General features: G+C 40.3%; 1 protein-coding gene across 1 annotated transcript; it reads left to right on the top strand.

Moving 5' to 3' along the window:
- Nucleotides 1-32,469: 32,469 nt before the first annotated feature.
- Nucleotides 32,470-115,698, top strand: RASEF (RAS and EF-hand domain containing). The gene is made up of 17 exons (XM_061199286.1): nt 32,470-33,164; nt 60,957-61,103; nt 64,427-64,517; nt 68,109-68,204; nt 72,201-72,278; nt 74,392-74,507; nt 76,564-76,632; nt 78,206-78,290; nt 79,201-79,289; nt 88,975-89,209; nt 89,515-89,652; nt 89,769-89,916; nt 91,204-91,285; nt 92,491-92,605; nt 105,493-105,612; nt 108,034-108,110; nt 113,939-115,698. The coding sequence occupies exons 1-17, from the start codon at nt 32,734-32,736 to the stop codon at nt 114,042-114,044; spliced, it is 2,223 nt and encodes a 740-aa protein (XP_061055269.1). The 5' UTR covers nt 32,470-32,733; the 3' UTR covers nt 114,045-115,698.
- Nucleotides 115,699-144,179: the final 28,481 nt, after the last annotated feature.

Here is a 144,179-nt window from a genome sequence, read left to right as displayed (position 1 = left end):
TCCCCTGATGCAGTGATACTTAGGGAACTAGATCTCCATTGAAGCCAGCTGGGCTCTTTGAGGGAGAATAGTCTCAATACCTCAGTTTGATGCAACGTGCCCCAAGACTGGGATCTCAAGATTGTACCAACTGGTGTTTAGTTCCTTCAGTTCCCTTACACAGCTACCTCACAGGGTATTGGTTGACTGATTACAGCTGGTTCTGACACCTGTCAAATCATGGTTCCTGAACCGTCATCTTCCTTTCCCCCCCAAGTCAGCATTTCTTTCTAAACTCTCAAATCATAATCTCCCTTCCCCAGGGTATTGGAACTAATAGACTGATGGAGGCTTGAGTCATTTCAAAGGGCCCTACATTTACCTATCTGAGGGAGACTCTCATTTATGCTTGGGCATGGGGCTACCTCCACTAAAATGTTAAGTAAAGTCAAATGTACAATGTAAGAAACAAGCAATTATGAGTATCATTGTCAGGGTGCATGTCATTCTTGTAAGTAATGTTTATTAGCCAGAACCCTTGTTCAAACAGCAATGTATAATCAGGTATAATTGACCCATTTAATGTTTAGAAGTGCCAGCCCCAGATGGGAGGCAACCACTAGCCAGATTCTCCTTTTTAAATACTTTCATTACGTTTTGGTCACGTTTGTTAATTATCAGGATTCTTTAAAAAGAAATCTCAGTATTAAGGAAATATAATGACTCACTATGTCTCTTTTATACTGTCCATACCCAACTTTAAGAGCTAAAATAAACCTGTAACTTTCTAGCGTGATAAACAAGATAAGGGTTTATAAACTGGTTTCAGATAATGACAAGATATTTCCAGGAAGGGTCTAGACAGTGCTTTCCAACAGATTTAGAAACCAATCCACATGTATAATTTTTTATTTTCTAGTAGCTGCATTAGAAAAGTAAAAAGAAATAGGTGAAAATCATTTTAATACTAATTTTATTTAAAGTTAATATATTCAAAATATTATCATATCAGCATGTAATCAATTAAAAATTTTTTTATTCTAAGTCTTCAAAATCCAGTGTGTATCTTATACTTACAGCACATTTTAATTCAGACCAGCCACATTTCAAGTGATCAAGAGGCACATATGGCTAACGCCTTTGATATTATGTGGTACAAATCTAGACTATAGAATCTTAGAGAACAGGAATGACATCTCAGTGTGTTTCAATTCATCTTTAGAACATTAGTCCCACAGAGCACCTGTGGGAAAAATAGTTTATTTTTAAGTAAATTCAAAAAAATGTAGCACATTATCTTCTTCATAGAGATTTATGATAGATGACTTGCATATCAAAATCAGTGAGACATTCCACAATGAGGACATTTGCTAAACATTGTTCAACCTAATGTTATACAACTTACTTGATTATGAGACTTTTTTTTGGGTAAAACATCAGTAACATTCATGGAGCTATCAACCTGTAGATATGCTTTCAAAATGCCATCTCATGCTAGAACATCTTATTACCTGGCATTTGGAGGGAAATATTTTGCGCCACATTTGAAGATTTTCATAACTGAAGTTTTCCAAGATGCATCAGTGAAAATCGCAGAGTAAAGACCTTCAAAAATGTGCCCCTCCATCAAGACAATGAAAAAACTGGCAAAAATTGTCAGAATCAACTTTTTCAGAACTCTGACTTGAAGCAACCCTGGACACATTTATACAAAACAAAACAGCTGAATCTCTATAGGAACAGTGAGCTTTGTAGTGTTTTAACTTACCCAAGTCCAGTTCCCCCTCCCCAGCTCAGTCATCACCTTAAAAATAACAGTCCACATTCCTGGTACTAGAAGAAGCAGACAGGACCTCATTCCCAAAGAACTGTCATTATTTCACCTGTCTAGTGGTTCCCTGGAAGACCTCAGTCAAAAGGTTTGTCTTTATTTTGTCTCATTCAAACTTGGGTGCTAAAAGCTTCTCCTCAGGGAGCATTTAGTAAATATTTTAACAGCACAGCTGCTTGAGGCAGTGGAGAACAGCTGACACAAATAAGACACTAACCAAAAAGGTCAAAAGGAAAAGCTGAGGAATGAGATGTATATGTGTAAAGCTATGTGCATACTCAGGAAATACCTGAGAAGGCCCATAATACTTACCACTGGCTGACCTTGAGGCTCTGTGAAAATATGAAGTGAAAGCTAAGGCAGAGTTGGAAACTACCTGGCTGAATGTAGAAGGCACAGGGGGTTCCTTGGAGAATGTAATGGTTCCAGATATTTAGGAAACATTCTGTCCAGTCATTGGCTAACCACTAAACTAACTGAGCAGAGACTTCGCAGCTGCATATGATAAAGAATACAGAAATTAAAGAATTAGTTCGGAGAAGTCACTAAACAACAAACACCAATAAGAAGTATAAACAGCAACAACAACGGACTGGGGAGGAGGAGAATTTAATTTTCAGAGTTGCCATATTATATTATTTTAAATGTCCAGTTGTTAACCAAAATTACATGACATGTAAAGAAATGAAAAAGTAAAGCCCCTACAAAGGGAATTAAATCAATATGTGTATTTATAAATAGTATTAAACAACACTATACAATCAATGGGTCAAAGAAGAAATTACAGTGGAAATTAGAAAATACTTTGGGATCAAGGAAAATGCAAACACAACATACCAAAACTTATGGAATGTCACACCGGTCAGAATGGCCATCATTAAAAAATTTACAAACAATAAATGCTGGAGAGGGTGTGGAGAAAAGGGAACCCTCTTGCACTGCTGGTGGGAATGTAAATTGATACAGCCACTATGGAGAACAGTATGGAGGTTCCTTTAAAAACTAAAAATAGAACTACCATATGACCCAGCAATCCCACTACTGGGCATATACCCTGAGAAAACCATAATTCAGAGTCATGTACCAAAATGTTCATTGCAGCACTATTTACAATAGCCAGGACATGGAAGAAACCTAAGTGTCCATCGACAGATGAATGGATAAAGAAGATGTGGCACATATATACAATGGAATATTACTCAGCCATAAAAAGAAATGAAATTGAGTTATTTGTAGTGAGGTGGATGGACCTAGAGTCTGTCATACAGAGTGAAGTAAGTCAGAAAGAGAAAAACAAATACCATATGTTAACACATATATATGGAATCTAAAAAGAAAAAAAAAAAGGTTCTGAAGAACCTAGGGGCAGGACAGGAATAAAGACACAGATGTAGAGAATGGACTTCAGGACATGGGGAAGGGGAAGGGGAAGCTGGGACGAAGTGAGAGAGTGGCATGGACATATATACACTACCAAATGTAAAATAGCTAGTAGGAGGCAACCACATAGCACAGGGAGATCAGCTCGGTGCTTTGTGACCACCTAGAGGGGTGGGATAGGGAGGGTGGGAGGGAGACGCAAGAGGGAGGGGATATGGGGATATATGTATACGTATAGCTGATTCACTTTGTGATACAGCAGAAACTAACACACCATCGTAAAGCAATTATACTCCAATAAAGATGTTAAAAAAATTAAAAAATAAAAAATATCTCAAGCAAAAAAAAAAAAATGTATTTCTGTTCACATCTTTCAACTCAAAGGCATCAGTACATACTTCTCACTCTTCCTCCAAAACATATTCCAGATCATCTGCTTTTGTCCAAATCCCATTTTGTCTGGCTTTGACAAATGTAAGAATCTTCTGATTGGTGACCCCTACTTCTACTTGAACCCTTCTATAAATTGTTCACTACACAGCAGCAAAAGTGATTTTTACAAAATATAAAGAAGACTCCTTTGATGAGAAATAGTGCCGGGCTTCTCATTGCATTTAGTACAAAGCAAACAAATGAATTTCTTTCCCAGCTTTATATGACCCTATAAGATACCTTTCTTTGAACTCATTTAATACCAATTTTCCCTTTTCCCTCTAGGCTCTCATTTAATGATGCTTCTTAAATTCCTAAAACAAGTTAAGCCCATTCATCACCGTCGGGTCTTTCCACGATCTAGTTCCACTGCCAGGAATTGACTTTCTCAATCTTTGTATGGATGTCTTCTAAAGATTATTTAGCTTAAATGTCACCCGTTAGTTAGGTCTTTCTGACCCCAAAGTCTGAAGTAGCCTGGCAGCCCTCTCACTCTTGGAGTCTTTTCCTTTTTCAGGAACTTCATGGAAGAGGAACAAATTTCCTTGATAGAACCCACCCACTTCTTGTCTCACCTCTTCTTCCTTCCCTTCAGCGATGAAGGAAAAAAGAAAAAAACATCAACCAGTGAAAAGTGCTATGCAGAAAATTAAAACAAGGAGAGTAGGCATAATCAAATAATCATAGGAGCAAACCCAAGGCATATGTAATTACAAATGATGGCAAGTATTATGAAGGGAATTATGGAGTATTATGAAAAGTGCTATGGTGTACACATACTCTCCTCTGTGGTCCTACCTGTGACCCATGGGGCTACCCACATCTTTGCAATGATATTGACTCAAGTGGCTTAGTGGCCTGTGAGTGGTCAGGAACAGTCTAAAACCAGGCTTTCACACAGATTTGTAAGCCATATTTGCATATTCATTAGCTTGGCGCTGTGACCTCTTCTTTACAGATAATAAGGTACCAGAAGCAGGTGCTTTATTACTCATTCACCTGAGCTGTGCACTAATTACAAGACTAAATGGTTGAGATTTAGAAACTGGGTGTCATTAGCACTCAATAGACAAGATTGCTCCAATGTCTTGACTTGAAACTCGTTTTATTATTCCTCTATTTTATTTTATTTTTTTGTTAATTACTTTAGGAAATTGTAACAAATCTATTCTGGATTCCTTTGAGAAGTAATACAATTCCTAGAAAGAGAAGTAGGTTGTGTGTCAGAAAGAGGGGAAGAAAAGCCAACACAAACATGGACTGTACATCTACTGTGTGCTAGATTGTTAGGCACTTGTTACATGCTCCCAAACTGCACTGTAGATATCTCTTATACTCATTGCAGTTAATTTATACGATAATTTGATTAACGTCTAATTCAACAAGTAGATAATCAGTAAAATTAAAGCAGGGATTTTTTTTCTTTAACTTACTACCTGGCACTGTGTCTAATATGTAGAAAGTGTTGGAATAAAATTTTTGAATGTAAAATATGAACATATGTTATTTCATTTGATAATCTCAGTAATCCCATCAAGAGGTAGTGTTTCACAGATAATACCACCACCCAGAGAAAAAGGTAACATTTTGTTTCATGACACATATAAAAGTCTTGTGGACAAATAAAACTATGTCTACATAAAACTGTTCAACAGGGCTTCCCTGGTGGCGTAGTGGTTAAGAATCTGCCTGCCAGTGCAGGGGACATGGGTTCGAGTCATTCCTCTATTGATGGACATTTTACCATCTCTTGGAGTTTCTAGAAATATACTCTTTTTGTTTTATTTCAAATCCTTCTCACCTCTAGAAAGCCAAGAAATGGTACACCCAGAACCACTGCTCCCTGACCTTATAACTTAGGGTGTGAATAGTCTGCTCAGGCTGCTATAACAAAATAGCATAGACTGGGTACCAGAAAACAATAAAATATATTTCTCGCAGTTTTAGAAGCTGGGAAGTTCAAGATCAGGGTGTCGACATTGTTGTGTTCTGGTGAGAGCTCTCTTCCTGACTTGCAGATCGCAGCCTTTGTGCTGTAGTCTCAAAAGGGGCTTGCGGGGAGGTGGCAGGAGAGAGAGAGAGAGAGAACTCCAACGCTCTGGTGTCTCTTTTTATAGGGGCACTAATCCTATCATGATGGCCTCACCTTCGTGACCTCACCTAATACTATTTACCACCCAGACACCCCATTTCCAAATACCATCTCATTGGGAGTTAGGGCTTCAACGTATGAATTTTGCAGGGACATAATTCAGTTCATAACAGAGTGACTTTTTGATTTTTGTCTTCAGTGTTCCTGCTACTCCCCCCTGTAATCTGGCTTCTATTGCAATACCCACCCCTTGATAGTCAGATATGCCTACTTCTTTCTTATTGGGTTCCTGGCCCCAGGAAGATCAAGGGATGTAACAAAATACTTGCTTTAAGTGACTGATATTCTGTCGCAGTTACTCTCTATGGTTGCCAGCTTCCAAGATAGCCCCCCCCAATAGTCCCCAGCACCTGTTATTCATACCCAGTGTAGTCCCTTCCAACAAGCTACTAGCCTTGCTCTGTGTGACCAGCAGAATACAGCAGAAGTGACAGTATCTCATATCTAGGATTAGATGATAAAAGATTGTTGGCTTCCATCTAGGGCAGCTCTTTCTCTGTCTTTCTATCTGTCTAATAATGTCTAGTAATGAAATAAGAAACATAGAGGAGGTATTGGTTTGGAATGTATGCAGGGTCACACGCACAATATTAATTACTGTTTGAAGTTTTGCAGCTTTTTTTTTTTTTTTGATAGGTAAGAAGTGGATTTATTTAGAGAGAAACACACTCCACAGAGTGTGGGCCATCTCAGAAGGTGAGAAAGGCCTGCAGCTTCTTTTAATGAGGCTTAAATGATTTTATCTCATGAAAATTGAGATTTTATATCTGTAAATGATAATAGTTTAGAATAACTGAATATATAGACAATCAACTCCCTATGATTATAAGAAGTCAATGGACTCCCCAGCTTCTAGGTATTATTACTATTACTATTTTTAGTTTGCAGTGAAGTGGGAGGGCATGGTGGTAGCTGTAGTTTACTGGAAGCATTTTACTCTCCTGGAAAGTTAAATGATGTTCTTGTACCTATTTGTTGTTATTGGTATATATCTTTTAAATATTTCATATAAAAGACTGCTTTGTTGTTAAGTCTTCTTTGTGGAATCACAAAAGCTGAGTATTCTAGAATAGATGCAACAGTACAGTTCCTGTTATTTAATTTAATTGATATATTTTAAATATATAATAAATTCAAAATAATTATGATGAGCTATTTATAGTGAGGGATAGAAAACAATGTCCAAGACAGGTTCTTCCTTCAAGGTACTTATCATCTAATTTGAGAAAAAAATGTCACACGCACACACATGCGGAAATCTAAATGGCATGCACATCCTTTGAAGAAAAAGATTACTGGAGCTTTAGGAGTGGGTTTAACCTCAGTTCTTGAAGGACTGGTAGGATTTAGGTAGGCAGAAAAAAGGAAAAGGGACTCCAGGTGAGAGCAAATTCTTCCACATTGTGATATAATATATATCACACCTGCAAGGTGCCTAGGGCAGATATTCCCACCTACTGAATAGGACATTTTAAACCAGAAAGCAACTTGAGAACTTACCAAGTTAGTTAATGTAAGACGGGGATTGGAAAATTGTAGTCAGCCGCCTGTTATTTTTTTTTTAACATCTTTATTGGAGTATAATTGCTTTACAATGGTGTGTTTCTGCTGTATAACAAAGTGAATCAGCTATACATATACATATATCCCCATATCTCCTCCCTCTTGCATCTGCCTCCCACCCTCCCTATCCCACCCCTCTAGGTGGTCATGACCTACAAGCTAAAAATGGTTTTTACAACTTTAAATTGTTATAGTTTAAATGGTTATATAAAAACCTCTATTATACCTTTGATTTTTCCTCTTAGCCTGTGATCAAATACAAATTAAATCCTGCAAAGCCTAAACTATTTACAATCTGGCCCTTTAAGAAAAAGTGTGTCGACCACTGATTTAGGATCTTCATTATCATATAAAACATTTTTGGGTTATTATAATGAAATTAAGATATGGAATTATTACAGTACACTTAAATATGGATCATCCTGTAAATATAGTTTTGTATCTGTCTCTTTTCCATCTAAACTTATACCATGTTCTTATTATTCATCATTTTTTCAGAAACACTATTTTGATGCTTGCTTGCTATTCCATTATAGAAATCTGACATAATTTATTTAAATATTATCCTATTTTTGAACATATAGAACATAGATTGCTTCTAATTTCACTCATGAAAAATACAACCTGAAATAAGTCAGAAAGAGAAAAAGAAATACAGTATGCTAACACATATATATGGAATCTAAGGAAAAAAAAAAAAGGTCATGAAGAACCTAGTGGCAAGACGGGAATAAAGACACAGACCTACTAGAGAATGGACTTGAGGATATGGGGAGGGGGAGGGGTGAGATGTGACAGGGTGAGAGAGAGTCATGGACATATATACACTACTAAATGTAAAATAGGTAGCTAGTGGGAAGCAGCCGCATAGCACAGGGAGATCAGCTCGGTGCTTTGTGACCACCTAGAGGGGTGGGATGGGGGGGTGGGAGGGAGGGAGATGCAAGAGGGAAGAGATATGGGAACATATGTATATGTATAACTGATTCACTTTGTTATAAAGCAGAAACTAACACACCATTGTAAAGCAATTATACTTCAATAAAGATGTTTTAAAAAAAAATACAACCGTAAAAAAATCCTTGCACATAAATATTTACATTTTTTAAATTTAATTGTATAAAGCCCTAGAAGTAGAATTACTAGTTGAAAAGTTACAAAATGAACAGTTTAAAGGATTTCAAATGAATATTGCTAAATTGCCCTCAGAAAGGCTGTATACTTTATTCTTCCAATAGTAATGTATGGAAGTGCCTAATTTGCCACACCTTTGGAAACTCCAGTGCTCTCCTAAATATTTAGCCAACATTATGTAGAGGGTGTCTTATTTTAATTTGTTTGCTGATGATTCTTGACATTAATTTTTTTCAATATTCTTAATGGCATTTTGCATTTCTTGATTTATTTTTTATTTTGTGTGTGTGTATGTATGGATTTTTTGCCCCTTTTACTATTCGAACATACATCTTATTTCATAGATTTGTACATATTCTTTAAAAATGTTCAGGTATTAATGCTTGGTCTTTAAAATATTTTGTGGGTGTTTGTCCAAGTATATAATTTTATGAAAAGTTTTTCAGTTAATTCTCTTGGGGTTTCTTGATATACTGAATATATTTTAAGGTAGAATATATGATTATGTACAAAATATACATGCTTTCAAATGTCACAATGATAAAAACATAAAGTTCTTAAACTTGAAAATCTCTAATTAAAGATAATATGTAAGACAATCATTCATCAATTCAGGAGAGTCACACACAAAGCTCTTTATGGAACTCATCTGCTCTAAGGAGGCATTTAAGTTGTGACCCACTGACGTTCTAAAAGAAAGAAAGTGATTGTACTTAGTTACTTCCTGTGGAACTGTGTGTTTATTAGATACAGTGTCCAGGAATGGATCTGAATGAAAAAAAAAACAAGCCATATTGAAGAGACATGAAATCAAACTACTCGGGTATTTTTCACTCATTTACCATAGATGTATTTACTGCACATACATAGCACTATACTTGCAGATCACCGAGCTCACGAAATTCTGTTGGGTTTACAAAACTGATATGCTGCCCCCCCTCTTTGCTACTTCACAAATGTCATCCCTCTTTCTAGTTATACTTCCATCCATGATCTCTATCATTTATGCAGCAGTTGGTAGACCGAGTAAACTTCTGAGTCCTACAAACTTTTATATGAGAAAAATTGAACAAAGTAAATAGAAAGGAAGACATAATAAATTTACTTCATTATAGCCTTGAAGCCTATTTTAATTGAGGCCCAATTTGTTATTTATGTTTAAGCCCTATTACAGATGGAAATTCTCCCTCTCTCTCTCTCTCTCTGCCTTTCTTTTTGTCTTTCATCTGTGAATATCTGGGTAAAGATTGTGGTTTTGGTCTCTTTGATCAGCTTGCTATACATATAAACTTACTAAAATATAATAAAGAAAAAAGTGAATATGGGGTATTCTGGGGCTAATGATAAGTCACTGTTAGATTTTTACTACTGATTTTGTCTATGAGATAAAAGTAACTCCCTTGGGTGAATGCAGAACTGACAAAAGGGTGATTCAGTTAGAACCATAGTTTTCCTGTGTTACCAATGGTGCTGGGCTTCCATGAATGATAGACAGGTCAGGTCAATTCCCTAATTAGGTGATCATCTTCATTTCAGAAGGAGGCTGTGTCTCTAACTACACTGATATGCAACAGAGGCTCCAGAGAGAGCTTCAGAAGGATAGAAGGTTGCCAACAGGCAGAACTGAAGACACTTTTTTTTTCATTCTGGCTTGTTTCCAAAGGCCAAGATCACACGAATTAAAGCACAGAGGAAAGAATGACCCCTGACTTAAGAGCTTATTTTGCTGCATTTTCCCTTTTTTTCTTAATTTATTTTTATTTATTTTTGGCTGCGTTGGGTCTTCGATACTGCACGCGGGCTTTCTCTAGTTGCGGCGAGCAGGGGCTACTCTTCGTTGCGGTGCACGGGCCTCTCATTTCGGTGGCTTCTCTTGTTGCGGAGCACGGGCTCTAGGCACGCAGGCTTCAGTAGTTGTGGCGCGTGGGCTTAGTTGCACCACAGCATGTGGGATCTTCCTGGACCAGGGCTCGAACCCGTGTCCCCTGCATTGGCAGGCGGATTCTTAACCACTGTGACACCAGGGAAGTCCCTTGCTGCATTTTCAATTTCCTTCTGACATTGAGATTATAGGCTGTGTGTTTCCTGGTAACTATGGCAACATCCCCATTTTTTTGTTGTTGTTGTTGTTGTTGGCTGTCCTGGTACTCTCTTAGAGGATTATCTGCTTCAGCCTTCCCCAGTATCTTCCATTTATATTTTACTCCCATGTCTTAAATAAAACATTCACTACAAACATTCGATTCAAATGTGAATTCAAAACCAGTTACATTGCATTGTTTACTGCACCCAAGCCAGTACTTCAGTAATTTAATTTATAGAGAGATGATCGAGTAGGTAAATATATGACAGGCACTCGGACATGCTGTTGTGTCATTGTTTTACTACAACTCTTGGAGCAGTGGTACCTCTTGAGCAGAACCTGGCTAATTTTAGCAGGATTTACTCAATGATGACAGAAAAGAATGTTCTATTCTAAAAGTAATAGTGATGGGGACTTCTAATGGTGGTTGAATAATTTGAGAGAAACATGTTACAGCATTATAAAACCTGTCCTGACATTGCATTTCTCACATCAGCGAATTTATTTTCCTAGAAGAAAACATGAAGCACCAATCTTGTGCTCATGAAAACACTCAGTAGAAATCTGTGTCTGTATCCCGTGGGGCAATCATGAAGCTTTTATTTTAACATCTAGGTTCGGCCCAGAAATGAATAAGAACAATCATACAAAAACAGAGTCATGTCTATTCATTTACTAACAGACTATTGGGAATGAGAGGCAGATTACTTTTTGTGTGAAGCAACATGATTTCTAAGTAAAATGTTTAGGAAAAGACTCATTTCATTCTTGTGCAAGTAATATGAATCATTTGATTCATTGGAGAGGCAGGATTGGTTTAGAGTATGGACTCTGGTGTCCAATTCCCTGGTCCAAACCCCAGCTCTTTTATTAGCTGTGTGACCTTCGGTAAGGCACTTAAATCTCTCTGTGCTTTAGTTTCCTCATCAGTAACATGATGATGAAAATAATCGCAGCTACCTTAGGATTGTTATAGGGATTAAGTGAGTTAACATAGGAAAAGATTTAGGGTCCTGGCACAAAGACAGTAGTCCATGTTAAGCATTATTATTTGTTTATAATAATATTAAGTTTTTCTTTACTCCAAATAATAAGTATTATTCATTGGACATAAAAGCTCATGCTACTGCTTTAAGGAAAGGTGGTTATTTCTTCTTTTAAAAAGGATTTTTTTTAACATTTTTATTGGAGTATAATTGCTTTACAATGGTGTGTTAGTTTCTGCTTTATAACAAAATGAATCAGTTATACATATACATATATCCCCATATCTCTTCCCTCTTGCGTCTCCCTCCCTCCCACCCTCCCTATCCCACCCTTCTAGCTGGTCACAAAGCACCGAGCTGATCTCCCTGTGCTATGCGACTGCTTCCCACTAGCTATCTATTTTACATTTGGTAGTGTATATATGTCCATATATACACTACACCCTCTCACTTTGTCCCAACTTACCCTTACCCCTCCCCGTGTCCTCAAGTCCATTCTCTAGTAGGTCTGCATCTTTATTCTCGTCTTGCCCCTAGGTTCTTCATGACCTTAAAGAGGAATTTTTGAAAAGAAAGAAAAAATGTATTAGTATTACTCAGCTTGAGTAAACCCATTATGAAGAATTTTGAGTTTTCATTATTAGTACACGGAAAACTTAGTTCTTCAGTAGCACCAGTTTAATCACACACTGGAACCCAGTGAGATCCCAGAATTTCAGTATTTATGGATATTACCATGAAATTTAAGTAACTGTATGTTATTAATTTGAAATTAGAGAAAATTTGCATTTTAAAGATGACAGAAATGAGAGCTTTGTGTATGTATAATGTGTCTTAACATTGAAAGGCATAGACTTCTTACTAGATACATGTGCTCTCACCATTATGGGAACTTGGAGAATTATTTCAGAGAAAGTCTGTGGAAGCTTTTCCTTGCCGCTGTTAACGTTAAGAAGCACCTTCCATGGTATGCTATGTGAAATTTTCAAAATCTCTAACCTGGGTCATCTCTGACAGCGTGCACAGACCACATATACTGTCTGGGTCTGTCTTTTGGGGAGCAAAGATGATAATACTTAGGATTTAAATTTGAAACTTACTTTGCTTTTAATGTTGGCGTGGCCATATCTCTATGGGACTAGCTTATGTTTCTGTTTATCCTCTTCCGAGATTGATGACTACCCTGTTTATACAGCAGTTCTGGGGAAGTGGAAACATGTTTGCTGCAGGCCTTCTCCTTCACTTTGTTGCTATTCTCCCCTCTCACCTGTCTTCCTACAGTCCTCCAGTTTTTGTATTGAAACCTAGTAACTAGAGTTTGAAATGGACAGAAGAATTAATGCTTTTGGAAGGCATACATATAATACTGAACATGGATTTTGTTAAGTCAGAATTATTATTTTTAGGAAATCCAACCAGAAGACCAATTTAAAAATGTTTCTTAATAGAGATTTTTGACATTTCTGTCGATAGACTTATTTTCAAGAATCTGTTTCTTAGAAGTATAATTTGTTTATATTGGTGGAATCACTGAGAATGATGCTCTGGCATCAGTTTTTTTTAATCATCATGTCACAGGTGAAACTAATATGCGGCCAAGCTGTGAACCCTTTTTGCAGGTCAGTGGTTTTCAGATTTTATGTGCATCAGGATCACCTGGAAGGCTTGTTTGCTTGGTGAGCACCACCCCTGGAGTTGCTGATTCATAGATCAGGGGTGAAGTTCTAACAATTTCCCAGGTGATGCTAATGCTGCTTGTCTGGGAACCGTCCTTTGAGAACTAGTGATTTAGTTTTACAGAGAGCCCTTGTTCTGGAAGAGGCTCTTTGACTCCCAAGATCTAGGTAAACATTTGCTTAAGGTTGTCAAAATTCCATGCCCACAATTTTGACGAATTCTGGGGTGGGACTTATGCTCTTGTGTTCCCTCCTGTCTTCTCTAGCCTCCCTCCTACCCTCCCTATCCCACCCCTCTAGGTGGTCACAAAGCACTGAGCTGATCTCCCTGTGCTATGCGGCTGCTATGCAGCTGCTTCCCACTAGCTATCCCAGGAGCTATGGGCTCCTGCTCCCTCTCACACGGTCAGTATTAACTCAGCCTCTGCTAGTTCATTCGTGAGCAAAATAAACTCCAGTAAAAATGTTTCAGGGGGCTTCCCTGGTGGCGCAGTGGTTGAGAGTCTGCCTGCCAGTGCAGGGGACACGGGTTCGAGCCCTGGTCTGGGAAGATCCCACATGCCGCAGAGCAACTAGGCCCGTGGGCCACAACTACTGAGCCTGCGCGTCTGGAGCCTGTGCCCCGCAACAAGAGAGGCCACAACAGTGAAAGGCCCGCGCACTGCGATGAAGAGTGGCCCCCACTTGCCACAACTAGAGAAAGCCCTCGCACAGAAACGAAGACCCAACACAGCCAAATAAATAAATAAATAAATAAATAAAGTCAGGAGCTCTTTAAAAAAAAAAAAAAAATGTTTCAGGGAACCCTAGGAAGGGCTTACAACATTTTCACAAGTCCTTCCACTGGCTCTGCAGTAGCCTTCACCTCGCCGGCTCCAGCCTCTCTCCATTTTTCTGCCTTCTCTCTCTCCTCTCCACTGTCTTCCTTATTCACCTGTCAGGAAGAAGAAAAATCCATCCTTATCTATGAAAAGTGGCAGAACTATCACATTAGTTATTCCACAGATTCTTTTCTCCTGCAAAGTTTTCATGACCTCTCAAATAGCAGAAAATATATTAGTTCCTTTGTACTTCAGAATTCATAAAAAAGTTCAGAAAAAATATTTGGAAAAACTTAAATGAAATACCTTTCAGTTATTTTGGCCTCTGTCCTTGGAACATCATTTACTAGAATTATACAAGCTAAGGAAATAAAAACATTTCAGAAATTACCAGAGTTGAAGTTACCATTTCAAGTGTTCCATATTTCAAGAATTATTTTATTAGTCCTACTGAAATCTGAGCTCTTTGAATGAAATCTAAGATTTTTGTAATAATCTTTCATGAAATGGGGGAATCCATAGAACAAATGGAGCATACAAATACTTCTATATGGGGCCCTGGAACTTTTTAGGTTTCAAAACAAACAAAATATTGGAATAGTCTGTGGAAATTCCTTTTGCCAATTGTAAATATCTTATAAAAATTAACTAATAATTTGTTTATTACTGGAAGACATGAATTGAGAGCTTAAAAGACATAATGAAATCTACATTGTTTTTAAAAATCATCTCTAAAGGCATGGCATTCTCAACAAATGTGTTGGTGGGTAAGAATTCTATCTCATTGTATGGTATAAATGTGACCTCCTACTTTTTTTTTTAAAGCTAACTTTTCATTTTATTCACTCATCTTCTATAACATTAAAGACTTGCAAATTAAGGAATACATGTAATAACATTAGAAATCCTGATTCTGTATTTCCAATTGCTACATTAGTAAAAAATGAGCGTCCTAGTTCATTGCTAAGCTGAGGCTCTTGGCTCTTGGTGAAAGAGCCTTATATGAATATCTCATCCTTTGAATTCTAAATTATATAATGCTTTCCAGAAGAATAGGAATGTCTTTAGAATTTTATAGATCTCTTTCTGACTGACCTAGTTTGTCTCATTTTGTACTTCAGGGAATAGGAGCTTTAATCATTTTTTGGTCTTAAAAAAGGCATTTTACAGAATTAGGAACGACTTTCAAGCCACACAGAGATGCACATTTCTCCATTATTTTGGATGAGTATAAATGTATCTCTGATCTAACAATGCACACACTGCATTCCCTAGAGCTAAGGGTAATTTTTTTTTAGCTTATACTGATTTTTTAATAACTATAGAATCAAATATTTGGCTGTTAAGTTAAACTAGTCCCTGCACTCATCAGATTACTGTTCTTTCTTTTTTTTTTTCCAATTCATCCACCCTCCCCTTCCCCCTTTGTGTCCACCCGTCTGTTCTTTCTGTCTACGTCTCCATTCCTGCCCTGGAACTAGGTTCATTTGTACCATTTTTCTAGATTCCACATACATGCGTTAATATACGATATTTGTTTTTCTGGCTTACTTCACTCTGTATGACAGACTCTAGGTCCATCCACAGCTCTACAGATGACCCAATTTCGTTCCTTTTTATGGCTGAGTAATATTCCACTGCATATATGTACCATATCCTCTTTATCCATTCAACAGTCGATAGAGACTTAGGTTGTTTCCATGTTGTGGCTATTGTAAATAGTGCTGCAATGAACATTGGGGTACGTGTGTCTTTTTTTTTTTTTAACATCTTTATTGGAGTATAACTGCTTTACAATGTTGTGTTAGTTTCTGCTGTATAACAAAGTGAATCAGGTATATGTATACATATATCCCCATATCCCATCCCTCTTGAGCCTCCCTCCTACCCTCCCTATCCCACCCCTCTAGGTGGTCACAAAGCACCGAGCTGATCTCCCTGTGCTATGCAGCTGCTTCCCACTAGCTATCTATTTTACATTTGGTAGTGTATATATGTCCATGCCACTCCCTCACTTCGTCCCAGCTTCCCCTACCCCCTCCCCGTGTCCTCAAGTCCATTCTCTATTTCTGTGTCTTTATTCCTGTCCTGCTACTAGGTTCATCAGAACCATTTTTTTCTTTTTAGATTCCATATATATGTGTTAGCATACGGTATTTGTTTTTCTCTTTCTGACTTACTTCACTCTGTATGACAGACTCTAGGTTCATCCACCTCACTACGAATAACTCAATTTCGTTTCTTTTTATGGCTGAGTAATATTCCATTGTATATATGTGCCACATCTTCTTTATCCATTCATCTGTCGATGGACACTTAGGTTTCTTCCATGTCCTGGCTATTGTAAATAGTGCTGCAATGAACATTGTGGTACATGTCTCTTTTTGAATTATGGTTTTCTCAGGGTATATGCCCAGTAGTGGGATTGCTGGGTCATATGGTAGTTCTGTTTTTAGTTTTTTAAGGAACCTCCATACCATTCTCTATAGGGGTTGTATCAGTTTACATTCCCACCAGCAGTGCGAGAGGGTTCCCTTTTCTCCACACCCTCTCCAGCATTTATTGTTTGTAGATTTTTGGTGATGGCCATTCTGACCAGTGTGAGGTGATACCTCATTGTAGTTTTGATTTGCATTTCTCTAATAATTAGTGATGTTGGGCATATTTTCATGTGCCTCTTGTCCATATGTATATCTTCTTTGGAGAAATGTCTATTTAAGTCTTCCACCCATTTTTTGATTGGGTTTTTTTTTTTTTTATACTGGGCTGCATGAGCTGTTTGTATATTCTGGAGATTAATCCTTTGTCTGTTGCTTCGTTTGCAAATAATTTCTCCCATTCTGAGGGTTGTCTTTTCATCTTGTTTATGGTTTCCTTTGCTATGCAAAAGCTTTTAACTTTAATTAGGTCCCATTTGTTTATTTTTGTTTTTATTCTCATTACTCTAGGAGGTGGGTCAAAAAAGATCTTGCTGTGATTTATATCAAAGAGTGTTTTTCCTCTAAGAGTTTTATAGTGTCCGGTCTTACATTTAGGTCTTTAATCCATTTTGACTTTATTTTTGTGTATGGTGTTAGGTAGTGTTCTAATTTCATTCTTTTACATGTAGCTGTCCAGTTTTCCTAGCACCACTTATTGAAGAGGCTATCTTTTCTCCATTGTATGTTCTTGCCTCCTTTGTCATAGATTAGGTGGCCATAGGTGTGTGGGTTTATCTCTGGGCTTTCTATCATGTACCATTGATCTATATTTCTGTTTTTGTGCCAATACCATACTATCTAGATTATTGTGGCTTTGTAGTATGGTCTGAAGTCAGGGAGCCCGATTCTTCCAACTCCGTTTTTCTTTCTCAAGATTGCTTTCGTTATTCGAGGTCTTTTGTGTTTCCATACAAATTGTAAAATCTTGTTCTAATTCTGTGAAGAATGCCATTGGTAATTTGATAGGGATTGCATTGAATCTGTAGATTGCTTTGGGTAGTATAGTCATTTTCACAATATTGATTCTTCCAATCCAAGAACATGGTATATCTCTCTATCTGTTTATGTCATCTTTGATTTTTTTCATCAGTGTTTTATAATTTTCTAAGTACAGGTCTTTTGTCTCCTTAGGTACGTTTATTCCTGGGTATTTTATTCTTTTTGTTGCAATGGTAAATGGGATTGTTCCCTTAATTTCTCTTTCTGATCATTTGTTGTTAGTGTATAAGAATGCAAGAGATTTCTGTGCATTAATTTTGTATCCTGCAACTTTACCAGATTCATTGATTAGCTCTAGTAGTTTTCTGGTGGCATCTTTAGGATTTTCTATGTATAGTATCAGGACATCTGCAAACACTGACAGTTTTACTTCTTCTTTTCCAATTTGTATTCCATTTATATCTTTTTCTTCTCTGATTACCATGGCTAAGACTTCCAAAACTTTGTTGGATAATCGTGGCAAGAGTGGATATCCTTGTCTTGTTCCTGATCTTAGAGAAATGCTTTCAGCTTTCACCACTGAGAATGATGTTTGCTGTGGGTTTGTCGTATATGACCTTTATTATGTTGAGGTAGATACCCTCTATGCCCATTTTCTGGAGAGTTTTTATCATAAATGGGTGTTGACTTTTGTCAGAAGTTTTTTCTGCATCTATTGAGATGATCATATGGTTTTTATTCTTTAATTTGTTAATATTCTTTTATTTGTATCACCTTGATTGATCTGCATATATTGAAGAATCCTTGCATCCCTGGGATAAATGCCACTTGATCATGGTGTATGATCCTTTTAATGTGTTGTTGGATTCTCTTTGCTAGTATTTTGTTGAGGATTTTTACATCTGTGTTCATCAGTGATATTGGTTTGTAATTTTCTTTTTTGTAATACCTTTGTCTGGTTTTGGTATCAGCTTGATGGTGGCCTCGTAAAACAAGTTTGGGAGTATTCCTCCCTCTGCAGTTTTTTGGAAGAGTTTGAGAAGGATAAATGTTAGCTCTTCTCTAAATGTTTGATAGAATTTGCCTGTGAAGCCATCTGGTCCTGGACTTTTGTTTGTTGGAAGATTAATAATTACAGTTTCAAGTTCATTACTTGTGATTGGTCTGTTTATATTTTCTGATTCTTCCTGGGTCAGTCTTGGAAAGTTGTACCTTTCCAAGAATTTGTCCATTTCTTCCAGGTTGTCTATTTTATTGGCATATAGTTGTTTGTAGTAGTCTTTTATGATCCTTTGTATTTCTGCGGTGTCAGCTGTAATTTCTTCTTTTTCATTTCTAATTTTATTGATTTGAGTCCTCTCCCATTTTTTCTTAATGAGTCTGGCTAAAATTTATCATTTTGTTTATCTTCTCAAAGAACCAACTTTTAGTTTTATTGATCTTTGCTATTGTTTTCTTCATTTCTATTTCATTTATTTCTGCTCTGATCTTTATTATTTCTTTCCTTCTACTAACTTTGGGGGGTTTTTGTTGTTCTTCTTCTTTCTCTAGTTGCTTTAGGTGTAAGGTTAGATTGTTTGAGATTTTTCTTGTTTCTTGAGGTGAGATTGAATTTCTATAAACTTCCCTCTTAGAACTGCTTTTGCTGCATCCCATAGGTTTTGGGTTGTTGTGTTTTCATTGTCATTTGTTCCTATGTATTTTTTTATTTCCTCTTTGATTACTTCAGTGATGTGTTGGTTATTCAGCAATGCACTGCTTAGCCTCCATGTGTTTGTGTTTTTTACAGTTTTTTTTTTCCTGTAATTGATTTCTAATCTCATAGCGTTGTGGTTGGAAAAGATGCTTGATATGATTTCAATTTTCCTAAATTTTCCGAGGCTTGATTTATGACCCAAGATGTGACCTATCCTGGAGAATGTTCTGTGTGCACTTGAGAAGAAAGTGTATTCTGCCACTTTTGGGTGCAATGTCCTATAAATATCAATTAAATCTTTCTGGTCTATTGTGTCATTTAAAGCTTGTGTTTCCTTATTTATTTTCTGTCTGGATGATCTGTCCACTGGTTTAAGTAGGGTGTTAAGTCCCCCACTATTATTGTGTTATTGTCGATTTCCCATTTTATGGCTGTTAGCATTTGCCTTATGTATTGAGGTGCTCCTATGTTGGGTGCATAAATATTTATAATTATTATATCTTCTTCTGGGATTAATCCCTTGATCATTATGTAGTGTCCTTCCTTATCTCTTGTAACAGTCTTTATTTTAAAGTCTATTTTATCTGATATGAGTATTGCTACTGCAGCTTTCTTTTGATTTCCATTTGCATAGAATATGTTTTTCCATCCCCTCACTTTCAGTCTGTATGTGTCCCTAGGTCTGAAGTGAGTCTCTTGTAGACAGCATATATACGGGTCTTGTTTTTGTATCCTTTCAGCCAGTCTCTGTCTTTTCATTGGAGCATTTCAATCATTTACATTAAAGGTAAGTATCAATATGTATGTTCCCGTTACTATTTTCTTAATTGTTTTGGGTTTGTTTTTGTGGGTCTTTTTCTTCTCTTGTGTTTCCCACCTAGAGAAGTTCCTTTAGCATTTGTTTTAAAGCTGGTTTGGTGGTGCTGAATTCTCTTAGCTTTTGCTTGTCTGTAAAGCTTTTTGATTTCTCCGTCGAATCTGAATGAGATCCTTGTTGGGTAATCTTGGTTGTAGGTTTTTCCCTTTCATCACTTTAAGTATGTTCTGTCACTCCCTTCTGGCCTGTAGAGTTTCTGCTGAAAGATCAGCTGCTAACCTTATGGGGATTCCCTTGTATGTTATTTGTTGCTTTTCCCTTGCTGCTTTTAATATTTTTTCTTTGAATTTAATTTTTGTTAGTTTGATTAATATGTGTCTGGGTGTGTTTCTCCTTGGGTTTATCCTGCCTGGGACTGTCTGTGCTTCCTGGACTTGGGTGGCTATTTCCTTTCCCATGTTAGGGAAGTTTTTGACTATAATCTCTTCAAATATTTTCTCTGGTCCTTTCTCTCTCTCTTCTTCTTCTGGGACCCCTATAATTCAAATGTTGGTGGTTTAATGTTGTCCCAGAAGTCTCTGAGACTGTCCTCAATTCTTTTCATTCTTTTTTTCTTTAGTCTGCTCCTTGGCAGTTATTTCCACCATTCTAACTTCCAGCTCACTGATTCGTTCTTCTGCCTCAGTTATTCTGCTACTGATTCCTTCTAGTGTATTTTTCATTTCAGTTATTGTGTTGTTCATCTCTGTTTGTTTGTTCTTTAGTTATTCTAGGTCTTTGTTAAACATTTCTGGTATTTTCTCAATCCGTGCCTCCATTCTATTTCCAAGATTTTGGATCATCTTTACTATCATTACTCTGAATTCTTTTTCAGGTAGGTTGTCTTTTTCCTCTTCATGTATTTGGTCTTGTAGGTTTTTACCTTGCTCCTTCATCTGTAACATATTTTTTTGTCATCTCATTTTTTTTGATGGGTGGGATTATGTTCCTGTTTTACTGGTTGTTTGACCTGAGGTGTCCAGCACTGGAGTTTGCAGGCAGTTGGGTAGAGATGGGTCTTGGTGCTGAGATGAGGACCTCTGGGAGACCTCACTCCGATTAATATTCCCTGGGGTCTGAGGTTCTCTGTTAGTCCAGCGGTTTGGACTCAGCACTCCCACCACAGGACCTCAGGCCTGACTCCCAGCCTTAGGTTTTCAGACAAATCCACATGAAAATGTGTACAGCATAAGTTCCAGTTTAGGCAGAAACCGTAGAGCAAAGTGAGCAGGCAAAGAGCCACTGTGTTTCACCCTGGCACTGCTGACCAGGCTGCACCAGGTCCTCCTGGGTTTGGAGGTTGATGTCCGTGCAGACTTAGCAGGAGCGACAAGAATTCTTCCTGCCCTAGCCTCACCACGTCCAGCTCCTCCAGGCTTCACTTTCTCCAGCAGCCTTCCAGCCACACCTCGCCACCAGGTCCCAACTCTCCCTCCTCTGGTTGCGGGGGGCGCCAAGCTACCGGGGCTGCACTGCTCCAGCCACTGAGAGAGGGGGCGGGACCAGGGGCAGCAGGGGGCGGGAGGGGGAGCACTGTGCCAGCAGGCTCCAGAGGCAGCAGGGTGCGGGGGTGGCCATGGCTGGAGAGCCCACACTGGGCTGGATGCACCATAAATGTAATTTTTGAGTACTTGAGATGAAATTCATAGGCTTCCCTAGGAAAAAATCCATTATGGTCCTAGAACATGATCTGCCTATTGTTAGAATACAAGTTTGGGAAAAAGTTGAGTGTGTCCTGAGCAGTTCTAAAATAATTAGTAAATTGACAACAAGGAAATGTTGACATAATTATCATTCCAATATTACCAACACTAAAATGAACATAGCTGCCTAATAGGTGTTTATAATTACTTATAATTTATAAATCCTGCCTACTTTCAAAAAGGCTTTGGGACTCTTTATGGCTACACACACACACACACACACACACACACACACATATATACAGCTGAGCAATTCAAAATTATACTAAAAATTTTTTTGATCAGAAACCAGCTAGAGAAAGAGCAGAAATAGAATTGAGGTCAAACTGAGTACTGCAGTTTAACACTAAATGTAAATTGAAATCACTGTCGGGGAAGTAAGATAGAAAACATCATGAAACCATGGTCCTTCTTGCCTTCTAAAAGAAGACTTGGCAATTTGTCATTAAAGGCAAAATTAATACGTTCTAAGCAGAATTTATCATAGGATTCTTCTAAATTACTGAGGAACCAAAAAACTTAACAACAGCAAAATTGTGGTTGGTCAGTATTTTCTTATTTTAAAAAGTGTTAAGTAGGTTATCATTAATAGAATTTCTTCATTCTTCCTTCATCCTTTCACCTTTCCCTTGTGCTGACTTTACTTCTTCCCCTGTAAGTTTTTATTGTATTTTAATATTTTATTGTATGTTTTTATTGGGTTTGAAGAATTTTTAGAGGCACTGAAGCTACCTTCAGGGTAGAAGAATGGTTTGAAAATAAGGAGATGCTTTGCCAATGCATTACCTTCCTTCACTTCTTCATATAGAGCAGGGTTAGCAAACTTTTTCTGTAAAGCCCCAGAGAATAAATATTTTAGGCTTTGAGGGACTTCCCTGGTGGTCCAGTGGGTAAGACTCCATGCTCCCAATGCAGGGGCCCCGGGTTCGATCCCTGGTTGGGGAACTAGATCCAGCATGCATGCCACAACTAAGAAGTCTGCATGCTGCAACTAAGACCCAGTGCAGCCTAAATAAATAAATAAATAAATAAATATTTTTTAAAAAAATATTTTAGGCTTTGAAAATCATATATGTCTGTTGCAACTACTCAGTTGTGCTCTTGTAGCGTGAAAGTGAATGGGCATGGCTGTGTTCCAATAAAACTTTATTTATGACAGTGAGTCTCTCTCACAGCAGGGCTTAACACCCTTTCCTTTGGAACACAGCTGGTCTTTTAACTTCAGACATTCCCACTACTGCCTTACTTATGTGACAGATTTTTTAAATATATCTATTACTCTCAAGTTTGATGTTATCTCTCTCTGAAAAACATGAAGTACAAATCAAGGTTACTTTAAAGACTTTTCATGCATGTATCATGCTTAGAATCTAGGCTCAACTGTATCCACTCCACATAATCTGTGGCCTTATCTTTTCTTTTTTTAATTGAAGATTCTCCATTTTTACAGCTGTACCATCACTTCTCACCTGTGTGAAATAAAAGCTTATGGAAGAGTCAAAGTATTTCATGATATGTCTGCCCTTACCTGCTAACGTTTTTCAGGAAAACAGAATTTCTAGCAGCAAAGACTTTGAAAACACACATAGTTAAATATGCCCAGAAATTTTCCCAATTAAAATAACATATAAATTATTTTTTAATCTAGATGGAGATAGATAATCAAGGGGTAATTGCACATGAAATTTTGGCATCTTATACAAAAATAATGCATTCTTGTATGCCAAACATCTCTGCCCTCTCCACCACCCTAAATAATGATAAAGTTAAAAAGTACAAAATTTTAAATATTTGTATTTTCTTGCTTGTTTGTATTATTTGTTTGTAATGCATTTAAGCTTTTACCCACGTAGAAGTTTTACTAATTGGTACACTTCAGTCTACTTTCCTTCAGTCACTCAATGTATTATTAGAGAAGAATAAGTTGGATAACTCTGGAAGGAATATTCTCTCTTTTATAACTCACAAATATTTAATTGTATACACCCTGGTTTTATATGTACCACAGCAGTGTCAGATATGTTGATTTCTGCAGGACATGTGTCAGGACATTGCAGTGGCTTCTAGGTAGCTCATGTACTCCACAGGGTCCTTTCACAAACTACAGACAATGCCACACCCTTAGACTTGAGTCTCTGTAGAGAATATTTCATGCCAAGGAAGTAGTTGTGCAATGCGTTTGGCTGGGCTACCCAGACACTGAGATGAGGATTCATGTGGATGCGGAAGGTTAGGGGAGCAGGGAAGGCAGAATTGGGAAGGGAAGGAGGATAAGCTACAGTGCAACACTGACCTCACGCAACATCACCCAGAGGGTGACTGTCTCAGTCCCATTGCTGAAGATCATGCAGGTCAACTCAGAGTTGTTCTACATAGAGGTCAAGAGAACTTGAACACCATTCAGTGTTCACGGTCTGCTTCCAGAGGAGATACAAATTACCTGGTACCTATGACTCTCTGGACACACAGACAAAGCAAACTCTAGCAGCCTGAAGGCAGTTCTCCAACAAGTGACACAGGGGCCAACTGTTGGATGGAAATGCACAGGGGATTTGAGGGGATGGGCAGAGCAAGACAGCATTTGATACATGCACCATGGATGGAAACATGCAGCAAACTTGAATCAGGTGATCTGAGTTTGAATCTTAGTTCTACTAGCTGTGTGATTTTAGTCATATCACTCAATCTGAGATTTAGTTTTCTTGTCTCTAAAATTTGGAAACCTACCTCATGAAGGATGTTTAAAGGATTAAATATGATTGCATGTTGGCAAAATAGGGAAAGGATCCTGGGCAGAGGGAACAGCATAGAGGAAGTATGGAGTCTTAACACGAGTGCTTAAAGTTTGGGAGACAGTATAGCTGGAGGCAGGGCACATGTGCAGCAGGTATGGGGATAGAAATGGGCTCCTATGGAGACACTTAAAAGGGAGGCCTAATCTCTTTTTGGAAGGTCAAGGAAATGATATCTAAGCTGAGGTCTAAAGCAGAGCGGGAGGATATCTGGTCAATATGGTAGACTGAACTGAAGTGACAAATATCCCATCCCACTTCAAACATACAGCGATGTAGGAAAAAAATACAACAAGAAGGGTGTGATATGAAGCCAAACTCAAAGCAAGGAAGCTATGGTAGATTAAAGATGGTGACAAATTCTTTACTACTACCCATCTTGTTGAGAGGTGGTGACTATTTACTCTCCCCTTGAGCTGGGTTGCCTTGGTGACTAGCTTGACCAGTAGAAGGTGGCTGAACTAACAGTCTGGGACTTCTGAGGCTAGGTTGTAAGAAGTCTTGTAGCTTTGGCCCAAGACTCTTTGAAGACTCGTTCTTGGAGTCCTGAGGCACCATGTAAGAAGCCCAACTATCTTGAGGGAGAGACCATGTGAAGAAGCCCTGAGACTACATGGAAAGTGACAGTTGGATTAAAATTTGAAAATTCATCAATATAATTTACCACATTAACAGAATAAGGGAGGGGGGAAAAGCCATGATCATCTAAATAAATGCTGGAAGCATCTAACAAAATGCAAAATCCACCCATGATAAATATTCTCAGCAATGTAGGAATAGAAGAGAACTTCCTAAACCAAATAAAAGACTTCTACAAAAAAACCTATAGTTAGCATCACAATTAATGGTGAAAGACTGAATGATTTCCCTCTGTGATTAGGAAGAAAGCAGGCAATCTGTTCTTATCACTGTAATTCTATACTAGAAGTCCAAACCAGTGCAATAAAGCAAGAAAAAGAAATAAAAGACATACAGATTAGAGATGAAGAAGTAAAACTATCCTTTTTTTCCCCACAGATGACATGACTGTGTATGAGAAAATCCTAAGAATTACACCAAACAGTCACTAGACCTAACAAGTGAGTTTAGCAAGGTCTCAGGATATAAGTTCATCATAATACCAAAACCAATTGAATTTTTATATGTTGGCAACAAATAAACAAGAGATATATCATGTTCACTGATAGGTAGACTTAATATTAAGATAACAATTCTGCCAAAATTGATCTATAAGATTCAACACAATCATAGTGCCAGGATATATTTTTGTATAAATTGAAAAACTGATCCTAAAATTTATATGGAAATACCTAGGACCAGGAATATCCAAAACAATTTTGAAAAAGAGTAACAAAGTTGGAGGATTTATACTACAGTACTTGATTTTGAGACTTATTTTCAAGCAATGTAATCAAGACCATATGGTGTTGGTAAAAGGATAGATATACAAATCAACAGGACAGAATAGAGAGTCCAGAAATAGACCCACACATATATGGTCATTTGATTTCTGACAAAGGCCATTCAATGGGAGAGGACAGTTTTTTTTTAAGTAGTGCTAGAAGAACTGGCTATCCATATAGAACAAAATAAACTTCAACTTTTAACTCACCCAATACACAAAATTCACTCAAAATGGATTATAGATGCAACAGTAAATGATAAATCTATATTTCTAAACCACATAAAGAATATCTTTGCAACTCTGGGTAGATGAAGATTTTTTAGGTGGTCACAAAAGTATAAACCATAAAATAAAACACTGATAAGTTGAATTTCATCAAAACTAAAACCATCTGCTCTTCAAAAGACACCATTAAGAAATTGTAGAGGCAAAGGAGAGAATGGGAGAAAAATTTCAAAGTACATATACATGACAGAGGACTTGTTTCCAGAATAGATGAAGAATGCGTACAACTTAATTAGATGGCAACCCAATAAATTATGGGCACATGATTTGAATAGACATTTCCTTAAAGAAGATACAAGAATGGCTGATAAGCATATGAAAAGTTGTACAACATCATTAGTCATCAGAGAAATGCAAATTAAAACCACAATGGGATATGAGTACATATCCATTAGAATTGCTAAAATTAAAAAGACTGATACCACCAAGGGTTGGCAAAAATATGGAGCAACTAAGTAACTAGAACTCTCTTACATTGCTGATAGGAATGTAAAACCAATCACCTTGAAAAGCACTTAGTCAGTTGCTTGTAGAGCTAAACATATACCTACCATGTGATCCAACAATCTCACTACTAGGAATTTACCCAAGAGAAATGGACACGTGTTCCTTCACACAGACTTGTACAAGAATAGTTATAGCAGCGTTATTCACAGTAGCCAAAGTCTGGACATACCCCAAAAGCCAATCAACAAAGTGATGGATAAACACACTGTGGTATATGTATATATAATGTACTCCTATTCATTACTAGAAAGGAATGAATTACTGAGATATACAACAATATAAATTAATCTAAAAATTATTATGCTGAGCAAAAGAAGCCATGCATGTTAGAGTACATGCTGTATGATTCTATTTACATGAAACTCTAGAAAAGACACAATTAATCACATTAAATCTAACCTCTCAGGTCCTAGCCATAGGGCCCTCTCACAATATGGCAGCTACTACTTCTTCAAGACCAGCAGAAGAATCGTCACTCCAGGCTGCTCAGAGTCTTACATAACATAATGTAATCACAGGAATGATTCTCCCATCCAATTCACAAGGCTTGGTCACTTTGAAAAGGTGGGGATTATTCAGAGCATGTACACCAAGAAGTGGGAATATGGGGGATATTGAAGAATTCTGCTTACCACATTTGGCCTTGTTCTACTGTCCAAAAGTTGAGATGGATATATTTGCACTGGGCTCAATTTCTCTCTATTTCCTGCATATATAATATGAAATGCAAACTTTTGTCTCAACTGAGAGGTGCAAGATGTATAAGATACGTGGTTTACCAATGTGGGGAAATGACATATGAGCTTTGCTTGGTCATCACATAATGGGATCAGAAGTTTGAAATTCAACACTTCTCACTCAGTTCTAGTACTGGAGGCCGACACTGCTCTGGTCTGTAAAATGGTGTTTGATACTGTTTGGAGCATTATAGAGATACTTAATTTTTTACAGTGAAAGGTTTACCAAAGTCTGACTGCCAGCACATACATACATATAACAATGCTATCTATTGATTACAGAAACGATAGGCAATCAAAGAGTACGTTCAACTGGGTCCATAATTCTTTATTTTCTAAAAAATATATATATATATATATATATATCTGATGTGAATATGATAAAATGTTCCTATTTGTACTTTCTGGGTTCGTGGATGTTATTCTTTTTCCGTATTTACATAAAGAGTAAGTAAATCACTGTGATGTAAATTTGCTGACATATTCTTCTTTGTAAAATATTCAAAATTTTCCTATAACTTCCTTAGGAATAGTAAGCCTTGAGTAGATACTCATGAGAAAACTAAGACACAAGCTCTTGCAGGGCTGTGTTTGTTTGAGAGAGTTCCTGAACCTACTAATTGGTTCCTCAGTGGTATACCATTACTTGGATATCTAGTTCCATCTTACCAGGCTTATCAGATCTTTCTGGGTCAGAGTAACTTCAGTGTTAAGTAAGGCTCTGAGGAAGGCTCTTGTACCTGTAGGGGCTCCTATAGGGTAGATTACAATAGGCTTCTGTTAAAAGCCTCTCCCATTTACTGGGTGAAGAGGAGGTTAAGGGGTGGTGCTCATTCCCAGCTATAGAAAGTTGGATCAATTTATGATGTAGTGGCAAAGGATAATTTCTCATGACTCATCATCCTAGTCATTGTCTATCACAAGATTTCCCAAAGTATGTTCTCAAAAGCACAAACTCTGTGGAAAGCCCACAGAAACTGAAACAAAAACAAAAAACCCAAAACTAAAAGCTTCCATGGTCAAATACATTTAGGAAATATTAGATTAAACAAGTATAAACAGCTTTCTTTATCTCATCCAAGAAGGGATACAGTAGAATTCTTTTCCAAATGTATTTGTTTTAGAAATGTATTTGATCACAGTAGTATCTTTTCACTCTTTTGAGAAACATGCTCTAACAAGATTATCTCTGATTTTTAAAATCCTTGAGCAGCCACAAAGCAAGCTGATCTTTCTAAAAAGTCATGCTGATAACTACAAGCAAGCTCTCCTTACCTACCAATTCACTGGCTCTCAAAGGCTGCTCTGTTATCTCCAATTCCTCACTAGCTGTTTCTGGATGCTAAAACAGAAAAGAAATGCCTCCTATTTCTTTCTTCTCCTCTCTTTCCTCTTAATTCTTCAAAAAATTAGAGACAGATTATATAACCTTGGCCTTCCCCTGAGTATATTGCTGGAAATATTCAAAAGCACTCCTTAGTACCTTGTGAGGTACTTTAAACACTTAAAAATACAAAAGGCAACTCAATAGGACTCCTTTAGGAATCTTTTTATAAGCTCAAGATGTGAATGATTCCTCAATAGAACAGGCTAGAAAGTCCAGAAATAAGCTCCAATACGTACAGGAATTTAGTATATGCTAAAGGTGGTATTTAAATCCATGGAGAAGAGATTCTTGAATAAACGGTGTTGAGACAACTCGGTAGAAAGCCAGAAAAAAATAAAGTTGAATCTACAACTCACACCTGACCCAAAATAAATTCCAGATGAATCAGAGTTTTAACATAAAAAATAAAACCGTGGAAAAGACTAAAAAAGAAAAACATTCCTATGGCCTGAGCTGACGTAATACATGCTCAGCACTGTCCTTGTGACAGGACACAATGAAATTGAAACTTTGATAGGAAAAGCAGGATCCAACTCTTCACCTGAGGCTGGGAAATGGTTTGATTAGGCAGAAGAGAAAAAAGCTAAAAGATGTTTGTCGTCATGACAATGAGAAGCTACTAAGTCAATCATGTAATCAAGCATGGCATATCTGGGGGACAGTAGGAGCCCTGATGGAGATTAAAGGGAGAGATGTTTGGATATATAAGATGGGACCAGACTGTAGAGGATTTTGGATGCCCAGATGAAGAGTTTACCCTTGATTCTCTGGGGGTTGATGAGCTAGGGTGCAGGATTTCTCAATCTCAGGACTATTGACATTTTTGACCAGATAATTTTTTGTTATAGGTGGCTGGGCCTGTGCATCATAGGATGTTTAGTAGCATCCTTGGCCCCTACCTACTGGATACTACCAGCATCTCCCCCTTTTCGAATTGTGACAACCAAAAATGTCTCCAGATATTGCCAAATGTTTCCTGGGGAACAAAATTACCACCGATTCAGAACGACTGAGTTCCAGAATGACAGAATAATTGATGTTTAAGAAGGACTGTCCAGCTGTGGTTGTAGAATGAACAGGAGATCGTTAAGGACAGGAGCCCAAGAGAATGTATTAGAGGCTAGGTATGGTATATCGTTATAGTAAGGGCCCCCGATAAAGTACATCTCCCTGTATCCATGACCTTGTATAATCCCCTCCCCCATTGACTTAGGGCTTGGCCATGTGACTTGCTTTGATCAATGGAATATCAACAAACATGACACAAGCTGAGGCTAGAAAAGCATTTGTGCATTGGGACTTACGTTCATGAGACACTGCCACCATATGACAAAGCCGGTGCTAGCCTCCTAAAGACATATCCAGCTATCAGCCAGCACCAAATTCAGACATATGAGTTAGACACTTAAGACCATGCAGCCACAATAAAGGTATCATGACTACATGATCCTAGGCAGGCCAGCAGAAAAACCACCTACTGGAGCCCTGCCCAAGTTGATGGCAATGAAATTATGAACAAATAAAATGGTTGATGTTTTAAATCACTAGGTGTTTGTTGTGTTGTTATGTAGTGATAGATAACTGTTACAGTAGGTCTGGAGCAGATTCACATCAGTGGAAATGAGATGTGTACATAAGACATTTGGAATAATCCATGTTTCTTGACGACTCTTCAATGAAGGGGCTTACAGAAAGGACAAAGCAGGTGAAAGAATATAAGAATTTACAATTGAGTGCAAAGGTCAGAGTGAGTTAATGAAGGAAGTTGCATGAGCAGTCTTCAAAAAAAGCACTTCTGCCTAAGCAGTTAAAAATACTATTAACTCATCTATTTTGAAAAATACAGCTATTTATTAATCGCTAACAGAATAATGATAATAATATTTCAGAGATTCAGTTTAATAAGTAGATTTGTAAAGCTTTAAAGGCATTACCAAGCTAGCCATTTCTTCTTTTTTTAAAATAAATTTATTTTATTTATTTATTTTTGGCTGCATTGGGACTTTGTTGCGGTGCGCAGGCTTCTCATTGTGGTGGCTTCTCGTTGCGGAGCACAGGCTCTACGCACGCGGGCTTCAGTAGCTGTGGCTCACGGGCTCTAGAGCGCAGGCTCAGTAGTTGTGGCCCACGGGCTTTGCTGCTCCGTGGCATGTGGGATCTTCCAGGACCAGGGCTTGAACCCGTGTCCCCAGCATTGGCAGGCAGATTCTTAACCACTGCGCCACCAGGGAAGCCCCATTTCTTCTTTATATGGAAAAAATCAACCTTTAGAATAAACAGGAAAGCACATAAACTCAAAAATCAGTAACAATTTATATTGCACTAATAATAAAATTCATTTCAATGTATTACCTATCTACTTGTATAGTACTGTATTCACTTAGCGATTAGATTGCTAAGTCCAGGGCTTCTAATGGAACGCCTCTCATAATTTACCAGTTAAATTTACAGATGGCAATTATCAGTGGTATTTACAGCTTGACAGATGCTGTGAGTGTTGATTTTATTTATTGTACTATAAGAAGAAACAGTTCCTCAGATGTTTAGCACTTAGCTTTCTGTTTAAGAACACGAGCTTGAGGAACTGTGTCAGTCAAATCCTCTATTTTTATTATATCGAAAATGAAGTAGTAAGCAATAAAGAGAATCCAGAATGAGAATAAGTGAAATACAGTCATAACTAAAAGAAATGGAACTAAATAAAATAAAATCTAAAAAGTGGAGGAAATTGACGTGAATAAAGTAAAAATAACCCAAATGCACTTTCACAGGCTATGAGAATCACCAAAGGGAACATATACATAAATCATATGACAGAGTGAGGGTCTCTTGGAAATAAGACAAGATTTTTTTAAAAGGATAAAAATGGATGAATTTTAAAGATCTTATACCCATGAAGCAGCCAATATTAAAGAAACAATAGCATTGTTGAAATAAATGTTTAAGATCAAAGGGTAACATACATCTGCATAATTTCCATAAGATTTGTTTAAAGGGAAAAAAAAGCTACCTCAGTCCTTGTTTAAATATTGCTGCCTGCCAAGGATTTTGGTTATTAATTTTCTCTCAGGTTGAGGAGACAAGGACTGAGAAAAATTATTTGGATTTGAGGATCTGGAAGATCTATGTGATTCCTACTGTGCATTAACTAGTTGGACCTTAACGTTGGAGGGACATGCATTAAAGAAAGCCAGTAAAATCAGAGAATGGGGTCTTCTGGTAAATCTCATACTTTGGTTTGTGAGAAAACTTGTATACACGGAAGTTTACCAATTTTCCGGAATCAGAAAATAATAAAATACACATAACGTTAACCAATTTGGAATCCTACCCCTACCTTCCTTTCCCCTTTCTATGCAGTTAGTTAGCCTCTCATACCAGCCCTCGATTTACCGGAGCAAACACTGTTTATGCCGAAGGGCCTGGCAACGCTTCTGCCTCACCCCCAGTTCCGGCCGGGCTCCCCAACTCCAGGAGCCCCAAACACAGGTTCCAGGGGCCCGCACGGAAAGCACAGCCGGACTCTCGAAGGCGTGGGAACCGGAGCGGGGCGCTCCTCCTCCCAGGCTGGGCGGAGCCGGGCCTCGCTGGGCAAGTGCGTGAGGCCGCGCCGGGCGCTCAATCTCGGCGGGCGCTGCTGAGCGGTGCGCGGGGCTAGGGGCGCGCTCGCACCGCTCTGGGGTTGAGCCCTCCCAGTGTCCGCGCGCGGAGCCACGTCGGAGCGCGCCGTCCCGACCCACCCGGGCGCTTCGCCCCGCCCGGACGTTCCCGCCAGTGGCCTAACCTGCTTGACTCGCCGAACTCGCCGCAGCTCCCGGCGGCAGCAGGTGGCCTCGGACTCGCCGCCGTCACCGCTGCCCAAGCGGGCCGCGCGCCCCGGAGCCCTCTCGGTCGCCCCCGACAGGCGGGATGGAGCCGGACGGGGACCTGGAGGAGCTGGCCCGGCTGCGCTCCGTCTTCGCCGCCTGCGACGCGAACCGCTCGGGGCGCCTGGAGCGCGAGGAGTTCAGCGCGCTGTGCGCGGAGCTGCGCGTGCGGCCGGCCGACGCCGAGGCCGTGTTCCAGCGGCTCGACGCCGACCGCGACGGCGCCATCACCTTCCAGGAGTTCGCGCGCGGCTTCCGCGGGGCCCACCGCGGGAGACGGCGCTGGGGCCGGGGGCCGCGGGAGCCCGTGTTCACTGCGGCCCTGGTGGGGTCCGACCCCGGGGACAGCCAGGAGGACGAGGGCGACGAGGACGCGGCGGCGGCACTGGCCGCCCACTGGGACTCCGCGAGCTCGGGCCAGGCTTGGCAGGACTTCCAGGCGCGACTCGGGGACGAGGTCAAGTTCATCCCTAGGTGCGTGTGTGGTTTGCAGAGCGGAAGGTAGTGGTGGTGTTTCTGTCCTCCCTGGGACGCTGCCATCTCTCCCTCTTACACTCGGAGTGTGCAGACCCAGTGGACTCTCTCTCTCTCTCTCTCTGTCTCTCTCTCTCTCTCTGTCTCTCTCTCTCTCTGTCTCTCTCTCTGTCTCTCTCTCTCTCTGTCTCTCTCTCTCTCGCTTTCCTCCATTCACCGACGCACTTTTAACTCTTCCAAGACGGGATCCCCTAGAGTTAAGGAAAAGGAAAGCGTTCCGAGTCACAGTTCGGGGAGAAAGTTTCACTTGCTCATTTCTGAGTTTCACAAGCCAGAGTGAAATCCACAGCGTCCGGAGATTTTTCCGGGACGCTGGTTTAGGAGCGCTCCCCGAACCTCAGAGACTTGATTACATCACCTCCTACTCCTGGCCTCCAGGCTGCACCTGGAGCAGCAACGCTCGGTGACCCGGGCCGCTAGCCAGTTTGTCATTCTCTACGGTAGTTTTTGTGTTTGTTGTTTTCCTGCTACTACGTAGAAAACAAGACATTGTTGCGCATTTATATTGCTGCACACAAAGATTCACCGATGCCTACTATGTGCTAGGCATTTTACAGGTTAATTCGTTTAATATTCAGAATAACTTTGGGGATGGACGTTCTTATCTGTGATTAATGGAGAAATTTAGATCTAAAGACGTTAAGGGACTTGCCCAGTTACTAAAAGAGCAGCATTTGATCCCAGATGTTGTGAATTTTAAAAAACTCACTTTTTATACCATAGAATAAAATCATACAGTAAACTCTCTACTCTTGTGTCTGTGACAGAAATAACATAGTATCAAGTTACTTAATTCTCAGGGGGAAAGGGGATGCCTGCAGGTTCAGGGCATGGTGGGAAAGATATTCAGGTTTTATTGAGATTAATTTGCACCTATCTCTGCCTAGAGTCATGGTATGTCTTGAGCTATTTTCACTTCATCCTCAGGCGCTACAAACATCTTAATAGTATAAAATGTTTTTCTGCTCTCTGGATTTTCATTGAAATTTTATGCATCTCTGGTTGTCGTTATTAGGAAGATCTGAACATTTTGGTCGGCAGTTCACATATCTGAGACATAAGACTCAGAAAAGGAAATAGCCCTGGAAGGCAGCAGCGGCCTGGCTCACCCATTCACCGCTTAGACCTGCAGGGCTGGGAGTCCTCACTTCCTCCTCCGCCCAGCTTCTCCCTCCTGTTTGGAAAGTTCAGGGAATACTGGGCATGGAAGGTTACTCACTGCAGTATAAGAGGGATTGTGGAGAGAAAGTGGGTGCGATACCTATCTTTTCTGTTATTTACAAATGAGTGAAAATGCAGTGTCTCCACCAGGGAAGTAGAAAAATTTAAACTTTGCTGTAAGCCATATACTTTGAATCATCTTTCATCTGTAACTTGGTTTGGGTCCAGCTAGTTTAAAAAGGTAACAATATTAAGAATAAGAAAAGGTAAGACCACACCATATTTTATACACACGCACATACACATACACACACACACACACTGAACTACTTTTCAGAGTTGCTAAGTCTCAGCAGCCAATATTTGACACTTAACCTTTAAATGATGAAAATGACTTTCTTAGGATCAGCATACAACCAGATCTTAATATTATTGGTGACATTATTATTATCACGATGCCTTTCCGACTCTTGAGATGTTATTAAATATAATGGCACCAGTGTCACCTGGTAGACTTGTGTCCTAAGCCCCACCCCCGTCTTCTGCGAGATTAACAAGTACAATATTTGCCTTCCTGTACTCGTTCCAGTGGAAAAGAACTAAACTGAATTGCTTCACCTGATTGTTACTATGGCAGCCATTAGCTGTTTTGGTAAATTGGGTTGCTTCTATTCTACTTCCTCATACAGCTGTTCATCTTCCCTTCCTCCCATTCAAATGTGATAAAAATCTTTCGTTATTGACTATGTCATTGCCATTATTTCAGCCAAATTAATTCTGCAAACATTGTTGAGTGCCTGTTTTGTGCCACTGTCTTAGGTACTGTCCTAGGTACTTGGAGACAAAGAGAAGGAGGAGATGTGGTTCATGCCCTCAAGAAGTTCATAGTGTGGGTGAAATATTTATCAATAATTTCCTCAGAGAACATGTAAAGGCAGGAGAGTTATTTGCAGGAAACCCCATGTATTGTGGACATAACCCAACAGACTGCCTGCAAGCAGGAACTTTCTTTGAATTCTTGAGTTTTTTACCTTAAAAAAAAGAAGTCATGTTCACTTTATAATATACTGGGGCTTAGTTTAGCATAAAATATTATATATTCTTCCAGGGGGAAAATTGTCTTTCTGGGAAGGTGTGCCATTTCATCTGGTGCCTTAGTTTCCCACCTTGCACTCCATCTTCCCCCAGGTGGCACCCTGTCCGATCCCTATCCTAGGGGGGTATTTGTGTACAGTTTAAGCAGAACAGATATCAGATATAGGAATGTGTGGTTCCTGCAAAGGCAAAATGTGGTAGTGATTTCCATTTCAAAGATCATTCAAACTCTTAGATCAAAATATTAAACAAATTTGGGTTAAAGTCCTCAGTCATCGATAATTGTGATATTAGAGAGAAAATAATATTGCACTGTGAAAGAATAAAAATGGTCTCTGGGTGATGTGTTAAATTCTCAAGTTGGTCTTCTCTTAGAAACTGAGGGACTTCTTTCCTTAAAAGTTGGGGAAGGGAGTGTCCCGCCATGTGACACTGTTAACCTGAGCTGGGCAGGTGTAAATGGTCCAGAGGGTCAGGATGGGCCGTTACCACTAGTTCCAGTAAGCTGGAACTAGGTCAGCCAGCAGGTGAAACCAGAATGGGCAAGGCAATGTAGTTACGTAAGAGAATTCCGGAAGGAGCATTGTATCAGGCCAAGAAAAATCCATGAAGTGGGAAGAGAATGTCTGGGGAGAAACAGAGGGCAGAGTTGTAATTACCTAGTGGAGCCAGTTTCTGGTGTCAGGGGCATTATCTTGGTGAAAGGGAGGTTTGTATCCAGTAGGTACTCAATAAATGTACTCAATAAATATTTGCTGAATGTTCTTTGATTCCCTGCTTCATATACTGAGAATGCAGTTAGTTCGTGCTGCATGCATTCTCTTCATTTCTTTTGTTGGTTCCCTCCCTATATTTTCACATTCTGGTGAGAGCTGGTGTCTTCCGAGATTGGCAAGGAGAGAAGGATATAGGGTGTGTGTGTCTGTGTGTGTGTGCATTGAGCATTCGACTGAGGCGGGGCCATGACAGGAATTCACCTCTCTCCTCTAGTCGGAGCCAAAGCTTTTCAGAGTGTTCTCAATTCCATTTGTAGCAATTTTGAGTGTCATTTGTGGACTGATTCACTTTAACTTAGAACCCCATGTTCTCACAAACAGAAACGCAAGAGTCCAGCTGGCACCAGAACCACAATGAACTTGTGAATGGGCACCAGTTTTGCCACAATAGCCAGATTAGACCCAGGGTGGGTGGGTGCCTCTGGTGTAACAGGGGTTAGCATGATTGGTGACCTGCCAGACAGGGCTGGGGCGGGATTTGTTCAGGCACCAAAATCAGACCTGTGTGGTCAAGCTGTTTCACATGGTTTGTGCCCTTTCTACACACACAACGTTGAAGAAGAGTCTTCTGTTGAATAACTTAAAAACAAGAAATTTAATTGAGAAGAACCAAAACTACCCACTTGTGAACTGTTGTATGGATTGTCAAAAAGGTTTACTTCGGCACATCCATATAACTATGAAGATGATGACTAAAATGGAGAGGAAAAGCAACAGGTGACACCAATCCCACTTAACTAGGACGTTTTAAAAAACATGAAGCTACAAGTAGGCAGAGGCATAGTTTCATGGTCAGGGACTCCTTTACATTTCCCTTTCTTGGGGTCCACTTTAGGGCTTTTGCCTCTGATCGTCTTCTTTTGTAATAGTGCAGTTGCTTCATAAGCCCGCTTCACCTTCATGATATGGTGCTTGGCAGGATGGGAAAGGGAGAGGAGAGATGGACGCAAAGAGAGAGGTAAACACAGAGAGGGCTAGAGACACGGAGTGAGAGGGGGACAGGGTGAGAGGAGGCAGAAGACAAGCAGACAGAGAGACACTGATTGATTAGATAGTGCCTCCGTTTCCCCTCTCTTCCCACTCAGTGAGGGTATGGCCCTGAGACAGCTCGGGATGCGAGAGTTAAATCAGCTCTTCTCTGTTTGATCTCAGCTCTTGAGTATCTTCCACATGTGAGCATCTGGGTGCTTTGGACTGTGTTTTTAATGTTTGAAGATAAGTATATTTTTTTCATCCATATTGCCAGTAATATCTGCTGCTCATCCAAGGAGATAAAGATTGGTTCCAGCCTTGGGGCACCATAGTGGGTTGGACTTCAGTCCTGGAAGAGGTTCAGAGATGCTTTTGACTGTGTGTGATGCCTACCTTTGGCACTGGCTTTGAGGCCTATCAGTGTGCTAGCCACAAGCTTTCCAGAGATTTCCTGCCTTTTCTGCATTCAGAACTGGGGATATATATATGTGTGTGTGTATATATATATATGTATATCTTTATATGTCTCTGTCTCTCTATATAGATTATATATATCTTTACTTTCTAACTGTTTCTGGTCTGTTGCTTTTGTTTTTCCTCTTCAGTATATCCTCTGTCACAATTATGTGTCGTTACACTACTGCTGAGGGGGAGAAACCTGTCCATTTGAAGCACAGCTCTTCCTTGAACCATCCAAACCTTGCTCCTGGGCCCAGCAGGAGTCTCTGTATGGCTTATATTTTATGAGCTCTGCTTGCTGGTGGTGGCCCCTTCTGGTTCTGATATTTGAATTTCATCTCGAGGTAGTAATTTCTTTTTGGCCTCCTGGCCCCAGAAAGGTATTCTGGCCTCGCATCCTTAGAGGACTGCCAGTTTTGGCCATACAGACAGTGGCCTGCTCTGACCCTCAGATCTTGCTGATTGTTCAGAGCTCTGCTGGCAGGTTTTGGTGAGAGATTGTTTACTCCGCCCTTATGGTATGGGTAAAAAGAAAAAGGCTTAAGATGGGGTGTCATTGGAAGACTACCCTCCAAGGACCACAGACTCTTCTCTAGCTTGTCTTTTAGCCTGAAGTTTTCATTTACTTCTCTCCGGAATCACTGTTCAAATACACGGTCACTTGGAGCTTGTAAAACCTCTTTCTTGATTTCTTCCCAGGTTACATGATTTTATTTCATTTGTAAAATGGAAGTAGCTGAATCGGGCTAATCTGCCTTGAATGGAAGCTTAGAGGCTGATGGCGGAGAAGAGAGCCTTTGATGATGGGGGAGGTTAGGATGCTGAGGTGATTCAAATGTCTGCTTTATTCTCCTAAGAGGATATACAGTATACTTTCTTGCTTCATGTGTAGCTTGTGAAAGCTTAGTTGCACCTGACTGCAGTATACCATTGGAGGGAAGAAATGGGAAGAGAGTATTTATCGTGGGTATTTGGGTTGCTCCTATCTGACTCTGTTAGTCTCATATCAGGTTGTAAAATGGAAAGTAAACACTGTTTCCCAGAGGAAAACTGTAATGATGGAATGACACGTATGATTTCTTTGATATTAATTCCTCAAAAAAACAGTTTCACTGCTTCAACTGGTAAATATTTTGGGTCTTCCAAATTATAATTACTTTTGTCAGAGTAATTATAAAAAGAGAAAAGTGAATTTTAACCCTTAAGGCCTTAGTCTATATGTCTTATAAAAACAAGACATATAGATGCAGTAGCTCAGACATGTTTCTTTCATTCTTTCTCTAATTCCCTCGGTATTCATGTGCCTGCCAGTGTCCCAGGCACTAGAGAGACTCCTTCGTAGACCTGACCTTCAAGGAGCTCATTGTCTCATGTTTTTAAATACCTAGGGGTTTCTGACATCTGAAGGACCTGAGATGCAGTATAATAAATGCAGAAAAATACCTCAGGGCACATCTCCAGACTATGGACATTTCATGTCAAGAGTGTTTCTCAAATTGGGGGCCCTTTGGGTCTTTATGTGTATGCTTGGCAATCTTAGAAGACTAAACATTTATGTTTTCATTTTATGTTATCATTATATGATAATATAAAACAAATTAATTTGAGCACATTTGGAATCACCTGGATGACTCTTACATGACAGATTTGGCTACACTGTTTCAAAACCTGCCTCTGTGTTTAAGATTGTATGGCATCCGTTCCTTGTCATGGACTGATGAGGAAGGCACAACAGTGGACTTGGTGCAAATGATGTGTCCACGTAAATTGAAAGTGACCAACAACACACAGTGTTGGGTTGTCTGTGTCCTCAATGGAAAAGTGATCAGGGAGTGGGGTTTTGATCCTGTAAGTGTGGCTGGAAAGCGCAGCACACAAGCTGCCAGGACCATACTGACATTGGCTATGGGGGTGTAGTTTCAGTAGAAGTGCATCCCTTGTCAGTTTAAATGAATGTTGCTAATTCTCATTCCACTGATTTTGCAAATGCATGTTGGTCACATAAATGTTTGGGAGCTATAAGTATAAGGAGTTTATATCTGGTTTATGTTTGTTTATAGTTAAGTGACATGATATAAACAATATTTACATCAACTCTGGAATCCATAGGAGATATTTTCTTTTATAAGGTCTACATGTTTATCAAGTGTGAGAAATACTGTTCTAATAGGACTTGAAATCCTCAAGAACTGTATAAGATTGAAAACATTAGTTTCTCTATTTTTCATTGCTTATCGATCTCGTCCGTCATTTAAATCGAGGGCATAATATTGTGGAAGAAGTTCATCTTAAATTGTTCCCAGTCTTAAGGATCATTTTTGTTATTTGCCCACAGAGGAAACTCTTCTTGCCTTTTTCCTATGTCATTCATTCACTCCTTCATTTAAAAAACTTTGTTTTTAATCCATGTGTGCCTGGGACTGCACCAGGAATGGGGTGCTTTAAAATGATATCCAGTCAAAAATCAAAAGTTTCTTAGACAGTTTCTCTCTCCCCAGAGGTGATGGCACCAGTGAGCGTAATGAACGGGAAGAATCACAAGGTGGGTGGTCTGAGTCCAGCTCTCACTGGGGGTCAGAAATCAAGCAGACCAAATCGACAGATGAGTGGATAAAGAAGATGTGGCACATATATACAATGGAATATTACTCAGCCATAAAAAGAAACGAAATTGAGTTATTTGTAGTGAGGTGGATGGACCTAGAGTCTATCATACAGAGTGAAGTAAATCAGAAAGAAAAACAAATACCGTATGGCATCCGTTGCTAACACATATATATGGAATCTAAAAAAAAAATGGTTCTGATGAACCTAGGGGCAGGACAGGAATAAAGACGCAGACATAGGGAATGGACTTAAGGACACGGGGGCGGGAAGGGTAAGCTGAGACGAAGTGAGAGAGTGGCATTGACATATATACACTACCAAATGTAAAATAGGTAGCTAGTGGGAAGCAGCTGCATAGCACAGGGAGATCAGCTCGGTGCTTTGTGACCACCTAGAGGGGTGGGATAGGGAGGGTGGGAGGGAGACACAAGAGGAAGGGGATATGGGGATATAAGTATATGTATAGCTGATTCACTTTGTTATACAGCAGAAACTAACACAACAATGTAAAGCAATTATACTCCAATAAAGATGTTTAAAAAATAATAGTAAAGGCATTAATTTAAAAAAAAAGAAAAAGAAAAATCAAGTGGACAAACTAAATTCAGGGAGTTTCTTCCTCTCTTCAGTAGAGCAGTTATCTCCATTTATCTTGTGTGGTGGTGTCACAGTTCCGGCAAGAGAGACTCTAGGCCCTGTCAAATTATCTCCACGTTCCCTCCTCTTACCACCCCGTGGGCTGTGACTGATGTAATGGAGCGGGGCTCACAAACTCTGAAGCCTCCGGGGCCAGGCAGGTAACATAGACCTGGTGGAGTGGAGTTGGGGCCCAGTAGCAGCCTCTGCTTCATATGCTGGGGGGACGGACAGATGCTGCCATGCAGGACATCGGCCCAGTGTTGCCAGCGACGCCAATTTATAAAGGATGGTGAAAAATCCAGATTTTAAGTAGGAATCTCCAGTTTTGCATATTCCATGAAGGACAAAGCACAGAGGCGGGAAAGATACTTTTTCCAGTTTGCAACCCCTGTTTCCTACCTGAGAATGTGCCCTAGTAAATTCAAGTGTCAGGCGTGATCTTGCTTTGAAGATTCTTGTTGATGTGAACATGTGGTTCCATGGTACCCTAACTTAGAATTTTAATCATGCTACTTCTTCCCCTTCCAAGTTTGTGGGGTAGTATTTTGACCCAAAGATAGTCTGTCTTTACTCTCTTTTTTGCTCTTGGGTGTTCTTGTAGTTTCCTGAGTTACCTTGTTCAGGCTTAACAGATGTTGCTGTACAGTATTTTCTGCCTCCAGGTTTGCTGCCCTGATGGTGTGTCCTTGGAGGAGGAGGGCTGAGCTCTGAAAGCATTGAGATGTCCAGAACACCTTTTACCCTGATGTCTTTCTTTCTCTTCATTTGAAGCTGAAAGTATTTGTCACAGTTTTAAGATATGTAAAAAAGAATGAAATAAAAATAAGGGAATTTAGTGATGAGAGGTTATATTTTCTGGTACCACAATGGTATTTCCTTTCATTATTGGAATATTTTGTCCTTCAGTCAAAAAATTTTTATGGGAATGAGAAGATGCTCATCACTAATCATCAGAGAAATGCAGATCAAAACCATAATGGAGTATTGCCTCACACCTGTTAGGATGGCTGTTATGAAAAACACAGAAAGTAACAATTGCTAGTTAGAATGTGGAGAAATTGGGACCCTTGTACATTGTTGGTGGGAATGTAAATTGGTGCAGCCACTGTGGAAAACGGTATGGAGGCTCCTCAAAAAATTAAAAAGAGAATTATCATAGATCCAACAATCCCACTTCTGCATGTGTATCCAAAAAAATGAAATCAGGATCTGGAAGAGATATCTGCACTCCTGTGATCATTGCAGCACTAGTCACAATAGCCAAGAGGTGGAAACAGCTCAAGTGCCCATTGATAGATGAATGAATAAAGAAAATGTGGTGTATACATACAATGGAATATTACTCAACTATATAAAAAGAAGGAATTTCTGTAGTATGTGACAACACAGATGGACCTGAGGACATTATGCTAAGTGAAATAAGCCAGTCACAGAAGGACAAATAATGTATAATTCCACTTATATGAGGTATCTAAAGTAGTCAACTCTTAGAAGGTTGGATGGTGGTTGCCAGGGGCTCGGGGATTGGGAAGTGAAGAGTTGCAGTTCAGTGGGTTATAGAGCTTCAGTCGTTCAACATGAAAAAGCTCTAGAGATCTGCACAGTAAGGTGCATGTAGGCAACAATACCGTACACTTAAGAGTTTGTTAAGAATAGAGATTTCATGTTATATGCTTCTTAACCACAAGAAAAGCAAACATATGGAATATAAAATTTCTTTTTTACAGAGATAAGAAATTGGGATAGCTACAAAAGCTCTGTGTCTCATATCTTTTTGGATCAGTCCCAAATACAGGCTCCGTCAAGGTTTGCCCCTTAAATGTACTCACACCTGTCGTTTTCAGGTGACCAAGCAGAAACACGCGAAATAATGACACATTCTGAGAGCTCCCTCCCACCACACACACACTGAGGGCAACCGCTCTCTTCAATTTCAGTTTTTGGGGGGCATTTTATGGGCATGTTCAGCCATGATACCCCCTCACGATCATTACAATTATGGAGCATGCGCAAGTGACCATTTTGTTATAATGGTATCTCTGACCTAGAGTGTTTTTTTTTTTAATGTCTGGATAGAAAACAAACAAGTGCAGCTGAGTTATTCATTCTGAAATCTGGGTGCAGCAGTGGAAGTTTCACCTGCTATGAGCCTCTTGTCGCTGCCTGGTCCAGAGGTGGAGGGGCGGTGGGAGGTTGAGGCAGCAGGCGCTGGCTTGTTGCCCATCTCCTTAGGCGTGGGGGTTGCACAGTGCATCCCCTGGCGTGACCCAGTCACCTCGTAATTCTTGCTCCTGTAGAACAGTTACAGTCTGCTCTGGCTGAGGTGGACGAATTCCTGAGGAGTCAACCAACATTTGCTTAGAAAATCCATGTTTTAGGACGTTCATATGTCATGTTTTCTAATGGACATGCCATAAACTAGTGTTCGTGTTTGTGATGCAAGTATGTTTTCTTTTCCTCCTTGGGGATCTGTTGGCAGAGCATGTACTTCAGTCTGGCAGAGATGGTTAGCCTGGGGATGTCAGTGAATGAATTACAGTGCATGCATTTCTACTCTAACACAGCATGTGTATTCCAGATAAACCTAATGTTCTGCAAACACACAAAGGACATATGGAAAAAAAAAGTAGGGATGGGGCTGATCTCTCCATATCTGTATAGCTTTGCAACCAGCATACTCAAAAAACCAGTAACAATCTGAATAAGATATTAGCACAATAAAAAAAGTCACATTAGATGCTTAATAGAAACATACGACAGTCCAGGGTGCCAGTACAGAAAAACTGTAAATGTTTTAATGCAAGTATAGGATTTTGCACTTTGTTTTTTAAGGTGAAGGTAACTTGGTGGATGGAGGTGCATGGGTTGTGGCTGCTGAGTTACAGGAACAAAGACAGAATGCACAAAGACAACGCATGTGTACCGTCTGTGCTGGGAGGAAGCCCCCGGGGAATGGGCATTGCGTCCAGACTGTGTTCATCTGCAGCCGGCTGCCTTCAGCTGGGGTAATGGGCTTGCACTTGGTGGCTGTTACTTGGGTACAGAGCATCGACATGCTGGGAAATGCAACTTCCACTTCTGCGTCATTCACCTGTTGACCTAAGGGATGGGCTAACTGATGCTATAGGAACATGCACTGTGTCCGAGCAGTCCTAGTCTTGAGTGAAAATGCATGGGAGGCTAAAGCAAGGCACAAAGCCAGAAATGAGGGTTAGGTTGATTCTGTGTGTACAGGTCCGGAGGTTTTCTATTGGTCTAAAAGGGATAGTGCACTGCCTGTCTCCTAAAAGATGACAGTGAATAAGCTGTCTTCAGGCTAATATCTGTCCACAAAAGTCCACAGATCTGTTGGATAGGCTGTTGCAATCCTAATGAACCCTGGTGAGAATTATAATGTTATGTTGTAAGTGAGCATTTGGGCCATTAAAAAGTGACCTATTCTGTTGAATAATATTTTAAATTAAAGTTCTTATTTAGCAACTTAATAAGAATTCAGTTCTTATTGAATTCAATTTATTCAGCCAAGTAAGCTGAATAATCTTATTCAACTGTTTTAAGCAGTGCTAGCATATATTCATGGTGAAGCTGGTACATTTGTTCATGTGATTAACCCCAGGGAAAGTACAATGATATAAGCCACTGTGTTAGTTAGTTAGAGAAATAGAGCCAATAAGATGTGAGCGTGTGTGTGTGTGTGTAGGCAAGGGGGCGTGGATTTATTTTAAGGAATAGGCTCATGATTGTGGAGGCTGGCAAGTCTGTAATCTGCAGAGTGGGCCAGCAGGCTGGAGACCCAGGGAAATGCTGACACAGCAGTTTGAGCCCCAAGGCAGTGGGCTGGTAGAATTCCCTCTTCCTTAGGGGTGCTCAGTCTTCATTTAAAGGTCTTCAACTCACTGGATGAGGCCTGCCCACGTTCTGGAGGGTAATCTGCTTTACTCAAAGTCTAACTGATTGAAATGTTAATCTCATGTACAAAAGACCTTCACAGCAACATCCAGACATGTATGACCAAATATTTGAGCACTGCAGCCTAGCCAAGCTGACACATGACATTAACCATCCCAGCTACTAAAAAAAGTTTTCCAGATGCTCTGTTTTTGAGATTCCCTATGTTGTGCAAATCGGTTCTGGCGAGATCAGAGAGCATTTTTTATTGCTTCCAGCTTATAAAATATGCACCAGAAATTTTTCAAATATTTATTTGAATCTGGAAAAATCCTTATACATATATTATATTCCCCTTGTACCCCTTCCAAATGCCTAAACACTTCAAAACCACATATCAAATTTCAGGGGTGGTTTAAATTTATTAACATTTTTCTATCTGCCAAGAAGAGGCTTACCCTCCCTGTGTTCATGGCTCTGAGATGCCCCCTGGGAGAAGAGGGCTTCTTCACCCTGGTATCCACCCCTCGATTCTCACCCTACAACCTCACTCATCCTCAAAATATCCATAACTCCACACTGAGCCCCTCATGGAAGAGACATCTTGGATTTAAGCAGCCTCAGCCATCTGGCAAGTCACGCCGGCACTTTACATTGCTGCACTTTCCCAGGCAATCTAACTGCTTGCTTGCTCACTTCCTTTCTTCCTTTACCTCCTCTCCCTCCCTCCCTCCCTTCTGCAAATGCTGTGGGAAAAGCACTATGCTAAGAAGTCCAAAGGTGAAGGTTTAATGAGAAATTGTACAAAAATCCCTAGAGTAGGAACAGGTTCTTACTTTACTGTCCCCAACTGCTAGTTTTTGTCCCTGAGTTGGTAGAGCTAACAGGGATGCAAATTGAGAGGCACAGGGAAGCCCAAAATGTTCCACGAGATACAGGTCCTAAAACTCAGCCATAAGGAATCCGTGAGTTCCATGCTCAGTTTCCCAGGACAGGCATTATTCAGCTCCCAGGAGCTCAGCAGACACTGGTTTTAAATCACGTCTTTTCTCAGGCTCTGCAGCTCAGGGCTTCAGACCAGCAACGCTGGCCACACCCGGGAGCTCTTCCAGCAGCGCAGACTGTGGGCCCCACCACAGACCTACTGAAGCATCTGCGTTTTAACAAGATCCCTGGGAGACTCATGCATGTCTTCAGCTCGGCTGAGGAAATGAGAATTGAGGGTGTGGAATGCAGCCACGTTTGGTTGGGAGCTGCTATTCAAAAGGTAGAAAAGCCCCAGAAAGAGAATGTGGAACTGAGGTAGAAAAGATAAACATCATGTGCTTCAAATTTTGCCTTGGGTTGCCTCTGAAATGAAATCCAAATTGTGAAGTGTTCATGATTGAATTTCCCGTGAAGATAAAAAATATATACTCCCTCGAGTATATTGCGTAATATTTTATGAACGTGTTCTTCAGAGACAAATACACCTACAGAAGAGTGCGAGGAGCTTGGTGTACAGCCTACTGACTCTTCACAGATGCAGCACTCTCATATGTGGCGTCCAGCTCTAGAAACAGCATGCGCCTAGAAGCCCGGTGCTCCCTTCCAATCACCGTAGCCCCTCCCTGACCCCCAGGCATGATTTCTTGGGTGTTTTTTTCCTTACTACATAGGTTTGGCTTCTTGCACTCACCATTATGCTTGTGAGCCTGTAGTTGTAGATCTGTCATTTTCTCTACTGTATTCATTGTGTGAAGATATCACAATTTATCCATTTTACTTTTCATGGCCATTTGGGTCATTTCTACTTTGTGGCTATTACACAGCGTGCCGCGATGGGCAGTCCATCTTTTGGTAAGCATATGAACTCACACAGTGCCTTGCTTTTAATAACTGTTTTCAAAATAACTTCAGCTTTCCTTGCTAACTCAGGGTCATCATTATGAAGCTGAGTTTCATCCTGGGCTGTGGTGTAGCGTATCCCCAGGATTTGTGGGGATGGTAGTTCAGCTTGGCTTTTTGAGTTCCTGTGTGCATTTTCTGTTCTGGCTGTCAGGCTGCCAGGTGACGGTTTACTGTTGTCAGTTCTTCCTTCCTTCCTGGGTACCTTCGTTTACTGAAGACGCAGAAAGCAAACTGGTCAGATGTATTAGAACTGTGTTCAGAACCCCTTTGAGTGCATTAGTTATTCCTGTGCCAGGGAGGGGGCTCACAGGCTGCTCTTCGTTCTCTCCTGACTTTGTCTGCTTTTGTATTCTTCTCAGGGCCAGATGCCTGAGCTTCAAAGGGCTGGAGTGCTGCCGTCATTTTGAAATTAATTTTTTTTTGGCAGTTTTATTCCTTTTCCATTTTTATTTATATTTTAACTCCTTGCCCCCTTTCGTTCATCTTGAAAGTTCCCCAAGGTAGACACTGTAGTTCTAATTGTCTTTGTAGAAATTATCCCATGCAGAAGAGGTCCAAGAGGGAGGGGATATATGTATACATATAGCTGATTCACTTCATTGTACAGCAGAAACTAACACAACATTGTAAAGCAATTATACTCCAATAAAAAAAAAAGAAAAGCACAAAACATGGATTTATATTATTATGAATACATGTGAGAAGTACGCACCTAGCCAAGAGTAGGCATGGTGTTATGCTGAGATGAATCCACAGAAGTCTGGCAAGTCTTGCACCTGGGTCTTGGGCCCCAGACCAATAGTTGGTTATTGAAATTATTTTTAATGCTCTTTTCTTTGAGTCTCGGGGAAATGCTACAAAAACTGTACATAGAGGTAAACAGATACTGCTGCTTTGTGAGGGTCTCCTTGTCCCCTCAGGCCGATTATTATAATAACCTATTACAGCTCCTTCTTTAGTACCACTTGTATTTAAAGCAACCATTCAGCTTTTATTTCCATTTTGTTTAGTAGCTTTTTGGCCAATTGTACACTCCAGAAGGGATGTTATCCACACAGGTGAGAGAGGGCAGCTCATACCTCAGGGAAGCAGAACTGGAAACGAGGGCAAAATAAAGGTTTCGGATGAAAAATGTAAACTGAAATAAATGTAAATGCACAGTTGACTGAAATTGCTTTTTCATTATCTGATGAACCAGTGAATTAAGATGATGACTCGAGAGAAGACCGGTTTCTCTTTTCTTGGCTCTCCAGAGGGGCTGAGTTCAGATTCCTTCAGGAGATGGTGTTTGCAAATCTGCAGGTTGGCTGCTCTTCCAGTGGACTGTGGCTCTGGGAGCACAGAAGGGGACTAGATCTCCGGGCAGCTGATCCTGGTATAATGTGGAAAAGTTAGATTTTAATAGCTTTTTTCGGCTACCTTCTTTTTTAAATCACATTCCAGAAAATCACCCTTTGGTTCTTCAGAAAATCAAATGAAAAAGTAATTAAACTTCCCTGCAGGTTGTTAGGGAAGCAATGAAGTGCAAAGTTGATGAGCAGTGGAGTGCATCTCAGGAAACTTCTATCTTATGGAAAATATACCCTAGGCATCGCTGAATGAGACCAAGAACCTCTCAAAGGGTTTTAACTGTTGAAATGTCAAAATTAAAGATGTCAACAACATTTTATTTTAGAGGGGAAGTGTGTTCAAGAAAATTTGTAAGAAAATCTCTACAACTAATTTTGGGTTATTTTGATATTTTTTCATCCATCTCTGCATAAACAGAGAGACTGGAAAACCATTACTGGTTTTTGATGGTTAGGTAGCAAGGTAGGTAGGTAAAACTCAATGGTTAGGTAGCAAGGTAGGTAGGTAAAAGTCAATGATTCTTAAAAGTAGATTAAAATTTTTTCTGTGATATTTTTGTACAGTAACTAAACAAACACTACATGCATACAAATAGTTTTAAGATAGTTCAAAGATGTCATAGAAAAGAAATTCTCATTTAACTACATGATTATCAGGGCTAACTCTTATAACCTTTCAGAAAGATTTTTAAGAAGGCCAGAGCAGGTTGTGTACAATCTCCAACAGATTTCCTTGCCAGTATCATGTATACTCAAGCATAAGGTCAAGATTTAACTGTTGAAGACAATGTGACTGTAGCTTATGCACCTAACAGTTATCCTTTCTTGATATCAATAATAATTTAGAGTTAAATGCCAGTCATTCAATAGTAGCGGTTATTCAATATATATTAAATACGAATTCAAGAAGTAAGTTTACTTTAAAAACTAAAAATAGAACTACCATATGACCCAGCAATCCCACTACTGGGCATATACCCTGAGAAAACCGTAATTCAAAAAGTCATATACCACAATGTTCACTGCAGCACTATTTACAATAGCCAGGACATGGAAGCAACCTAAATGTCCATCGACAGATGAATGGATAAAGAAGATGTGGCACATATATACAATGGAATATTACTCAGCCACAAAAAGAAACAAAATTGAGTTATTTGTAGTGAGGTGGATAGAACTAGAGTCTGTCATACAGAGTGAAGTAAGTCAGAAAGAGAAAAACAAATACCGTATGCTAACACATATATGGAATCTAAAAAAAAAAATGGTTCTGATGAACCTAGGGGCAGGACAGGAATAAAGACGCAGACGTAGAGAATGGACTTGAGGACACGGGGAGGGGGAAGGGTAAGCTGGGACGAAGTGAGAGAGTAGCATTGACATATATACACTACCAAATGTAAAATAGATAGCCAGTAGGAAGCAGCCATATAGCACAGGGAGATCAGCTCGGGTGCTTTGTGACCACCTAGAGGGGTGGGATAGGGAGGGTGGGAGGGAGACACAAAAGGGAGGAGATATGGGGATATATGTATACGTATAGCTGATTCACTTTGTTATACAGCAGAAACTAACACAACATTGTAAAGCAATTATACTCCAATAAAGAAGTTAAATTTAAAAAAAGTTTACTGCTGAGTGAGCAGATAGAATGCACTTATATCCCAGAATATGCTAATTTTAGGAGAGAAAATGAGTTCTTTGCTGGTACTCATGTTTCTGTGGTATATAGTAAGAAGTCTTTGGGAGATTTTAGAAAGACAAGCAAATCCTTATCTTCTATAGAAGCTGGTGATGGGTTATCTATGTAATGCAATATTTTAATAAGTCCATGTTGATCTTCATAAAATCATGTGATTTAATTTGTTTTTGGAACTCACATATATAATAATATTTATAAACTTAAACATTATTTTGTTTAAAATGCATCCTAATTTATTATTGAAATATATTTAGGATTCACCATATTGTTTTAGCCATTTAGCTTGGATGGAGTTCTGATTTCAGCATCCTCAACCCACAAACACACAAATCTGAAGTGGAAGAAAATGAAGGGGTCTCTGTGTATCAGAAATATTAGTTAGAAATCCCCACAGGACATTTTCTCCAGTTGACGATTTTTGACTCTCTTCAGCTTTCTTAGTGTATGTTATATAGCAAATATTGGCTGTTTCTCTGTTGGAAACAATGTGAAAGGAGAAAGGGGAAAATTAAATCAAGGCAAAAGGCAGCCAGCAGGTTGAAGAGGAGTGTATGCCCTTGCATGTAGATTTTAGAGCAAATTCTGTGATAAGCTTAGGGCAGATTCTACTAAACAGAGGATATTCTCAATTTTTTTTTTGGTACTGACATGTATGAATATCGACTTTTGTAAATATTTCATCCCTTGATTGTCACAAGTTCTGTTTTTGCCTCCCTTCAAAGTACTTTCTTTGACAAATACTTTCACAAGTTTCTTAGCTTTTATAAGACAAGACTTGTAAAATAAATTGTCTCCGTTTATGACTCTTTTGAATGTTTTCCCATACTTAGATGCTTCAGAATTGTAGGCCTTTTCAACTCCATTTTATTTTGGTACAGAATATAAATATAAAAGATGTAGATGCTGATGCTTCTTCAGGAGATTTGTGTCTTCTGGTTCATGTGGTTAATGATATCACTCTAATTCACTATAGTGGAGGATAAATGCTGACAAACTTTTTTTTTAATAAGCCTATTTTTAAAGAATGCTTTAAGGTTTACAGAAAAATTATGAAGATAGTACAGAGAGTTCCTATATAACCTGCACCCACTTTCCCTCATTTTTAACATCTTGCACTGGTGTAGTAATTTGTTAAAATTAATGAAACGATATTGATATATTATTAATAATTAAATTCCATACTTTATTCAGATTTCCTCAGTTTTTCCCTAATATCCTTTTTTTGGTTCCATCATTCCATCCAGGACACCACATTATACTTAGTTGTCATGTCTCCTGAGGCTCCTCTTGGCTGTGACAGTTAAATATTTCAAGCAAGTTACATGGTTATCACCATCGTTCTTGAGGAAAGGAAATTTGTTACTGAACTTTTTATTAAGCATGCATCTTTTTTTGTCTTGTGGGGTCATTGCTGCTAAAAGGATTTACTGCAAAAGGTAAAAGCATTACCATCCAGTAAAATAACTGGTTATACATTTAAACCACACTGAAAATGGTTAAATCACAGTAGCGAAAACATTCTAGTTACTTTGTATTGCTCTGTGGCAAGACTCTCCAACTTGTGTTTTCTGTACCTATTTCCTGTACACTGTGCCTGTAATTTCCTAATTTCCCACTGATGTGGCCAAATGGCTGCCCGGCAGCACTGTGCATCTATCTGCGGGTAGCGGCACAACTGGCTGGTTTTCCAGGTGGCCCGCAGGTCAGACCCCTCCATCTTTCTCCATCACCATCGAGACCTGTAGGAGTTATCTGTCTCCAGCTTCTCTTGTCCAAGCTTAATTTGTTTTATCAGTGAGCATTCCTGTTTCCTGCTCCTGAAAGGAAAGTCTTAGTTACATTGTGTCTAGAGAGAGTCAGGAAAGGAGAAATGGGTTTATCACTGATTGTATTCTGATTTAGCTGCACATTAGTGAAAAGTCTTTTCACTGCACAAATGTCTCACGCTACCAGGTGAACGCTGAAGGTAAAAAGCACACATCCACTAACTCACCCTGGCTTATTTTAATGCAGCTGTTAATAACTTTAATGCTTAAAAAAACCTTTAATGTATAGTTAGTACACAGTTTAATAACAGTTACTACCTGTTAATGCAACTTTTTGATTACAGAAAAGGGGAAATTCTGGATAAATGCTAAAGGACAACAGGCTTAAATTGGAATTGTTCCTGGCAAACCTGGGAAGGTGATAGATGTCGTCTGAAGGGAAAATTTAGCATAGAAACTGATATGGCACTCTTTATTTTCTCCCCAACCCCTATCTTTCCTGCCAAAATAGAAATTTTCAGTGAAAAATAACTATAATACACATAGTTGCACTAACATTACTAGATTATGCCTACATTTAACTTGACTCAAGGTAAATTGATAGAAGAGAAATATTGGGAGAGTGAATGTGCATTTATAAGGTAAGAACTCTGAAATAAAGACACATATTCCCACATATACCTACCCACTGTCTACATATATAAGCACATTGATAATGTGATGTCCATAAATGAAAAAATTTGATATGGACCTAGGGACAGGGTGAGAGCAAAGGCCTGTGTTCCTGGGTACAGAAGGGTTAGGTCTGCATTGCCCCATCCCCATTCCTGTGCTCAGGGCCTTATGCTAATACACTATAACAGGGATCAAAGTAAGGCCCATTTGGCCCTCTGCCTGTTTGTGTAAATAGTTTTATTGGAGCACAACCAAGCTCATTCGTTGATTGTTGTCTATGGCTGCTTTCATGCTACAATGGCAGAGTTAAGTAGTTACAACAGAGGTGGTAAATATTTTATATCTGGTACTTTAAAGAAAAGGTTTACTGACCCCTGGACTATATAAGCTTTGCAGACTGACCTCGAGCGTGACCCAACTCTCACTTTTCAGTTTCCCCTGCACTGGCCCCATAAGACAACATTTCAGTCCAAGGGGCTTCCACACCATACGGCTTTCTTCCTTTCAGCCCTTTTCCAATACACAACATAGAAGCAGACAGGAGATAACCACCTACTTCTCTCCAACTCATTTGGGTAGAGGAGTCAAGAGGAAGCGTGACAATGGCTAATGTTTATCAATTACCTACAGCATGCCTTGCACTGTTGTCTGTGCTCCAGTTGGGTTAATCCTCACGTTTTGTGGTAGGTTCAAGTACTATACCCACTTTATAACTGAGGAAACTGGAGCTCAAGAGGTTCAGTGTTACACCGTGGGTCACAAGGCCAGGATGTGCTGAGGAAGCATGTGAATTTAGCCAGGCCATTACACTTAACCCGTGCGCTCCTCCTTCCTGACTTCAGGAGCCCTCAGCTGTTTCGAGTGTGCCGGCCTTAAACCTTCAGCACGGTGCCTCTTGCTGGCTCTGTCTTCCTCCCTCCATTGGCAAACTCCCAGTAACTAAATTTCAGTGATTTTAAATAGGAAGCAATTTGCAGTTTGAAATGTTTCTAGACTTTGCATAAATCTAGTTAACATGCTCACCTGCCAGGAAGTTTCCATTTTAAAACCTTTTGGGAAATGTTTCCCAAATAAGTACTTAGGCAAGTAAAATATTTTTTCAGGGTGACGTGAATCCAGGAGGAATTTTACCCGCAGGAGATGTATTCGGGCTGGGGGTCCTGGAGTAGGCAACAGTGGTTGAATACCTGAACTAGGTCATCCTCTGACTCAGCAGCAGCAAAACAGCTGAGAAAAGCCCAGGCCACTGGATTGGTTGTGTTTCCCAGTCTGTGGGGTAGTGGGACCAGGTTGAGTAAACCATCGTTTGTTTTCTCTAGAAGGGAGAGCCAGATCACCATTCTGTGACTGAGTTAATGAAGAGCAAAACCTGTTGTGAGAAAACAGACTGGAATCACTTCCAGTTACAGGCGGCCAGTGTGAGGCTGTTAGTGGGCAGAGGTACATCCTGTCTGGAAAGCAAGACTTGAACCTCCGAAAGAGAACTGATGCTGCCCTGTTCTAGCAGCACAGCTGGATTATGGCTGTTGGAATTTATTTTCCAGTCAGTTGGGGTTTATTCTGAAAGTATGTGTACTATGTAATAAGAGCATATTTTGAAATCATTCATTTTCACTTAACTTGTAAGGGGGAAAGAGGCTAAGCCTTTCCCCCTCAACTGACTAAATGACAGTATGGTTTGTTCAGGGCAGCCAAAAAGATCAGTTGGTGTCACCTGAATAGGAATATACTCATTATCCTTATTCCCAAAGAGAAATGAACTATCAGATTTTAAAAAGACTTTATTTTTTTAGAGCAGTTTTAAGTTAGCAAAATTAAGAGGAAGGTACAGAGATTTCCCATACACCCCCTGCTCCCACACATGCACAGCCTCCCCATTATCAACAACTCCCACCAGAGTGGTACATTTGTTACAATTGATGAACCTACATTTTCACATCATTATCACCCCAATTCCTTACTTTACATTAGGGTTCACTCTTGCTGTTGTACATTCTGTGGATTTGGACAAACGTACAGTGATATGTAGCCATCATTATAGTATCATATGAAGTATTTCACTGCCTTAAAAATCCTCTGTGCTCCGCCTATTCATCCCTCCCCTCCAACCACCGGCAACCAATGATATTTTTACTGTCTCCAAGTGTTTCCTTTTCCAGAATGTCATGTAGTTGGAATCATAAAGTATGTAGTCTTTTCAGATTGGCTTCTTTTTTCTTAGTAATATGCATTTAAAGTTCCTCCATGCCTTTTCATGGCTTGATAGCGTATTTCTTTCTAGTGCTGAAAAATACTCCATTGTCTGGATGTACCACAGTTTATTAAAATCCATTCACCTACTAAGGGACATCTTGGTCACTTCCAGGTTTTGGCAATTATGAATAAATCTGCTATAAACATCTGTGTGGACATAAGTTTTCATCTCCTTTGGGCAAATACCAAGGAACACAATTTCTGGTTCATATGGTAAAAGAATGCTTAGTTTTATTAAAATTTGCCGAACTGTCTTCAAAGTGGCTGTACTATTTTGCATGCCCAGTAGCAATGAATGAGAGTTCCTGTTGCTCCACAGCCTCAATAGCATTTAGTGTTGTCAGTGATCTGGATTTTCGCCATTGTAATAGGTGTGTAGTGATAGTTTGTTGTTGTTTTAATTTGTATTTCCCTGATGACATATGATGTAGAGTATCTTTTTTCATTAATTTTTATTGGAGTATAGTTGCTTTTTTTATTAATTTTTATAGAGTATCTTTTTTATGCTTACTTGCCATCTGTATATCTTCTTTGGTGAGGTGTCAGTTAAGGTCTTTGACCAATTTTGTAATCAGGTTGTTTTTCTTATTGTTAAGTTTTAAGAGTTCTTTTTATATTTTGGTTAACAGTCCTTTATCAGATGTGTCTTTTGCAAATATTTTCTCCCAGTCTGTGGCTTATCCTCTCATTCTCTTGACATTGTCTTTTGCAGAGCAGTTTTTAATTTTAATGAAGACTAGGTTATCGATTATGTCTTTCATGGATCATGCCTTTGGTATTGTATCTAATATGGCATTGCCCTATCTGAGGCCATCTAGGTTTTCTCCTAGGCTTATCTTCTAGGAGTATGATAACTTTGCGTTTTACATTCAGATCTGTGATCCACTTTGAGTTAGTTTTTATGAAGGGTGTAAGATCTGTGTCTAGGTTCATTATTTTGCATGTGGATGTCCAGTTGTACCAGCACCATTTGTTGAAGGACTGTCTTTGCTTCATTGTGTTGTCCTTGCTCCTTTGTCAAAGTTCAGCTGACTATATTTATGTAGGTCTATTTCTGAGCTCTCTATTCTGTTTCATTGATCTGTCTATATGATAAGATTTTAGTTGTCTATAATTTTACACATTCTATAATAAAGGAAAGTAGAAGCTAGTGAAAACTCCTGAAGTCCCACATTTCTGGGTTAAATTACAGTAGACTTAGATTTACCTTCCTATCTGCAAACCTGTTTCAAAATCCTTCGCTTAATTCTCTGCTTCAGCCAAAACTTTGAGAAGTTGAGAATGGTTAAGATGTACACTTGATCATGTTGTCTCTTCCTTTAAACCTTCCAGCGCCTTACCACCCTCTCAGAATAACTGCCCCTCTCCCATGTCTTTACCGTGCTTTCAGGCTCTGTGCAGTCATCTGGCTCTTGCTAACTTCTCCCCCAATCTGATGCTGCTGGTCCCTCCCCCACTCTAAGCTCTTCAGCCTCACCAGCTTCTTCCATTTACAGGAACTGCTCCCAGCCCCTCCCCTGCCCCCAAACCCCTCAACCTATGGTTATTGGTTCCTGGAACAGGCGACGCCCACCCCACTTCTGCCTAGTTGGCATCTACTCATCTTTCAGGTCATCATACTGCAAGGCTTGGTCATGTTCACCTGCTCTATGCTATCAGAGCATCTTGTACTTAATCTTCATGGTGAGCCTAATGAGAGAAGGTACTCAGTATGTTTCTTAGCATTTTATTTCCAGGATCTAACATAGTGCCCTTTGGATTGCCTGGATATTTAATTTCCCGTGCTCAGATGTTAGGGCCATAGCGTCAGTTTTCTTCCAGCCATCCCTAGTGTAGGATGATGTAGACATTGGCATTGAATACTGTTTGCTTTTGTCCACAGAGAACCATTTAGGGTTTTAGATCTATGTAACTTACAGTTTGAATAAATTGGTTAGCTCTCTATTTCAGTGCTTAAAGCAGCAAGGCTTTGAATCTAAGGGTCAATTTTCCTACCAACCTTACTGGGTCACCGTGTTCTTTAGCCTGGAATGATGTTGTCTGCACTTGACTATTTCCCAGAGGTGTCCTGAGACCAAAGGTGTCCAGGCATTCTAAATACTGGCCTTACTACATTACAAATACATAAACATAGATAAATATGTGCTCTTCTAAGTAAAATGTAAATCCTATGGAAGTGTGTGACATTTAAAATTTTTACCAATCTTAATTATACCTATTTTTTTCCTCCTAAATTCAGATAATTTATCTCTCAGCTTCAGTGGGAATATTTGCAATTTACAATGCTTATTTCCCAGGGATCATTTTAAAATTTTAAGTTGTGAATTTTTCATCAGCAGTTTGCCATTATCACTGTCTTTCATACAAATCGTCTTGTAATTTATTGAACAAAAAGATGAAAAGCCTCAGATCTTAAACATCTAAAACCAGTTGCTAATCCAGGATGTGTCTTTCTCATTTCATTTGATCTCTTTCCTTAAGATATAAATTAGATTATTTTTAGTGTGAGTGGCTCTCTCTGAACAGAAGCAGAGACTGTTTTTCATCTTGGGTGACTAACGTGCATGATGTGACCCTTAATCTTTACCCAGTATTTGTCTAGTACACCTGTAAACAGGTTTGCATGGTATTTGTGAATCCAAGCATAGTTGTCTTATATGAGGCCCTGGGTTTAATTAAGTCTTGTCACTACCAGGCACCCTTTTCAGCACCCAGAGGCACCACCCTGGGTGAGGGTCAGGAGAAAACAGAGCTGTGTATGCAGCATTGTGTGGTCTGCTTGTTTAACCTTTGACGTCAGGAGCAAGGACACTGGGAGAGTCTGGTGACTCCTGTAGTCTCAGGAGCAGAACAAAAAGACTGTCTTGGTACCAAGTAATGGCACCCAGTCTGTTGAGCTGAAGAATCCATAGGTGTTTAGCTGCCTGTACAGGGCACAGCAATTAAATCTTACATAGAGGGACCACGTATTATCTTGTTAAGATAAAGTATTTTTTGTTTTTGTTTTGTTTTTTGCATCAGGTGTGAAAATCGCCAAGTGCACTGCATTGCAGTCTCTAGGCGTAATCCAGATGGTTCTCTAGTTTCACAGATAAGGACCGAATGAACCAAGCAGACAAAAGGAGGGGGAGAAGGGAGTGTGCCTCACTGTGTACGGTAGTGCTTTCCCCAAATAACTTTAGGTAAATAAGAATTGATCAGATTATCTCATCTTAATCTTAGTTGTGCCTTCATTCGTTAAAGGAGTCCCTTTGTAATGTAGATGGTGCTTGTAGCAATAATACCTATCCTCTAAAATAATTTTCAAAAAGTCTTGGTACATCAAAGTTTTTTAAATGGAGACATGCACTTGGGACCCCTGAAAAGCAGATTAGCACTTACTTTTGGTATGAAGAGCTAGTTCCTCTGGAGCCAGATGGGCTGAGTTGGAATCCTAGCTCCGATACCAGAATGACACTTACCTCTCTTGACCTCAGTTTCCTCTGTGGTAAATAGGATACTAGTGATAACTTCTTCATAAGGCTGTTGTCAGGATTAAGTGAATAGTACATTTAAAAGCTGAGATCACTGCTGGGACTGCATGTGTAAGGTGCTTAATAAATGTCTGCTTCACTATATGAATGCTTCAGAATAGTCTTTTATTCCCTTGAAAGAGAATGGATGGTGGCAGTAAAGACTCACCCTGGTCATAGAACTTTTATTATTTATTTAATATGAAGCTATCAAGGAAGGAGGTAAGAAAGTAATTTAATCTGGAAGGTGATGATTTAAAAAAACAAATTAGGAAAGTATGACGCCAACTTTTTAAGTTCAAGTTTACTTTTACAAAGAACTTCCAAGCCTTAGGCTCTACAAAATACAAACATTTCTTTCTCTCATATTGGGAAGATTGATGTGGTCAGGCATCCTTCCCGAGCAGTTTCCCTCCGTGTGGTGATCCAAACATATTTCATCACATGGTTTCACCATATTGGAGTTTTTCACTTCAGCCATGAGGATGAGGAAATGAGGAGGGAGGCAGAGAAGGAGAGGGCTGGGGGGAGAGGGGAGAAAGAGAGAGAGAGAGAGAAATAGATATGAGAGAGGGATAATGAGAATGCATAAGAGCTGAGGATCTTACAAAGGATTTTAGGGGCCAGACATGGAAGTGGCAAACACATCATTTCTGCTCCCATTCCATTGGCCACAACTAGTCACATGGCTCCAGCCTACCTGCCCAGGGTTCTGAGGAGTCATTTCTCCCCTGTGTGCCCTATAAAAAGAAGCAGCATAGATGAGTATCCAGCTAGTCTCTGACACAACAGTTAACCATGTAACTTATTTCCTGCCAGTGGCAGACATTTTCTATAATTAATCTATTTGTACACGTCACTGTAAACTATTCCTGAAATTCTGTGTAATACCAGGACCAGCAAAGGACTCAAGAGAATTTACAATCATTATGTTCCTTTCTTATTTTAGAAATTTTCAGAAATTCAGGGAATTTTCGGAGACATCTACTTCTGAACATTTTATTGCTGTGCAGTTAGCCAAGAAACAAGGACTCTTGGTGACAGTATCTTAATGGCCATCCTTGACAGGCAGGTCCCTATTAACAAGAAAGTTTTTATGCTTTTATACTGCTGATGGTCAGTAAATGACAAAAGGCAAGGAAGTTAATGATCCTGTTGTCCATTGAAATTACATGGGACAATGTAAGAGTAGAGTTTTTTGTTTTGTTTTTTTTTTGCTCCTCTTTAATAAATATGGCTCACTACCGTAGCCAATATTTGTGCTCAGCTCTGACAGGAAGGATGATGGCAACTTTCTGTGTCTTATATCACCAAATAAAGTGACTTATTCCTGCAGGTTTATTAATAATATTTCAGTTGAGCGGTGCTTTTCAATCATAATTGGCCTCTGCACACATCGAGCAGTTTATTTTTAAGAGAAAAGCTGGGAGAGTTTATAGCTACGTGGACACACCTCAGGGCCATGCCTAAATAAGCTTTGGGTTAATATATACCTTACGTTTTGAAGTGTTTCATAGTTCTGTGTAATGATTTTGAATCCCAGTTCTTTTGCCAAGGTTCAGATGTTTAACGCCACTGGGAAGCAATATAATGTAACGGTTGACCGTGTGATCTGCAGTATCAGACTGAGTTTGAATCCCAATTCTGCCACTCAGTCACTCTGTGACCTTCGAAATTTTCACTGTTTGCTATGGTTGCCTAGGTATTTCTGATAACAAATACCAGACTGGGTGGCTTAAACAACAGAGATTTATTTTCTCACAATTCTGGAGGCTGGAAGTTTGAGATCAAGGTATTGGCAGGGTTGGAGGTGAGAGCCTCTCTTCCTGGCTTGTCAACGGCGGTCTGACTGTGTCTTCACATGGCCTTGTCTCTGTATCACTCAGAACATCAGCTCCCAAACTTGAGTCAAGGACACCACCAGCCTCACTGACTCACTCCTTTATCCCCTAGCAGAACAGCTGCCCAGTCTTACCAGGTTTTCTTTTGAAATGACTCTGAAATATTTGTCTTTTACAAATGTTAATAATAACAAGTATCGGGACTTCCCTGGTGGTACAGTGGTTAAGAATCCGCCTGCCAACGCAGGGGACACGGGTTCGAGCCCTGGTCCGGGAAGATCCCATATGCCACGGAGCAACTAAGCCCGTGCACCACAACTACTGAGCCTGCACTCTAGAGCCCGCGAGCCACAACTACTGAGCCCGTGTGCCACAACTAATGAAGCCCACGTGCCTAGAGCCCATGCTCGGCAACAAGAGAAGCCACCCCAATGAGAAGCCCGCGCACCACAACAAAGAGTAGCCCCCGCTCGCCGCAACTAGAGAAAGCCTGTGCACAGCAGCAAACACCCAACGCAGCCAAAAATAAATAAATAAAAATAAATAAATTTATTTAAAAAAATAATAATAATAAGTATGAGGATTCTCACATATAAATATATATATGAAATAATTTTTAACTGACTATAAAATAATAGGTATATGTACTTTTATGATCATGAAGTCTGAAGTATGTCTTATAGGGATTGGTGGAACATATTATTAAGTAATTAGTTTGCTACCTAACTTTTTTTCTGTAAATCTATTTAACTTTCTATGAAAGAAAAAAAACCCAGCAGTGACAAAAAAATCCTTCCCTGTGCATGTCCACTGCCCTCACTGGCCTCCATCTTCTAATATTAAATCATCACATTGTACACCTTAAAAAATCATGCTGTATGACCTAAATATGTACAATTTTTATTTGTCAGTCATATCTCAATAAAGCTGGGGAAAAAAATGAAGTTGCTGTTCCACTGTTAAAAATATAATAATAATATGAAGAATATAGTGCGATAGCATCTCTGACTCTTATCTTCCCTCCATTCTGGTCATTCTATTGTTACATTTTTCTTCCTTGGTTCTTATGTGTCTCCTAAAAAATATTCTGAAATTTTGACATTTTTTACTCGGTTTTATTTAATTTTTAATCTAATTTTTTTGGCAGAAAAGAGCAAGTTAGTACCTTGTATCAAAACATCAACCTCGTGGAGCCAAGACTAATTCAGCCATATGAACATGTTATAAAGAACTTTATCCGTGAGATCAAACTTCAAAGCACAGAAATGGAAAACCTGGCCATTGCAGTGAAGAGGTATTGTAGTCTTTCCTGTCTAAGTGGCAGAAGGGGTCCTTTAACTGGCTCTCTGACCAAGTGGCACAAAGACGGAACTGCATTATCATATGGTATGGGGGGACGACCCGAACCTGAGGAATCTGGAGCTTTCTAAACTAAGCTAGCGTGAGGGAAGCTGAGTCAGACAGTGCTTTGTAGGGTCAGCCAGCAATCCATCAGCAGGTCCCCATGATCCTACCATATAAACCCTTCAAGGCCTGTGATTCCATATAGAACAGTTAGTTCAAAGAGATTTGTTATCTTATATCCAGCCACTTGAAACATACAGGATACTTTTCATCCAGAGAGGCAGGCAGACTCCATTTGAAGCCTGGCCTTGTCACTGACAGAAGAGTGACTTTGGGCAGGTTACTTAATCTCCCTGAGTCTCAGCTTCTGCATCTGCAAAATGAGGCTGTAAATATTCACATCCTCGGGGTGTGGAGATCTCATAGTGAGGCTTGGGTGAAGCCCTTGGCACTGGGCCTACCACATGGTGGGTGCTCAGCAGTGTTTCTTTCCCTCTCTCTAACCCTCCTCACCAGCTTGACCTGAAAGCCTAAAAACCATTGAACCCTTACTCTGATACAGTTTATATAAGCCACAGCTGGCTTACATAGGATATCTTATTGGTTTTAACAGCAACCCAGTGCCAAAAAAGAATTTATATGTGTTGCAATCCAAACATCAGCCTCTTTGTTCCCTGGAAGACCACACTCCTTTGGCATATATTGGGAGAGAGGGCATTTTGTTTGTCACAGTTCCTGGGTGTTCTGCCCCACAGATGCTCCTCACCTCCACGTGCTCCACCACCAGGAGCTCCCAGTGTGCTGCGCACCGCACTGGTCTCTGCCCAGAACTTGTCAACGGCCCCTTTCACAGGATGCCCTTCACGGCAGGTGAAGGCCGTTCCTCTCTCTTTATTCTTTCCCTCCACATGATGATAAAACTATCTAGCTGACCCTGTGAAGTAATTAAAATATAGAAGAGAAAATGTTTTAAAACACTGATGCTAAGTAGGACTGTTTTTATAGTCCTAGAATCATACAAGAGTTGAACTATTCACAGGGGCTTTTTAAGTGAACATTTTCAGTTCCTGACTCCAATCTTTTCCCTCAAGTTTGCCTGCTAGAGGCTTTCGGTGGGATCATAGGGCGGTCCTCAGATCGTCAATTTCTGTAGCGCATTCTGGGGTGTGGATCAGAGCCCCAGATTTGGCCTCCTTTGAGGAGTGACTAGCAGACACACATACTGAGTTTTTAAAGAGTCCAGTGAATATCTGTGAAAACACACTAACTCCCCCGTACACACACAGGTGCGTATACACAGACCCACACACAGATACATGGGACACACACACACACACACACACATACATTCACACATAACCTCTAAGTATAGTCCTGTGTAAGCCCATGAGGGAAGAAAGAATGGCATTCTCTTCCCTCTGCTCTCATTCCCAGCCGGGCCGCTCTCTGCTGTGGACGGAGTGCGTCACGTGATGTGGAGCTGGTGGTGCTTCTCTCCTCCCAGCTTCTGTGCTCTGTGGGTGGGATCCGAAGTCGGGCTCCGTCCTAAGCCCAAGGCCTCCTAAAGGCCGCTCTCTGAGCTGGCAGAGACCTTGCCGAGGTGTTTAAGTGACTACTGTAAATATTCCCTTACATCCTTAACTAAGGACCATGCGTCCCCACCTCTGTTTTTGGTTAGGGGAGGGCCTCAGTCTTTTCGCTCAGCACTTGCACCTGAAGAAGGGGTTCCCAGTGTCCTGGTAGGAGCCCTGGACTAAGGTTAAAGTGGACATTCCCAACATGGTAGACGCTTTACTGGGAATTGGGAATTGCTGGGGCAAACGGTGTGTCATTATAGACTACCCTGATTTACCCTCCCTCCCCCAAAAATAAGAAAGAAAGAAAAAAGAGTTGTTCAGAAGTGAAAAAGGCAGAAGGAACATATTCGGGAGAAGTCCCAGATGCCCAGATGTTTGGGACTGGATGTCTAGAAGGAATGGCTGGAAAAAAATGGTCATAACAAAGGGAGAAATGGATGTGTGGCTTAGCTATTCCCGGTCCCAGAGTTGACCAAAAAACCCGAAAGTTGCTGTGGAGATACATAATGCCTAGATTTCAAACATCAAGTGTTTGTAAACAAACTAGAACTAGCTGACTGTCCAAACTTGGTTAACATAACCTCGGGCAGGCTGTAAGGTGAAGAGGAAGTTAACAGGAGCAGAAAATAGTGATAAGTCACTCAGAATTTTACTTCTGGGTCTTCCCTCCACCCATCAATGCTTGTTTGGAAGCTCATGTAGAAATTAAATTAATGCATGAACAAATTGTGTTGGGAGGGAGTAAATAAGTTGAAAGCAGGTAGGATGGTATAGCAGAAGCTATCAGACTGGAAGACAGAGGCCTTCTACTGAGGTCCTGTTTCTACTTTTGTTAACACCATGTCATTGGGCCAAGTAAATTGACTCTAAATCTCATGGTGGCTGCTTTCAAGTCACTTACAATCTAGTTGAGTAGGCAAGACATATGCATGTGAAAATTTAGATAATTGGACACAGAGCTGAGAGAGAACAAAAAATAAATTTTTTAGGGCTGAATCTGAAGCTTCAATCATTGTAAAGTGACAGGTGTCTCCATACTAGACAACTGCTAAATAAAACTATCTGGGTATCTTCTCAACGAAATTTTCTCATTTCTAACTTTTTGGCAGATCAGTATTCTCTGCCTCCACAGAAATATGATTTATTGATTGTATTAATAAAAGAAACCGGAGTTTTCTAAAGGGCAACTATATCTACATTCTAGAACTTTAGGGAACCAATCAGAAATAATTTTTGAGATCTCTTCTTTTTTTCCCTTCTAACTATAGCATTTAGCATTGTGTGTTTCATATGATAAAATTTCAAAATTGTATCTAACCATCTCTTTGCCATGGAGTTCTTTTCTTGTCTGGGATTGTAGCTCAGTCATCGCAGCAAAAAAGGTTTTCAGAATTTATTGAGAGCCTCCCAGCAATTTGGTATCTTTATCTGTTCTTTGCTACAATCTAGTTTAATACCATTTAATCTACTCTATTCCATTTATTTAATATCTAGTTTTAATGTCCCTTTACACCCAACTGATCGAATTGCCAACATCATTTTATTATGTGGAAGGAACAGGGAATATTATTTTAAATGGTATGTTTCTCCTAATCTGTAAAATATAGAGAGCTTGAAATAGACGAGGTCAGAGTTTTCTCGTCATGTTACAAGGCCAAGAGTATAATGAAAAGGTGTGCATCCTCTTAAATTTCAGAGCCCAGGACAAGGCAGCCATGCAGTTGAGTGAATTGGAAGAGGAAATGGATCAGAGGATTCAGGCTGCAGAACACAAGACGCGGAAAGACGTGAGTTTGTGGGATGGCCCCTTCATGCGACGAATCCTCAGAGCACCTTTTATGGACAGGGCACCGGGCATCCTCTGGGTGCAGCAAGTCCAGACTGCCACAGGCGCTCTCAACAAGGGCATTGTTAGTGCTGGTGGTTTTGTGGGGGGCGGGGGGTAGAGGAAGGCGAGAGGGAGAGAGAGAGACAGTAAGTAAGTAATCAAATAAAGTGGCTAATTTCAGATGGCAACAAGCACAGTAAAGAAACGGCATGTGTGATAGACAGGCTGCTTCGGGTTGGGAGGTCAGGGGCCTCTTTGAAGAGGAGACAGGAGAGCTGAGGCCTGAAGGAGAAGGCAGAGCCCGCCTTCGTAAAGGATGGTGGCTGCACCCTTAATACCACTGTCTTGCTGCCTACGTCCACCGCTACTTTAAATCTAGATTACAATGAAGTTAAAATGCTCTCTGCAAATTTTGGTGTTGTTTTACAATGGGATATACTTTTACTCATCAATATAGGAACTCTCATAGTTGAAAGTTGGGTGCTACCTTCAGTGATTTCCATAGGAGAAATAATTATCTTTTTCCCTTATGAAATATATTTGGGTGATTGATGTTTACTGAAAACAGAAAATAGACATATTTCTTTGAGTAGCTAACATCAGGTTGAACATTCCCTTTTTTTCTATTCATTTTCCCCATTAACTCTGAGAGGCAGAAAATTGAGTGAGAAGGGCCTGGGTGTTGGCATCCAATAGACCTTAGTTTGCCTCCTGGCTCTGCCCCGTCTCAGTTAAGTGGCACTGGAAAAATAACATAACCTCTGAGCCTTTGTTGTTCCAACTTTAGATGGGATAATGCCACCTACCTGCTTTAAGGAGGGTCGAGCCTGGTGATCTGTATGCGTGCCTAGCGCTGTGCCTGAGGTATGGTAGGGGCACCATGGCCATTGCTGTTCTGCTCTTTTCCGGTGCTCTGCGTACCTTGAGTCCTTTCAGATTCTTCACCTTAAATTGCTTTACCACATGTATGCCTTCGGGTCTCTTGGTTGTCTTATCTCTTAATAACACATTTAATAACTTTGGAAGTCATGTTCACGGAGTGAATGGCTCAAAGTCCATGGTCCAGCTTTATTGCAACGATTATCCCATTCTTTTGTTAGCACTTTATTTCTTCTAGTCTAGAAACAGTAACATCCTATTTTTTTCTGCCTTTTTCCCTCTCCATCCATTTAATCTGTGCATTCATTCATTCATCACACACTTATCAAGCATACGTGTTATTCTGTCATCAAATCTCTGCCTCTTCCAGCTAAGCACTTCCCAAACTGGTTGTTGGTGATGGATACCTGACGATGGCCCTACCCCTTATCACTTCATGTTTTGTTAATTATACCATCTTCCTCAGTTTCCTTGGCTCTGGTACAGGGGTGGTGAATACATGGCATCTTTCTCTGTTCCACAGCGATGGCATAAGTGGCTGGTGAGTCACTGCACAGATGTGGTCTCTGAAACCTCAGCACACTGCTGCCAATGGAGCAGCTTTGGCCCTGGGATGACACCTATGTGCCAGTCTGCCCCAGTCTCCTGGTCTCTCTGGAATAACACATCCACCCTGACTGAAGATTTTCCCTAACTCACCTCCACTAAGCGTGGCTCACCTTGGCTCCCCACACACAGTTCTTCACCCCGCAGCTCTGGCCTGGCTCATTGCTGTGCTCTCACTCCAGCTGTTTTTTTTTTGCCTTGATAACTCCTCTCCACTTTCCTAAATTTTGCAAAGATCAGAGAAAGTCTCCCCTTCTCCCCAGTGCCCTCCCCTAGTCCTCTAGCCACGTTCACCTCTTCCTGACCTTGACTCCTCTTGCACATATAGTGTTTATCCCATTGTTTCAGTTAGGGTTTTAAAAATATATTGTAACAGCTTTATTGAGGTATAATGGGCATGCAATAAACTGTACCTACTCAAAGTGTAGAATATGATAAGATTGGAAATGTGTATATACCGAGAAACCATCACCACAATCAAGATAAAGGTACGTTCACATACTGTTGGTTTCCATGCCCCTGTGTCATGCCATCCTTCTTTGCCCCTCCTTGTCAGGCAACCATTTTACATGTTCTTTGATGAAGTGTCTGTTAAAATCTTTTGCTCACTTTTAAAACTAGGTTGTTTGTTTTCTTATTATTGAGTTTTGGGAGTCCTTTATATATTCTGATCTATAAATATTTCCTCCCAGGCTGTGACTTATCTTTTCATTCTCCTAACAGTGTCTTTTAAAGAGTAGAAATTTTTTATTTTTATGAAGTCCAATGCATCAGTTTTTTCTTTCATGGATATGTTTTTGATATTTAAGAAATCTTTGCGTAACCCAAGGTTGCAAAGATTTTCTCCTGTGTTTTTTCTATAAGTTTTATTGTTTTAGATTTCACATTTAGGATCTATTTTGTAAGGTATGGATCAAAGTTCATATTTTTTGCATATGCATATCTAATTGTTCCAGCCCATTTGTTGAAAATACTATCTGTTCTCTGCTGAATTGCCTTTGTACTTTGTCCAAAATCAGTCTTCTGTATTTGTGTTGGGTTTATTTCTGGGCTCTCCATTCTGTTCCATTGATTGATTTGTCTATCTTTATGCTGGTATCACATTGTCTTGATGATTATTGCTTTATAATGTCTTGAATTAGTTCCATAATGAGTCTAGTATTAGTTCTTCAACTTTGTTCTTTTACAAAGTTGTGTTGGCTATTTTAGGTCCTCAAATTCCATAGAATCAGCTTGTCAATTTCGAAAAACAACAACAACAAAAACCCAAAACCTGCTGGGGGTTTGACTGGACTTCATTGCATCTATAGATCAACTGGGGGAGATTTGGCATCTTATTAATAATGAATAATCCACAAACCTGATATATTCTCCATTTATTTAGGTCTTATTACACTCAACTCCACTGGTTATAAACTTAAAACTTTATTTGAATACAGAACATAGGATATTAAATTCCATAATGTGTTAAGAGAAAAAGGAAACTGAAAGATATTTGGGCTCATGGGAGCTGCAGCCCCTGACCTCCTGGAGTGCCCTTTTGCCATTCTCTGCACCAGGGGTGACACACATGAGAAGTACCAGCCTATGGGGCAGCACTTTGCATAGAAATTTGCAGGTGATGTGGTTTGAATTTAGATAAGGTGTAAGCTCTTGGAAAAACAGTAAACCCATCAGGCCTTCCTGAGCCCTGATGACATGATAGGATTCAGGCAAGCACTGGGGCCCTTGATTGTGCCATAGCTTTTAATTAAACAGAGCAGTATTTAATTAGCTAGTTAATTGATATGCTGCAGCCCTCTATCACAGTTGAGTAGTGGTCTTAGAGGTGTCACCCCAGGTTACGTGTGTATGTAGGTTGTGGGATTCCGCAGTTCTTTCAGTCTTGTAAGTTTCCATTCCGGAAGTGCTGGGCATCTAAAGTTTGGTTACTTCTGTTTTACCTTCTCACTATCTCTGTGTAGGAGACTTGGGGTCAGCCTTAGTTTGACACAAAATGTTTCACACCTACAGGATTTTGAAGAACCTATTTAAATCAATAAAATCTTTTTTTTTTTTCTTTCAGGAAAAACGCAAAGCTGAAGAAGCCCTCAGTGACCTCAGGCGTCAGTATGAAACAGAAGTGGGAGATCTACAGGTGACAATAAAGAAACTCAAAAAGGTAGGTATGTGGCAGCTGGACTTTGAGGGATACTTTCAGTATCTCAATGCGTCTACATTTTTAGCAACTAAAAACACGCAGAATCATATTGAAGCAGTGGATAGATCAGATTTCAGAATCAAATTGGACTCCTTTGCAAGAATTCTTTTTAAAGGCCCGTAATTTCTGTTTCTAAGGGCAGCCTATCTTCTGCATAGATCTAATAAATATTTCTGGTCCCTTGAACAGTTGTCCGTCAAACCTCGGTTTTCTTTCCTTGGTCTTTACCAAGTGCCCTCAAGTCCCACGTGTCCAGTGGACTGTCTGCGCATGACAGCAGGGACACTGTCTTTCCTGGTCATGTAGCCCTACACTCAGCTTACTGCAAGGTATATGTATTCAGTGAATATTTATTAAATGAAATGAATATTTCTCTTCTCTGTGGAAAGTTCCAGATCTAGAGGACCACTGATCAGCAAGAATGGGAGAGAACCTGTTGACATGAAAGCAGAGGTGTGATTGGTTTTGGCCTCTGCTCTATTTGGTTTCTAATGATTAGTGTCCATTTCACTCAGTGGTATGCTGGTAGATGTTCAACAACAGGCTCTGGAGAGGGGAGAAAGGGAGGAGGCATTTGTAGCATTTGCCGATCTTCATGGTATAAATATTCCCACCATTACCGATTTCAAGCTACCAAGTTGACATCACTGAATGCAGAGTTTGGGAAGAAATGCTTAAAATAAATAGGCTCTCGCCTGCTGGTACACACTGGCTCCAGCATAATACTGGATTCACTTCCTGCATGTGGATGGTCTCCATAACTAATGGAAATAACCTTAGCTAAAATGAAAATGGGTACTTAAAAAATAATTGTCCCCGAAAGTGGCATTGTGAATTTAGGCACATCACTTTGCTTCTCTGGTTGTTCATATGATAACCTTTAATGCTCCTTCCAGTGTTTATACTGAATGAGATTAAGTGACAATTAACTGCATTTGTGGGTTACTGCAATTTACACCTCTGGAATTATTAAGAATTCTCCCCAGTATCCTTCTTGGAAAAGTATTATCAATGTCAACCTTATATCTGATTTCCAAAGGTCATTAGACCATAATACTATTCTTGTATTACAGAATTTGAATGGACCAATCCTTTGCTTAATGCTGCAGTCACAGATTCTCCTAGTCACTTTCCTCAATTATTTCCGTGTCATCCAAATCTTTAAACTAAGAGAATGTTTGCAAGAGGAGACACAGAGTTGTTTTTTCATATAGCGTATGATGAAGACCAAATAGGCACTGAACAGTAAGAGTCAGGAGTGACGAGACCTGAGTCATTATCAAGACTGTGCCAATTTCGGACTTCCCTGGTGGTGCAGTGGTTAAGAATCCTCCTGCCAATGCAGGGGACATGGGTTTGAGCCCTGGTCCGGGAAGATCCCACATGCCACAGAGCTAACAACTAAACCCATGCACCACAACTACTGAGCCTGCGCTCTAGAGCCAGCGAGCCGCAACTACTGAGCCCACGCACCTAGATCCTGTGCTCCGCAACAAGAGAAGCCACCGCAATGAGAAGCCCGTGCACCACAACGAAGAGTAGCCCCCACTGGCTGCAACTAGAGAGAAAGCCCACGTGTAGCAACAAAGACCCAACGCAGCCAAAAATAAAAAAATTTTGTAAATTTAAAAAAGACTGTGCCAATTTCTTCTGTAACACCCAGGACAATTGGCTTCATCGTTCTTTTTTTTTTTTTTTAATAAATTTATTTATTTATTTATTTATTCATTTATTTATTTTTGGCTGCATTGGGTCTTCGTTGCTGCACGCGGGGGGCTTTCTCTAGTTGTGGCGAGCAGGGGCTCTTCATTGCGGTGCACAGGCTTCTCACTGCGGTGGCTTCTCTTGTTGCAGAACACGGGCTCTAGGTGCACGGGCTTCAGTAGTTGTGGCATGCGGGCTCAGTAGTTGTGGCTCACGGGCTCTAGAGCACAGGCTCAGTAGCTGTGGCGCACGGGCTTGGTTGCTCCGCGGCACGTGGGATCCTCCCGGAGCAGGGATCGAACCCGTATCCCCTGCATTGGCAGGCAGACTCTTAACCACTGCACCACCAGGGAAGTCTGGCTTCATCGTTCTGATCGTTAGCTTCTCATCTGTAAGATGGGATTAATAATAAACTGTCCTGTCTAACCATAGTGACTGACATTTTATTGACTTTGTAGCTTATTAAGCTCTTCTTCATAATTTAAAAAAATCGAATTCTTAAACTTTCTCTGAGGAAAGTGCAAATTTCCCACTTTTACAGATGAGAACACTGAGTTCCAGGTTAAATAACTTGCACAAAGTCACTCAGCTAATAAGCAATGGGTTGTCTTTCTGTCTTTACACGGTTGGTGCTTTCTCACTTATACCAGACTTCTTGCCTGCCTGATAGGGTTGTTCTGCGAGAGAGTAAGAGATGATTTATGGGAGAGCGTGTTAAAAGCTGTAAAGGAATATACAGAAGTTTACAGATTTAGTATAATCGCCAGCCATTACCTTATGCCAGTGGTTCTGAGAAACTCATTTATTTCCCCACAATTTTTTTTCTCTGAAATTGGCATGATCTTAAAATCAGTGGCTCTTTCGGCTTCAGCCACTTGAAAACCTTCCACTGATGCCATCTGGCAAGATGAAGAAAGTCTAGCATCAAAGTACTTAGATTTTGATGAAATATCGCATTCATTTTGATAAATGCATACATATTCTATTAATGGACACCCACAAATCCCCACATTTCCCAAGGGATGTAAGCTATGTGTAAGAAAGACATTTTTGTTGTCCATGTTAGGGATGCTTCTGAGCCAGTTTAGTCTGGTAATACTCAGTAATCAACCAGGAAGTAAAGCTCATTTGTGTATTTATATAATTTTGTGTGTGTGTCTCTAACTTCATATCATACTTAAATTTTATTGACTTAAATCATTAAATAAGCATTTTTTGACATCACCATGAAGAAAACATAGTTGATTTTTGACACCAATTCTGCTCTTAAAAATCTTGGACTCTAGTAAGAGAGTTAAAACACTCATAAGTAATTATGATATAGAATAGAAAGTGTTAAATGCAGATAAAGTTTAAGAGAATATAAAGGTCCAGACTCATACGCAACATAACTGAAAAAGGGAGGACTGAGTTGCTTGATAGTTGAATGGTTTCCCCAAAACGGCTTTTCAATTGTTTCAAAGAAAAATATACACACTAGTATGTATAAAATAGATAACCAACACGGACCTACTGTATAGCACAGGAAACTATACTCAGTATCTTATAATAACCTATAATGAAAGAGAATGTAAAAAAAGAATATATATATATATGTGTGTAATTGTACATAAGTACATATGTATAATATGTACTTTACACCTGAAACTAACACACTGTAAATCAACTATATTTCAATTTTAAAAAAAAGAGGGGCTTCCCTGGTGGTGCAGCGGTTGAGAATTCGCCTGCCAATGCAGGGGACATGGGTTCGAGCCCTGGTCTGGGAGGATCCCACATGCCGCGGAGCGACTGGGCCCGTGAGCCACAACAGCTGAGCCTGCGCGTCTGGAGCCTGTGCTCCGCAACAAGAGAGGCCACGATAGTGAGAGGCCCGCACACCGCGATGAAGAGTGGCCCCCGCTCGCCTCAACTAGAGAAAGCCCTCGCACAGAAATGAAGACCCAACACAGCCAAAAATAAATAAATAAATTTATAAAAAAAAAAGAAAAAAAAAAGAAAAAAAAATGTACCTTGGCAAAAAAAAAGAAAATTCATGAAATAAGAAAACCCCTTTTTTAAATGTTTAAATTATTTAAAGCAAATTTTCAAATCCTTCTGGATTCTATGTAGTTTAATGATTTATAAGGTTGTATAATGTTGAAAATTGGAGACTTCTAGAATTCCCATATCTATATGCAAATATATTCCTAAACTTAACCAAATCAATTCAAAGTGAGTTAGTAAACGCCCAACTTTTATTTGCTTTTTCAGCTAGAAGAACAATCAAAACACATAAGTCAAAAGGAAGATGTGGCTGCATTAAAAAAACAAATTTATGATTTATCAATGGTAAGAATTAACTTTTCACTTACAGTAATATATTTCCTGTTAGACTACTGTTTCCTAAATAAAATCATGCTATGATTTCAATGTTCCAGGAATAAAAGCTTAAAGAGAAATTAATACTACAGTTAGAGAAAGTCTTTGAAATACCTCTGACTAAAGGTATTATATTTATGCAGGCTTTTTCCCTCAATGATACCTACTGTAAATGCTTTTTTTTTTATTCAAAGCAATAATGGCATGGCCTTTAAATTTTAAATAGTTAACCCCTGCATTCTTATAACATCAACTTTTATCTGTTTCCCTGGTTTTGTAAGATGAGGTATTATTGCCCTGCCCTTCCTCCAACTTTTCTGTCTGTCCCTTTTCCATCTTCTGCTGACCATATCTTTAGTATTTCTGTTGCCAAAACTGATAACATCTACATCTGTTATATTATCATCATTTTCTTTATTTTGTTTTCAGGTTGACTCTAAAAGTTGAAAACCAGTAATGAACATTTCCTTTATCGTGACTCTAAATATTCTCCCTGCAGAGCCAAGAAATGAGCTAGAATTGCAGTTCTTTCTCTCCAGTCATTATCCCTGTGCCACTCAAAAGAGAAGGTCCCCCAGCTTTGTGGTCAGATAAATCCCCTTTATGCATTACCAGTTTCAGATTTTGCTACCTCTTAGTTGGTTTTGTGCTTGGATCACAATGTTCTCGTAGAGTTGCTTACTTCTCTTGGATTCTCTGGTGGAGTTTTTGGTTTCTTGTAAAAAGAACCTGCCATCTTCATGATATTACCGATACCTTGCAACTTCTTATTTATTCTTTCCAGTACATGGAATTTGTTTTTTTCTCCTTGAAAATATTAATTTTGGAGTCCAGGAAATTTCAATTCTTATTGGACTGGCTGCTTTTTAAACTTGCTACCCAGATGTCATCTTGGAATTTCTGATCATTTTAGGTAGCTGTGGTAGGATTCCTGTACAGCTAGGCAAACATCTGTTTAGCTCAAGGCCTCTCCCCTGAAAGATGGCCTTCCTCAGAGCTCTGTGTGTGAAGCTGGCTGTCAGGCATAGGACCCCAATTACCAGATGCATGGGGCCTGGATGTTCAGAGAGAAGCCTTAGCTTTCCTTTTGGGAATCATTCAGTTATTTTTAAAAAGACGAGCCCCATCTTGTTGCCTTTGGAATCAACTCTGGCTTATCTGCTCTTCTTTCCTAGGGTAAGAGCAGGTAAAGGCTTGAGAGGCAGCATGTCTTAATGTACAGTTTTAATCTCTATTTCAAGCCCCCCTTCTCACTCTCTGGGGTTCTGCCTGACCAGTTGTCTCTTCTTTGTTCTACAGCAGAACCTTCAACACACATCTTCTGGACCTCCTTTTCCCCTACTCTCTTCCCTTTGTCAGCACATTGCCATCCAGTTTCCTTTTTCCAGCAACATGTTTAAATCACTTGACTGCTGATGGGCCCCTCTTCCATTCTTTTAATTTTTATTGGTTTATTTCCTTTGGTATTTCATGTTAATGGGGTCTCAAAAGGGAAAGAAGACAAATTCATGTGCCCAGTCCACCATATTGAACTGGAAGCCTCCAATGATTTTTTTTCTTTCTCTTTTTTTTTTTGTTTTTGTGTTTGTTTTTTTGTTTTTAAGAAAAATATAGAAATTTCCTAACCACACTGGCTTATTTTCAAGTGCAAAATTAAAAATGTTAGGTGATAGGATTTATTGTGAAAAGTAGCCAGTCTACCTGGTAACAGGTATTGTTAATTCCACAGAATATCTTATCAGTAGTTCCACAGCTCTCATTAAGTAAAACAGATGTTTAAATGTTTGGTCTCCGTTAATTTGCCAATAACATGTTAAAGTACATCATGATAAACTCTTGACTGTTGGAGTTTCACACCAAATGTCAAGTATTTTAAAGAAAGAGCTTTGAGGATTTAATTTTTGACACTTTAATACTTTATGAAAATTTCAAATTACCTTGAATTGATAATTAGTTCTTTGAACACCAAGATTTGAAGACTTGTGGAGGGGTGAGAGTGATGTGTGGAAAGGTTACACTACACTTCACTTCACCGGGGTAGAAGAAACTGAGTCTAATGACCTGCACTGTGCCTTTCCTCTAGGAAAATCAGAAAGTTAAGAAAGATCTTTTAGAAGCACAGACAAACATAGCCTTTCTTCAGAGTGAATTAGATTCTTTGAAAAGTGATTATGCTGATCAGAGTCTGAATTCTGAAAGGTATGAAACTTCACATTTTACTTTTCAGTTTGAGTGGAATGTTTATTTAGGTAACCATCCATGTGAATGAAGCTCAGCTATGTAGTAATAAAGGGTTATTTATTAACTTTACTAATATGTTCTTTGCTTCCTAAAGATTTTACTTTTAGTGTCAGATTTCCTAGTGATTTTTGTGTTTTTAATTTTTTTAATTATTGGCTGCTCAGGAAAGTGCAGGGCTTAGTAATGTTTGAATTAACTGGCAGCAGAAGAATATACCTAAAGTGTCAAGAGGCAGCGCTAATTGAAGTGCTTTGAAGGTAGGAATCCTGGCCCTACAACATAAAAAAAGTGGAAAACGAGACATCTTAGGCAAGTCATTTTATTTTGCTGTGCTTTAGTTTTGCAGCATAGTGTTAATAACATATGACCTAACACACATGTACACACAGAGGCATGTAATTATATATAAGGAAGATACAGATGTATATTTATATAGGGGTATTTAAATATAAAATGCATCTATGTGCATTAGTATATGTGTGTATCCCCTAGTACATGTATACTTGAGAAAAATGCCTTGTGTTTTGTTTGTTGGTTTACAGACTTTAATCAGAATTAAGGTCCTGTAATGGAAAGCAGTGAAACATTTATTAAGTGCTTACTATATACAGGTTCCTGAGCTAGATAAGGAGTTATGAGTGTGGAATATATAAAAAAAGAAAAGACGTGGCCTCTGCTCTTTAAGAACTTCAAATTTATTTGGGAAAAATTAAAAGTTAAAAGGGTTACAGAGTTAAACAGCGTAAGAACTCAGCAATGTCAGAAACAATACCACTGCAATGTCACAGGTTGCGTTCATTGCCATGAGATAGTAGACAGAGTGTTCCTTTAGTTCAGAAAGGTGGAGACTTTATTAAAGAAGAGACACTTGAGATAAGTTTGTCAGCAAGCAACACAGGCCACACTGACAATTGCCCGGCACTGTCTTTAGTACTTTACTAGCATTAACGCATTCATGGTTTCCTATGAGATAGGGACTTTCCTTATCCCCATTTCACAGATGGGAGAAGAGTCTCAGAGATGTTCCAGGTGAGGCAGAACCCAAAGCAGGGGCAAGGACATGGGGAAGGATAAGACTGCTTTGGGGAACAGTGGTCAGCCTGGTGGACAGAAAAAGATATTTGGAATGGAAAGGCAAACGTTTAAAAAAAGATTAAAAAGTTTAAAAGCTAGTTTAAGGCTATAATGTAAGGCCCCAGAATTTTTGGCTAAGGAACTTAAATTCCTACAGACAATTGGGAAACTTTTAGCCTTATCAAGAGAGCAAATGGACAGCTTATTACAGACAAAATTTGACAGCCTGAGGGTTTTTGGAAGCTAGTGATGGGGTTCTATCTGCTTAGAAATGGGGCAGGTGTGGGGTAGGGGCTGGAGGTAAGTGGCTGATGTTCTGAGTGGACCTTTTAAGGAGGAGGCCAGGGCTTCTCCATAATAAAGCAACGGAGGAATCGCTGAGCGTGAGTTTACAGTGAACAGAGAAAGCCTGGTCCTGTGGATTCCTCTGTGGCTTAGGGTAAGGAAGGGAGGGCAAGCAGGCCTGGGAGCACAGAGGCGAGAAGGACTCACAAGAAAGGAGAATACAGCTGGGGCTGAAGTTGCATACGGCTTGGAATGAGCAGAGAAGAGTCAGAGGTGAGAGAGTGGATTGGGCTGAAGGGACTGGTAATGTGAGTAGCTGGGGAGGGGACTTCGCAGAACGTCTGGGGGTTCAGTCCCAGTGAAGAACAGAGCCAGGTCAGTGGGCTGGGGTGGAGGAGCTGGTGGGTGCTGGGAGGGGGGTGGGGGGAGCAGAGCCTTGCGAGAGGAAGCAGGGGCGTGGGTGTGCTTGTGGGTCACAGGAGGAAAGGAGGCTGCTGATGTCTCAGAGGAACCGGGCAGCAGCACAGAGAGAGAGAAAACCATGGTCAAGGACACAGGCCTTCGGAAAAGGCGGAAAGAGGTCTGGGAGGGTAGGTATCGGTAAGGCAGGACTGAACACCTAATCCGCATTCAAACGTAAAATGTAATTTTACAGGGATCTGGAAATAATCCGAGAGTACACAGAAGATCGAAACAGTCTTGAGAGGCAAATTGAAATACTCCAGTAAGTTCTCATATAAAGTCCTCATCACATTTACATTTAACTTATATTTTGTTAGTAAAACAGGTGCCACATGTAACACGAGTTGCCATATATCAAAGGCTGGGTTCGCGGCTCCACGCGTGTCCCTTCTCGACACGGTGTGTTCAGCACGTCAGCTTAGCTTTCTGATGTGTCTAATCCTACATAAACTATTCAAATCCAGGGACTAGAGTATAATTCTCTAAAAGTCCTCGCAAGTCAGGTGATATGTCTAGCACGTCTTTATGATACCTTTATTTTACTGTAAAGGACAATGGCCCTGACCTCATCAGCTTTCTCTGCAGCTCAGCACACTGAGAGGTTTCAGGCGTCTCACATAGTGCATGTCACATCACTAGGCATACACGATCATTCTTTGGCAATTTATTGTGTCTGGTTAGCAGTATATTTTTCTTTTCTTTTTTTTTTTAACCTCTTGGAAATATTACACCTGCTCTGTCAAATTTGCAACTAAGTTTTAGGAATTCCATCCTCTGAGACCTTCCCCACAAAACCTCCCCCTTTCCCACTGCCCCTTTCTCTCTTTTTCACCCAGGCAGTATTTTCTTCTGGTTTTAGTTCCCCCAAATGATGTCAGGTCAGATTTGACAATTTTTTTTCACCATTGTGAATGCTTATTACATCTCACCTGTGGCAATGATAGAGTTGATATATTACAAGAATCCTGTTAATTCATTTATTCATTCATTCAGCAGGTTTTCACTCAGCACCTTTTATGGTTCAGGTATGCCAGGAGCTGAGGATACAGTAGCAAGTAGGAGAAAAAGGTCTCTCTCCTTATGGGGCTAGTCTAGGGGAAGAGGATGGAACCTGATCAATACTTACAGATGTTAGATGCCAAAGGAGAGGCGGGGGCCAAGGGGAACCAAGTGTCTCGTAAGGGCATCCTCCTAACCAGGAAGGTCCAGGAAGCTTCTGACTTCTGAAGGATGAATAAGCCTGAAGCAGGGAGATAGTAGCCAGTCTCTACGGCAGAGACTTCATTTGATAGAAAAGGTTGCTCAGTCTCTGATAGCTTAAATGGCTGCTGTAAGGCATATAGAAAGTAAGTGCCTGAGTTGGGGTTTGAACCCTGAGTCAACATTGGAGCCTTTAACTGGTGTATAACAGTGCCTGGCGGTACAGCACCATGCCACAAGAAGGATGCAGGAGTAGCCAGGAGAAAGAAGTGTGACATAACACAGCACATCTGTGCAGGGGGGATAGAGAGTAGGTGGGGCCGGCTGGCTTCAGGCCCTTAGGGAACAGAGACCTGCACCAAACCTATCCAAACAGTGGAGCTACCTGAAGGAGGAGTGGGTTCCACAGCATAGCTGACTCGCTCCTAAAATGCCTTGAGACCTCTAAAGAGAGGCGACACATTGTTAAGTTGCACTTCTAGTAATGAATTATGATCTCAGTTTATGAGGTTTGAAGGGAAGTGGTAGAAAGATACAAGCGGTGGTAATGCCACGTTCTGAATATCACAGCCTGAAAAGAAGTGGTGACTTTCACCCCGACTAATACTTTACTTATCTATTTATTTACTTTGTAGAACAGCTAACAGGAAACTGCATGACAGTAATGATGGCCTAAGGAGTGCCCTTGAAAACAGTTACAGCAAGTTCAACAGATCCTTGGTATGTGATAGAATTTTATAATGCATTTCATTCTTTCTCGTGGTAGAGTATTTTGATAAAAATCATGTATTTTCTTAGAAGAGAACTTATAATAATGAGAAACTATTTCATATAATAAAAGGAGACATTTTCCCAACTTAAAAAATATGCCACTCCTCTGCATAAATAAATGTCTAGATGTTAGCCAACTCTTTGTTCAATGTTCCAGAAAACCAGAGAAAGATGTATAAGGTGTGACCTGGGTCCTGGAAGAGTTTATAGTATAGTAGGGAGTTAAGGTGTGCACAGATAGCAATAATAGAAGAAAAAGTGAGATGTCTCATGGAGGTTAAAATATATATTGCCCAGTTGAGAGGAGAGAGAGGGTGCTTCTGGCTGAGGAGTTTATTAGACCCATTGGTTTGTTCTTTCTGGTAGTGAGATCATCAGAGTGGAGGCCTTGGGCTTTAAACTCTCCTACAGAAACAAGCTAAGGCCCATTTGGAATTTTGAGGACCTTTCCCCAGACTACATGTGCCAGAAAGCCTCTTCCCCCACTTTTGGGGGTCAGCTTCAAGGTTGGGGTTCCAGTGCCACAGCTTTGGGTATGGATGAGTCAGTCACTAAGCCAAATGATGGTTCGAGAAGAGATAAATCCACAGTCGGTATTGCAGGGTCCTGGCAAATCTGGGGAACCAGGATTCCCCTTTATGGCTTATATGGTAGGGTTTGGACTTAAGACATGATGAGGAGAGAGTACTATGGGCAGTTGTTGCAGTTTTTCCCTTGATTTCTGTGCTTTCATTTTCTCATGTAGGATACCAAACTTTTAATTACATTAGTAAACTAGTGTGCTACAGTTTTTAAAAATGTACATAAAATTTTTTACATGAAATAACAAAATATTACGTATGTATTTTATGTATTACAGCGCATAAATAATATATCACCAGGGAATACAATTTCCAGAAGCAGTCCTAAATTTAATGCTCATTCTCCTCAACCTCTGGGCTATGACAGGTATGTTAACACCTACTTACTTTTAGTTTAAATTCTGGAACTGAGTTAAAAGGAAAGTACATTTCCTTACAGGTGAATTAGAATAACAGAATATATTTGGGGCACTAATATCTGTTTTCCACTATCTTACTTTAAATTTCTGAAACATGAAACATGTAAAGATTAAAGTAAAAATGTTTTAGAGAGAGTAAAGTGATTTCTTTACGATGTTATTGTGACTTGGTGTTATGTATGCTTACCCTTACCTCATGCCTATTAAGTCTTGTTTCTTAGAAGTGCCCTCAGTAAGAGGTGTTTCAGGGAAGCCAGTGGAACTACCATATGTGACGTTGTGATATACGCAATATATGATGTTGAGACTCTTGGCACAATCTGTAAATGTTTAATAGCTCAGTATAATATTATGCAAGCTATGTTCAAGGAAAGGCAAACTTTCAAAACAAATAGAAATGTGGCAAGTAGATGTTTATGCGCTAATGTATTAAAGGAGTCACAGAGGCTTCCCAGAAGTGAGGATTTAGCTCTATTTTTAATCAAATGAAGTGAAATATTAGCCCTGCTATAACTTGAGATCTAGCAATAAAAACTGAAAGATTACATTTGTGTACACATCTGTATACATATACATGTCCAGTGTTGCTACTTAAAAGGCTAACTTGGAGTATGTCAAAGTTTGATGGTAGACGTGAGTGCATAAACTGCAGGTCTCTGGCTCTCCATTTCTGATGCCACTTTCATAATTTATGTTCCTTCCCTTTTCATTTGAGGACTTTTAGTCTAAAGAATAATGTACTTAGTATCTTGGCATTAGCAAAATGGCCATATCCCCTTTCAGGAAGGTCTGTTTCCAAGGCTTACTGGTAATCACTTTTAATAAAATTCTATCCAAGTATCAGATGTTTTTATTATTCACTGATTTGTTTAATAAAAAATTTGAATGGTTTATCTATTTTTAGGCAACTGGCTTCTCTGTTTTTGAGAAATAGGTTTTTTTTTTGAGTTTAAAAAGGTATTATTCTTTATTTTAAAAAATAGTGATAAAATATACATAACGTAAAACTTACCATCTTCACTATATTTAAGTGTACAGTTCAGTGGCATTAAGTACATTCACATTGTTTGTGCAACCATCACCACCACCCACCTCCAGAACGTTTTTCTTTTTTCTTTTTTTTTTCCACACACACACACTGTATTTTATTTTTACAAGAGATAAACTGACATCAAGCATTGTAAATGGATGACCACAACAAAAGCAACAATGATTGCAATTACCAAACACGAAACACACTCATACTATGTCATAATATTGGCATTCAGTCCAGTAATCCTCCACTGTAACAGCTCCTTTACTTTGCAGTGAAAATTGATTTGTATACTTTTTGCCTCTGAGTCCTTGTGGGATTTTTTTTTTATTCAAACAGAAAGTCACAAAAATTATAATCATCCTCAACAGTTCACTCAGTCCCATGTAATTAATTTTTTTTTCATCTTGATCTTTTGTTAGCACTTTTATGAATTCATCAGTTTTCCATTAGAGTTCTGAAAATGATTCTTCATTCAGTTCAGCAGTATAGTCACTTACCAGAAACCTGTACTTGTCAGAGTCTTTTCCATGAATTCCTTGAAGATGAAACCCTTTTATAGGAACATTTTTGCAAAAGCATCAGAGTACACCCAGAACTGTCTGTAAATGACAAAAGACTTAAAAATGACCACAGTTAAAGATTTGATGAAAGTTCATAATAATGCAATTGACAACAAAATTTAGTTATTTCTGAGATATACATTTTAAAGTAATAACTAGAATTATGACTTATAACATTATACCAGAACATATAAGATTTTTAGAAATTTCATGTAATGTCTGAAACATTTATATTAACATATTTCCATACAAATAACCCAAAGAAAGTTTAGTATTAGTTGTTTTTTTGTTAGTTTGTTTGTTTTTTTGTTTTTTTATACTGCAGGTTCTTATTAGTCATCAATTTTATACACATCAGTGTATACATGTCAATCCCAATCGCCCAGTTCAGCACACCACCATCCCTACCCCACCATGGTTTTCCCTCCATGGTGTCCATACGTTTGTTCTCTACATCTGTGTCTCAACTTCTGCCCTGCAAACCGGTTCATCTGTACCATTTTTCTAGGTTCCACATACATGCGTTAATATACGATATTTGTTTTTCTCTTTCTGACTTACTTCACTCTGTATGACAGTCGTTAGATCCATCCCCGTCTCAACAAATGACTCAATTTCATTCCTTTTTATGGCTGAGTAATGTTCCATTGTATATATGTACCACAACTTCTTTATCCATTCGTCCGTCGATGGGCATTTAGGTTGCTTCCATGACCTGGCTGTTGTAAACAGTGCTGCAATGAACATTGGGGTGCATGTGTCTTTTTGAATTATAGTTTTCTCTGGGTATATGCCCAGTAGTGGGATCGCTGGATCATATGGTAATTCTACTTTTAGTTTTTTAAGGAACCTCCATACTGTTCTCCAGAGTGGCTGTATCAATTTACATTCCCACCAACAGTGCAAGAGGGTTCCCTTTTCTCCACACCCTCTCCAGCATTTGTTGTTTGTAGATTTTCTGATGATGCCCATTCTAACTGGTGTGAGGTGATATCTCATTGTAGTTTTGATTTGCATTTCTCTAATAATTAGTGATGTTGAGCAGCTTTTCACGTGCTTCTTGGCCATCTGTATGTCTTCTTTGGAGAAATGTCTATTTAGGTCTTCTGCCCGTTTTTGGATTGGGTTGTTTGTTTCTTTAATATTGAGCTGCATGAGCTGTTTATATATTTTGGAGAATAATCCTGTGTCCGTTGATTCGTTTGCAAATACTTTCTCCCATTCTGAGGGTTGTCTTTTCATCTTGTTTATGGTTTCCTTTGCTGTGCAAAAGCTTTGAAGTTTCATTAGGTCCCATTTGTTTATTTTTGTTTTTATTTCCATTACTCTAGGAGGTGGATCCTAAAAGATCTTGCTGTGATTTATGTCAAAGAGTGTTCTTCCAATGTTTTCCTCTAAGAGTTTTATAGTGTCCGGTCTTACATTTAAGTCTCGAATCCATTTTGAGTTTATTTTTGTGTATGGTGTTAGGGAGTGTTCTAATTTCATTCTTTTACATGTAGCTGTCCAGTTTTCCCAGCACCACTTATTGAAGAGACTGTCTTTTCTCCATTGTATATCCTTGCCTCCTTTGTCATAGTTTAGTTGACCATAGGTGCATAGGTTTATCTCTGGGCTTTCTATCTTGTTCCATTGATCTATATTTCTGGTTTTGTGCCAGTACCATATTGTCTTGATTACTGTAGCTTTGTAGTATAGTCTGAAGTCAGGGAGTCTGATTCCTCCAGCTCCGTTTTTTTCCATCCAGACTGCTTTGGCTATTCGGGGTCTTTTGTGTCTCCATACGAATTTTTAAAATATGTGGGTGTGATGCCATTTTCCTGGGCTGTTACTTAAGGTCAGTTCTAATCAAATAGGGGAAAAGATAGATAACTGAAAATTATTTCAGAAAATTCACGATGATTCGTTTTTGAAAAGAGTGGACACCATGAATAAGGCTGGTAGTACTGGACAAAGAGCTCCTTGACAGTAGGACCAAGGGACAAAGTCATCATATCCCAGTGCTTCAGAGTGACAGGAACGTAGCTCTTGTGTGCTCATAACCTTGAACAGTCACTAGAGGGCCACTGTGGTCCAGACTGATGTTCCTTTTGGGGGGACTCATTAGTCTGATATAAGAAGTTAATATTTTCTTTTCTTTTTGATGCTAATATAAAAACTTAATAGTCTTCAGATCACAAGAGAAAAGAACAAAAGAAGGGGAAAAAAAGACCTAGAAAAACAAGCCCAAAACATTTTTTAAAACTGGCAGTAAGAACATACACATTGATAATTACCTTAAGTGTAAATGGACTAAATACTTCAACTAAAAGACACAGAGTGACTGAATGGATATAAAAACAAGACCCGTATATATGCTGCCTACAAGAGACTCACTTCAGATCTAGAGACACACACAGATTGAAAGTGAGGGGATGGAAAAAGGTATTCCATGCAAATGAAAATCAAAAGAAAGCTGGAATAGCAATACTTATATCAGACAAAATAGACTTTAAAATAAAGACTGTTTCAAGAGACAAAAAAGGACACTACATAATGATCAAAGGATCAATCCAAGAAGAAGATATAACAATTGTAAATATATATAAGCCCAACATAGGAGCACCTAAATATATAAGGCAAATATTAATGGACATAAAAGGAGAAATCAACAGTAAAGCAATAATAGTGGGGGATTTTAACTCACATCAATGGATAGATCATCCAGGTAGAAAATCAATAAGGAAACATAGGCCTTAAATGACACATTGGGCCAGATGGACTTAATTGATATAGAGAGAGCATTCCATCCAAAAGTAGCAGGATACACATTCTTTTCAAGTGTACATGGAATGTTCGCCAGGATAGATCACATGCTAGGCCACAAAACAAGCCTTAGTAAATTTAAGAAAACTGAAATCATATCAAGCATCTTTCCCAACCACAACACTATGAGACTAGAAATCAACTACAAGAAAAAAACTGCAAAAAACACAAACACACGGGAGACTAAACAATATGCTATGGAACAACCAACGGATCATAAGGAAATCAAAGAGGAAATCAAAAAATACCTAGAGGCAAAAGAAAACTAAAACACAATGATCCAAAACCTGTGGGACACAGCAAAAGCAGTTCTAAGAGGGACGTTTATAGCAATACAGGCTTACCTCAGGAAACAAGAAAAATAAACAACCCAGCCTTACACCTAAAGCAATGAGAAATAAGAACAGACAAAACCCAAAGTTAGTAGAAGGAAAGAAATCATAAAGATCAGAGCAGAAATAAATGAAATAGAGTTTAAAAAATATACAGAAAAGGTCAATGATACTAAGAGCTGGTTCTTTGAAAAGATAAACAAAATTGATAAACCTTTAGCCAGACTCATCAAGAAAAAAAGGGAGAGGGCCCAAATCAATAAAATCAGAAAAGAGAAAGGAAAAGTTACAGCCAACATGAAAGAAATACAAAGGATTATTAGAGACTGCTACAAACAACTATATGCCAATAAAATGGACAACCTAGAAGAAATGGACAAATTCTTAGAAAGGTACAATCTCCCAAGAATGAACCAGGAAGAAATAGAAAATATGAACAAACCAATTACCAGTAATGAAATTGAATCAGTAATTTTAAAACTCCCAACAAACAAAAGTCCAGGTCCAGATGGCTTCACAGGTGAATTCTACCAAACATTTAGAGAAGAGTTAACACTAATCCTTCTCAAACTAGTCCAAAAAATTGCAGAGGAAGGAACACTCCTGAACTCATTCTATGAGGCACCCATCACCCTGATACCAAAACCAGACAAAGATATCACAAAAGAAGAAAATTATAGGCCAGTATCACTTATGAATATAGATGCAAAAATCCTCAACAAAATATTAGCAAATCAAATCCAACAATACATTAAAAGGATCATACATCATGATCAAGTGGGATTTATCCCAGGGATGCAAGGATTTTTCAATATCAATGTGATGCACCACATTAACAAACTGAAGAATAAAAACTATATGATCATCTCAGTAGATGCAGAAAAAGCTTTTGACAAAATTCAACATCCACTTAAGATTTTAGAAACTCTCCAGAAAGTGGGCATAGAGGGAACATACCTCAACATAATAAAGGCCATATATGACAAACCCACAGCTAACATCATTTACTCAAAGGTGAAAAACTGAAAGCATTTCCTCTAAGATCAGGAACGAGACAAGGATGCCCACTCTTGCCACTTTTATTCAGCATAGTTTTGGAAGTCCTAGCCACAGCAATCAGAGAAGAGAAAGAAACAGAAAGAATCCAAATTGGAAAGGAAGAAGTGAAACTGTCACTATTTGCAGGTGGCATGATACTATACATAGAAAATCCTAAAGATGCCACCAGAAGACTACTAGAGCTCATCAATGAATTTGGTAAAGTTGCAGGATACAAGATTAATATACAGAAATCTGTTGCATTTTTATACACTGACAAACAGTGAACTACCAGAAAGAGAAATTAAGGAAACAGTCCCATTTACCACCTCATCAAAAAGAATAAAATACCTAGGAATAAACCTACCTAAGGAGGTAAAAGACCTGTTCTTGGAAAACTATAAGACAATGAAGAAAGAAATTGAAGATGACACAAACATATGGAAAGATATACAGTGTTCTTGGATTGGAAGAATCAATATTGTTAAAATGACCATACTGCCCAAGGCAATCTACAGAGTCATTGCAATCCCTAACAATGTAATCGCTAACAAAATACCAAAGGCATTTTTCTAGAACAAATAATTTTAAAATTTGTATGGAAACACAAAGGACCCTGAATAGCCAAAATCATGTTGAGAAAGAAGAACAGAGCTGGAGGACTCATGCTCCCTGACTTCAGACTATGTTACAAAGCTACAGTCATCAAAACAGTGTGGTGCTGACACAAAAACAGACACATAGATCATGGGAACAGGATAGAGAGTCCAGAAATAAACCCACACACTTATGGTCAATCTATTACAAGGAGGCAAGAATATACAACGGAGAAAAGACAGTCTCTTCAGTAGCCAGTCCTGGGAAAACTAGACAGCTACATGTAAAAGAATGAAATTAGAACATTCTCTAACACTATATGCAAAAATAAACTCAAAATGGATTGAAGATCTAAGTGTAAGATCGGATACCATAAAATACGTAGAGGAAAATGTAGGCAGAACACTCTTTAATATAAATCATAGGAATATTTTTTGGATCCATCTCCTAAAACAAAGGAAATAAAAGCAAAAATTAACAAATGGGACCTAATTAAACTTATGAGCTTTTGCACAGCAAAGGAAATTATCAACAGATCAAAAAGACAACCCACTGAATGGCAGAAAATATTTGGAAATGTATGACCAACAGGGGTTAAGATCCAACATATATAAACAGCTTATATAACCCAACATCAAAAAAACAGCCGAATTAAAAAATGGGCAGAAGAACTGAATAGACATTTCTCTAAAGAGGTTGCTGATGGCCAACAGGCACTTGAGAAGATGCGCAATATCGCTAATCATCAGGGAGATGCCAATCAAAACCACAATAAGATATCACCTCACACCTGTCAGGTGCTATCATCAAAAAGATGATATCATCAAAAAGAACACAAATAACAAATGGTGAGGATGTGGAAAAAAGGGAACCCTCATGCACTGTTAGTGGGAATGTAAATTGGTGCAGCCACTGTGGAAAACAGTATGGAGGTTTCTCAAAAAAACTAAAAATGGAACTACCATATGACCCAGCAATTCCACTTCTGGATATATATCTGAAAAAAACAAAAACACTAATTCTAAAAGATGCATGCAGCCCAGTATTCACAGCAGCATTACAATAGCCAAGATATGGAAGCAACCTAAGTGTCCATCAACAGATGAATGGATAAAGAAGATGTAGTGTATATATACAATGAAATACAACTCAGCCATAAAAAAGAATGAAATTTTGCCATTTGCAGCAACATGGATGGACTTGGAGGGCGTTATGCTAAATGAAATAAGTGAGACAGAGAAAGACAAATACTGTATGATATCTCTTATATGTGGACTCTAAAAAATATGACAAACTAGTGAATATAACAAAAAAGAAGGAGACTCACAGATACAGAGAACAAACTAGTAGTTACTAGTGGGGAGGGGAGGAAGGGGCAATATAGGGGTAGGGCAGTAAGAGGTACAAACTATTAGGTATAAAATAAGCTACAAGGATATATTGTACAATGTGGGGAATATAACCAATATTTTATAATAACTAAATGGAGTATAACCTTTAAAAATTGTGAGTCACTATATTGTATACCTATAATTTATATAATAGTGTACATCAACTATACTTCAATTAAAATTTTTTTTAATTAAAAGCATCTTATAAATTTAATTTTATTGCTTTTGTGGCCTTATTGGATTTTAAGTTGTATATTTGTTTTAGTTTTGAGTTTTTTCTAAGAACTCTAACAAAAATATAACTTGTTTTGTATTTTTACATATTTAATTGTAATGAAAATATTCTTCAGGCAGATAAGAATAGTTTACTTTTAAAAGGGTATGTATATAAGTTGAGTTTGAGAAAGTCTGATCTATACCTATATTTTTTATTTAGATTCTGTATTTTCATGGAGGTGATTTTTCAATCAGGATTTTTTTCTCCTTCATTCCTTATCAAAAATATGAATAGGTTAAAAAAATAAAGTTCTGACTAATCATGACATGGAGCTGAATTTGTACTATATTATAATGAGAATGGTTTCTTTAGGTTCCTTACAGATTGACCTAAAATAAGTGTCAGAAGGAGAGTTTTATAAATGATGAGACAAACAGAAAAATGTACACAAAAATTCACACACAGCCAGCTAGGTAGATTGAGATGTGGTATGAAATTCCTGTCCCAGGAGACTTGATAATTGAGCAACATATTTAGAGAGAGTTAGGTGATTAAATTACCTTTTTAGTTAATTTTAAACATTTGATAATGGCACCAAAATATTTTTGACTTCTCAGATTTATATGGCTTATAGTTGTATTTATATTAAGATTACCCTCTCTTTTCCAAGAACATTCATCTCTTATTATTTCTCACATCTGGAGACCTATATACCCTGCCCATTTCCTCTTTCTGATGACATCATGTATGCCAAGTGGCTAGGATGATGCCCAATGTGTAGTAGGAACTAAGTAAGTTGTAACCCTTGTTTTATTTCAATATAAACTTAGATACTTATGGGAATCAAACGGAAAAGCAAAAGTAAATGAGGTAATTAACATTTATAAAATGTTGGAGTTTCCCAAGTGGAAAGATCCATAGAAGTCAGGAGTTCTAGCCTTTGTATGGGGCATCTCCCTATGAAACCTCTCCCATAAGAGTCTTTCCAGACATGTCCACACTTAGTGGCAGAAAATTCATCTCATATGCCAAACCATTCCAGGGCCACACATTTCTGATTGCCTGTCATTTTTCATCATGTTGATTAGAGATGTGACTCCCAGAAAAGTTTATCAGTTGGCCCTGAGAGAATGTAGTCTTCCTGTGTCAGCTCTTCAAATATTTGAGGAGAGAAACCATTACAACTTAAGCCGAGTGCACTGAAACATTTCTCAGACTGGAGGGTTTAAAGTCTCAGGTCATAATAGAGGTATTATCCAGAAATGGACATGCTGTTCAAAATATGGTCTGACCACATTAGAATAAAAGGTTCACATGTTCTGTGTACATTTTTCTTAACACAACTTGAGATTGCATTTACATCCTGGGCATTCTAATTCTTTTTGTATCAGGAAATAAAGAAGGTGATTTTTTTTTAAAATAGCTTCCTTTATTAAATGTTTGATTTAAATGTCTTTATCTTAATTGATTGTTGCATAGAATGAACTATTGCTCTGAGCATTTTATTTCCCCTGTTGCTTAATCATGGAATACACTGCGGCTCTTGGCAAGAATGAGAATATCGGTCTTCTTGATTCTGTTGCTGTCTGATTCCACTGCTGTGTCGTCTTGAGCATTGCCAGCCCTCAGGTACAGCGGTCCTCTCCTTTGTCACCAGGTCATCCCGCTCTTCCTACATGGATGAGGACTGTGACTCTCTGGCCCTCTGTGATCCCGTGCAGAGGATAAACTGTGACATTGACAGCCTGCCTGAGAGCTGCTTCGACAGCGGCTTGTCTACCCTGAGAGATTCCAATGAGTATGACTCGGAGGTGGAGTACAAGCACCAGAGGGGATTCCAGAGGTCACACGGCACGCAGGAGAGCTCTGGGGGTGATGCTTCAGACACAGACGTAAGCCCCAAAGTCATTTCTCTCCTAGGCCTGATCTTCCATAGAAATACGTATCTCACCCCGTTTGACCTTTATCTGTCATGGGCATTGTTTTAAAGGTTATACATGTGAAACATAGTTGGGAGAATGTTTCTCCCTATCAAGTTAGGGAAAACTCTCACAGATTTCCTTTTGCAGCCACTCTGTTCCATAATAGCATTGACTGTTGATTCAGCAGCATATTTTTCTTCTTTTTATTTCATGATGTATATGTGTAATGAAAGACTTTGTTTTTTAACGGCTGACTTTAAAAAAAAAAAAAACAGGTTCCTGATATAAGGGATGAAGAGACGTATGGCTCAGAAGGCGTGGCTTCCATCCTAGACTGGAAGCCACAGGGGTCTGCTAGTGAAGACAGCGGCATTAGCTCCTTGAGAAAGCCCATCTCAGCACTTGCACCACAGGTAGGTGGTTTCAGAGACACTTTTATTCATGAACACTGTTCATCTTCATGCCATATAACTTACTAGGAAGAAAGCCGGCACTACCTTTGTCACTCACTGTGGCTTCCTTCCCCTAGACAGACATGGTGGATGAAAACCATAAATCTTCCAGCTCACAGAAGGCTTACAAGATTGTGCTGGCTGGGGACGCTGCAGTAGGAAAGTCAAGTTTGCTCATGAGACTTTGCAAGAATGAATTTCGAGGAAACACAAGTGCCACCCTGGGTACAGTTCCTTTTTCAGTGGATAATGGGAAAATGACCTTCTTTAGGTTGATTCTATTTTCTTTAGGGATTATATACAGACAAACAGATCTCTTTCTCTCTTTCTCTCTCTCTTTCTCTCTCTCTGTATAATAAATATGTATATAGGTAGAGGTGTGTGTGTGTGTGCACGCACACTTGCACACACACATGTCCTTCTCTATAGAATAGCCTTCTGTTTTGGCTAAGGCCTAAATTTCGGAGAGGAAGACTAGCAAAGGACTGAGGTATCTGCTTACCCAGTGAGATCAACCAAACAAAGTTAAGAGCCAGAGGTGACAGATTCATTTATTCAGCAAGCATATCCTGAGTCCTGCTGTGAGCCACGTACTGTTGTAGGCACTACGGATACACAATAAACAAAGGCGACTAAATCCCAGCCCACAATGAGGTAAATGGATGAAAAACACATTTTAAAAAATGAGGTTTGGGAGAGGTGCACTTTTACACAGCGTGCCCAGGGAAAGCCTTTCTGATCAGGTGTCATTTGATGTTGATAAAGTGAGTTTACCGATAGCCAGTTTGTCATCAAGGTCAAAATCATAGCCGGGTGTATGTTCCCTCCCCTCCTTCACAACGGAATACACGAGTAATACCTCTCAGAACAAGGAAAAAATAGTGTCCTCATTTCCCAAATTTGCATAGTAATCAGTAAAAGGAATTGAAGGAAGATATGCAAATTATCATTTACTTTTCTTCCTTATCTAAAGAGTTCTTATTTTGATAACCAGAAACCTTAGAACAGATTACCTTCTTCACAACGGATGTCTTTCTAAATTTATGGTTCTCTGTTACACCCTTCAAGATAACAAAGCTGAAGGTTCACTTCAATTTGATTCGTAAAAAGCCTACAATATTTGGTTCGGTTCCAAGAGAGCCTGGCATATATACACATCATATACATGTACTTATATACATATACATACACAAATGTATATACCTGTAAATATACATATACATAGGCACATTTATGTGCATGCACACACACAGATATAACTGAGTCCATCTAATTATGTGGACACATAAAACATAGATTTTCCTTTTGTCCATAGATTAAATCCTTCCCCAAGTCAGCCAACCTGCAATAAGCATCTGCACGCACACTGTCCTTGAAGGCCAGGTTCATTCCTCTCTGTCTTGCCGAACTTTGGCTTATTGGCTTTTGTCTCATCCTAAAGAGGGCTTGAAAGTAAAAACCAATGGAATTATTTACATCGTGTTCTCCATGTTCTCTTATATTCCTTTTCAGGAGTTGATTTTCAAATGAAAACTCTCATTGTAGATGGAGAGCGAACAGTACTGCAACTCTGGGATACCGCTGGCCAGGAGAGGCAAGTGCTTTCCATAATGCTTTGGATTCTGCTGAGTTGCACAGACAAGCCTTGTAGGATACTTGGTGGTTTTTGTACTCATATAATTCTGATAGAGTACGTTAGAATTTCAAGAATGCTTGTTTTTTTCCACATCCTTTCCTCCTTCGCTGATCCATCAGTCGTGTGAAGAGGATCTTTAAGCTTCCTTTGGATTGGTGAGCCACTGAGAAAAAGAGAATGCCCTATCCTAAGGAGAAAATTTCAGTGAGGCGGCATTCCTGGACATGGCAACAGTGTGAGGAGCTGCATAGCTGGGGCACCATAGAAGATGGAGAGGAGGACCTGTCAGTTCCCCGGTTCAAGGGCAGGGACACAGACCATTGATAAGTAGCAGACTCGCATCTGACCACAGACAGTACCCTGTCTTTCTTTCACTGCTGATGGCCAGAGCATCAAGCATAGGTTTTAATCTTATCTAACTCTTAGGGAACAGACTGTATCCGATTGTGCAGCAAACAAATATGGGGGTACCTGCCGACCTCTGTAACCAGGCACCATTCAGGGTGTTCAGATTCAACAGTGAACAAGTGGACACAGACACCTGCCCACATGGAGCTCATATTTTCTAGCAGCATTTGAAAAATATGTGTGGTTAACATAGCTACTTAAGATCCTGTAAAATACTGCACTCGGTTTAGGACAGATAGGGTGAGGTGTGCTCTTCCCCTGGTGAGCCCCCGACACCCTGTGTGTGTGCCCTATGGTGTTCCACATGGTTAGTTCTTCTACCACCCACCCACAATACTCCCTACCCACCAGCCAAAAAATAATTTTTCTCTGATGTGCCTCTCCTTCCATCCTTCTGTGTGTCCCACAGCTGGGTTCTGGTAGCGTGTTGCTGAGGCTGAAATTTTTAGAAATTATGATCTCAACCTTGTCCTGGCTATGCTCTGGGGTTTGTAGACTTTCTTGGGATTATTTGGTGGAGAAAATGATTGGCTTTTCTAAATCACTAGCCCAGATTCTTATCCTGTTACCTTTCACCAGGTCATTCTAGGCCTCGGGGATGACTATTTCACAGTAATAGGTTGCCATTAGATTCTTCTCAATTGGGGCTTGTTTTAAAAGATGAGGGAAAAAAGTGAGCATAAAGGAGATGAAGAATGAGGCAGCACCAAACTGACTGACTGATTAGAACCATTACGTGCTATTCTCTTTTCCAGATTCAGAAGTATTGCCAAGTCTTACTTCAGAAGAGCAGATGGTGTTTTGCTGCTGTATGATGTTACGTGTGAGAAAAGCTTTCTTAATGTACGAGAATGGGTAGATATGATTGAGGTAAGAATTCAAAACAGAGAACCAAAAAATTACACAGGAGAGCTACAGGCTGTCTCAGGAAATGCTGTTCCTCTTCTTTGTCAAAACGAACTCAATTACAAGCCACTGATCCAGGCTCTCAGGAAGAACTGGATGTGAGAACCGGGGTTCCCAATGGCACTTGGCAGTACTGGTCTCCTCCTCAGTAGCTGGGCAAGTTCCCACAGAGCTAAGGACACTACTAAAGTGAGCTTCTGGGGTGGGGAAGCAGGGGAAACTCCTGGGTTTTCTTATAGATATAATCAGAACCTGACTGGCAGCAAGTGAAAATTCAGGCAACCCAAAAAGGAGAAGTAGCTCTCACAAACAAGGGGGTGATGGGGCTGGGTGTGTAGTGTGACTAGAGGTGTAATAGGGGCTTCCACATGTGCTAGAAGTATAGGTGAAACACCACCTGGCTGTGAGCTTGTGCCAGGTCCAATTTCTATAGGAACTGTGTTCTCAACCTTATTCTGGCAGTGATTTGGGTCTTTACACACCCCCAAGGTACTACTGAAATACCAACTGGTATTTTAAATGTGTGGTAACTATCTGTGCTTTCTTTTGGTCAAATGAGATGGTGTCTTTCATATGAGCCACTTTCATATCCTTTGTTTCACGGTAAATAATTTTTTAAAGTAGGAAATGATTTTGCCCACACTTAGTGTGCTACCAACAGTCATTAATCATAAAACTACAGTTCAAGCCATGGTTCAGCATACTCTTGGAAAAAAACCAAAACAAATCTAGTGGCTAATACAATTTTTCACGTACGTCTATGATCTATAATTTTTAACAGGCATTAAGTGCAGAGGTGGCTGAACAGAGAACATTGCTGTCTGATCTCAGGTTAGCCTCTAGTTTCTTGAGTTGGGCCTATTTCATACCCTATAAAACACCAGAATGAATGTTCTCTTTCTAACTAAAGAAGTGATGCAAGAAATGACTGATTGAAATTGGCAATAAGACTCAAAGATAAATATAAATGAGCATTTTGTTCAACTGAAATATCATGACTTCAAATTATTATAAATACATCAAAAGTGTGTTGACATTTATGTAGTATTTTTATTTCACAAAGTTTTCCACATGTTGTTTTCATCTCTGTAACATATCTGAGAAAGGAAGAAATGTAATGTTATTCTCACTTTTTATGAGAAACCTGAGGCAGAGAAAGTGTATGACACTGGCTTTTAGTTATTTAGAGGTTAGGAGTGGAAGAGGAATTGGACCTCCTGATTCAACACTGGTTGCTCCTTTGATTAAGCTCCAGAGTGAGCAGCAGGTTAAGAAAAAATCCTTTGATGTCAAGAAAGAATCTCCGAGGTAGTTAGTGCATAGAGGAGAGGGATCTACTCAAGGGAACAGATGAACCTCCCTGGGATAAGCTGGTGAGTTCAGAGAAGAACAAATAATCCCAACTAACTCATACCCACAGATATTTAAGATCTATAGCAAAACCTTTTATTGTTGAAACTGTTGGACTTGGTCTTCATTTTAAGACTTTGGATTATACTCAAGAAAAGGAGGCACAAAAGGCAGGGTCATCCATAGGGTTGAAATAGCCCTTAGTGACCAGCTGTGGCCTGTGCCAGGGGCCCTACTGCCATAATTTGCTAAATGATTAAGCACCTACATGTGGTAAGTGACCTTCTTAGCTATTCATGTTACCTTTCATAGGGTCTAAAAAGGAAGAAAACTATTCAAGATGAATTCTTGAATTTGTTATTGGAGAAAAAATTAGATACCACTGGGCATTTGACTTTCACTTATCACAATGAACCTTCACCATGGCTTACCTTTTCTAATTTGCGGAAATTCCGTGGGGGCAATTTATATGGCCACTATAATATAGGTCGAAACTAACTGTGAGATTGTTGGGATAGGCAAGAGGATTGAGAAGCAGTAGAGTGTCAGTGGTGAATGAACGCTCTGAATTAATAATACACTTCAACTGAAAACCACTGGGTTGACTGGTTCAAGATGGTGGAGTAGAAGAACGTGCACTTACACCCTCTTGTGAGAGCACTGGAAGCACAGGAAGACACTGGAACTCACCAAAAAAGATACCCCACATCGAAAGACAAAGGAGAAGCTGCAACGAGACGGTAGGAGGAGCGCAATCACAATAAAATCAAATCCCATAACTGCTGGGTGGGTGACTCACAAACTGGAGAACAGTTATACCACAGAAGTCCACCCACTGGAGTGAAGGTTCTGAGCCCCACGTCAGGCTTCCCAACCTGGGGATCCGGCAACAAGAGGAGGAATTCCCAGAGAATCATACTTTGAAGGCTAGCGGGATTTGATTGCAGGACTTCGACAGGACTGGGGGAAAGAGAGACTCCACTCTTGGAGGGCACACACAAAGTAGTGTGCGCATCGGGACCCAGGGGAAGGAGCAGTGACCCCAGGGGAGACTGAACCAGACCTACCTGCTAGTGTTGGAGGGTCTCCTGCAGAGGCAGGGGGTGGCTGTGGCTCACTGCAGGGACAAGGACACTGGCAGCAGAAGTTCTGGGAAATACTCCTTGGCATGAACCCTCATGGAGTCCACCATTAGCCCCAACAAAGAGCCTCTAGGCTCCAGTGCTGGGTTGCCTCAGGCCAAACAACCAACAGGGAGGGAACCCAGCCCCACCCATCAGCAGACAAGCAGATTAAAGTTTTACTGAGCTCTGCCCTCCAGAGCAACACCCAGCTCTACCCACCACCAGTCCCTCCCATCAGGAAACTTGCACAGGCCTCTTAGATAGCCTCATGCACCAGACGGCAGGCAGCAGAAGCAAGAAGAACTACAATCCTGCAGCCTGTGGAACGAAAACCACATTCACAGAAAGATGGACAAAATGAAAAGGCAGACGACTATGTACCAGATGAAGGAACAAGATAAAACCCCAGAAAAACAACTAAATGAAGTGGAGATAGGCAACCTTCCAGAAAAAGAATTCAGAATAATGATAGTGAAGATGATCCAGGACCTCAGAAAAAGAATGGAGGCAAAGACTGAGAAGATGCAAGAAACGTTTAACAAAGACCTAGAAGAATTAAAGAATAAACACCTAGAAGAATTAAAGAACAAAGAAACAGAGATGAACAATACAATAACTGAAATGAAGAATACACTAGAAGGAATCAATAGCAGAATAACTGAGGCAGAAGAACGGATAAGTGACCTGGAAGACAGAATGGTGGAATTCACTGCTGCAGAACAGAATAAAGAAAACAGAATGAAAAGAAATGGAGACAGCCTAAGAGACCTCTGGGACAACATTAAACACACCAACATTCGCATTATAGGTGTCCCAGAAGGAGAAGAGAGAGAGAAAGGACCCAAGAAAATATTTGAAGAGATTATAGTCGAAAAATTCCCTAATATGGGAAAGGAAATGGCCACCCAAGTCCAGGAAGCGCAGCGAGTCCCATACAGGATAAACCCAAGAAGAAACACGCTGAGACACATAGTAATCAAATTGACAAAAATTAAAGACAAAAGAAATTATTGAAAGCAACAAGGGAAAAACAACAAATAACATAAAAGGGAACTCCCATAAGGTTAACAGCTGATTTCTCAGCAGAAACTCTACAAGCCAGAAGGGAGTGGCACAATATATTTAAAGTGATGAAAGGGAAGAACCTACAACCAAGATTACGCTACCTGGCAAGGATCTCATTCAGATTTGATGGAGAAATCAAAAGCTTTACAAACAAGCAAAAGCTAAGTGAATTCAGCACCACCAAACCAGCTCTACAACAAATGCTAAAGGAACTTCTCTGGGCAGGAAACATAAGAGAAGGAAAAGGCCTACAATAACAAACCCAAAACAATTAAGGAAATGGTAATAGGAACATACATATCAATAATTACCTTAAATGTAAATGGATTAAATGCTCCCACCAAAAGACACAGGCTCACTGAATGGATACAAAAACAAGACCCATATATATCCTGTCTACAAATGACCCATTTCAGACCTAGGGACACATACAGACTGAAAGTGAGGGGATGGAAAAAGATATTCCATGCAAATGGAAATCAAAAAAAGCTGGAGTAGCAATACTCATATCACATAAAATAGACTTTAAAATAAAGAATGTTAGAAGAGACAAGGAAGGACACTACATAATGATCAAGGGATCAATCCGAGAAGAAGATATAACAATTATAAATATATATGCACCCAACCTAGGAGCACCTCAATACATAAGGCAAATGCTAACAGCTATAAAAGAGGAAATCGACAGCAACACAGTAATAGTGGGGGACTTTAACACCTTACTTACACCAATGGACATATCATCCAGACAGAAAATTAATAAGGAAACACAAGCTTTAAATGACACGATAGATCAGATAGATTTAATTAATATTTATAGGACATTCCATCTGAAAACAGCAGATTACAATTTCTTCTCAAGTGCACACGGAACATCCTCCAGGATAGATCACAGCTTGGGTCATAGATCAAGCCTCAGTAAATTTAAGAAAACTGAAATCATATCAAGCATCTTTTCCGACCACAATGCTATGAGATTAGTAATAAATTACAGGGAAAAAACCGTAAAAAGCACAAACACATGGAGGCTAAACAATACGTTACTAAATAACCAAGAGATCACTGAAGAAATCAAAGAGGATATCAAAAAATACCTGGAGACAAATGACAACGAAAACACGACGATCCAAAACCTATGGGATGCAGCAAAAGCAGTTCTAAGAGGGAAGTTTATAGCAATACAAGCCTACCTCAAGAAGCAAGAAAAATCTCAATCTAACCTTACATTTAAAGGAACTAGAGAAAGAAGAACAAACAAAACCCAAAGTTAGTAGCAGGAAAGAAATCATAAGGATCGGAGCAGAAATAAATGAAATAGAAACAAAGAAAACAATAGCAAAGATCAATAAAACCAAAAGCTGGTTCTTTGAGAGGATAAACAAAATTGATAAACCTTTAGCCAGACTTACCAAGAAAAAGAGGGAGCGGACTCAAATCAATAAAATTAGAAATGAAAAAGGAGAAGTTACAACGGACACTGCAGAAATACAAAGCATAATAAGAGACTACTATAAACAAGCCTATGCCAATAAAATGGAAAACCTGGAAGAAATGGACAAATTCTTAGAAAGGTATAATCTTCCAAGACTGAACTAGGAAGAAATAGAAAATATGAACAGACCAATCACAAGTAATGAAATTGAAACTGTGATTTAAAATCTTCCAACAAAAGTCCAGGACCAGATGGCTTCACAGGTGAATTCTATCAAACATTTAGAGAAGAGCTAACACCAATCCTTCTCAAACTCTTCCCAAAAATTGCAGAGGAAGGAACACTCCCAAACTCATTCTACAAGGCCACCATCACCCTGATACCAAAACCAGACAAAGATACTACAAAAAAAGAAAATAACAGACCAATATCACTGATGAATATAGATGCAAAATTCCTCAACAAAATACTAGCAAACAGAATCCAACAACAAATTAAAAGGATCATATACCATAATCAAGTGGGATTTATCCCAGGGATGCAAGGATTCTTCAATATACTCAAATCAATCAGTGTGATACACCATATTAACAGATTGAAGAATAAAAACCATATGATCATCTCAATAGATGCAGAAAAAGCTTTTGAGAATATTCAACACCCATTTATGATAAAAACTCTCCAGAAAGTGGGCATACCTCAACATAATACCTCAACATAATAAAGGCCATATATGACAAACCCACAGCAAACATCATTCTCAATGGTGAAAAATTGAAAGCATTTCCTCTAAGGTCAGGATCAAGACAAGGATGTTCACTCTCACCACTATTATTCAACATAGTTTTGGAAGTCCTAGCCACAGCAATCAGAGAAGAAAAGGAAATAAAAGGAATACAAATTGGAAAAAAAGTAAAACTGTCACTGTTTGCAGATGACATGACACTTTACATAGATAATCCTAAAGATGCCACCACAAAACTACTAGAGCTACTAATCAATGAATTTGGTAAAGTTTCAGGATACAAAATCAATGCACAGAAATCTCTTGCATTCCTATACACTAACAACGAAAGATCAGAAAGAGAAATTAAGGAAACAATCCCATTCACCATTGCAACAAAAAGAATAAAATACCTAGGAATAAACCTGCCTAAGGAGGTAAAAGACCTGTACTCAGAAAACTATAAGACACTGATGAAAGAAATCAAAGATGACACAAACAGATGGCGAGATATACCATGTTCTTGGATGGCAAGAATCAACATTGTGAAAATGACTATACTACCCAAAGCAATCTACAGATTCAATACAATCCCTATCAAATTACCAATGGCACTTTTTACAGGACTAGAACAAAAAATCTTAAAATTTGTATGGAGACACAAAAGACCCCGGATAGTCAAAGCAGTCTTGAGGGAAAAAAACAGAGCTGGAGGAATCAGAGTCCCTGACTTCAGACTATACTACAAAGCTATAGTAATCAAGACAGTATGGTACTGGCACAAAGACAGAAATATAGCTCAATGGAAGAGGATAGAAAGCCCAGATAAACTCACCCACCTTTGGTCAACGAATATATGACAAAGGAGGCAAGGATATACAATGGAGAAACGACGGTCTCTTCAATAAGTGGTGCTGGGAAAACTGGACAGCTACATGTAAAAGAATGAAATTAGAACACTCCCTAACACCATACACAAAAATAAACTCAAAAAGGATTAAAGACCTAAATGTAAGACCAGACAATATAAAACTCTTAAGAGGAAAACATAGGAAGAACACTCTGACATAAATCACAGCAAGATCTTTTTTGACCCACCTCCTAGAGTAATGGAAATAAAAACAAAAATAAACAAATGGGACCTAATGAAACTTAAAAGGTTTTGCACAGCAAAGGAAACTATATACAAGACGAAAAGACAACCCTCAGAATGGGAGAAAATATTTGCAAACGAGTCAATGGACAAAGGATTAATCTCCAAAATATATAAACAGCTCATGCAGCTCAGTATTTTTTTTTAACTGACAGTTAAAAGGTATGACTTTTTTTTTTTAACATCTTTATTGGAGTATAATTGCTTTACATTGGTTTGTTAATTTCTGCTTTATAACAAAGTGAATCAGTTATACATATACATATGTTCCCATATCTCTTCCCTCTTGCGTCTCCCTCCATCCCACCCTCCCTATCCCACCCCTCTAGGTGGTCACAAAGCACCTAGTTGATCTCCCTGTGCTATGCAGCTGCTTCCCACTAGCTACCTATTTTACGTTTGGTAGTGTATATATGTCCATGCCACTTTCTCACTTTGTCCCAGCTTACCCTTCCCCCTCCCCATATCCTCAAGTGCATTCTCTACTAGGTCTGTGTCTTTATTCCTGTCTTGCCCCTAGGTTCTTCATGACCTTTTTTTTTTTTTTTCTTAGATTCCATATATGTGTGTTAGCATACGGTATTTGTTTTTCTCTTTCTGACTTACTTCACTCTGTATGACAGACTCTAGGTCCATCCACCTCACTACAAATAACTCAATTTCATTTCCTTTTATGGCTGAGTAATATTCCTTTGTATATATGTGCCACATATTCTTTATCCATTCATCTGTCAGTGGACACTTAGGTTCCTTCCATGTCCTGGCTATTGTAAATAGAGCTGCAATGAACATTTTGGTACATGACTCTTTTTGAATTATGGTTTTCTCAGAGTATATGCCCAGTAGTGGGATTGCTGGGTCGTATGGTAGTTCTATTTTTAGCTTTTTAAGGAACCTCCATACTGTTCTCCATAGTGGCTGTATCAATTTACATTCCCACCAACAGTGCAAGAGGGTTCCCTTTTCTCCACACCCTCTCCAGCATTTATCATTTGTAGATTTTTTGATGATGGCCATTCTGACCAGTGTGAGATGATATCTCCTTGTAGTTTTGATTTGCATTTCTCTAATGATTAATGATGTTGAGCATTCTTTCATGTGTTTGTTGGCAATCTATATCTTCTTTGGAGAAATGTCTGTTTAGGTCTTCTGGCCATTTTTGGATTGGGTTGTTTGTTTTTTTGATATTGAGCTGCATGAGCTGCTTGTAAATCTTGGAGATTAATCCTTTGTCAGTTGCTTCATTTGCAAATATTTTCTCCCATTCTGAGGGTTGTCTTTTCGTCTTGTTTATGGTTTCCTTTGCTGTGCAAAAGCTTTTAAGTTTCATTAGGTCCCATTTATTTTTGTTTTTATTTCCATTTCTCTAGGAGGTGAGTCAAAAAGGATCTTGCTGTGATTTATGTCATAGAATGTTCTGCATACATTTTCCTCTAAGAGTTTGATAGTGTCTGGCCTTACATTTAGGTCCTTAATCCATTTTGAGTTTATTTTTGTGTATGGTGTTAGGGAGTGTTCTAATTTCTTACTTTTACATGTACCTGTCCAGTTTTCCCAGCACCACTTACTGAAGAGGCTGTCTTTTCTCCACTGTATATTCTTACCTCCTTTATCAAAGATAAGGTGACCATATGTGCGTGGGTTTATCTCTGGGCTTTCTATCCTGTTCCATTGATCTATATTTCTGTCTTTGTGCCAGTACCATAGTGTCTTGATTACTGTAGCTCTGTAGTATAGTCTGAAGTCAGGGAGCCTGATTCCTCCAGCTCCGTTTTTCTTTCTCAAGATTGCTTTGGCTATTCGGGGTCTTTTGTGTTTCCATACAAATTGTGAAATTTTCTGTTCTAGTTCTGTGAAAAATGTCAGTGGTAGTTTGATAGGGATTCCATTGAATCTGTAGATTGCTTTGGGTAGTACAGTCATTTTCATGATGTTGATTCTTCCAATCCAAGAACATGGTATATCTCTCCATCTATTTGTATCATCTTTAATTTCTTTCATCAGCATCTTATAATTTTCTGCATACAGGTCTTTTGTCTCCTTAGGTAGGTTTATTCCTAGGTGTTTTATTCTTTTTGTTGCATTGGTAAATGGGAGTGTTTCCTTAATTTCTCTTTCAGATTTTTCATCATTAGTGCATAGGAATGCAAGAGATTTCTGTGCATTAATTTTGTATCCTGCTACTTTACCAAATTCATTGATTAGCTCTAGTAGTTTTCTGGTAGCATCTTTAGGATTCTCTATGTATAGTATCATGTCATCTGCTAACAGTGACAGCTTTACTTCTTCTTTTCCGATTTGGATTCCTTTTATTTCTTCTTCTCTGATTGCTGTGGCTAACACTTCCAAATCTATGTTGAATAATAGTGGTGAGAGTGGGCAACCTTGTCTTGTTCCTGATCTTAGTGTAAATGGTTTCAGTTTTTCACCATTGAGGACAATGTTGGCTGTGGGTTTGTCATATATGGCCTTTATTATGTTGAGGTAAGTTCCCTCTGTGCCTGCTTTCTGGAGGGCTTTTATCATAAATGGGTGTTGAATTTTGTCAAAAGCTTTCTCTGCATCTATTGAGATGATCATATGGCTTTTCTCCTTCAATTTGTTAATATGGTGTATCACAGTGATTGATTTGCATATATTGAGGAATCCTTGCATTCCTGGGGTAAACCCCACTTGATCATGGTGTATGATCCTTTTAATGTGCTGTTGGATTCTGTTTGCTAGTATTTTGTTGAGGATTTTTGCATCTATGTTCATCAGTGATATTGGCCTGTAGTTTTCTTTCTTTGTGACATCTTTGTCTGGTTTTGGTATCAGGGTGATGGTGGCCTCGTAGAATGAGTTTGGGAGTGATCCTCCCTCTGCTATATTTTGGAAGAGTTTGAGAAGGCTAGGTGTTAGCTCTTCTCTAAATGTTTGATAGAATTCGCCTGTGAAGCCATCTGGTCCTGGGCTTTTGTTTGCTGGAAGATTTTTAATCACAGTTTCAATTTCAGATGCAGCTCAATATTAAAAAAACAAACAACCCAATCAAAAAATGGGCAGAAGACCTAAATAGACATTTCTCCAAAGAAGACATACAGATGGCCAAGAGGCACATGAAAAGCTGCTCAACATCACTATTAGAGAAATGCAAATCAAAACTACAATGAGGTATCACTTCACACCAGTTAGAATGGGCATCATCAGAAAATCTACAAACAACAAATGCTGGAGAGGGTGTGGAGAAAAGGGAACCCTCTTGCACTGTTGGTGGGAATGTAAATTGATAACAGCCACTATGGAAAACAGTATGGTGGTTCCTTAAAAAACTAAAAACAGAATTACCGTATGACCCAGCAATCGCACTACTGGGCATATACCCAGCGAAAAGCATAACTCAAAAAGACACATGCACCCCAATGTTCACTGCAGCACTATTTACAACAGCCAGCTCATGGAAGCAACCTAAATGCCCATCGACAGACGAATGGGTAAAGAAGATGTGGTACATATATACAATGGAATATTACTCAACCATAAAAGGGAACGAAATTGGGTCATTTGTAGAGACGTGGATGGACCCAGAGACTGTCATACAGAGTGAAGTAAGTCAGAAAGAGAAAAACAAATATCGTATATTAACGCATATATGTGGAATCTAGAAAATGGTACAGATGAACCAGTTTGCAAGGCAGAAATAGAGAAACAGATGTAGAGAACAAACTTATGGACACCAAGGGGGGAAAGCGGGGGTGGGGGGGGCATTGAATTGGGAGATTGGGATTGGCATATATACACTAATATGTATAAAACAGATAAGTAATAAGAACCTGCTGTATAAAAAATAAAAATTTTAAAAAACCTTAAATAAAAAAAAGAAAACCACTGGGTTACAAAAGCTTATAAATAAAATTATGTCCATTTACCTGGCATGAATAATTTTTGATTGAATATTTTGGGTAAAAGTTTAATGGAGACACTTGAGACGTGAGATGTCTTTCCGACTTTTACACATTCAAAAATATTTTGGGCATCCCTGCTTTGTGCATGTACTGTGCTAGTGCTTGTAGTATATCCATTAATAAAACGAAGAGCCCTACCCTATGGAGCTTGTACTCTAGTGGGGAAGACATAACATGCCACAGACATAAATAAATTAAAAAAATAGAATGATAGGAAGTGCTAGATATAGGAACAAAACGAGGCCAGGGTAAAGGACCTTATGGTGAGGCAGTGCGCTACAGGTAGTGTAGTCAGGTTAGTCACACCAGAAGGTGATATTTGAGTCAAGACTTGAAGGAGGTGGCAGCATTTATCTGTATGACTTTAAGTCATTTAGATACTCAGATTCTTGGCTTACCTAAGTGAATATTTGATTAATGGCTTCCATATGACGCCCCCTTGAATACCGAGCAGTACCCTACCAAACACAATTACTTAACACATTAATGGGTAGGGCATCTAGTTTTGAGGAGGGCCTTTCATTTCCTTCTCCCCTTCGCTTTTACTTCACTCTGATGCATTCGGTTGGAGGAAAGTGGTTTGAAGAGAAAGGAAGTCGAATATAATTTCATTGGTTTTTTTTTATGTACTCTTTTTAATTTGCCCATATATTTAACATTTTGGGGGCACTTCATTTTTCTTGTGGATTCAAGTTACCATCTGTGTCATTTCCTGTCCATCTGAAGGATTTCCTTTATTATTTCTTAAAAGGTAGGTCTGCTAGCAACAAGTTCTCTCAGATTTTGCCTATTTGGAAACATCTTTCTTTTGTCTTCATTTTTAAAGGATGGTTTTGCTGACTCTATAATTATTTGTTGACTTTGTTATACAGCAGAAACTAACACAACATTGTAAAGCAATTATACTCCAATAAAAATGTTAAAAAAAAAAAAAAAAAAGAATCCGTACCTAGACACATCATGGTTGAATTGCCAAAAGCCAAAACAAAGAGAAAATGTTGAAAGCAGCAAAAGAAAAATCACTCATAGTGTACAGAGGAACCACAATACAATTAATGACTCATCATCAGAAACGAGTCCAAAAGGCAGTGGCATGGCATAATTTCATTGTTTTTGAGGCTCATTTCTTGATGCTGTATCAGGTGTGGTACCAAAGTGGATGAGCACCTGGATGCTTTTAGGCACCACAAAGAGTCACTTAGTGAGGGCTGCTGCTTCGCTTGTTTAGGAGCTATAAACCTGTTTTTCTAGTCAGGTTGTCTTCTGTTCTCATCATAGCCTGCTCAGGGGGATGTGTCCTTACTGACCCCTTCGTTTTACAGATAGGGAAATGGAGGCAGAAACAGGAAGAGACTTGCCTGATTTCATGCAGCCGGCGAGCAGCCAGGTGGTGGTGGGAGGGACAGAGTCTCAAACTTAACTCTGCCTCTCACATCTTACATTCTGCCAGCCAGCTCCTCTATGAATGCCGGGACAGACAGTGCAACAGTATGCATATGCTGATTTGGGAGCATTATCCTGAGAATCTGTTACTTTGAATGATTGCTCCTTGACTCTTCACAAGAAAAATGTTGACATTTAGGGCCTTATTTTGCTTTTGTTGTAAGCCAGATAGCAGCGAGTGTGGAACTCTCAGACTCCATTTTTGTCCCATTATAGCTGAGGGAATATTTGTGTGTTTTGTACCTGGGATAATGAAGTTGACTTGTAATTACCACTGTTTGGAGTGAAAATTATGTGGGCACTACACCCAAATGTAATTCTGGAGTCGCGCCTCTTGAGTTCGTATTGGTTTGTATAGTGGCAAGGGTGATGGAGTCAGTTTGGACCACCCCTGGCCCTTACAACGTCTTATTTAACCTCTCTGAATTTCAGTGTTCTGATCTGGAAATGGGAAAAGGTTTGGCTCCTTTTAGAGATATTTTGAGGTTTAAAGATATTGTCTGTACATCATGTGGCATATAAGGGGCATTCAGAAATGGTAGCTGTTGTCGTCATCAACCTCATAACTTGTCCAATGTTTCATGTATGCACAATTTTTTTCTTTTCTTCATGGTAGGATGCAGCCCATAATAGCATTCCTATCATGTTGGTAGGAAACAAGGCTGATCTTCGTAATGCTGCTGAAGCGGAAGGACAAAAATGTGTCCCAGGGTACTTTGGAGAAAAACTGGCCATGGTAAGAGTAAGAGTGGGTCCAAATTGGGAGGGATCTTTCACTTCTGTCTACATTTGCTGAAGAGGCTGTTTGACAAACTCCACTCTGTTTGATAAGTCTGTCCCTATACAGGCAGAACTCCCAGTGCCCCCCATCCGTCCCATGAATGTAAATAATTACACCAAGAGTTAAATCCCTTGTGGAAGTAAAACAATCACATGATCATTTTCCCCCACTGAGTACCAATGACAAAGAGGATGCAAAATTATCCTGTCTTCCGCCTCACTCTTCCCCAGTTCCTGGAATCCTTCTCTAGTCCTGGAACCTAGGTAAAGGAAGAAGAATGGGTGTCCTGTTTTGAAAAGATGGGTTTGGTTCCAGAGGGTCACTGTGCCAAGGGGCAGCAGATGGTACAGTGTGTCACCTGGGTAAGGTGGTGAAGAGAATAGGAAGACTCATTCTTTTCTCTAAGATTTGTAGTCAGTTGGAATAGTATAAAATTATTTTTGGCTATGCATTTGTACAAAGGATGGACCTCATTTCTGTCCAGATTATTATTGTGGGCAGTGTTTATTCTCTCATTATTATCATTGTGTCAGAATGCTATGTGGCCCTCTTATGACTTGTCTTACCCAAACAAGGAACCAGATGCTCCTTAGGTCAAATATGAAGTTCTTATCATAACAGTCCGATCTGACATTGCTATCATTGTTGTCTGTCATCAGCATGAAAGGACTGCTCTGTAACATATACATGTGAACTTTAAAAAGTTTCAATTTCACTATTCTAAGTTGGAATTGTTTCTTGTTTTAAATTTTAGAACTGTGAGCCAAATATGATAAACATCAAAACTAGGCAGTGAAATACAGAAGAGATCCATTCAACACATATTTAATTGTATCCACCATGTGAAAAAGCACTTCATTGTGAGCTGAGCAAAGGGTAGAGAACAAAGGAAACCGTCCTTGTCCTCACATAGTTTACTGTCTGGGGGAGACAGATGTTAAACCCATGTAATCCACATATTCCCCTAGAGAGCTCATAATTCCTGGCCACATGCCAATTTTATTCCCTCCCCCACAATTTCCCAGATTTCCCAAGGTTTGCTTATTTATTATGCATCTCATGTCCTCCGCCCTCCTGCATCCTCAAAGGCCATCTCTCTTTCACCCTATAACATCCTGGCTATGAAATTCAGCAGCAGCACTACCCATTTCTACTAGAAATACATTCATTTGGGGTATTTTTTAGATTTTCTATGGATTTGGGGGCTCATGGGTAAAGGTTTCACGGTAGTCTTTCCCCATTGTTTGGTTCTTCCTTCTCTCCCTGCTCCGGAGCACCCATCATGTCCTCCCCATATCCCACACAGGACTGTGTCGCCCACACCCAGCCCCACAGCACACATAATTCTCCTTTCCTAAAGGAAACTGTCTCCAGCTGTTAGACAAAGACACACAAAAATAACCTCATCAATTACAATTGCGGCAAGTGCTATGCTGGAAAAATACATACATCAAGAGGTTTTACAGTAGGAAGACCTAATACCAACTTTTCAGAGTTAGAAAACACTTAATCTTAACTTCAAGGGAGGATTACCTAAAAATCTAGAAGGTAGGTAAAAGTCAGCCTGGGGAAAGGGGTTACTAGGGATATGGGATAACCTAGGTAGTGGTAACAGCAGGTGAAAAGGTCCTGAGGTGGGAGGGAATTTGGAGTGTTGGGGAAATAGAGGGATGGCCAGGGTAACTTGAGCACTGTGAGTGAGGGAGAGTGGTGGCAGGTAAAACTGGGAGGTTGGCTGGGGCCACGCACAAGCTAGGCCTTGTCGGCCAGGTAAGCATTTCAACATTGCTTGAGAGGGATGGGAAGCATCGAAAGGTCTGAAGCAGGAGAGTGATACGATCAGTGATTGTATGTATAACCACTGGGAGGTTAAATAATAGACTAGAAAATGTCCATTGGTTTTAGCAACACAGAGGCTGCTGAATCTTGATAGGAAAAGATGATAGGGTGAAGGGGGGGGCGGGATGTGTGTTAGCTGCCAGCCAAAAGGAGACATATTTTTGATGGACATTTAATTCCTAAGTGGTTACCTTAAGCTATCATTTTTCTCTCTCTCAAATTATTTGATAGAGAACATTTGGTAGTATGTGTGACCCTTGGATATAAGAGCCTTAAACCATGAAATTTTGTATTGTGGGATTTTTTTTTTTTCTGGATGCAAAATAAAAATCCTCTGACTAGGAACTGTTCCTGGAATAACTAGGCTCAAACCTGGTTTTTTTTTAAAGTCTTGAAACTCAGTCCAATTTCTTAACTATTAGTTTTAGCATACTCAACAGGGCAATATTTTTATTTTATTTTATTGGTTTTAAAAGCGAACATTCCAGGAAACCTAATCAAAGCCTTCATTTAATGGTATATATATGTTTTTTACAGACCTATGGGGCATTATTTTGTGAAACAAGCGCCAAAGATGGTTCAAATATAGTGGAAGCTGTTCTCCACCTTACTCGGTAAAGTTTTGCCTTATATTTGGAAAACTGGATGTAGGATTGAATTTTCACTTAGCTGTTGTGTGTGTCAAATTTCTTGACCATAATGTGAATCTACATGGGAAAACACTGTCTTGTCTTTCAGTAGTGGTTGGAGAAACAAGCATAGTTTTTATAAAAAACTGGTATGCTGCTTGTTCACTGTGAACATTGGCAAAATACCTCTACTGCCAAACAAAGCAGGTGCATCTGAGATGTCACTGACATTTCTGCAAAATGTCCCCACAAAGCTAACAGTTGACGTGTGTGAATCACTTCCAGGAACCAGATTTTAAACACAAGAGACTATTATGAATATAACTATCTATTATGTTATGACATTTTCCAAGGTAAAGGAAAAAGAACTCAACAAAACAAATTGTATGTCATGCCAGTTGGAAGCACTTTGTTTACATTATTACCCAGGTAATTATTAAGCTAAGGCAATGGTGTTAATAATAAATAACATTTTGGGATGTGGATTAGAATGAAAATTGCATCACTGAGGAACTTGGTTTTAACTGTATTTTAATCCTTGCAGTATTCTTAGGAAATAACAATGTTTTCTGCTGGATTTACTTCTTCTGCCTAGTTTTCTGCCACAGATGAAAAGATGATTCTTTGCTGATCTAAAGGGATTCAATACCCCCCCAAAAAATAAAGAAAAAATATAAAAATGCGCATTAACAAAATCCAGCCAATGATCCTTAATTTCTGACAAAGCAGAAACATAATTTAAGGCATGTAGAGATTTGTGAGATCATTTGTGAGATTCTGATTTTATAAGAATCTTAACTTTAGTACAGTAAGGAGCTCCGTGCTACCTTAGCTTCAGGCAGGGAGTGCTGAATTGCTGCCTGGGCTGAGCAGGAAAGGATGCTGCAGGCCAGGCCCTCCGCATGGCTGCTGGCTTCTGCCCAGCACGTTGGAGGACTGTAGTGTCAGGAGGCTCAAAGTCCAATCTTAAATCTACCCCGAACAGCTGTGGAGTCTTGACTAAGTCCCTGTCTTCCTTTAGGCATCTCTAATCTGTACAATGAGGGAAAGGGCTAAAGAAAATGATCCCTAAGGCCCCTTCTAGTTCTGACAGTCTATGATTCCATATATAATAGCCTGGACTCTACTGAATAACATAATCACTATTTAACGCGGAATTGTCTTGTGGGGTCATGTTACAGTTAAATGACTCCAAATTGCCCCAGTCACATCCAGAGTGCAGAATCGATCCTCTTTATTATATCATAAAGATAGGAGAGCCAACGGCCTTTTCCCCTGGTGCTCCTGCTGGCATGTTGGGTCAGCCCAGCAGCCACCCTGTCTACAGTGTAGCTTCTTTACTTAAAACACCTGTGTGCAGGAGTTCTGATAACAAGGTCACTTCTTGTGAATCACTTATCAAGGAGCTTTTTAAATTGTTGCTATTGCATTATGGGCTGGTTTGAGGCCTCTAGGTTAGTTATGTTAACAATGTGTTAAATAGGAAAATTATAAATAAACCAAACGTAAAGACTTTAATTTGCTTTATACTGTGTCATCAGATTGCTTGTCAAAGTACCCAAGTCTTAAATGAAAATGGTATAGTTTCCACAAGTAAAATTACCACTTTAAAAAGTTTTACAGCTTTCAGAATGTTATGTATAATAGTAACTCCCCTTCATACCATGTCATGTCATAAAACTTGAACTAGAACAGTTTATGGGTTTGCCCTGTCTGAAATAGTATTCGTTTTTGAAGGAAGGCCATAAATGTTTGGTTAACAACCAGAACTCCTCTGCTTTTTCTTGGAAAAACCTCTCTATCCCAGGAAAAGTTTCTCCTAGAAATGCAGTTTCCCTGTAGGGCTGATAGACATTCATTCCAACCATTGTCCACTGGTAAGTAAATCTGCCATCACTAGAGCCACAGGCTTTAAACATTTTTCAGTAGATTCAAGTACAACAGGCAATGAACTGGTCAATGGCCTAAAATTTGAGAAAAACACAAAAAGCTCGGGCTGATGTATCAGTTCAGCGCCATTGCTGAGCCCATTGGGGATAAATCTGTCCATAAGACTGAGTCATTTAAAATGCAGTTGTTAAGCATATGGCAGTTTGGGGTGAGGTAATTTAATTTTCCCAGCCTTAAACCTGTGTTAGATGTTTGGAATTATATCTTCCTGATTTCCTTAAAGTGGGAGGTGCCTGCATCTTTGGTAGATTAAAGAAACTGAAGGCCAGGTGAACAATATGGGTACCTATTTTTTCTCCCTTAATATTTACTTTCAATGTTCAGTAATGTCTGCATTATTATCATTTCTGCTCAGCATGAAAGCCCTGTAGAGATATCAGGGTATGTAAGATAGGCTGTGCAATTTAACATTAGAGAAAAAAAAGAAAACAAAATACATGACCAGGCAGCCATATGATATGTAACTTACAGAGGCCTTTTAGACCTTCCAGAAGGGAGAGATGTGAGTAGTCTTGTGAAGATGCTATGTTTACTAAACCCATTGTACAGATAAGAAAACTGAGAATTAGAATGCTTCATCAGCTTGCTCAAAGTGACACAGCTACTAAATGGCAAAATTGGGACTTTCCACTACTCTGAATCTCTGGCTTGCCTTTTAAATGTTGGTAATCTCAGGATTCTATTCTGCACTCTCTTCCTCTTCCTCTTTCTCTCTCTGCCTAATGTCTTCCACCCCCATGGTTTCTAGAACTATGTCTAGAAGGTGACTTCTAATTTCTGTATTTTTAACTCCCATCTTTTTTTAAAATTCCACAACTATATTCCCACCCACCAACAAATGAAAATTCCATAGGCATGACTGACCCAACATATCTAAACCCTAATGTGTTCATTTTTCTTTAAAATTGTTCCTTATTCTATACTCCCGTTCTCAGGAAACTACTAACATTATAATTCAAAAAGAGTAACCTAGAGTCAGTCTTGACTCCTTCCTCTTTCTTCATCATCTGCCTTTAGTGGGTTCTGGGGGCCTACTGATTCAGTGACCTCTCTGCAATCTTCCTTCAATCCCTCTCCCCCCGCCCCCCGTTCTGCTTCAGGCTTCAGAATTTCCTACCCCGTTTAGTGCAGGAGGGACCTAAGTTTCTGCCTCAGAGTTTCTCCAACATCAGTTCATCCTCCACCCTGTAATCAGGGTAATCTCTGTAAATAAAAATCCAATTAAGACCTTCTTGCTTGCACCCCACATTGGTGCCCTACCTACAGCATAGAGTCCAGCCTCCTTAGCAAGTGGCTAATGGTCCCCCAGAGCCCAGTTCACCTACCTTTCTATTTGCATCTCTTATCTTGCTTCCCAAATGAATGATAATCTATAGACACAGCAAACTTTGCTTCCGGTCATAGCCAAGTTCTTTTATGCCTCTTTGCCTCTATACATGCTGTTCCCTGCACCTGGAATCTCTCTTGCTCATTAAATGAAAGTGAATTCCTATCCCACCAAGAGGTCAGCTTCACTGTGCTTGTGTGTTAGTGGCTCTCGGGGACCTGGTAACGATTTATTTAGAAGACATCTGGCTCTCCCTCAAAGCTCACTAGTTGAGAGGGACTTCCCTGGTAGTCCAGTGGTTAATACTCCATACTCCCAATGCAGGGGGCCCAGGTTCGATCCCTGGTCAGGGAACTAGATCCTGCATGCCAAAACTAAAGATCCTGCATGCTGCAACTAAAAACATCCCGCATGCTGCAACTAAAGATCCCCTACGCCGCAAGGAAGATCCCGTGTGCCACAACTAAGACCCGGCACAGCCAAATTTAAAAAAAAAAAAAAAAAATGTACAATTTTAAAAAAAAGCTCACTAGTTGAGGATCCCAGAGTTTGGCATAAATCAGACATTTGTTAAATGAGCAAATGGTCAAGATTTTGCATTTGGAAGTTGTATTAGTTTTCTGTTGTCAGTCACTGTAACAGATTCCTACTAGCCTAGTGCTTTAAGCAATAAAAATATAGTTCTGGAAGTCAGAAGTCTGAACCAAGTCTTACAGGGTGTTATGGGGTTGAACTGTGTATCCTCCTTCTTTTCCTGAGTCTTTGTTTCCTCATCTGTGAAGGGAAGACAGCTCACCTGTTACCTGTCAGCATGTGTGTGTGTTGTGTGTATTAAGTAAGGACTATGTGAAAACATGTAACATAGCATTTATTAACTGGTCTCCAGCAAGAACCAGTTTCCCTTTTGTTTCCTACTCACAGTGCAGTGGTTTTCAAAGGTTAGCACATATCAGCTCCTTCTGGGGCTGTGCTGACCAGTTTAGTAGCCACTAGCCACCTGAAGTGTGGCTAATCCAAGCTGAGATGTGCTGGATGTATTAAATAAATACGGGGTTTTGAAGACAGTATAAAAATTGTAAAATACCTCATTAATATTTTTATTGGTAACGTGCTAAAATATTTTTGTAATACTGAGTTAAATAATATATGTTAATAAAATTAATTTCACCTATTTCTCTTTACATTTTTTACTGTGGCTGCTAAAAAGTTTTAAATTACATACGTGAATTACATTCTATTTCTACTGAACAGCGTTGCTGTGCTGGGAATATGCCAATTCCCAGGATCTACTGCTGTGTAACAAGCCACCCAAAATGTAGTCGCCTAGAACAACACCACTTTTTATTTCTTGAAATTACCAGAAATGACTGGATCTCACTGGAGGGTCCGTGACTGCTCTCCCTCGGGCGTCTCATGCATTTGCGGTCACGGACACTGCTGTGGCTCGGTCTGATGTCTGCGGCCAGGGTGCTCCTCCCTGTGGCATCTCAGCCCCCAGGACCTCTCTGCTGCCCTCTCTCCCATGAGGAACACTGGGCTTCGTAAATGGCAGCTCAAAATGGTCAGGCCTTATTAATGCCTGGCTTGGAAGTTTTAGCACACCATTTACTCACCATTCTATTGGTCTGAGCAGTCACAGAGCCGGTGCTGACCACGGGGGAGTGGCACAAGCTTACCACTTAATGGGGGGCACCAGACACTGACAGCAGAGGCAGAACTCTTTGGGGTTGTCTTGGGGACAAGCTGTCACACTCTCCTTACCCACAGAGTTTGCCATTCAGCTTGTCTAAGGTGGGACTTCAGGATGTGTGTATTTCACAAGCATCCCCAGGGATAGGAGACTTCCCTAGGGGGCTTTCATAAGATCATGGAGATCTTTGGTCCAGTGTTGCCTCTAGCAGTTATTTCTAAAAGAAATTTAGGAAGAGGCAAAAGGAAGACATTTTTTCTGGATTTTAACCATCTGTTGTTATCTCCACGATCATGTATAATTACAGAATGGTTACAAAGTCATCATTGCTTTTGTTAATGTTAAGCATTAGCTGGGGGTGGGAGCCAGGTTCCAGAGTCCTAAGGAGTGACCTGTGCGTGTGCAGACTGTAAGCCATGCAAAACCACAGGAGAGAGCAAGAGTAGTCTGTGTGTGTGCATGTGAGTGTGTGCACATGTGTATAGGCACCTGGGCGTGTGTGTGTGTGCATGCATGAGTGTGTGGCCTGGTACTCAGAATGTGAGCGCTGGAGCCCACCTGCGTGGCTGGAATCCCAGCTCTGCCACTTCTCCAGCTGTGTAACCTAAGGGAAATTTCTTAACTTTTTTTTGCCTTTGTTTCCTCACATATAAAATGGGGCACAACAAAATCATATAGTTGTTGTGAGGATTAAATAGGTCAACACCTACAAAGCACTTAGAACACTGTCTGGATGGCACACAGCAAGTGCTCAGCAGTGCTGTTTTATTTCTACAGAGTTGTTTATGGTTCAGTTTTATACCTCAGTAATCTCCTTTCTCTGTCTGTCTCTCTCTCTCCCTCCAGGGAAGTGAAAAAAAGAACTGATGAGGGTGACAGCAAATCCATTACCAATCTGAGTGGGACCAGTTCCAAAAAGTCAACCCAGATGAAGAATTGTTGCAATGGTTAAATCCAAAAGATCCTTGGCCCACGAAGCCTTCATTCCCAGAGTACTGAATGTACGTGACTTATTTGCTTCCTACATGGAGTGGTACATCCTACGGACACTGTCGTATGGAGAGTTACAGTGTGGGAAATCTGAACTGTGCTCTCAGGTCCCTCCAGAACCTCGGCTCTTTTTTGCTATGTTTCAATGAGTGATTTGGGCCCCCTGGTTAAATATACCTGTCTTATCCTTACAAAGTCTTAACAGATAATGTGTAAATGTTTTTAAAGTGGTAAAAAAAAAAAAAAAAAAAAAACATGCTCAGATCAAAGCTATAGAAGAAATTCACTGACGTAATTAGGTTCATGTGGTAAATAACCTACGACATTTACTTCCAATATTCAATACTAGAAAACTAATAAAAGGGGGTTACCATCCTAGCTTTGCTGTAAACTAGCCTTGTGGTCTCAGACATGTCGCCAACCCACATTAGATTCATTTCCTCATCTGTAAACAAGCAGCTTGGCCTTTCAGGCCTCGGCCCTCTCAGCTCTGTAGCTCTTTAAGGAGTGAGAAGGAGAGCATGATGGCCCACATTTAATAAGGACTCTGCGCGTCTGTACTTTTTAAATATTGGGGTATTAATTTTTCTCACTTCTTGTACAAGAACAGAATTTGAGAAAAAATGGTAATGTTTTAAGCTCCAGTGGAGACAGAAAAATCTATTTTTTATGTATAAAGAAAGAAAACATTTGGGGGACAAAAACAGTTTGTATATAAAAGAGGGTATTTTATAATCTCAGAATACTTATAAAGTCAATGGTTTGAATTCACTGTTAAAAATTCTAATGAAAAAAATAGAAAGCTACATGCAACTGAAAATACAATGCCCAGGAAAGCTGTCACACTTCACTTAAAAAAAAAACGCCAGCAAGAGACTGCCTGGGGCTGGTGAACGGGAGGAATTGAGAGTGACTGCTAACGGGTCTGTGGTTTCTTTGCGGGACGATGAGAATGCTCTGGAAGTGTATTGTGGTAATGCTGCACAACTTGGTGAATATACTAAACCCCACGAAACTGTATACTTTACATGGTGAATCTTATGGTATGTGAATTATATCTCACTCAAAAAATACACTAGTATTGATTTAACATTTTGCCAAATGAAAATATGCATGCTCAAACCTCCCCATGGTTTACCCATGGTTTAAGAGCAGAATCTCCAGAATAACGCAAATCCCCTAACTCCCTGGTTGCCAGCATTCTCCTCCTTAAATAATGAACAGTGAAAGAAATGTTATGTGTAGTTTTGGAAAATCACCTCTTTTGAAGAGGAATTGTGGTTAGGGTACAGGTAACTCAGATTCGTTCGTCTCAGGTGACTAGGGACTCATCCTCACCAACAGCCTGATAGGTAGTCCCTCCTAGAAGCTGTGCTGCCTCCCAGACTTCCCCACTGAAACGTCTCCAAAAGCCAAAGGAGTCAATACCTGACCCCAGGGTGGGTCAGCAAGGCATGCTCTTTGGTTTTTGGTTTTGGTTTTCAGTGGCCTGAACCAGCTAAGTTATTCCCAACTAGAGTCTTGAACTTACCTTTGTTCATAGGTCCAGGCCCCAAGTAGCCTGCTGAAAAAACTTAAATAATAGCTCTTATTTATTGTAATACATAAGCTAAAAACATCCCTCTTGTAGAATTAAAACAATTCTATTTATGATTTTTATGATCAGACCTTAAATTCTCCAAGCTTTTTTTTTTAACGAAAATTGGCCAGTATGTTAGCACACAGAGATTATAAATAGCCACAAGGTCCGTTTAGCTTTTCAAAGCGTTGCCTTCTCTCTACTGATGAGATCTAGTTGGGGTTTTTTGGTTTTTTTGTTTTTTTTTTTTTACTGGAAAGTTGGTTCTGTCCTCAACAACTCTACCATGGATTCCTGTTTTCTGTTTTTTGGTCCCAGGAGAAAAAAAAGTTTACATTTTTTACCAAAAAGAATGCCTTGCTGGTGGGGAATTGTCAAACTGAACCAGGGAGGGATGGTTATTTTTGTGCCACGGTGCGATGAAAGTTTTGCCACTGCTGTTTGCCTAGGTGGCATCTATGGAGCCTAGGTTAGAATAGACCTGACACCTATGTGTTGATATATGGTACTCAAGTTTAGGTGTTTGGTGCAATTGCACAAAACTGTTTTATAATACATGTTATTGTGTTGTCTTTATTTATTTTCCCACAACGTGTCTATATTTGTCTTACAATCTGTATATAATAGTATACCTTTGATACAGAAGTATTATCTTGGTCTTTGCTTCTGGGTTGTACAGCCAGCACACCCAAATTGATTAGATTACATAGGTGCCTGTGATAAACAAAGCAATCATCTTTAACTAATTGAACCTGAATAGATATTTTTGCAACAAAATCCAAATTAGAGACTTATAGCTCCGGTTAGCAATCTTGTTTAAAGAAAAGCTACTTATAGCTCTTTCAGTTGCCTTGCTAGGAAACCAAGATTATTACTAACATTTGATTTCGTGAAGGTGTTCTCAAATTTAGAGTATATTTTTGGTAAGAACAAAAATAGCTAATGTTTTTAACTTGAACTTAATTTGCTACACTTGCATAGTTCTATGCAAGTAACTCACCTTGTCTCAATTTTTCCTTGGACAGCTTTTAAAATCACAATTATACTACACTCTTTTTTACGTATCCTGACACATTGGATAATATTTTAGTTTTGTCATGGAAAAGAACATTGGCTATGGAGACATTTTTCACTGTTAACTTTTAGCCTCATGCATTTTCATAATTTATTTTTTCCACTTGCTGCTTTACATGACATATGTGACATTTAATTATTTAATACTAAATGTGATTTGCATGAAGCCAAACCGTACAACCCTCTTGCTGAAGATAAAATTGAGTTTAAAGATATTTATTTTCATATTAGTACAGTGATCGGCTTCAGAGTCATGGTTTTTGTGGGCTTTTATTGTATATGTGTATGAGAAATTTCATATGTATATATTAAGAAGGCCTCTGAGTACTGAATAATTATTTTATGATTTTGATTTACATGGTTTACATTTTCATGGTATTGGCTATATTTCATTTATACTGTTTATTTCTCTTCAAACCATTAATAATTATCCCATAAAGTGTAACTTTTATAGCAATGCAAATGTCTAAGGAACTACAAATATTTTCTACATCATAAATTCAATAAAGCATGCTTGCTTTGGCCTTCTGGTGTTTCCTTCAGCTTTGCTGCAGGCATCACTGAAGTAATTTTAGTCCTACGATGTGCCTACGTGAAACCCTGCCTCTAAAACAATGGCCTGGGCAGCTGGCTGGGAGAGAAAAGGATGAACACATGGTGTGTGGTACGGTGGCACATCATGTCATCTCGGCCAATGGGGCTACAGATCGACCAGCTTGGGGTGTGACAGCCAGCAACAGTAAGGCTTTCGTAGAAAAATTTCAGGACATGCTCTGGCAGTTCTCATGACCTCAGGGGTTAAGCCCCTCCTCTGACACCCCTGCGTGGCCCCCCCACCCTGCCTAGCTAACTCCTGTTCATCCTTCTGCTTTAGTTTAAACATCACTTCCTTCAGGAAGTTTCCCTTCTCAACCCCAAACCAGGATGAGGCTGCCTGCTTTCACCTGTAGAGCACCCTTTCTAACTGGTCAGCATCCTTATTGCCCTCATACTTGTTTAACTAGACATATCCTCTGAGCTTTATCCCTCTTGTCTGCTGCTGCCTCCCCTCTGCTATACACAGGGCTTGAATGGGAAATCAAAGAATTAACTGTTTAAAGGCAGGCTTTGCAGAGTTTCTGCAGACACATATACACAGAGACATACATACGCAATAGACAAGGACAGTATAAATAAGAGGCAACATATTTTGGTGGCCACAGGTCTGAGCTCTGCAGCCAGCCTGCCTGGGTTTGAACCTGGCCTCATGTACCTACTAGTCGGTAACTGTGAATAAGGGGCTTAATCTTTGTGTACCCCAGCTTCTTCATTGGTAAAATAGGGGTGATAACAGTACCTTTCTCATGTAGTGGTTGTGAGGACTAAATGAGTGTATGTATGGAAAGGGCTTAGAATAGTACCTGGCACTTTGATCACCCTCAATGAAAAAAGAAAAACTTTTGAAGCACCACTGATCACATTGGTCTTGCTCAGGGCCCTGGGTACTACCATCAATATGTGACAGAACTCCCGAAATTTACCAGATTACTTGGGGGATGGGGCATTGTAGAGGATTCACTTGGAGGTGAGTTCATTTACCTCCCACGTATATTCTTGGTATTTCATTAGGCACAAAGTTGGGGTATCATATAGGATAGAATATTCTATAAAGAGAGTAAAAGAGAAGGAAATCATTGAGAGAATGAGGGCATGAAAGTTAGAATGGAAAGTTGTGAATGGAGTCCTTATAAGTGTAGGCTCTCCATTTATTAAGGGGTGACTGGATGAAGTAGTTGAAAGGACGAAGAATGTAACAGAGCTCTGACTGGGCTTTCAAATCTAAATGACAGTAAAAATGGTGGTGGGTATTGGGGTTATTTAAATGGAAACTAACCTTTATGTTTATACTATGACCAATAGCCTGTTGACAAGGATTTCCAGTGTATATATCCAAAAGTCCACAGGATGGGAATGAATCTCCAACAAAGCATATTGTTTTGCAAGCCTTAAAATAAAAAATAACATCTTTGGGCTTCCCTGGTGGTGCAGTGGTTAAGAATCTGCCTGCCAATGCCGGGGACACGGGTTCGAGCCCTGGTCTGGGAAAATCCCACATGCCGCGGAGCAACTAAGCCCATGAGGCACAACTACTGAGCCTGCGCGTCTAGAGCCTGTGCTCCGCAACAAGAGAGGCCACGACAATGAGAAGCCCGTGCACCACAATGAAGAGTAGCCCCTGCTCGCCGCAACTAGAGAAACCCTGCGCACAGAAACGAAAACCCAACACAGCCAAAAATAAATAAATAAATAATAAATAAATTTATAAAAAAAATAAAAATAACATCTTTTCTTTCCAGATCTAGACATTAAGATGTTTTCATAGCTGAAAATGGAAAATAGGCACAAATGCTTCAACTTGAATTACAGGTTAAGATAAATTTTCAAGTGCAAAATTCTAGGAATAATTACCCAGTTTTAAATTTTTTTCTGCATATCAGGTTTATCTGTGAATTTATATTTCTTAAATTTCCGTAGAGTGGGAATTTAGTTGTAAGGCCCTTTAACTCGTGACCTCTCAGGCTGGCAGTTCAGGAACCATGTTTCGTGGTATATGACATACATTTTTATAGAGTCCCTCACTGTCCTTAGGATTTGGGCTTTCTGAAAATTTCTCAATCCCAGTTTTCTGGCACATCTTCCCATTGCTGTGCAGCAGGGTAGAACTCAAGAGCTGGATAAAGATCTCTTCAGAGGAAGTTTTATGAGTTCCAGTGTACTTTTAGGAGTAAAACTAATGCTCTTTAATTCGCCACAAATGTCTTTTCTTGATCAGTCATTTCAGAAACAGATATATTTACTCTTAGATAATATCCAAAAATTTCTTAACATAACCTCTCAGCCCTCTGTGATCTGGCTCCTAACTGTTCCTTCGCTAATTCAGTTATGTTTATTGAGCCTGACTATGTCATGGGTGCAATGCTAGACCCAGGGGATGCAGAGTGAGTAAGACAGATCTGAAGCAGACTACGTTCTGGTGGAGGCTGACAACAAACTTGTAAACAAATAAAGAAGATCCACATTCTGCCTCCTCCCTCTCTTTCTCCACCCCAAAGTCCCCAGTCGGGCATAGGAAACTGTCCCTCCGTCTAGCCTTGCTCTCTCCCCTCCAGCCCTTTACTCAGCTCCACTTTCTGCCTGGAACACCACTCTGTCTGCTCTCGGCATCTGCCTGCCCAACTCCTGTCTGTCCTGCACGTCTCATTTCAGAGACTGCTTCCTCCCAGCAGCTCTACCCAACCCTGGGGTCTGAGCTAGAGCCTCTCCCCCATGATTTCTACCCCCAGTGCCCATCGTAGACTTGGTGAGACTGCATGTGAAGAGCAGGTTACTTGTGTGCCTGGCATGCTGGATGATTTCTGTCTCCTGCAGCCCTTTAGACTTTACTGAGTGGGGGTAACCCTTCCCCACTCTCAGTGCACACTTCAGCAGCCTCATGACTTAAGATTCCTCTAGATCAGGGTCTCAAGGTTTTTTTTTAATGTCACAGACTCCTCTGAAGCTGAGGAGCCCCTTGGAATAATGTTTTTAAATGAATAAAATGAAATACATAGGATTATTAAGGAAACCAATGATATTAAAACACTGTTCCCAAGATATTTAAAATTTTGGGGGGAATTTCCTGGTGGTCCAGTGGTTAGGACTCTGCAGTCTCACTGCTGAGGGCCTGGGTTCAATCCCTGGTCGGGGAACTAAAATCCCACAAGCTGCACGGCGTGGCCAAAACACAAAGAAAAGAAAGAAGTTCAAAGAAATAAACATTTTTTAAAAAATAAAATTTTGTGATATCTGACAGTATTGGTGCTGCTTTATTGGCACATTAAACTACAAGATCTGATGGTAGGTCTATTACTTACCATAATTTTGGCATCATGATGAAGGTAAATGGTATTTTGCGACATCTGCAAAGAATCTAACGTAGAGTATAAATATCTATGATTTCTATTGGTGACACAGTCACAGATACCAATAATCCTATTGGGGTTTGTTGCTAGCATTTTATATTAAATGAAATGCTAAATTCCAATCAGAGTTTAGTAAAAAATAAACATGTAACTTTTTCCCATCCAAGGTAGAAATATCGATTTTTACCCATAGACCCAATGGGTCCATGGCCCTAAGTAGGAACCCCTGCCCTGGGTGAGAAGCTGCAAACATAGTATATTCAGAAGAGAATTCCCACATAGTAATCAAAACTCCAAGCTTGACTTAGTGGTATTAGTCCTCTCCCTGATCCAGCTCAGTTCTGCTTCAGCCTGGAAGCTTGCTGTGGGAAGGGGGGCTTGGTCCCCCTGCTCTGTCCTACATCCTTGACTACCACTTACTGGTGATACACTCCCCTCCAGGTGCCAAGCAAGGGGAGCATGATGGCTAACATTATAGATGCTGTTTTATATGTTAGCAAGCCAAATCTCACAGAAGAAAAAGAATGCATGTGGCCAATTGTTCTTGACCATTAAGTGTGCTGAAGTTTAAGGATAAAATGTGGTCCTTGCAGGAATGTGTAGTAATCCACCTCCTGCCTTTATAACTGCAGCTCTGAAACTAGTCTGATTTAATCATCCCTCTTATAGCCATGAACATGGGCTGAGGAAGTAAGAAAGGTTAAAGACTGAGGATAATTGGGTTAAGAAGCAGAAATATTGAATGTTTTCTGGGGTGAGATGGCATATCATTTTTCTCCTCTCTAAAACCCCACTGAAGCTAGAATCAAATGGGTTTTTCTTTTAAAGATACAGAGCCACAAAGGCAGAAGACAATAGGAACAAAATAATGAAGCTGTTAGATCACTAACAACCTAAGTTGTTAGATCACTAACAACCTAAGAAAGCTGAATTCTAAGCCAGTGGGGGAAAGCTGAGAGCAATCTAGGTTTACATTGTAGATTTCCCAAAGGCAGAAGCACATACCTCTGGAACTGGGAGTATAAGGGAAGGTGGGGTGAAAGTAGTTTGAGAAGCAGTTTTATCCTTAAGTATTGTTCTCTCATGCTACGCCACTACTACTCTGACCAAAGTCTGGAGATGTATTTTCTGGAGTAAAACAGAGGGATGCTAGATTGGGGGCTATATAAGGCACGGTTGAGTGTGTTGGTACTATTCAAAAAGCAGGGGAGTTAAATGACAACATGTAATCTGAGTGCTCAGTGCTAAAAGCTAATACTACCCACTCAGCTTTCAGGACACTGATGCTTTTATCTTCCAGAGATTGAAAGACTTTTCCCTGGAGTACTGACCAAATAAGAGGAAAGACCTTTTCTAAGAAATGCACCCTGGCTCCATCACCCTACAGTAAAGTTCAAAGTTGGCAAGTCGCTCCCATCACTCAGAGCTTTCAATCAGAATGTTAGCTCCCCTGAACACCTGAAGGATCACTGGATTTTTGTGGAAAGGTTCTAACATGGAAAACGGAGACCAAATAAAACAGAAAAATATCAACTTAGGGAAACAGAGCTTATGCAGAGAAAAAAATCTATCATTAATATATTTAGAGAGATAGACAAAACTACTGCAGTCATGAAACAAGAACAAGGTACTATCAATAAGGAACATTCATAAATCAAAAATAAGATCTTAGAAATTAAAAACATGACAGCAGAAGTTAACAAAAAAGTAAACAATATAGGGCTTCCCTGGTGGCGCAGTGGTTGAGAATCTGCCTGCTAATGCAGGGGACACAGGTTTGAGCCCTGATCTGGGAAGATCCCACATGCCGCGGAGCAACTAGGCCCGTGAGCCACAACTACTGAGCCTGCGCGTCTGGAGCCTGTGCTCCGCAACAAGAGAGGCCATGATAGTGAGAGGCCCGCGCACCGCGATGAAGAGTGGCCCCCGCTTGCCGCAGCTAGAGGAAGCCCTCGCACAGAAACGAAGACCCAACACAGCCAAATAAATAAATAAATAATAATTAAAGGTGCTAATAATTTTTAAAAAAAAAAGTAAACAATATAGAGTTTGGAAGACATATTTGAGGAGTCTTCCAGAAAGAAAAGTTCAAAGAAAGAGAAACCAGGAGAGGAAGGAAGTCCAATATCCAAAAATAGCTGTTACAGAAGGGGACAACAGAGAAAGCAGGATAACACAATCAAATGTCAAAAGCAAATGATAGAATCTCCCCTCTCTGCTCCCTGTTGGTTATTGGTTAGATCTTTCTGGAGAACTCACCTGGGAGGCTGCTGTAGCTCTCTTGCCTATATCCCACTTCCACTGCCTAACAGCTGCATGGAATGAATGACACCTGGAATGAAGATCACAGTAGGGCATGGTGAGGGGCTGGACCCCACCCCCAAGGGTAGGCAGGGAGAGAAACAGAGAGGAAGACCATGTAGATGGGTGTCTGAGTACCTGGGACAGAAGCGGGGATGTTCCAAACCAGGGCATGTAAGGGAGAAAAGCCAATCTGCTTTGTACTCAAAGGAGCTTAGAGCCAGGAAGCCAACTCAAGGTCCACTACTTTTGGAGGAAGGAGCTGAGTAAATCTCAGCTTCAATCTGTTTGCCCATAGTGTGATAAAGAGCAGTGGGTTTAGCATTGAAGCTTCTGGGAAAGAACCACAAACACAAGGGGTTTTCTAAACATATTACGTTGGCCAAAAAGTTCATTCGGGTTTTTCCATAAAATGTTATGGAAAATACCTGAGCTTGTCGAGTTCCTGCCAGCAGCCTGTACTGAGCCCTGCTGCTGTGTCTCATTTCTACACCACCTATACCTGGGATCCTTCACCACTTTCCTCCTTTCCACCAGCCTTGCCTCCCTGAATATTCATGTATACTTTTATATATACTTATTTTTATATACGTATATTTATATGTATTTCATGTATATTATATGGTGCTAAACTCAGTCGGCTGTATCCCCTCCCAGGATTTGCCTGGTGCCTTCCCCTTAGAGGATGACTCCTGTCCTTTCCCCAACCAAAGACTGCATCATATAAGCTTGCCAGCTCCAGCCCTTCATTCCTGTCATCCTTCCCCATTTCTTCATTATGTCCCACTGCATTTCAGAAAGCACCAGAACTACTCACCTTGACTGTCAAAAGAAAACTTTAAGGCTTTTGGAAACTGTCCTGTCCCATTAACCAGACCAGAAAGTGGCCAGGAATCTAGAATTTAATGCCACACATTAAGTCTTTAACAATCAGATAAAATGCTCAAAACTGAAGAGGGTCTGTGGCCCCTTCACCTCTCTCTGAAGATGTCCAATAATTGGCTATTTCAGAGAAATATCTGTTTATCATTCATGTAAATATGTGAAATTCTCTAAAACCCCTGGATTGAAACGGAGAAAGCTGGGGACGGAGGTGGCTGAGAGGCAAGCTGAGATCTGTAAGCATCTACTAGAAACGTAAGCCCCTCCAAACTACATGTTGTCTCCACGCTCCCTCACTCACAGACTGAATGAAGCTCCTCCTACAGACTGTTTTATGAGGTCATTCTGAGACATTCCTAGAGCTCCTTCCTGCTTCCTGTTCAGTCAGCCTGCATCCCACCCCCACCCCCAGCACCACCACCGGATGGGTGATCCACCACCACCGGCAGCCTGGCCGCAGAATGGATCTCTTAATGGTGGCAGTCATACTCATATTCCCTTGACCTCCTGAGAAGGCATAAGCGGACCCTGTCCTAGCTTCTTCTGTTACCTGGGTTGGAGCAGGAACTTGTCTCCCTGGAAGGAAGGCTGGAACCCCAGACCCTTAAGAAGGCCATGGCAGCACAGCATAGCTCAGGGCCGTGCTTGTTCCCCTCGATGTAGGTTAAGTATAAGTAAAAGATTCGGATCACCCCTTTCCCTTTGGAAGGAAACTTCTGGCTGAAGTAGCTAGAGAATGATTTCAGAGAAAGATGATAAACATGAACAAAGGGCAGCAAAACTACAACACAAGCCAAAACATTACAAAATCCTTGAGCATATGTTTTTACAATTTTCAGGCCAAATGTGTGACCCTTGGAGAGGATGCAAATTTTAAGGTCAAAGTCACAAGGATGGAATGTGGAAAAAATCATCAGAGTTAGAATCCTAACTCTGACATTTGACAAGTTACTTAACATTTCTGAGCCCCAGTTTCTTCACCTGAGAAAGGGAGAATAACTGTACATCCACACCCAAAACATCATTCACTATTAATGTGCTGGTGATTCCCAAAGCCACTTCTCTGCACTATCCTTTCCTCTGAGCTCCAATTGTACAGCCAACAACCAGGGGAAGCTCCATCTTGCTCCAAAGACAATGCAAATTAATTCAAATTTTCCAAACATCCACCACCCCACTAAACTGTTTTCTAATGTCAGGGAATGGATGTCACTATACATCTACTCAGACCATACACCGAGTCAGTCACTGGGTTCTAATTTTGGTATCAAGTTGCCCCTTTTCCTCTATTTTTTACTGCCTCTGCTTATAGTTCAGTTTCTCACTCTTTCTTTCCTGAATAATTACAATAGAGTCTCATATCCCCAGGGCTTAGAATAGTGGCTAGTGTACAGCAATACCTTAATAGTACTTGAATCAATCCAAAGTCTGGACTGAGGAGGCAGATAAATTACTACATCAGTGTGATGAGTGCTATGGTATGTGAGGTCCTGCCACAGGAGGAAGTACTCAGCTGATGAGGAGGACTGTAGGGTCACATAAAGGGGTCACAATGAAAATGACCTTGAGAGGCATCTTGCATTTAACAATTAAAATATTTGAGTACTTACTATGTGCCAGGAACTATGCCAGACATTAACAGTCACCAAGACACAGGCCTTGCCTCCATGGAGATCATTATCTTATGTAGTAGAAAGTCTCACATGCTCAAATTGTCTAATCAAAATATACACTTGGATGTCCAAAGTTTATCTCAAAAGTGAACTCCTAATTCCCTGTGCCACCACTGCCACCACCCAATCACACATACCAAACCTGCTCCAATCACAGTATTTCCCACATCAGTTAATGGCACCTTTCTCTTGCCAGTTTTTCAGGCCAAAAATATTGGTGTCATCCTTGATTTTGTTTCTAACAATCTGCTTCTGATCCATCAGTAAATCCTATTATCCCTACCTTCAAAATGAATCCAGAATATGACCTCTTCTTGCCTCCTCTGCTACTATGATTACTGCAGTAGTTTCATAACTAATCACCCTGCTTCTTCCTGAGACCATGAAAATGTGGTCTATGTTGAGGATAGACCATGTCTATCCTCAACATAGAAGCCTTATAGTGCTCAGGGAGGGTACTGGTTACAGATGATAGACAGATGGATGGATAGACAGATAGACAGAGGTATATAAAACCAAGAGACCAGGTAAGGTCACCAAAGGAATGAGTATAAATGAAGGAGCGATCTAAGGACTGGGCCCTGGGACATTCCAACATTAAGAAATTGAAAGGGAGGGACTTCCCTGGCGGTCCAGTGGTTAAGACTCCACGTTTCTACTGCAGGGAGCACAGGTTCTATCCCTGGTCGGGGAACTAAGATCCCACATGCCGTGAGGTGCAGCCAAAAAAAAAGAAAAAGAAAAAGAAAAGAAACTGGAAGGGAAAAGAGGAACCAGTAAGCAGAGGAGACTGAGAAGCAGTAGCAGGGAGGAAGGAGGAAATCCAGAAGAGTGTGGCATACTGGAAGCCAAGAGGGGAGAATATGGCAAGGAGAAAGTGATGAACTGCATGAAAAATTCTGAACTGGCCAAGTAAGATGAGGATCCAGAGTTGAACACTAGATTTAGCAACACAGAGATCACTCATGGCTTTGAGAACAGACTCACATGTGATGGAGGTGAAGGCATGACTGGGGTGGATTCAAGGGAGAATGAAAGAAGAGCAGTTGGTGATAGCAAGTGTAATCAATTCAAGGAGGTTTGTTCCACAGAGGTGCAGAAAAACAAGGATACAGCTGTAAGAGGATGTGGGACGCAGAGGGTTTTTTTTGAAGGTGAGAGACGTAAAGTATTTGATGTTGACATGAATGATGCAGTTGAGGAGTGATAAACTGATGATGCAGGAGAGCAAAGGGAGAATGCTGGAGCCCTGTGGTGGTTACAGGTGAGGGGATGAGAGCAAATGTCCAAGTCCAGGAGATGGCCTTGGAAAAAGCACAGAAACTTTGCTGGTGGTTAATAGAGAGAAGGAAGCATTAATGAGGTTAGAATTTGAATATTAGAAGAAAGGTTGCTCCCACATGTACGACAGTGTGGGCAAAGACTCAAAAGGGTAAGTGAGGAGCTGGGAAGGGACCATGGCTGGGGGTGGATGGAGGGGTATGAAGAACCAAAGCTGAAAGCCACAGATGGAGATGGATTCTGGAAGTTACCAGGGCAAATTACTATTACAGCGTACGCAGTGGGTGTCCAAGGTGGTTGAGTTGCTGATCATGTGTGTGAAGAAGGTGCTCTTGGAAGACAAGCAGCAAGAAAGATTGCAGAGAGGTTCTAGATGCAGGCAGCCTTGGGCATGAGGCTAGACGCACGGTGCAGGTGTGGCATCCTAGTGTCCATCCAGAGACTGGGGATGTCTGAGGGTAGGAGGAGAGAACTGGGAAGCAGAAAGACAAAGAGGCTGCCCTGAGTGGATGGAAGGGACCTCTGTTTTGGACACCTCATTTCTCTCAGAAGGTGGCACCTCTGCATTTCCACCTTCTGACCTACCACAGAGGAGCCAAAAGCTGCAGTAAGGACAGGAAGTGCTGTAGCTTCCTCATGGTGTGGTATGGGGGACTGTGGGATGCCCCTGCCTCACTGATTCCTAAGGAGATCCAGGATGGCTCAACATACCATCAAACCAGGAGGTGGGGGCAGGACTCTTCCTCTGATAGGACCCAGCACTTAGCACAATGTGTCCTGCTAGCAGGATGCAGAAAAGCCAGGATGGGAAGAAGCATGACTGTGTCCCTCCTCTGAAGGGTGATTCTGTGCCTAACAGATGGGAGCCAGGCCCTGCGGTGGCCCCCCAAGGTGAGGAGGCACAAGGCCCAGGCCTGCTGAGCCACACCCTCCAGTGTTTTCCTAAAGCATCCCCAAAGATCATAGGAGGTCTTGTGGCAGGCACATCCTCCGTGCCTGCTGGGAGCTGGGCAGAGAGCCACAGAGCAAGGAGAGGAGAGGGAGGCCTGGAATGAAGGGAATTGACTCAGAAGGGTCACAGCAGCGTCACGTGGGAAGCTGAGGTTAATGTGCACACATCCTGGCTTAGGTGGGGCGGGTCCTTCCCGTGTATCCTACCTGCCACGTGCCAGCATTGGCTTTTGCTGATGACCAAGTTTTGCAACAAAGGGCTAGGGGCAGAGAGATGAGCTGGAACCAAGACCTTCAGGATTCTCAGTTCTCAGCAAAATCAAGAGCTGAGAGAAGACAGGGTCCGAGCCTATGATTCATGCAGGATGTTGTAGAGGGATGAAGCCTTGCTCATCCCATCCTATAACCCTAGCACAAGCCCCACCTTCCAGCTCCCCCTCGGCTCAAGAAGTAAAATCAGAATGAAAACTCTCACGGCAGGGCACAAAATCAAATATTCACTACTCCAGAATTGCTGGTAGATGCTAGGGATATAGCAATGCTTGCTTGGGAACTTTGGAGTTCGCCTCTGCCCTCTGAGATACCATACTGGCGTGGCGAATGGCTCTGACCTTCTGGAGCCCTTCTCTTGGTCTCTGCAGAGAGCATTTCAGAATTCTACAGAGAGCATTTCAGGCAAATGAGTGCCTGCAGTGCGGGAGAATGGCTTCTCCACAAAATCACTTCTCTTGTTGCACACTAAGTCCCAGCAAACAGGGACCATGGCTGCTTTGTTTTTGCACCTTCTCACTGCAGCCCATGCAGGGAGCGCAACAAACACAGGATGGGCACAGGACTAAACCCCAAGGAGAAGCTGCTTCCTGCACCTGTGAGACGGGACTGAGCCTCTGCTCTTCACCATTCATCCAAAGCCCGCTGCTCCAGCTGCCCCACGGCACAGGCCTGGGCTCTCACACAGTGAAGGACAAGAATGGCTCCTGTGTCTACGGCAGGGACAGGAAATAAGGGAGGACAGCCTTGAGTGTGGGTGGGGATGTGAGGAACGAGCACAAGGCAGGCATGTGAGGTGCTGGGGGACGCAGAGGGCCAGATGCCTAACGGGGCTTGTAGAGGACTGTCCATTCCCATGCGCAGAGACAGTGAGGCCAGGACCCTGAATACTTGATCTGGACGAGAGCATGGGGAGGAAAGAGGGGGCCTGAAGGAGATCTCTGTTTCCAGAAGGAGGGGTGCATGCTGCCAACTGCCCCCCCTTTCCCGCCTTGTCCCCCTCCTCCACTGTAACTTCTCTGGGTCCACAGCCAGGCAAAGAGCATATTGGGGGCTTTCCAGAGTGTATCATTCCCAAGGTCAAGCCCCACACAGAGGCCTCAGGGGCAGGGCCCTGGGCAGGCAGCCGGACACATGGGAATCCAGACAGTGGGAAGGGAAAGGAAGCCAATCTCTTGCAGTAAATAGTGCTGGCAGCTGGGGCGCATCAGGGGAGAGGGTCAGGGGAAAGTGAGAGGCCAGAGCAGAGTCTCACATACACTCAAAGACACATGCGTACAGACACCTAGCCACACAGACACAGACACAGGAGGACATAAAGTCAACAGTGCCACTCAGAAGCTAACTCAGAGACGTTCAGGAAACACACCTACATAGACTCATGAATACCCTGAGTCAGACACGCCCCAGCAGACTCTGGCACCACACACATGGGGACAGACACAGCCCATCTTGCAGGCCCACAAACACAAATGCATTCCCAATCCATCCTTCCCAGCCTTTCTCCCCGATAAAACTCCAGGCCACCTCAGGCCAGGCCTGTTTATCCACCTCTAAACTCTGGTTTGTAATTTCTGTCCCACTGCCTGTCCTTTAATAAGGACAGTCTTGGATCCATGTGCATACCCTGGTCTCAACAACTTGGCTGTGTGCTTTTAAAGGAATGCCACGGTCAGCAAGTGAGTCCCCTGCCCTCTTCAGCAGCCCCATCCTTCACCTACACTCCCATCCCTACCCCCGGGAGCGTCCCCAGTTTACTGCAGGCTCCTGACCCTCGGTCTCTCTGATGCAGCAGAAACAGAATCTAAAGGAAGAGTAAACCAGACAGACCTACTCTGTCAAAATCCCCCTCAGGAAACTGTGAAGAACCAGCTCCTGACTCCTCAGGAAGGAGCCCTTGATACAGGGCATGGCCACATGTGTCGCTCTACCCCAAACTTGAACTACAGTCCATGCCTTTCAACCCTAACCCTAACCTCAACTCCAACCCCATTCACAAACAACTCTAAAACCAGTCCTTCAAGTGAGACCCTCAGAATAACTGTACCTCATAAAGGTAATGCTGGTGGGTATTACCCAAAAAATGTTTACATGGCCAGGTAAGTTCAGGATAGAAAACTGTGATGTTCCCTCTCCCCAGGAGCTAGATGCCTACTTCCCTCTAGTCGGATCGTAGCTTCAGGGATCATATAGCCATTTATAACTCTCAAGTGCAGAGGGCCAGAAAATGTCCAAAACTTCTCAACTAAGCCAGATCAATATCACAAATATGCATAAGGTTAAGTCCCTCTCCAGACTATCTTAGAAGATTAAAACTGACCCCCAACACAAAATTTATCTCCTTGACCCATTTTGATCCCAATTTTAAACTCAAACACTACCCTACTCCAACCCTAACACAATTCTAATCTAAGATGCACTAGCTCTTTTTTTTTTTTAAAGATCGAGTTAGCTTTCTTGAACAGTTCATGAATTGGGCAGCATCCCGTTTAGCAAGTAGAGGGGAGCTCTAAAAGGCTATCGAAAAAGAGAGGTTTTTAAGAGTATGACAAGGAAGTCAAAAACAAAAAAAGATTATTTCAGGGTTAGGTAATCTATCTATAGGGGATGAAGGAGATCTACGTGCCAGGTTACCTCATCTTCCTTTGGGGGATGGAAAGGATTACCTCACTGGTGCGGACCAGAAATTTCCACACTGATCAGTTTGGATTACATTCTTGGAGAAGGTTGTAACTGCAATAAGGTCAGGTATTAAGTCTTCCTTTTAGCACAATTGACTCTATTTTGGGCCTGTCATTTCGTTTTTAACAGGGAAATGGTGCCAGATCAACTGATAGGACACCCCTACTCCACCCACACTTCAGAGTGCTAGAGGAGAAAGCAGATTTTTATAGAACCTTTCAATTCTCACCATGTAGATAAGCAGATTCTCCAGCTACTGGTGAGATCTACAAAATGCACTAGCTCTTATCAACAGGAACCATAAACGCAATTCCAAATCCTACTTTAACATCACCGTGATTCCAGCCCTATGCTTACCACTACCTACCTCCAATCGGTACCCACTATGTCAGTGCTGTTCCAAGCATAGTGCTAACTCTAACCCTGTCCCTAGGTAGCCACACATTGAGTAATGTCTGCAACTACACTGGGCACACAAATATCACACACTTATGAAGGTAATGGGTCATCTGCAGTCCAGGAAGCAGTAGCTCCCTCAGTAACAGCTGCACAGTCATCAGGGCAGCTTGTCCCTGGCGGGCTCAGTGCTCAGCTGGGAACCCAGGAGCACTAAGGCACCCAGGCCCTTTGACCCTTGTTAGACATACAAGCAAACAGGGGCCCAGCTCACCCCAAGCCCTGTTCTAGCCCAGCTTCTGAGCTGAAATTCCTGTCATACCCCTCCCCGGCTCCTGCTTACCAAGCTGGGAGCATCTGTTGCCCTGAAAGCCCCACCAGGCAGGAACAAATGGGCCTGGGGCCTGGAGCTGAAGGGAATGTGGCCTCTTCCCAATGTGGGCAATTCCAGACTCCTGCAACACCCGCACCTAGGATCTCTACCCCAGAGCCTGGCCCAGGTGCCCGTCCTAAAGAGGTAGTGGGTCTGCCGACACTGGGGGTGAGTAGGGGTGGATTAGCACACCTCCTCTCCCCGGCTCCAGGGTCTCAATCTGGCGTTAGGGTGTGTTCACTCTGCGCTCATCAGCAGAGGAAAAGCTGAAGTGAGCCACGTGCACCTCCCTCACCTCTCACCCTCGGCACCAGGACCTCCGGTGTAGCATTCCTCTGTACCTCGGCCACCGCAGAGACTGTCAAACACTACCCAGGCTCTCTCGAGAGTTTACACCAAGCCAAAGCCTTCACCCAACAGACTGGAACACTTAGGTAGATACTCACATGTCAGATGTGTAGCCATCCGAGTCTCTGCGTCTCCTTCCTTACCGTCTACATCCAGGCTGGCCTGAGGACCAAGAGAGGGGCTTGGTTCAGGGCTGCAAGCTCCAAGATATGCACATGAGGTGCTTAAGAAATTAACAAAATCAGCTATAACTTCTAGAAAAACAAGTGATAAGGACTGTCAAGATCTGTGCAGGGTGTGAGATTTTACTCTATTTGTAAGTTAACTAGCTATCCTGTTACTGTTCCATGAATGCTGGCAGAAGACACAAGACTCCTGGATCAGATATAAAGGATTTTATTACTCATAGCACAGCCACAGCAAGAGCTTTAGCATGGTTTTTTGCATCAGTTTCCCATGTCTACCAAGTGCCATGGGGGTGGCACAGGATCTATGATAGATGCCTGCACATACAGTGGGCTGTGTTACAAGAGAGGAACATCTGTAAGGCAGTAAGGCATATGTGTGCAGCACTGAGGTTCGGTGATTCACAGCTTATTTTATAGTAAGAAACAAGCCTGATCTTTGTCCAGCGGGAGATGTTGCCTTATCTGTCAAGGTTGATTGTTGCAAATACAATCCTGAGAAATGGCATGGAAAACAGTCACGGCCTTGTATTCTTGGCATACCCAGTAAGAAGAACATTCAGGAATACTAAAGGTCCATGACGGTTTGCCTCTCTCAACAGTGATTAGCAATGGGTAAAAACAAATGGTTCGTGAAAAAAAAAAAAAAAACGGCTTTCCCTATGCTGGAAGAAGTCCCAGGAGAGACACTCTGGTTAAAAAAGAAGTCATTTAACAAACACCCTACAAATTATGCTTATTCATTACTTCTTTAGCTGATAGGTGGAACTGGGGTTTTCTTTGTCCTTATCAAGGAAGAAAAGAGAGAAGACATTATCATAGGGACAACGTGAATGTTGAAAAATTTGTGGTAACTTGAGAAGGGTTTGGAAAAGACTTCAAAGGTCAGGGGCAGGTGGTGGTAAATAGCAGTGAAACAAGAAAATAGAATAGGCCCATGTGGCTGAGTGAAATGGAAGAAATGAGAGCAGATAACAACCTAAACCTTTCCTTTTTTGCGGAGACAGTCTCTAAGGTGGCTTCCCCTCATGATTCCCACCTCCTGGTGTTCATGCTTTGTGTAATCCCATCCTCGTGAGTGTGGGTGGACATGTGATTTGATTCTAATCAACAGCACACAGCAAAGGTGAGGGGATGTCATACATATGATATTACATTACATAATATAAGACTGGCTTCATGGCTTCATGGCTTTCTGGCTTCATGAAGTGGCCATGTTGGGAAACCCCATGTGGCAAAGAACTGCAGGTGGCCTCTAGGAACTGTGGTGGCCTTTAGATGTTGAGAGTGGCCTCCAGCTGACAGCCAGCAAGAAGCTAGGGCTCTCAGTCCCACAAATGCAAAGAAATGAATTCTTTGCCCGCCAACAACCAGAGTGAGCTTGGAAGACTCTTCCCCAGTCAAGCCTCCAGATGAGAACACAGCCCAGCTAACAACTTGATTGCAGACTTGTAAGACCATAAGCAGAGGACCAAGCTGGACAACTGACCCACAGAGACTATGAGATAATAATTTGTGGGTTGTTTTAAACCACATTTGTGGTAATTTGTTACACAGTAATAGAAAACTAATACACTGCTGTAACCATGAGAGTAAGAGAAGCATCTGTAAGGCAGTAAGGCATACATGGGCAGCATGGAATTTGCGTGTATGCAAGGCACACCCTAATTCCACAGTATGAGCTAGGGAAGAAATAGGGAAGGAGAAGGTATCTAGGGAACTCCTCTCCCTCAGCTCATTCTATAAAGACATGTAGCTATGGAGAGCCTGCAGCCCTCCTAATAGGCTGTAACCATCTCATCCTGCATATTAAATGTAAATTATCCTTTTGTGCCTTCATTTGATTCTTGATATGGGACTGGCAGACATTTGTAAAAGGCTCAAAAATGTAACTAACAGTGATCTTTAGAACATGGGGAGGGGTAAACCCCAGGCAGTAATAAAGCAAAAGAAACCTTTGAAAAGGGAAGTAGGGATTTCTCTGATCACAGGAGAAAGCTACTAAATTTTGGAATTTAGTCAGTTTCCATAACACATCACATTTCTTTTGGATATTTACCCCAGAGTAGAATTGCTAGGTTATATGGAAGTTCTTTTTAACATTTTGAGGAACCATGAAACGTTTTCCACAGCAGCTGCACCACTTTACATTTCCACCAGCAATGCAGCAGAATTCTAATTTTTCCACATCCTCGCAAACATGTTATTTTCCTTTTTTTTTGAGAATAGCCTGCTGTGGATGTGAAGTAATATCTCATTGCGGTTTTCATTTGCATTTCCTTAATGACTAATGATGTTGAGCATCTTTTCATGTGCTGGTTGGCCATTTGTATATCTTGTTTGAAGAAATGTCTATTCATGTCCTTTCCCCATTTTTGAATTGGGCTGGATTTCCTGCTGTTGTTCAGTTGTAGGAGTTCTTTTTTTAACTGGATATTAATCCCTTATCAGCTATATGATTTGCAAATATTGCCTCCCATTCCATGGGTTGTCTTCTCACTATCAAATGATAGTGTCCTTTGAAACACAAAAGATTTAAATTTTGATGAAGTCCAATTTATCTATTTTTTTCTTTTGTTGTCTGTGCTTTTGATGTCATACTTAAGAAACCATTCCCAAATCCAAGGTCATGGAGATTTCCCCCTGCTTTCTTCTAAGAGTTTTATAGTTCTAGCTCTTAAATTTAGGCAAACATATACTTTTGCTTCTGTCTCTAATATTTCTTCCCAAATAAAATCTGAAAAACAGATTTCATGATTCCAACCTTTATGACCTTTTTCAAGTTGCTGAATCTAAGTCTCAGTTTAATCATCCCTCAAGGGATAATTTCACAACGTTATTTTAAGAGTTATATGATTAAACATAGCTAGTATAGTGCCTAGCACACTGGTGCTCAATAATCCTATGTATCCTTTCTTCTTTCCTTCAAAGTACTTTCTTTACAGGACCTGCCAGAGTCAGTTATTCTACCTGATTTTACTGTTTTCTTCCTGAGAGTCAAGCCCAGGGCCTCAAATCTCCTTTCTTTGCTTCAGAGGTCTCTCTGGTCCTCTCCTCTCTTGCACCTTGTTCTCTTACATAAGTTCCTGCCTCCACTAAAATCCAGCTTGAAGCCAACTGGGCTACCACGGAGAATACACATTCTAACGGGGTTCAGGGAGGAATGGACAAAGGCGCAGTCCCACAGGGCCCCTGCCTCTCGACCACGTTGGAGGGATCACAACTTAAGGCACACTGAACCCCCAAGGAGGTCAAGGCCAAAGACCTTTGGGCATAAGGGAAGTTACTCCTGAACCTCTCCTTCCAGTTAGAGATTCCTTCTAGGCAGTTCTGAGGAACAGTCTCAGGTCCTCCTGTATACAGCGGTCCTCTGTGGGGTCCGTCCCCACGGTGCGGGCTCCCGAGGCTCCCCATGTTCCCATATGCTCTTCCACTGAGACACCACCAGAGACCACCCTTGCCCTCCCGTACGTACACAGCCGGTCTCTCTGGGGCTGGTGTCCTGCACACAGGGACTCCCCGTGGCAGAAAATGCAGAGAGCGCCCTGAGAGTCTCCATTCGCACGTGGGTCTTCCATGGGGGCAGCTCCGCACACCGCTTCCGGGACGCTCCCAAGGGGTAGAGGCAGGGACACTCGTGGTTCATCTGCACAGGGACCCCCTCGGGGGCGGCTCCCATACAACACCTCAGAGTCCGCAGAGGGTCGTCCGCTGCCCGCAGACCCGCCCCTCACGGTGCCTGCCAGGTCCCAGCCGACCCCGCCCCCGCTTACCGGGACGGCCAGGGTGCAGGACGCTGGTCCGGGGCTGGCTGACTCTGGCCTTCCCGGGTTACCCGAGCGCTGGAAGCAGGCGGCGCGGACGGAGCAGCAGCGTGAGGCAGCGCAGCGCGCGCGGCCAGAGCACACCCACCCTCCGCGCCCCACGCGGGGATGGCGCGTGCGCACGCGCGACACGACATCCGCGGGCCGGGAGATGTGCGCCCCGCCCCGCCCCGCCGCATCCCACTTTCTTGCTCCTCCACGCTCCCCTCTCGCGCCTCAGCGGGCGACAGCAAGCGGGATGAGGCGCCAAGGGACGCCTGAGGAGCGGCGGCCCGCCCCGAAGAGCTGGGGGTCCGGGTGCCAGTGGGCGCTCCCCACCAGCGCAGCGGCAGGGTTAGTGCCCTGGCCTGGAGGAGGCGGTCCGGGAGGGGGCTCCTCGGGGGCTGCGGCAGCTCCCAGTACCGCCCGCGCCGGGGCGAAGCGTCCGGCCGCCCGCTCCTGCCTGGGGAAGTGAGAATGACTCACCCAGCGGCCTCGGCTGAAGCCAGCCTCTCCTACCGAGGCCAGCTGCCCACTCAGGCCTCCGGGCCCGCGACCCTGGCATCAGGGCATAGACTTTAGCAGTACCGCACAGCGGAGCGTCCAAATGAGGCTCACAAAGTGCTTGGCTGGCCCAACTCTTTTCTGTGCGCCGCTTTCTGAGATGATTGGTCTTCTGTCTCCACCAGCAAAGCTGTACCCTGATGTGGCCCACTTTTTGCTGCAGCACCCTTATCCTTCAGACTATCCAGTTAGCCGTTCTGAGGGCTGTAATGTGCATTTATACCGAACTAGGTACTTTGAAGAAAGTGGGGGTAACAAAAAACGTTAAAAATCATGAAGCCCCCCCAACAACTAATTATAAAGCAATAACTAAAGAAATACAAACGATATGCTGAGGCTCTTTTTATTTAAATTATTTTTAAATACTTTTAATATTTTATTTACATTTTAATATACCCCATGTTTCCAGGTGAATTCAATTTCTATGTCACAAATACAATTCACTTCATTGTGTGGTGAATACAAAAAGGAACTCATTTTGTCCTTACCACCGTGAAACGTACCAGTAGGGAAGACAGTATAAGGTAAGTACAGTGCTATATATTGCTCTCACTTATAAATGAAATGCCACACACTAAACAGTGTACATATTAAGTAATTGAAACTTCACAACGTCACCATGAAGTACCATACTTTCATTGTTTACATTATACAGATGTAGAAAGTGAGGCACAGAGAGATTAAACAACCTGTCCAAGGTCACCTAGCTAATAAGTGGAATCTGGGTATTCTGACTCCAGAGCCCATACTCCTAACCGTTGGTTTTACTGTACAGCCTCCAGGACCATGTTTACAATATGCAGGATCCCAAGTAAATGTTTTTGCAAGGACCCTGATTATGTAAACAATTTGATTAAAATATCTATTATGAAATTCATGACCCCGTGTGAAGTATAATGTTTTATTAATGAAGATTTGGGGTAATGGGTAAAGTAGTGGGACTTACATATTTGCTTGCTGTCATATCAGTGCACATAAAATTCTTGGTACTAAGAACCATCTCTTTTTGTCTTTATTTCAGATGCATCATTCCTAGCTAATTTCACATCTCACACATGAGAAAAAGGTAATGATGGTATTATTACTCACAAGGTCATGACTTCAGAACCTTTTTGTCTTGAAACAATATAGGTCTTCTTGCCTCTCTAGTTTCCTAATACCATTTATTTAATGCTAGTTACATCATTACTTATGCCACCACATCATCCATCTTGCCACCTGTGAATACAGGCTTCTAAAGACTCTTTCATTGGTTGCTACAGTGTTTCATTAATGATGAGCACAAATGCAAATCTTACCCAGAGTATATAGTCAAGTTTGAATGGTAATTTGTTTTCTAGATTGTTAAATTTACCCTTTGGAATTTTATAATGTAAATGTAGAACAGTGTACCTCCAACCATGTCTTTTCTTGAATTCTTTAGGCCATAGGCACAACATTCCTAGAATCATCTTCTAGTGTTGACTGAACCCCTAGCTTACTCACACTGCTACCAGCAGGGAGAATAGGTGAGAAGCCATTGGCTGATCAAGAAGAGCAATCCCATGGCACAGGATTATCCATCTGTCTTCCAGCATGACATAAGAGCAACCAGGGAACAACCCTTCGTGATAAACACACTCAAAATACTAGGGAGTAAAAGGGAATTTCCCCAGCCTGATAAAGGGCATCTACAAAAAAACTACCACTCACATCACTTAATGGTAAAAGACTGAATACTTTCCCCCCTAAGATCTTGAAAAAGTAAAGAATGTTCATTCTCACTACTTATATTCACATTGTACTGGAGGTTCCAGCCAGGTCTATTAGGCAAGAAAAAGAAATAAAAGGCATCCAGATTGGAAAGGAAAAAGTAAAACTATATCTATTCACAGAACACATGATCTTATACATAGAAAAGTCTAAGAAAGGCACTTAGAACTACTAGAATTAATAAATGAGTTCAGCAAGGTTGCAGATTACAAGCTCAGTATACAAAAATCAGTTGTATTTTTATATACTTGCAATGAATAACCTGAAAATGAAATATTTTAAAACTTCCATTCTTAATAGCATCAGGAAGAATGATACTTAGGAATAAATTTACAAAAGGAGTGTGAAATGTACACTCTGAAAACTGAAAAATTATTGAAAGAAATTAAAGAAGATCTAAGTAAGGATTTTTTTATGAATCACTTCGCTATATACCAAAACTAACAGCACTGTAAATCAACTATACTTCCATTTTTCAAAAAAGAAATTTAAGGAAAAAAAATTTTTTTTTTAAATCTCAATTTCATGGATTGGAAGACAACATTATCAAGATGGCAATACTCCCTAGATTGATCTACAGATTCAACACAACACCTACCAGAATCTCAGCTGACTTCTTTGTAAAAATTGACAAGCTGATTCTAAAACACACATGGAACTTCAAGGGACCTTGAATAACCAAAACAATTCTAAAAAAGAATACAGTAGGAGGACTCACATTTCCCAATTTCAAAACTTATTACAAAGCAACAGTAATTAAGTCAGTGTGTTACTGGCACAAGGAGAGACATGTACAACAATGAAATAGAATTAAGAGTCCAGGAATAAACTATCTATGGCCAACTGATGGCAAACTGATTTTTGACAAGAGTGCCAAGACCATTTAATGAGGACGAACAGTCTCTTCAATAAATGGTGCTGGGACAACTGGATATCTACATACAAAAGAATGAAGTTGAACCCTTACCTTACACCATATACAAAAATTAACTCAGTGGACAAAGACCTAAACATAGGAGCTAAAACTATAAAACTCCTAGAAGAATATGTAGGGGAAAATCTTCATGACGTTGACTTGGCAATGATTTCTTAGATATGACACCAGAGGGACAGACAATAAAAGAAAGATAAATTGGATTTCACCAAAATTTAAAACTTTCGTGCATCAAAGGACACTATCAATATTGTGAAAATGCGGGACTTCACTGGTGGTCCAGCGGTTAAGACTCTGTGCTCCCAATGCAGGGGGCCCAGGCTCCATCCCTAGTTGGGGAACTAAGATCCCACATACCGCAACTAAGCCCGTGCACCGCAATGAAGACCCAGCACAGCCAAAAATAAATAATTTTCTTTTAAAAGATTGTGAAATGCAATGCATGGAATGGGAGAAAACTATTTGCAAATCATGTATCTGATAAGGGACTTGCATCTAGAATATTTAAAGAACTCTTACAACTTAATAACAAAAAGACAACCAAATTCTAAAATGGGCAAAGGATCTGAATAGATGTTTCTTCAAAGATATGCAAATAGCCAATAAGTACATGAAAAGAGGCTCAACATCATTAACATCAGAGAAATGCAAATCAAAACCACAGTGAGCTACCACTTCATAGAAGGGCTCAAACCAAAAAGTCAGACAACAAGTGTTGACAAGGATTTGGAAAAATGGGACTCATACACTGCTGATGATAATGTAGAATGGTACAGCTACTTTGGAAAACAGTCTGGCAGTTCCTCAGATAATTAAACATAGAGTTACCATATGACCCAGCAATTCTACTCTTAGGTATATTCCCAAGAGAAATGAAAACATGTCCACACAGAAACTTGTACACAAATATTTATAGCAGCATTATTCATAATAGCCAAAAGGCAGAAACAACCCACATGTTCATCAGATGAATGGGTAAGCAAAGTGTGGTGTATCCATACAATGGAATATTTTTCAGTCATATAAAAGAATGAAGTACTGATGCATGCTATGATGAACCTTGAAAACATAATGCTAAGTGAAAGAAGCCAATCACAAAAGATTACATACCATATGATTCCATTTATATGAAAGTACAGAATAGGGAAATCTATACAGACAGAAAGTAGATTAGTGTTTGGTTAGGGCAGGGGTGGGGAGGAAATAGCTAAAAGGTATGAAGTTTCTTTTTGAGGTGATGAAAATGCTCTAAAACTGTAGTGATGGTTAAACATATCTGTGAATATACAAAAAGCATTGAGTTGTATACTTTATTTTTTTTTTAAACATCTTTATTGAAGTATAATTGCTTTACAATGGTGTGTTAGCTTCTGCTTTATAACAAAGTGAATCAGTTATACATACACATATGTTCCCATATCTCATCCCTCTTGCATCTCCCTCCCTCCCACCCTCCCTATCCCACCCCTCTAGGTGGTCACAAAGCACCGAGCTGATCTCCCTGTGCTATGCGGCTGCTTCCCACTAGCTATCTATTTCACATTTGGTAGTGTATATATGTCCATGACACTCTCTCACCCTGTCACATCTCACCCCTCCCCCTCCCCATATCCTCAAGTCCATTCTCTAGTAGGTCTGTGTCTTTATTCCCATCTTGCCACTAGGTTCTTCATGACCTTTTTTTATAATTTTTTTTCCTTAGATTCCATATATATGTGTTAGCATACTGTATTTCTTTTTCTCTTTCTGACTTACTTCACTCTGTATGACAGACTCTAACTCCATCCACCTCATTACAAACACCTCCATTTCATTTCTTTTTATGGCTGAGTAATATTCCATTGTATATATGTGCCACATCTTCTTTATCCATTCATCCGATGATGGACACCTAGGTTGCTTCCATGTCCTGGCTATTGTAAACAGAGCTGCAATGAATATTTTGGTACATGACTCTTTCTGAATTATGGTTTTCTCAGGGTATATGCCCAGTAGTGGGATTGCTGGGTCGTATGGTAGTTCTATTTTTAGTTTTTTAAGGAACCTCCATACTGTTCTCCATAGTGGCTGTATCAATTTACATTCCCACCAACAGTGCAAGAGTGTTCCCTTTTCTCCACACCCTCTCCAGCATTTATTGTTTCTAGATTTTTTGATGATGGCCATTCTGACCGGTGTGAGATGATACCTCATTGTAGTTTTGATTTGCATTTCTCTAATGATTAATGATGTTGAGCATTCTTTCATGTGTCTGTTGGCAATCTGTATATCTTCTTTGGAGAAATGTCTATTTAGGTCTTCTGCCCATTTTTGGATTGGGTTGTTCGTTTTTTTGTTATTGAGCTGCATGAGCTGCTTGTAAATCTTGGAGATTAATCCTTTGTCAGTTGCTTCATTTGCAAATATTTTCTCCCATTCTGAGGGTTGTCTTTTGGTCTTGTTTATGGTTTCCTTTGCTGTGCAAAAGCTTTTAAGTTTCATTAGGTCCCATTTGTTTATTTGTGTTTTTATTTCCATTTCTCTAGGACCTGGGTCAAAAAGGATCTTGCTGTGATTTATGTCATAGAGTGTTCTGCCTATGTTTTCCTCTAAGAGTTTGATAGTGTCTGGCCTTACACTTAGGTCTTTAATCCATTTTGAGTTTATTTTTGTGTATGGTGTCAGGGAGTGTTCTAATTTCATACTTTTACATGTACCTGTCCAATTTTCCCAGCACCACTTATTGAAGAGGCTGTCTTTTCTCCACTGTATATGCTTGCCTCCTTTATCAAAGATAAGGTGACCATATGTGCGTGGGCTTATCTCTGGGCTTTCTATCCTGTTCCATTGATCTATATTTCTGTTTTTGTGCCAGTACCAAACTGTCTTGATTACTGTAGCTTTGTAATATAGTCTGAAGTCAGGGAGCCTGATTCCTCCGGCTCCATTTTTCGTTCTCAAGATTGCTTTGGCTATTCGGGGTCTTTTGTGTTTCCATACAAATTGTGAAATTTTTTGTTCTAGTTCTGTGAAAAATGCCAGTGGTAGTTTGATAGGGATTGCATTGAATCTGTAGATTGCTTTGGGTAGCAGAGTCATTTTCACAATGTTGATTCTTCCAATCCAAGAACATGGTATATCTCTCCATCTATTTGTATCATCTTTAATTTCTTTCATCAGTGTCCTATAATTTTCTGCATACAGGTCTTTTGTCTCCTTAGGTAGGTTTATTCCTAGATATTTTATTCTTTTTGTTGCAATGGTAAACGGGAGTGTTTTCTTAATTTCACTTTCAGATTTTTCATCATTAGTATACAGGAATGCAAGAGATTTCTGTGCATTAATTTTGTATCCTGCTACTTTACCAAATTCATTGATTAGCTCTAGTAGTTTTCTGGTAGCATCTTTTGGATTCTCTATGTATAGTATCATGTCATCTGCAAACAGTGACAGCTTTACTTCTTCTTTTCCAATTTGGATTCCTTTTATTTCTTTTTCTTCTCTGATTGCTGTGGCTAACACTTCCAAAACTATGTTGAATAATAGTGGTGAGAGTGGGCAACCTTGTCTTGTTCCTGATCTTAGTGGAAATGGTTTCAGTTTTTCACCATTGAGGACAATGTTGGCTGTGGGTTTGTCATATACGGCCTTTATTATGTTGAGGAAAGTTCCCTCTATGCCTACTTTCTGCAGGACTTTTATCATAAATGGGTGTTGAATTTTGTCGAAAGCTTTCTCTGCATCTATTGAGATGATCATATGGTTTTTCTCCTTCAATTTGTTAATATGATGTATCACGTTGATTGATTTGCGTATATTGAAGAATCCTTGCATTCCTGGAATAAACCCCACTTGATCATGGTGTATAATCCTTTTAATGTGCTGTTGGATTCTGTTTGCTAGTATTTTGTTGAGGATTTTTGCATCTATGTTCATCAGTGATATTGGCCTGTAGTTTTCTTTCTTTGTGACATCTTTGTCTGGTTTTGGTATCAGGGTGATGGTGGCCTCGTAGAATGACTTGGGGAGTGTTCCTCCCTCTGCAATATTTTGGAAGAGTTTGAGAAGGATAGGTGTTAGCTCTTCTCTAAATGTTTGATAGAATTCGCCTGTGAAGCCATCTGGTCCTGGGCTTTTGTGTGTTGGAAGATTTTTAATCACAGTTTCAATTTCAGTGCTTGTGATTGGTCTGTTCATATTTTCTATTTCTTCCTGGTTCAGTCTTGGCAGGTTGTGCATTTCTAAGAATCTGTCCATTTCTTCCAGGTTGTCCATTTTATTGGCATAGAGTTGCTTGTAGTAATCTCTCATGATCGTTTGTATTTCTGCAGTGTCAGTGGTTACTTCTCCTTTTTCATTTCTAATTCTATTAATTTGAGTCTTCTCCCTTTTTCTTTTGATGAGTCTGGCTAATGGTTTATCAATTTTGTTTATCTTCTCAAAGAACCAGCTTTTAGTTTCATTGATTTTTGCTATTGTTTCCTTCATTTCTTTTTCATTTATTTCTGATCTGATCTTTATGATTTCTTTCCTTCTGCTAGCTTTGGGGTTTTTTTGTTCTTCTTTCTCTAATTGCTTTAGGTGCAAGGTTAGGTTGTTTATTCGAGATGTTTCCTGTTTCTTGATGTAGGCTTGTATTGCTATAAACTTCCCTCTTAGAACTGCTTTTGCTGCATCCCATAGGTTTTGGATCGTCGTGTCTCCATTGTCATTTGTTTCTAGGTATTTTTTGATTTCCCCTTTGATTTCTTCAGTGATCACTTCGTTATTAAGTAGTGTATTGTGTAGCCTCCATGTGTTTGTATTTTTTACAGATCTTTTCCTGTAATTGATATCTAGTCTCATAGCGTTGTGGTCAGAAAAGATACTTGATACGATTTCAATTTTCTTAAATTTACCAAGGCTTGATTTGTGACCCAAGATATGATCTATCCTGGAGAATGTTCCATGAGCACTTGAGAAAAATGTGTATTCTGTTGTTTTTGGGTGGAATGTCCTATAAATATCAATTAAGTCCATCTTGTTTAATGTATCATTTAAAGCTTGTGTTTCCTTATTTATTTTCATTTTGGATGATCTGTCCATTGGTGAAAGTGGGGTGTTAAAGTCCCCTACTATGATTGTGTTAC

Source organism: Eubalaena glacialis, chromosome 9 (assembly GCF_028564815.1).
Source record: "Eubalaena glacialis isolate mEubGla1 chromosome 9, mEubGla1.1.hap2.+ XY, whole genome shotgun sequence".
NCBI classification, from domain to species: domain Eukaryota; kingdom Metazoa; phylum Chordata; class Mammalia; order Artiodactyla; family Balaenidae; genus Eubalaena; species Eubalaena glacialis.
The sequence above is the reverse complement of the archived record's forward strand: the minus strand, read 5'-3'. Positions and strand labels throughout refer to the sequence as shown.

Bases quoted from the DNA above. Each gene is read 5' to 3' on its own strand.
- RASEF (XM_061199286.1), top strand. From the start codon at position 32,734: ATGGAGCCGGACGGGGACCTGGAGGAGCTGGCCCGGCTGCGCTCCGTC. The intron at 33,165-60,956 runs GTGCGTGTGTGG...TTTTTTTGGCAG, and splicing joins GAGGTCAAGTTCATCCCTAG to AAAAGAGCAAGTTAGTACCT. The intron at 105,613-108,033 runs GTAAGAGTAAGA...TGTTTTTTACAG, and splicing joins TTGGAGAAAAACTGGCCATG to ACCTATGGGGCATTATTTTG.